The sequence below is a fragment of the Hyla sarda genome, chromosome 1 (genome assembly GCF_029499605.1).
Source record: "Hyla sarda isolate aHylSar1 chromosome 1, aHylSar1.hap1, whole genome shotgun sequence".
Taxonomy (NCBI): Eukaryota; Metazoa; Chordata; class Amphibia; order Anura; family Hylidae; genus Hyla; species Hyla sarda.
The window spans coordinates 140045523-140189701 of NC_079189.1; the positions used below are offsets into that span (position 1 = coordinate 140045523).

At 42.9% G+C, this 144179-nt stretch overlaps 3 protein-coding genes across 3 annotated transcripts; 2 read left to right on the top strand and 1 right to left on the bottom strand.

Annotated features, from left to right (window-relative positions):
• The first annotated feature begins 1413 nt into the window (after positions 1–1413).
• FGA (fibrinogen alpha chain) lies at positions 1414–10613 on the top strand. The gene is made up of 6 exons (XM_056554966.1): positions 1414–1512; positions 3144–3263; positions 4593–4776; positions 8026–8171; positions 8280–9249; positions 9762–10613. Exons 1-6 carry the CDS (start codon positions 1414–1416, stop codon positions 10466–10468), a joined length of 2226 nt encoding a protein of 741 aa, XP_056410941.1. The 3' UTR covers positions 10469–10613.
• Positions 10614–27675: 17062 nt separating this feature from the next.
• FGB (fibrinogen beta chain) lies at positions 27676–56026 on the bottom strand. Its single transcript, XM_056562400.1, has 9 exons — positions 55895–56026; positions 35585–35605; positions 34470–34670; positions 33259–33442; positions 31501–31728; positions 31192–31305; positions 29723–29845; positions 28732–29017; positions 27676–28348 (listed from the first exon to the last, which is right to left on the bottom strand). The coding sequence occupies exons 1-9, from the start codon at positions 55982–55984 to the stop codon at positions 28120–28122; spliced, it is 1476 nt and encodes a 491-aa protein (XP_056418375.1). The 5' UTR covers positions 55985–56026; the 3' UTR covers positions 27676–28119.
• A 1352-nt stretch (positions 56027–57378) lies between these two features.
• PLRG1 (pleiotropic regulator 1) lies at positions 57379–106972 on the top strand. Its single transcript, XM_056562388.1, has 15 exons — positions 57379–57529; positions 75518–75624; positions 81199–81332; positions 81741–81794; positions 84133–84226; positions 84376–84466; positions 87380–87478; positions 87754–87846; positions 93898–94047; positions 94581–94682; positions 95526–95628; positions 99059–99167; positions 101564–101703; positions 102970–103163; positions 106672–106972. The coding sequence occupies exons 1-15, from the start codon at positions 57500–57502 to the stop codon at positions 106729–106731; spliced, it is 1560 nt and encodes a 519-aa protein (XP_056418363.1). The 5' UTR covers positions 57379–57499; the 3' UTR covers positions 106732–106972.
• The last annotated feature ends 37207 nt before the right edge of the window (positions 106973–144179 follow it).

Genomic DNA, 144179 nt, shown 5'->3' on the forward strand with positions numbered 1-144179 from the left:
TTGTGACTGCTGGGCGACCACCGTGGTGAGGTCGGCGACAACTGGCAGAGGAACTTCAGCGGGATCCATGGCCGGATCTACTGTCACGATGCTGGCTGGCAGGTAGTGGATCCTCTGTGCCAGAGAGGGATTGGCGTGGACCGTGCTAGTGGATCGGTTCTAAGTCACTACTGGTTTTCACCAGAGCCCGCCGCAAAGCGGGATGGTCTTGCTGCGGCGGTAGTGACCAGGTCGTATCCACTAGCAACGGCTCAACCTCTCTGACTGCTGAAGATAGGCGCGGTACAAGGGAGTAGACAGAAGCAAGGTCGGACGTAGCAGAAGGTCGGGGCAGGCAGCAAGGATCGTAGTCAGGGGCAACGGCAGGAGGTCTGGAACACAGGCTAGGAACACACAAGGAAACGCTTTCACTGGCACAATGGCAACAAGATCCGGCGAGGGAGTGAAGGGGAAGTGAGGTATAAATAGGGAGTGCACAGGTGAACACACTAATTGGAACCACTGCACCAATCAGCGGCGCAGTGGCCCTTTAAATCGCAGAGACCCGGCGCGCGCGCGCCCTAGGGAGCGGGGCCGCGCGCGCCGGGACAGGACAGACGGAGAGCGAGTCAGGTACGGGAGCCGGGATGCGCATCGCGAGCGGGCGCTACCCGCATCGCGAATCGCATCCCGGCTGGAGACGGTATCGCAGCGCACCGGGTCAGTGGAGCTGCCCGGAGCGCTGCGGTAGCGAGAGAGAAGCGAGCGCTCCGGGGAGGAGCGGGGACCCGGAGCGCTCGGCGTAACACCAGCCTAACAAGTGTTTTCATATGTAGTGAAATTACCCAGAACATCAAACTGTATTGGATAATATTATTATTATACTGTAACTACCCTACATTTTATAATTCAATGCCTTTATTATCCATCCTGTGGTGTTATAATACTCCAACATCCAACACACATGTAGCTTTTGGTACAGAACTGGCACAGAACTTTCTGACACTGTCTATACCTCTTACATTGAAATTGTTGTATTATTGTTGCATTATTTTGAATGACAACATGATGTTCTCACAATACACCTCTTCATTATTGGAAGTTGTATCACGGCTGGACAACTTTTGGGAAATGAGGTCAATATGCATTCATTAATGATTAAGAAGTGGCCATGAAGTGTATTCTCCTCTGGCAAGTTTACACAGTTTCTCCCCCCGCTGTATATTTTTCTTATATCTTTTTTTTCTTTCCATATTACAATATAGGAACATCAGGTCAGTTCAGAGAACCTTGAGTAAATTTACTCAGTGGCTTGAGCAATACCGACCAGGACAGTGACATGGGGTCAGTACATAGGTCTTATTAGCTTGGTAAACATAGAAAAATCCAGTGTATGATTTCAGGCTGGTAGACAGACATATAAAGGACAACGAGATGCAGTCACCTCACTATAGTCTTCACTCAGCCAAAGCCAAAATGAAGCTGAGAGCAACACTTGTAACCTTGTTGCTCTGCCTTGTGAGCACTGCATGGGTATGGATCTTTTTATTTACCTAAATAATCATAAATGTTATTAAATATATTATATATATTCATTGATATAACATGATTATAACACTACTACTATTTGTACTTCTTTGCATTTTAGCATTAAAACAGTATGCCATAAAGTGATGCCATGTTCAGTGACAATAGTTAGTGTTGTTTTATAGTTACGTAGATAAAAAGCTGTCATTGTTGTTTATGATATTATATTTCTTCATGTGGCATCAGCACTAGGCTAAGAATGCGTGTATGAAATAATTTACTCTTTATGTACGATACTGTAAACATAAGGGGATTTAGCTAGACAATCACCTTAAGAATATTAGTGATTTGATGACGATAGACAGTATGATTTATCAGTTTATTGTATATTCTTATTATAAAATCAAAGAAGACAATATATGTAAATATATATATACATTAAATATTAACATATGGAGACATTGGTAGTAGTATTTATTCTATATGTATCTCTTTTCTGTAGAAAGTAAAATGCTGCAACGGATATGTCATGGTGTTGTTTTATGATACAGTGGTCCCTCAACATACGATGGTAATCCGTTCCAAACGGACCATCGTTTGTTGAAACCATGTTGAGGGATCCGTGCAATGTAAAGTATAGGACAGTGGTCTACAACCTGCGGACCTCCAGATGTTGCAAAACTACAACACCCAGCATGCCCGGACAGCCGTTGGCTGTCCGGGCATGCTGGGTGTTGTAGCTTTGCAACATCTGGAGATCCGCAGGTTGTAGACCACTGTTAGACAAAGTTATACTCACCTGTCCCCGCCGCTCCGGACCGTCACCGCTGCCCGGGAAGTCGCCGTCCATCACTGTAGCTGGTGTCCCCGACGCTCCGGCAAGGCCTCTGCTTCCTCAGCATCCGCACTCTCCGTCGCCGCCATAACGTCGCTACGCACGCCGCTCCTATTGGATGACGGGACGGCGATGACGTCGATGGAGAGCGCCGATGATGCAGAGGATCCCGATGAGGACGCGCCAGAGCCCCGAGGACAGGTGAGTGACCATCACCGGAGCTCACGGGGCATCGTAAACGGCTATCCGGCGGCAGCTGAAGCAGTCAGCGCTGCCGGATAGCCGTTTATGCGATGGCCCCGACATAAAAAAAGCATTGTATGTTGATGCTGCCTTCAACATGCGATGGCCTCTGAGAGGCCATCGCATGTTGAAATGATCGTATGTCGGGGCCATCGTAGGTCGAGGAGTCACTATACTAGTATAGTTTGCTTTTTTACCAGACATCTATTCCTCCTTATCCCATCATACATACTTGGTTCAGAGTGTGCATATATTTTCAATAGGGTTTGGAAAGTAAGCAGCTGCCAGACACCTCTGGTGGCATCATATATATCCAAGGACAAAGGGATTGGGGATTAAAATTCAAAATGCTTGATCCTTTTTTACCCCTAGGCAAAGTTTAAGAGGCCCTTATAACCATAATATTGTCGTCTGACAATGCCAAAATCAGTAGACTAAACTAATTCTTATTTAATGTATGTGAGAAGGTTTTATTTCTTAGAACTGTTTTTATTTCTTTAGAGACAAACATATACTAATGACTATAATAATATATGCATTTATGTTTTCTTTGGTATAGTCAGAAGGGGCCTTTGAGGAAGCGGGTGCAACCGGTCGTGGCCCCAGGATCTTGGAGCAGAAAGCTGATGGTGGATGCAAGCAAGAAACCAACTGGCAAGTCTGTGCGGATGATGACTGGGTATGGACTTTTCCTAAAATAATATGAATACGTCCCCATAATACACAATATTAAATGCTAATTGTAGTCTTTAACACTTTATATATAAAGAAAAAAAACTGTCATTATAGTAGAGTTTTATTGACTTTTTAAAACTTTATATAAGAAAAAACTGTCATTATAAAAACATAACATAACATACAAACATACATCAAACAATGTTCAATTGAAACAAAAACAACTATCGGTAAAATAAATTTACTCACTAGTGACATTATTTCATATTGTAAGAGGGTCATGTTATTGTAACCCAATATGACACTATTATTTGGGCACTGTATGATAGTACTATGTATGTATGGTACTTTTATTGGAATATTGTATTGAGTTTTTGTGGGTATCTGGATAGCCCATCAGTATAAGATAAGTGTAGGTCTGTCTTCTGACACCACCACTGATCAGCTAAAAAGAGAAAGAAGAGCTACTGTTCTAGACATGTTAAAAGGTACTTCTCATCAAAAAAACGTTTGATATATTATAGATTAATGTATGCAGAATAACTTTACAATTGCATGTTATTAAAAAATATGCTTCTTTCTATTTAATTTTCCACTTTGAAGAAATAACCACTAGGGGTCTCCCTACCAGTCCTGGCAGCAAGCATTTCAGACTCATGCTGGAGTCCTAAACACTACGAGCTGCCAGTCTGCTTTGTTCACAAAGGAGAACACCCAGAGCTGCCAGCCTGCTTTGTTCACAGCCTGTTTGGCTGTGAACAAAGCAGGCTGGCAGCTCTGAGTGTTTAGGACTCCAGCATGAGTCAGAAATGCTTGCTGACAGGACTGATCGGGAAAAATACAATAGAAAGAAGCATATTTTTCATTAACATGCTATTGGAAAGTTATTCAACATTCATTAATCTAAAATATATCAAAAGTTTATTTGATGAGAGGTACCCTTTTATAACAGGAGGCACAAGGCAGTGTGATAGTATGATAGGCTACATTTGATGTTTTGTTAGGCTGTTTTAGTGGAGGTTCCCTACCCTTACAAATAAATGGGATACAGGTCAATGAACACCCCACAACCCAGAATGCTAAATTATAACCTCTATGTAGATGTTTTAAGGAATGTCACTAAGCTGCAGATCACATCTCACAACTCTAAGCTCACAGTTTAGTGTTTCTGATCTTTTTTTATTTGTACAGAAATAGATTACTTGTTAGGCTTGGTACACTGGTGTCATCCATATTCTAACAGGTTTTGCTGGATCTTTTACTTTATAAAAACCAATAAAATAATAATACCTTTAATTTGATCATTAAAGAAGTTTTTTTTTAATGTCTTCAGGGTCCCAAGTGTCCTTCAGGATGCAGAATTCAAGGCTTATCTGACAAAACTGACAAAGAATTTACCACCAGAATTGATGCAATTAGGAACAAGTTAAAGGATAGTGAAAGCAATTATAAATCCATTGACATTAGAACCCAAGAAACATATAAACAAATCAAGGATAACCTAGTTGCTGCCCAGCGTAAGTATGAGTTCTGTTAATCTAAAGCTATGTTTTTAAAGGGTTTGTTACACGATTAAAGGGGTAATCTACTGGCCAGTGTTCGGAAGTAAACGCTCCGATCGCTGTTTTCGCGCTGCGGAGGTTGCCCACGCCCCTCGTGACATCCCGGACATGCCCCCTCAATGCAAGTCTTGCCATAGACTTGTCTTGCCGTGATGTCACGAGGGGCATGGGTGACCCCCGCAGCACGAAAACAGCGTTCGGAACATTTGCTTGTGTATGGCGGTCAGTGGATTACCCCTTTAAATATTACATTTCTCTGGTAGACCACACAAACCATATGAGTTCTTGAACAGGAATCTATAAAAATTGCTCCTGTGCTTTGGTATTGCTGTTATATACGTGTAATGGAAGACGCTGGTATATGCTACTGTAAGCATAGAGCTGCGTATATCACCCTTAGCCCTCCAGTTTAAATTAAAATAAATTACCGTATATTACACAGTATATGTTTTTTGATATATACCAGTGTAAAGGAAGTCAAAAGTTCTTATGGCCTCCTTCCGGTGAATAGAGGCCTATACTTACATTTTGCATGTTGGCAACGTTCTTGTTACATATGCCAAACATAGAGAAAATAAAGTAGATTCGTTCTCAAGGACACATTTACAAAACAACAAGTGAACCAATGTTTTCAATGCTGGTGAAGAGAAGCCACTTTTAGTGAGACGATTTATGTTGTCTAAAGTGTGCAACAGCAGGGATCACTTTACTGCCGCTATACAGGCAGTGGGACTGGGCATGTGTGACCACCAGCATTGGGTGTAACAGTTCGTAACAACTGTCTAGTGTTTATTTTAATTATTAAAAATTATATTTAGTGTGATCTAACAAAGTACAGTGGTCCCTCAAGTTACAATATTAATTGGTTCCAGGACGACCATTGTATGTTGAAACCATTGTATGTTGAGACCAGAACTCTATGGAAACCTGGTAATTGGTTCTGAAGCCACCAAAATGTCATCCAAAAATAGGAAAAAGTGAGGATTAAAGAAAAATAAATAGATAGCAAATAGATAGAAAGCAAATCCTTACATATAAAAGTAAGAAAGAGCTGCTGGGAGCTGTAATCACTGTATATGTCAGTGTTTCCCAACCAGGGTGCCTCCAGCTGTTGCAAAACTACAACTCCCAGCATGCCCGGACAGCCAAAGGCTGTCCGGGCATGCTGAGAGTTTTAGTTTTGCAACAGCTGGAGGCACCTTGGTTGGGAAACACTGGTTTATATAGAGGACAGGAGCTTCTTCAGGGTTCTGTACAGAATACACAATGTACTAAAAAAGTAAAATGGAGCCGGCCTTACCTGGTGTCCAAAGGAGCAGCTAACCCTGGCACAGGTAAAGAGTAATACAGAACATGTAGTACCTCCCTGTACTGTAGGGGGCACTACCAGACGCCAGTCAGTGCATACACTTCAGTAATACAGGGGTTTTACCAGTAAAATGCCCATTCTGATTGGTCGGTTCTTCCAGCCATTGACATGTTTCACAGATCTGGACTGTCTGTAGCATTGTATGTTGAGTCTGGTTTCAAGTTACAATGGTCCAGAAAAGACCATTGTATGTGGAAACTATTGTATGTTGAGGCCATTGTAGGTTGAGGGATCACTGTAAATTAATGTTTATCAGTAGGACATACCCTTTAAAGTAGGATTGGATGGGAAGAGAGAAGTACAACTTTTCATTCAATTCCATGTTTGAAATTGGCCCAAATGCATGACTTGGATCATCATTCATACGGATAAAACTACCAGTGAGTCTGAGCACTGGAAGGAATGGGCTGGTATCAAATGATGGGAATTTGTACTTCTTCTCAGTCTCTCTTCTCAGTTCCACTAATTTGCATGTACTGTCATTGGTGCGTTACATACTGTTAGGCACCAAACATCATATTTCAGGCCTACATCTGAAGCATAAGTCAGAATATCAGCAAAAGGTGTCTCTAATGTAGACTGTGGTGTACTCGCAAGCCATCTGATTGGTCGCTATGGGCAACTCAGCAACTTTTCCTCTGGATATGTTTTGATAAATCTCTCCCACTATGTTTTGTGGGAATTGTGTGGGATATATATATATATATATATATATATATATATATAAATATATATATATATATATATATATATATATATACATTTATTTTATTTTTGTATTGCCACTATTTATAGCAATGTGATGAAAACACTGAAGAAAAGATGCGGAGCAACTCACCCATTCAGACGGAGGCAGCAGGCGCATCACATCACGGTTGAGCGATCGTGAAGCGGGGAGGCAGTAGATGGAACAGGGGGGAATCAGGTGTCGGGCCACAGCCGTATCACACCGTTCGGTGCTTCGTCAGGCCCCTGTGACGTCATCATGCTAGCATGATGACGTCGCAGGGGCCTGCTAGCATGATGACGTCGCAGGGGCCTGCTAGCATGATGACGTCACAGGGGCCTGACGAAGCACCAAACGTGCGATACGGCTGAGGCCCGATGTCTGATTCCCCCCTGTTCCATCTACTGCCTCCCCGCTTCACCATCGCTCGACCGTGATGTGATGCGCCTGCTGCCTCCGTCTGAATGGGTGAGTTGCTCCGCATCTTTTCTTCAGCGTTTTCCTTGTGCATTTATCTTAATCTGGCATGCAGCACCACCCATGGGAGATTACAGATTGCAAGCACCAGCTACATTAACGGAGGAATAACACACACAGGTTTTAAGTGACAGTGCCGGATACTTTTCCTTTCTTCTGTGGTCATATTTATAGCAATGTATTGCCACTATTTATAACAATAAAGTATATCTTAAAATACAAATAACTTCTGATATGTCACAGAGACTCTTTAGCTGTTTCCTTTTATGAGGTTCGGCTCTGAGACACCCTCTATTCTCTAGAATGTGCTATGTATTTTAATGTACTTTATCATCTTTGTTCTAGCAAGCTCTTAGGGTCTCAAATTGCAGACCCCTTATGTATGGCTGTATGACATATCAGATGTTATCTGTAATATTAGGTACACTTTATAAACTTTAAATACTGTAACCATACAGTATTTTTTTTTTTTACATTTTTGGGGGTTTTATCATTTTTAAAGAATAAGCAGCTCATATTCATGTTTTCTTTATGCTATACATGTTATATTGTTTTTTGACAAATAATCGTGATCTATTTAGCCAGAACTATGAGGATATTCTGCACAGATAAATGTTTTTGTCTTCTTTAGAGACTGATGGCTCCTACAACCAGGTGTCTGATAACCTTAGGCAAAAAATCGACATTTTGAAAGTGAAGGTTTCTAGGCAGATAGAAAGAATCAAGTTGTTGCAGAGGAACATCAGAGATCAGGTGGTGGAAATAAAACGCCTTGAGGTAAGCCACCAATAATTCATCATATCATTAAAATGAAGACTACCAAAATCAACATGTGTAATATAGTTCAACTCATGTACTCCATTAATATTATCCTCTTATTTTTAGGTTGATATTGACATTAAACTTCGTGCTTGCAAAGGATCATGTGCAAAGGGGGTTGACTTCCATGTGGATGTTGATAGCTATGAAAATATACAGAAACAACTCCTGCAAGCTGAATCCACCGATCTGAGACCAGACATAAATCCTCTTCCTATCCTTAAGATGAAACCTATGAAAGACTCTTCAGTTGATTCCAGATACAAGACACTGGCTCAGGAAAAAGAAAAGTATCCAATTTTCTCAGACATTAACCAATATTCCTTTGTACTAGAAGGGAAATCTGAAAAGGTATCTTGGCAGCCAGTGTCTACTACAGATGTCACAAATTTCCAGGGTGGTCAGAAACAGCCTTCTCAAACAACTGAATTTGTTATCTATGGGGATAAAACTGGGCAGCCTAGTAAAACAACAGAAAGCAGAGTTGTTTCATGCACTAAAACCATTCAAAAGAAAATTACTAAGGGACCTTCTGGAATCAAGGAAGAAGTTAGTGAGGTAATAGGTGGTGGAGAAGAATGTGAACAATTACAACAGCTTAAAGCAGACGGAAAGGGTGAGTTAGGTGCTGATGGCACATATACCATCCGAGTCACAGGGGGCAGTAGTTCACAAGGTATCAACCTTCCAAGCTGGGAAGACTTTGTTAGTGGCAAGACTATAAGTACCAGTAGAACTCAAGGGTCTTCCAATGTAGGAGATGTTGACTTTGATGATTTTAGCCATATAGACCTTGGCTCACCCAGTTTTACACCTGGAAACACAAAGGGCACATCTGGCTCAACCTATACCAAGACAGTATACAGCAGTAGCAGCACAAAGGATGGATACCAGTCAAGCAAACAAATGAAGAGTGGGCCAGTATTTGAAGATCTTGGCCCGATCCAGCATGATAACAGTGAGGAAGATATGCCTGATTTTGGGGCCCGCAGTGTGCAAACAGGAGTGAAACAGACTGGAGATTACACTGGGACAGGTAAATCAAAGAAATAGTGACAGTGCTAGGTTCACATATTAAGCTGGGAAAACACATAGTTCAGTTTTGAAACTACAATTCTACCAGGATGCTTGCAGGGAGAAAAGAAATAAATCTCTAATCATACATTTTTCTAGTTAGGGCACAAGACATAAATAGCACCTTTTATTAGACAAAACATAATCATTTCCTTGATTCATATGAATCAAGATTTATTAAACCTCACCTATTAGAAGTGGCTTGAACATCACTCAGATTATCCTCCAAAGAAGAACCCATTAGACCAATTTAGACACAATGATCAAAAAGTCATACAAGAAAGATGCCATGTAAAGTAGTTATAAAAATGTACAAACATTCACATATTATTCCTACTTATTTATGTTAAACCCCAAAAATACAAAGGAAAAATTAGGCAATTTTTTGACAATGCTAGAAACCAAAAGTAACAATGTGCGCCAATAATGAAAATGATAAACCAGGTAAACAAGATAAAATGCATTTCTTTTTAGACTGTGCTGATATCCTCCAGAAACACAGTTCTGGAGCCAAAAGTGGCATTTTCAAAATCAGGCCAGAAGGATCCAATAAAGAGCTGTCAGTGTTTTGCGACCAAGAAACCCAGTTAGGAGGATGGGTCTTGATTCAACAAAGGGAAGACGGATCTGTGAATTTTAACAGAACCTGGCAAGACTACAAGAATGGATTTGGATCTGCGGATGCAAATGGGAAAGGAGAACTATGGCTGGGAAATGAATACATCTATCTATTGAGTCGAAAAGAGACAATTTTGAGAATTGAGTTAGAAGACTGGTCTGGAAATCAGGTTTACGCAGAATACAATTTCCACCTAGGATCTGAATCGGAGGGATATGCTCTTAACGTCAATGTTTATGAAGGTTCTGCAGGAGATGCCCTGATAGAAGGCTCTAAAGAGGACAGTGAATACACCTCTCATGCCAAAATGAAGTTTAGCACATATGATAGGGACAGTGACAAGTGGGAGGAGAATTGTGCAGAGATGTATGGAGGGGGGTGGTGGTATAACAACTGCCAGGCAGCCAATCTTAATGGGGTTTACTATAATGGAGGTCAGTATGATCCTAGGAATAATGTCCCCTATGAGATAGAAAATGGGATAGTTTGGGTATTGTTCAAACCAGCTGATTACTCTCTGAAAACTGTGAAAATGAAGATTCGACCCGTTGAGACTGCATAAAGTATTTGTTTATATCCTACTGCACTCCCATAAGCACCATTGTATTATGTGTTTTTTTTTATTATTCCTGGCTTAATGTATAGCAACTGTACCTGAAAAGAAGACTAAATAACCCACTTTCATGAACTCTTTGTTGTGTTTTTTGTTCTTAGATCAGTTGTCTTAGTTGTCATAGTACTAGTGGAAAAGAATGTATTTGACATAGTACCTATCATTCATAAATAATTATACATGGACATCATATGAGAAATAATTTGGGCAGTTTTTACATTCTCTCTCTGTTCCTCATCATAGCATGTTCATATAATACACAATTAATAAACACAATGGCAAAGCCCAGAGAAGTGACTCAAACTCTCCCTATTGGCAGGTCGGCAAGTGCCCAAGTGGGTGTAGGGTACAAGGCCTCATTACCAAAATTGAGAAGGAGATTTTCAGTCGATTGGATTCTGCAAAACAATCCTGGGTGAAAAGTAACTCTCAAAATATTAAAATGCTTTCAGAATTAAAACAGCTACATGAAGTTGCAGATCGAAACATGTTTACAGAGAAAGGCAAGTACAGTAACTACTTTCATTTGAAGGGATTTATTAGGGATTATGTAGTTCACAAACATTCCCATACATAATATCATTACTATAGAGGACTTGCTGCCTACACCCTGGGGAGCTATTTAGAGGGTTACTTCTCATGAAAGTCAACATACACTTTATTGATATTTAATAAAACTTTTGACATGTCGCACAAACATATCTAAAGTTTAAATCAATTAGGGTCTCAGTGCTGGGACCAGCTCCAAACATTAGCTATAGGAGCAGCGCACTTCACTCTGTGGCTTGGTGCTAAGTCCATCTTATTCTTGTCTCCTGCAATCAGTTAGATCATGCACTAACCCTAACAATCGGAGGATCTCTCAGTTCTAAGACCCTGACTGATGTAAACTTTTAGCATGTCTATGCGACATGTCAAAAATGTTTTTTTAATATATCACTCAGCGGATTATGTGCAGTGGGAAATATGCTGTGCACACGCCATTGTGCGACACTATCTTAAAGGGTATTTCCATAATTGGAAGTGATGAACGGAGCCTCTTTATTTTTTCCTTCTACAGTGGCGATTCCACCCACCCCACCCTGCAAGGATTTGCCACACAGCTGTATATTGTTTTGCAGGGTTATGTGTGCCAATGTACAGAAAATATCTGTGAAGGGGTCACAAAAATCTCTCATTCTAAGAACTGGTGGGGTCCTGTCTATTAAAACACCAGTAATTCCTCATGGTCCATTTAATTGTGCATTACAAAAAACCTACTTTGCTTATGCAATCCTCTATAATACATCTCCAAGTGGCTCACATGACTATTTAATCTATAACATATATGACACACATATTCATAAATAACTGACGCATCAAAAATATGTTCTAAAATTATAATGCCCATGAGGATTGACAACAGTTTTAGTGAGTGGCCAAAAGATCACATTTGCTCTATGAAGAATTTCCCTGATTGAGACATATAGTACACACAGTTAAACGGGGTATGATTTACGGTAACTAGTCTGTGGGGCAGAGTTGTTACATAAAAATTCAAAGCATTCAAAGTTTCAAGCAGGACCTATGACTTTTTTTTATTGTCTATTGACTTTTTTGGTAGTTGTGCAAATGTTGCAGGCCTCCAAGCTAAGCTGTTCACATAATTCCTGGACTTGTGGGGCCACAATTACTAGTAAAGTCAATAGGAGTAACACAAATTGCATTACTCCCTTGCTTTGGCTGCTTTCAGCTTCACAACTACCTTCGCAGCCACAAACCGGCTACAAGGGGTTGGGAAGCCGAAATTAGGGGATGGAAATACTTCTTTTATGTGATGGACAGACAGTGATCTACACTAGTATTTCTCAACTCTGGTCCACATATATCATATAGGTCTTGTCATAAGGAATTCTTAAAGTAGTTATCTGGGAGTGTAATCATTTAACTTAATAGCAGGAAACATAACATATAAAAACAAACACTGTGAATGCAGGGGAAAAAATAAGTGAATACAGGAAAATACTCTAAAGGAGCAACAAGCTTAAAGGGGTTGCCCAACAAAATAAAAGGTGTGTGTCCAGGATAGGGGTGGGCTAAAAAGTAAAAGAACCTTTTATTCACCTGCCCCGATTCCACGCACCGTCCTGATCATGGCTAAGCAGAACTGAATTCTTTAATTTTTACGCACAGGAAGCACCTGCTCAAACAATTATTGGCCGAGATAAGTCACCTCTGTGGCCAATAATTGGTTAACACATACACTTCCTGTGTGTCCAAATAAAGGTAAGAAGTTCTGCTCAACAGGGACCATTGAATTGGACATAAAGGGGGCAGGTGGGTAAAATGTTTCTATTTTCCTTTTTTAGCCCTGTGCCAACCCAGACCTCTAACTTATATTTGTTGGACAACCCCTATAACAACCCCTAATTTGAACCCCCTGACAATTGGTAAGTGATGGCATCGCTTAGCAATATGCCATAACTTTCATGCAAAAATGAATTAAATAATTGAATAATTTGCCTTTCTATGGTTTTGTACATAATAGTACATGTTTATCATTAGAAATACTGAAAAATGTTGCAAATCTTGGAAATGAATTAAGGAAGAGACTTAATTATCTTAAACAAAGAGTAAAGGAACAAGTAACAGAACTTAGACAATTACACAGTGAGATTGAAGAACAGTTGGCAGTAATGAAAATATTGGAGGTAAGTGGTTTTTATTTTTAGCTATATAGTCTACATGAAGAGCAGATAATTGGCAATAAAGTCAGCAGGTTATAGTAGGGATTTCATTTGTATTGATATACATGAGCAGGGATGGACTCACTATTTAGGCATAAGTGAAGAGCCTGGAATCCCATGCCCAGAAGAGTCTAACAGCCCCTTAACCCCCTAGTGACTTCCTAAATTTATATTTATGCATATGTCTATACTAAGGGGCTTTAGGTTAGGTGGCAGATGTCCCATGCCTAATTATGGGAGCTTTGCTTTCAGCATGATAACTGGGCTCCTGCACTAACTGCCAGGACTGGAGAAACCTCTGATCCTGGGAGTTTAACCCCTTACATGCTGTGGTGAAATCATGACCCCAGCATGTAGTGGATTTGAGAGTCACCCCATCGGCAGCCCAGCAACGTGATTGCTGGGTACTTATAGGTTTCTGTGGAAGCCCGGGGGCCTTCTGCAAAAAGGAAAAAAAAGATATAGCTCTTAAAACAGGACAATTAAAAAATGAAGAAAACTGTTTGGACAATAAGGCCCACACTGGCTTGGTCACTAGGGGGTTAATCAATACAGTTCAGTTCAGCATTCACAAAATTGCAGTGGAAGTGATATGGGCTACTATCATGCCTCTGTTGTCTTGTAAAAGGTCCATCATCTTTAATGCCCTGGAACCTAGACAACTAATTCTAAGTCTGTCATTGAGAACAACAGGTAAATATTTGTAGAAGGTAGAAAGTACAGCAGAGAAATCTACACAGGACCTTGCATTCAGAGATTGCAAAGAAGTGATCTATGCGCTGTTACATGAGCATTTTGTACATAAATTTGGCATTTAACCAATTTCTTAAAGGGAGAATTTATCATAAGTTTTACCCTGATTTTTTGGTAGTAAATTGTATACAATTTTTGTGCAATGGGTGAACAACTTGAATGTAGTGCAGCGTGGTTAGTGTTTTGCAGTCATTTAAATGATGGTTCTCTGTTAGCCTGAAAAGCATATAACCATAACATAGTCTAAACTGTATATATACATATTGGGGAAATTTATCTAAACTTGTGCAGAGGAAAAGTTGACCAGTTGCCCATAGCAACCAATCAAATTGCTTCTTTCATTTACAAAAATAAAAATGAAAGAAGCAATCTGATTGGTCGCTATGGGCAACTGGTCAAATTTTCCTTTACACAGATTTTGATAAATCTCCTTCAAATTGCTTGTTCCGTTGCCTGGACAGTAAGTAGTAATAGCCTTGTTATTCTTGGGACACAAATACTTACCTTCCTCTGTGATGTGTCCGATCTCACTCCTTCCTTGCTGGATCCTCAGGTGTTCCAGAAATGTAGACTAGATAGTGAGCTGTATGTGCTAAAAAGATATATATCCAGGAGACTGCTGCTGTAGTCTCGGTTATGGGGGTGGGAGTGCTCCAGCCGGTAGCTATACACACACCAGTTTACTAAGCAGGAAGCCGAGCTACTCAACTGCAAGTGACTAGTCGCTACAGGAGGTGAAACAGTCCTTAAACTGACTTCAGCCACATTACTTGAAAAAGATCATATGGATATTTAAAGGGAAACTGACAGTGGGTTTACCATTACTAAACCACTACACGGGGTTACATTGCAGGTGAACCGTATTACAGTAAGGTATCACTCGGATGCACAGTCCTGTTCCAGAGTTACCCCTTTTATTAGTTGGCATTGTTAATTGGGAAATCCGTCTCTGCGCAATGAAGATGGGACCTGGCATACCCAGCTTCCCTGCCTCCATCCCCTCTGCAGCGCTATGCCCGCCACCTCATGAAAATTCATAAGACCCCTTCGGTCATGTGAATGCAGACAGGCATATAGGAGAAGAGGGAAAGGAGGCAGGGAAGCCGGGTATGTCGGGTCTGTCCTCCATTGCGCAAAGCCAGCCTTGACCAGATTAGCAATGCCAGCTAATACAACAGGTATCTCAGGAATCGGACTGCGGATTGGGGTAGGTGATACCTCCTTGAAATACGGTTCACCAGCACTATAACCCTACTATGAACCCGCTGTCAGTTTCACTTTAAAGGGGTACTCCGCCCCTAGACATCTTATCCCCTATCCAAAGGATAGGGGATAAGATGTCAGATCGCTGTGGTGCCGCTGCTGGGGAGCCCCGGGATCCCCGCTGCGGCACTGCGCTATCATTACAGCACAGAGCGAGTTCGCTCTGTGCGTAATGACGGGCGATACAGGGGACGGAGCCGCGTGACGTCATGGCTCCGCCCCTCATGACATCACGGCCCGTCCCCTTAATGCAAGTCTATGGCAGGGGGCGTGACGACCGCTGCGCCCCCTCCCATAGACTTGTATTGAAAGGGGCGGGCTGTGATGTCACGAGGGGCGGGGCCGTGATGTAACGATGCTCCGGCCCCTGTATTGCGCGTCATTACGTGCAGAGCGAACTCGTTCTGTGCTGTAATGATAATGGGGTGCTGCAGCAGCGATCCCCGGGGTCCCCAGCAGCGGCACTGCGGCAATCTGACATCTTATCCCCTATCCTTTAGATAGGGGATAAGATGTCTAGGGGCGGAGTACCCCTTTAACACCAAAAAAACTGGGTAAAACCAATGATGAATTCTCCCTGTAATCTTTTACCAGCAATTGCTCTTTAGTTTTGTATTATTGCATGCTTCATTGATCGGACTGTTCTTTAGGTTGATATTGACATAAAGCTTCGTGCCTGCAAAGGATCATGTGAAAATGTTCAGGTTTTTATGACCAGCCATGAGAATTACAGCTCCTGGAAGAACGATTTGAACACAATAAGAGATTTTAAAATAGATGACACCAAGACCCTGCGCAACATAGGGATTGTAACCCTACAAGTAAAAAAGAATGCCACCAGCTTCAAAGAACTCTGGCCGCTAATGGAGATGAAACAGTTGGAGACGTTTGGAAGTGGAGATCAATATAGGCTAAAACTGGAAGATGTATGAGGAGGTGACTAATGCATTATCTCAGCCCACTCCTTTATGCAATATATTTTACTCGTTGTTTTACTAACTTGATTATTATTTAAAAATGCATATTACTGTGTATTGTCCTAACCATGGGTGGCTCACAGATCTTGATAAGTACATCCAGGCATTATTGTCATTATAAGATTACATACAACAGTAACCAGTATAAAGGAATCCTGTCATAGATAGAATACCTACGTAACTCAGTGTTATAGTATGTTGCTTACCTAGATTTTTGGCGATGTCATAGCAACATGTCAGAATCTCTCATAGGCGGAGTTCAGGGTGAAAAGACCAACACCAATTGTTAAAGCGAAGGGGCAGAAGCCCTGGACCGAGCCTGCCATGCCTTTATGTTTCCGCTCAGCTGTGCTCGTAAAAGCGGATTGACTAGTCTATGGATTTGCAGAAAATTTCAGACTTTCACTGGATCCATAGACTGCTGGGGAAACAGTGGGACACAGTGCTCAGTCAATCTCTTCTACCCCTGGCGATTGGTGTCGGTCTCAGTACCCCACACCGATCACCACTTCTGACATGTCTTTATGATAGGAACACGTGTGATAACGATGTTATTTAACTTATTAGTCTACCTTTCCTTCCTTTTGTTATCTAATATTGTACTGCTATCACTATGTACTCTTTTGTGTTCTTTTGTGTTCGTTTGATAAAAAAATAAAATTGTGCAAAATTAGGTGTTTTGTGTTTATTATTTTAAAAATGTGTGTTCTGTAAGTGTATATTTTAACTTTAAAGAGAATCTGTCCTATGGTTTCACATGGTGTAACTAATCATACCCCCTCTACAGGAATAGCTTTAGATTTATAACCTTCTGCTTGTGAGATGAGCAATCTGCATTTTTTCCTTTGTTCAGAGGAGCAACAAGTGCCCACTGGGTGGGGCACAAGTGCCCAGATTTGTCATATCCTATCGCTGCTTGCCTCTTTCTTCTACATTTGATTGACAGCCTATATCCTGTGTGCTGTAGGAAATATGGAAATGCCATATCCTATCACTTAAGACACTTAAGACAATCTTCTTGACAAGTCTTCCACTAAAGCCCTTGTCTTATCATCACAGAACTGGTATGTATCACAGCCCTGAATGAATCATCAAAAGCACACCCTGCGTTTGGTACTTTACTGCTCAAATGCCACTGGTCCCCAAACTGGGATAACTATGCCCACAACCATACACTTATCCTTTATATGGCTAAATGCTATCAGCCCCAGACCACTAAGGATTCTCTTACTTCTTAGCAGTGATCTCCTCTTTTGTTCCACACAGGCCTCATCATCATAATCAATGATCTGTGGGTCACAATCTCCACAGCACAGTCTTTCTATCCCTCCTTTTCCAACTCACAGAGGAACAAGCTTGCTTAGTTTATTAGGCAGTTGCGCAGTCACATAGTAGTCAGGCCCTGGACCTCTTATGACTTAACACACTCCTCTACATAGCACTTTATCTCCTCCATATGGGCTCTTAACATCCATGCATCACAAAATGTTGTTGCATCACCATGCATGATCTCCTAGCCCATGTCTGGCTCCCCTCATATCTGAATATGCATGTCTCTGGCTGTTGGCCACAAGCACAAATCCCAAGAAAATAGAAAAATATCCAATCCACATGGAAGTAATTTGACAAAGCAAACATACCAGCACCTGATAACCCGGTGGCAACCCTAGTGCTGGGCCAGATGTTGCCTCCCTTAAAGGGTACTCCGGCGCTAAGACATCTTATCCCCTATCCAAAGGAGGGGATCCCCGTGATCTTTCACGCAGCACCCCGTTACCATCTGATGACTGCCGATCACGGGGCCGGAGTATTGGGACATCACGACTCCGCCCCTGTGTGACGTCACACAAGGTGGAGCCATTACATCACAATACTTTCTAACTAAAGGAGAACTCCAGCCATAACTTATCCCCTATCCACAGGATAGGGGATAAATAGCTGATCGCAAGGAATCAGACCAATGGGACTCCCTGCTATCTCTAGAACAGAACCCATCTGTCAGTGAGGAGCGCGCTTGGTAGACGGTATGCGATCCATTCATTTCTATGGGAGCGCTAAAGAGACCAGAGTACAGCACTCAGAATGTGATGTGTTTGGGGCCTTAAACATTTTAGATGATAGAATTCTGATAAATAACCTTTAGTCCTTTTAATATGTGAACAGTGACTCATTTGCTAAACCCGAACATTTTGTTTCTTTTTGTTCACTTTGAGCAAAGACTTAACTCCTGTTTACATTGGAGTTCGATGTTCTCAGTGGACACTGTGTCTGCCAAAAGTGACTTTAAAATCAATATTTTGTTAGTGAAACAAACAAACTAAAAATTTGAACTAGATCTCAACTACAACTTAATACAATTTAGTTTTATGTATAGCATTCATAATGCATTTACTTTAATGTTCTAGCGTATAGAGCCTACAGATAAACAAATTATGAAAGGTAAAGAATATACAGTGAATTTTGGGGTGCCCACCTCCTTAATAGGATGGCCCTAACCACAGTGACAGAACCAACTTTACTACATTGCATGGCGTAGTAAAGATTAATACAAGAAACAACACTGTACAGGAGTCAGGAAAGCAGGTCAGGACATAATGAGTTAACAGGCATAGCACAAAAAACCCACAATGGATAAACAGAAAAGCAGTAAAGAGTAACCAGATGTGCCAAATCCAAACCTAGAAAGCTTGCAGTACAAATACAGAAAATAGAAGAATAGTCAGGTCACTTAGCCAAGGGTCACAGAATAGATCACGCAACAAGACGTACAAAAAATAGTACAGAAAGAACTCAAAGACGGGCAAAGAATAACAGACTGGCTGAGTATTGGTATCCACCTGAGAAGGGCATGGATGCCAAGACCAGATGTAATTGCTCGTGGTCCAAACCGCCTGATTGGCCTGGGTGTCGACACAGCAAAGGCGTCCTTAGCAGTGGCACTGCTATTGGGGTAGGTGAACGGGCGCCGGAGAGTGGACAGTTAATTGGTCGCATGTCACTCAGATCTCATCTGGTCCCTGTGTGGAGCAGCAGGGGGCGTTGTTGACGTGCCTGACATGCGTCCCTTACATCTAAGCCAGAGTGCAGCGCCCAAGAAGAGCACTGAGTAAGCCACAAGATTGAGGAGTGACTGTGCCTGGTGTGAATCAGTTACCCCTATTAATTTGTTTCCTATCATCCAGTCCATGCAACATTGTTTAACCCCTTAAGGACATAGAATATATATGTACGCCTTGGTGATCTGGTACGTAAAGGGGTACTCCGCTGCTCAGCGTTTGGAGCAAATGGTTCCGAATGTTGGAGCCAAGCCCCATCCCATATACTTGCATTGAGGGGGCGGGGTGTGAAGTCATGATGGGCGAGGCTACGACATCACAAGCTCCCGGAGTTGGCTCCAGCGTATGGAACAGCTTGTTCCAAATGCTGAGCAGCGGAGTACCCCTTTATCACCCCAGAATGTACATTTATGTCCTTTACATAAAATGAGCACAGGAGCTGCACTGGCTTCATGCAAGGCAGGTCCTAGTTTCTATTAGCCAGGGACCTGATGGAAATGGTTTACATTAGCAATCACCCCTCAGATGCCACAATCAATACTGATAACAGCATCTAAAGCAAAGCAAAAGTGCTAATGGTTGATTAGATCACCTGTAGCACGACCATGGGGATCCCATCAGCCAAGATACTACCTACTTACTAGTCGCAGTACCTAATGGCGGCATTACCTGCAACCTACCAGGGGGCATTGCCTGCTAGCTACTTGGGGCATCACTATTTACCTACTGGCGGCATTACCTAATAGAGGATGGGAACAGGTGGGGAATGTGCTAAAAAAAAAGTGTGGAGCCTAATGTGTTAGTTGTCTTGCAGATTCGGTGGTGATGAATCATGGTTAGAAGAAGACTTCATGGCAGTCTGAGCAAAACAAAGAAGGAAAGGAAAGAGAATGACTCCAAAGAGATGCCTCTTGTGAGTCAGTTGAAGTAACTGCACTGTAACCACTTATACGGTTTGCAGAGTATGTGTAGAGCTATGGTCTTGTTATTCTTGTCCTGTGGTTTTAAATATATTTTTCATAGATAATAGGTAAGATAGTGTAGGGGCCCTGGGGGGGGTGGACTTGGGGCTATACTGAGGCTTTGAGCTGTGAAAGAGGCCCCAAAATTTCTCAGCCTCCCAGTGCAATACAATGGCCTCTGCAAGGATTACAGAGAATGTCCAGTAACCTTTCTCATTCATGTCAATGGGATAGCTCCAGTCTATTGTTGCCTGTGTCCACGGGTTTGCTGTAAAGATAATCTCTAAATGCTATTGCTAGAAATGAAATTACAATAACATTACAATTGGAAAATATAAATATATTTAAAAAAAGAACATGTCTTAGTATCTGGCTTTAAGCGGTAATAAAAATCTAGGCAATACATTCCATTCAAACTTTTTTCTACTTTGGAGTGGATATGTCAAATAAGTGACACATGTCAATCAGTCATAGTGGATCATTGTAGACTATTGCATATTATACAGTGCTGTCAATACTAATACAATGATGCTGAGGACATATTGCCTTGCCCTTTCCTGCTAGTAGATGTTAAGGGTTAATAACATTGTGGTTTAAACTATATTCCTTACACCTTAGTGGTTTCAATGGTTGAATATCACAGCAAATTAAACGTGGCTTTGTGCCCATCGTTGTACATAAATACAAACAGGAACTTTGAAAACCTAACAAAAAGTTGTGATCCAAAGTTCAGGTATTTATTGATTTTGTTTCAGCAAATAAGCTGTTTAAATGTCAAAGGGGAACTGCCAAAATGTTAACATAATGTGAGATAAGACAACGGTTCATCTCAGCACATTCTATGCTGAAACTTGACTAAGCATTGCCAAAATCTTGTGGCCCATGCAGCTTTCCAACTAAAATGTTTTCTATGTAGTACATAGTAGTCTGCCCTGTGGAGTCAATAACATGATGTGGTATCCAGTAAGTGTCATTCTAATTGACATGTACAGGATTATAGAATCATGGCTTCTATATACAAGGGCCAAAAGGAAGAGTCTGCAAAGCAGTGCTTGTAGTGCCAGCACAAAATATTTTCCAATGATATATGACCCTATAGGGCCATGCAATATATCTTCATATGCCCTATGATTTCATACAGAGGTATACATCTTTTTTTTCTGAAGGATTCATACAAATTCTTTATCATAGAACCTATAATAAAACTATGGCCAGGGATGTTGTCTGAGGGCCTGGTGGGGTGAAGGGCCAAGGGACACTTGTCCTGGTTCTCCTGGATGGCTAGAACTGCTTTCAGCTCACACACATACAGCAGAAAGCCTCCTCTCTGTGTGAGTCACTGAGGAGATTGCTGTGTGGGACAGGTGGGTATGTCTTTTTGTTTTGTTTTTTATTTTAACTTGGCAGGGAGCCACATTCCTGGCTGCCTTCACATACCTGACAGGCTAACCTGGCCCACATACATGGGTGGCTAACCTGGCCCACATACCTGGCTGACTGACATTGCCCACATACCTGGCTGCCCAACCTGGCCCACATGCCTTGTTGCCTAACTACCTACCTACATATCTGGTTACCTAACTACCTTCATACCTGGCCTACATACCTGTCTGCCTAACTGCTTGCCTACATACCTGGCTACCTAACTGCCTGGCTACATAACTACCTACTTACATATCTAGCTACATAACTACCTAACCACCTACATTCCTGGCTACCTAACTACATACCTGGCTACCTTACTACCTGGCTACATAACTACCTACCTACATATCTACCTACGTAACTACCTAACCACCTACATACCTGGCTACCTAACTATATACCTGACTACTTATCTACATACCTGGATGCCTAATTACCTACCTACATACCTAGCTAGCTAACTACCTACCTAACAGTTAGCTGTCTGGGCATGCTGGGAGTTGTAGTTTTGCAACATCTGGAGGTCCACAGTTTGGAGACCACTGTGCAGTGGTCTCTAAACTATAGCTCTCCAGATGTTGCAAAACTGCAACTCCCAGCATGCCTAAACAGCAAACAGCTGTCTCTGCATGCTGGGAGTTGTAGTTGTGTACCTCCAGCTGTTGCATAACTACATCTCCCAGCATGCCTTTCGGCGATCAGTACATGCTGGGAGTTGAAGTTATGCAACAGCTGGAGGCACACTGGTTGTAAAATACTGAGTTAGGTAACAGAACCTAACTGAAGGTTTTCCAACCAGTGTGCCTCCAGCTGTTGCAAAAGTACAACTCCCAGCATGCACGGTCTGTCAGTACATGCTGGGAGTTGTAGTTTTGAAACAGCTGGAGGTTTGCCCCCCCATGTGAACGTACATGGTACATTCACACTGGCGGGTTTACAGTAAGTTTACTACTTCAAGTATGAGCTGCTGCAAATTTTTCGCCGCAGCGCAAACTCCTAGCGGTAAATTCACTGTAAACCTGCGCTCGTGTGAACGTACCCTAAAAACACTACACTGACACATAATAAAGGGTAAAACACTACATATACACCCCCTTACACTGTCCCCCCAATAAAAATAAAAAACGTATTGTACGGCAGTGTTTCCAAAACAGAGCCTCCAGCTGTTGCAAAACAACAACTCACAGCATTTCCGGACAGCCACTGACTGTCCAGGCTTGCTGGGAGTTTAGCAACAGCTGGAGGCACCCTGTTTGGGAATCACTGGCGTAGAATACCCCTATGTCCACCCCTGTGCAATCCCTAATTTAGTCCTCAAATGCGCATGGCGCTCTCTCACTTCGTATTTCAAGGAAACAGTTTAGTGCCACATATGGGGTATTTCTGTACTCGGGAGAAATTGCACTACTAATTTTGGGGGCTTTTTTTCCTTTTACCCCTTATGAAAAAGAAAAGTTGGGGTTTACACTAACATGCTGGTGTTGTCCTTTACTTTTTATTTTCACGAAAGGTAAAAGGAAAAAAAGACCCCCAAAATCTGTAACGCAATTTCTCCTGAGTACGGAAATACCCCATATGTGGGCGTAAAATGTTCTGCGGACGCACAACAAGGCTCAGGAGTGAGAGCGCACCATGTACATTTAAGACCTAAATTGGTGATTTGCACAGGGGTGGATGATTTTACAGCGGTTCTGACATAAACCCCAAAAAATAAATACCCACATGTGACCCCATTTTGGAAACGACACCCCTCACGGAACGTAACTAGGGGTATAGTGAGCCTTAACACCTCACAGGTGTTTGACGAATGTTCATTAAAGTTGGATGGGAAAATGAAAACAAAAATTATTTTTTTCACTAAAATGCTGGTGTCACCCTAAATTTTTCATTTTCACAAGGGAAAATAGTGGAGCGGGACAGCTGCCGCTCCACCATGCTATAGGACTGGAGGCCCCCCCTCCTGGATCCGCCGTCCTGCTCCAGGCTCTCGCACTGCTGGCCCGGCCGGCCAACAGGGCGAGCTGCTGAATCAGGATAGGGGCAGGAAGACGGCCCGGCAGAACAATTGCTTGATTTGCCTGTCCTGTAGCGATGGGCCTGCGCATAAGAGGGACTATCATGGATATATATACACAACTCTGAGAGGCAGCTTGAATGCCTCTCCTGCTAGAGCTGGGAGATGAAACAACCGACACACCACAAGTGCCAGGAGCTCTTAAAGGGGCAGTCTCAAATTCCCAAAGCTTCAGAATGTATTATCCAACTGGCCTCCTTCCTCAGTAGTTTTTAATGCGATCACCTCCAAAGCAAGAACTATTGTTTTGAGATTGTTGACTGCTAAATATGTCTCTACTAAGCACTTGAAGACATTGTTGATAAGAGGCACATTATTGAACTGTAAGGCTTTGTTCACATCAGGGTTATGAATGGAGCTTCATTACAGATGTTGATAATGGACCTGGACTGAGTGTGTGACAACATCCTGACAGGCCCCATTGACTTTGAATGGGGTCCTTTGTGTTTGTTTGATGTCAGTTATTTTCCAGGATTCTAGCAGATAAAACCTTACCTGTAGGATTTTTTTTCTCTGTTAATGAGCGAAGCCTTAGAATTTTTTGGGAGAATTGGTTACACAAGGGCACTCACAGATGGTTAACAGGCTGCATACAGATGATTGTTTGATCTGACAACAAGCACAAGCAGCTCCCAGTTTTCTTTTCCCCATCAGACAGACATGTCATATGTCATAGCTGAAATTATTTACTCGGTTTTGTTTTGTGCAAAGTTACCCATTTCCTTCAAAATACATAGGCCCAGATTTATTAAAGAATGTCTACGGTAGAGCTATTTTCCCACATTTATTTGGGTGGTGGGTTTGACTAGCGCGTATCTTATTTATCAAGAAGGTGCAGCAGGATGATGAATTTTGGTCAGCTCTGCTGTGGTGGGAAAAGCTCTACCACATACACTTTTTCTAGATGCTTGTGAGGGAGGGAAGTAGACACTTTCCCGGGTCCTGAATTTGGCAGGTTAGGTGTTTTTACTTACTTTCACAGAGCTGCCGGGACATTTTTACTTGCATTTTAGACGCTAAAATCAAATTTGATTACGGTGTCTAAGGGGTTAAAGCTGGGCATTACCTTGATCGGTGATGTCTGGCATTAGAGAGCCACCAAGACCACCCAGCTATGACCCGCGCTCAGCTCCTGAGCGTGTGTCATAGAAGCCGAGTGGGAGGCTGTCGTCCACAAGAGGTTAAAGGTTGAATTGCGAAAGATAGTGATTCTTTGTGCCTAAAAAAGTACCTTTGCACACAAAATAGCAACTTTTGTCAAAAATGGCAAACGATAAATACGTGACCACTGCATGGTCAAAAAGAAAAAGTTCTACGGGTAGGCAAAAAGAGTCAAACAGTCTATATCAAAAGACGCATAAAAGTAGCTAAATATGCTGCTTGCGCCTGAACTGCGCCAAAACATAGACAAAAAAATGCTCTAAAAGCAATGATAAATCTCCATAATGTCTTCCATAAATCTCAACTTAAAAATCATATTCCTCTTAACCCCAAACCTCCAACTCCAGTTGAGGTTTCCAAGATTTTGGATTCACAGGGGTTACGAGGATCTCTGCAATACCTTGTTCACTGAAAGGGCTATGGTTCTGAAGAAAGGTCCTTGGTTTTGGATAGGTCAATTCTTGATGATTCTTGAGTCCACAGGTTTCAAAAGCAGTTCCCATTTAGGCTAGGGCTTTATTGGGCTTTCTGTAACTTTAAATATTGATTTTAAAGGGGTACTCCACCCCTAGACATCTTATCCCCTATCCAAAGGATAGGGGATGTCTGATCGCGGGGGTCCCACCGCTGGGAACCTCTGCGATCTCTCCTGCAGCACCCTCTGTCATCTAGTGCACGGAGCAAACTTCGGCTTGTGACGTCACAACCTGCCCCCTCAATGCAAGTCTATGGGAGGGGGCGTGGCGGCCGTCCCAGTGGTGGGACCTCTGTGATTATACATCATATCCCCTATTCTTTGGATAGGGGATAAGATGTCTAGGGGCAGAGTACCCCTTTAATTATCGATATACAGGTGCAGTCCAAATACATTTGTATGTGATATTGTGGACTACAACTCTCACTCCATAGTTAATACAAAAAAAGAATGAAACAAAACAAAAACATAAACTCACCTGTCCAATGCAACAATCTCCTCAGGTCTTCTTTGGCCGGCCATGTTCTTAAGCCTCCACAGTGCAGGGGCAGATGAGTGACGTCATCGGCGCCTGTACTGCTTGCTGCGTGGGGCGGAGGTCAGGTCTCTTCTCAGTGTAAGCAGCAGATGCGGCTGAAACAGAGAGGAGGCTTTCTGCTGTATGCGCGTGAGCCGCTCATACAGCTGAAAGCAGTGCTCGCCTGCCTGGGGATCCAGGACAAGTGTCCTGGATCCCTAGTAGCAATGGCGGCGGGCCTTTTACCCCGCCGGGCAGTCCGCCCCTGGGTACTGTAATATACTTCAGGAGCAACATACTGCAACAGGGGCAGCACCCGTGACTCCCCCTCATCTGTGCCACTGTGTGGCTCTCCCTGTTGCTACAGAGCAGAAGTGCCAGGCCAGTCACACTCAGCCCTGGTGTCCCATGATTTACCAGTTTGGGCTATTTGAACACCACAGTTGCATGCTTGTATCTAAACTGACCTGCTATTAGCCTGACCTTCTGCTTAGTTTGTTGTTTACTCTTTCTGGCTGCTGATTTGGACCCTGCCATGCCCTCCTGGCTCCTGAACCTTGGACTGAATGTTGACTCGGACTGAATGTTGTACTGGTGTCTACCATTATATGGTCACTATATGGGGGTTATACTGGTCTTCATATAGTGAATTTTATTCAGTAACAGTTTGGTAATATTATTCATTCACTGAGTGGTAAGTATGACAATCATAAAGTGGAAGTATTATGTGGCCTTATATATAGTGGTACTATTGGTAATATTAGTCTTGTTTAGTATGTTATGCTAGGTAACAATATGGAAGTAATAGTTAAAGGGAACATAGTGATTGATGTCCTATTCTAAGGATAAGCCCTCAATATCTAATTGGTGGGGAGCCAACACCTGACACCCCATTGATCAGCTGTTCAGCAGAGCAACGGTATCTGGCTGAACAAGTAAACAGAGCTAGAAGACCTGGCTTTATACAATGTGTAAGCAGTAATTTGTGGAAAATTGTTATCATTGTATGGTGGTAATATTGCTCCTGGTATAGTGGTATTATATAAGAAGCATGCACAGTATATATTCATTGTATTTGCTTTACCAAAACATATGTCTTGGGGCTTGAACCCCCAATCATACTGTGATCAGCTTAACATCCAGATACCCTTATAATAAAAAGGTATTGTCTACAGCCCCTTTAAAAATGATATCCCAGAATGCTTATGTATTGTTGTCTGGTTCCTTTTTGTCAGTTGTATTTTTAGTTGTTCCTGATATATTTAGGTGCCTGTTTTATTTTAAGAATAGACATCATGATGCGCAGTCATACTGGTGTCCACTTTAAATCAGCTTCTCAGAAACTGGAGAACAATAGATTAAACTATTGTATAAACATGTTCAACCATCAATAACAGGTAATAGTTTTATTTCGAGTCTCAGTCAACCTAATTGAAAAGTGGCAACTAATACAGCTGTGGCTTTAGTGTTGAGACTTTTGCAAAAATGCTCACTGCCATAAAAAAACAAAACAAAAAGACAAAAAAAGGTATATATATATATATATATATATATATATATATATATATATATATTGCTAAAATTGTATGTAAATGTAATAATTAAACATCGGGTTCTTGCTCCAACTGAGCTGTTACATTTTATATTTTGGATAGAAATACAATGTTTTTTGTTCATAACTACAGACAGTTCCTCGAAAAACAAACAGTTTAAGAAATCAGTCACTTCAACTTTTATTTTAATATCTTTATTGTCACACAGCTTTGAAGTGACATCACCATCACATGTTTCACTGAATGACCTCGTCCTTTATATGATCATTGTGCTCTTGCACTTAGAGTTGCCGTGAAAATCAAATATTTAGTCATTAATAAGAAAACTTTGGCAAATTATTTCCCTTGTGACATCACTATAATTCTTATATAACTGCACCGAGCAGTGTGAGATTGCACCATGTTGTGAAATGTTAACAAATGTCTTGCTTATGGTTTCTACTGTGGGCAAATGTATGGATTGAAGGCCCTAAGTGTAGGACGTTTTGCCTCACACATTCCACATATACTTAATTGTCTTTCCAACAGGTAATTCTAGAACAATGTATAGAATAACATCTTGATAGGACGGGACTTAAAGTGTTCCATGTTTTTGATGAAATCTTTTTGCATCTTACATGTTGCTGTCTTGTTGTTTCAGGCACCAAATGGCATGTTTTTAACTGGTGAAGTATGGGCGGATTTTTATGCTCATCCTCTTCATTGAATACCAGGATCTTTTCCAGTTCATCCATACAACACCATCATCTGTGCCATGTTTTGCCATATCATATGTGTAATGTCCTCCCCAGTAATATCTGCCATTTGGATTAGCAGAGTGGCATCTGTTATACCACCAACCACCACCATCTTCTTTGGCGCACTGTTTGTTTGGATCTGAGTGCAACCTAGAAATAAAACATTACAATCAATAGGTCTGAAATCATGAACATCATAAATTTTATATATATATATATATATATATATATATATATATATATATATATATATATATATATATATAAAAACAACAATATTGGAATTTGCAGAGAGCACACACTGTTTTGCGGATCTGTGGACCGTTTTCCTGTGACCCCCTGGGGCAGCCCACATTGAAAAGACATAATTTGCAATCTGAATTAACATTTAAGGGGTTTAAGTGAAAAAAGGAATGTGACTATTTTAAGTTATTAGCCATGGCAGAAATTTTTGAGGAATTAATATTAGGCTATAGCTCACAGAACAGATGAATACTGTGGGTAGGAAAATGCAGAGTAGGTTCTATACATACCAGCCATCATTATCTCTGTCGTGTGTACTGAAAAACATGCCATTATGTATTGTCATGGTTCTGTTTTCTCCCCTCAGTTCTGAAGCGCCTTCCAAGAGAGCATTTCCAGCATTACCCTGATAGCCACTGACAGAGAGCTGATATTTATTTGCTTCATTCTGCACGGTGAAACTAGTGTACTTGGCTGAAACTTTGTTGCCATCCCAGTCTTCCATTTCAATCAAAGCTTCGGTGGGCCCAAGGTTAGTAAGCTGGCTAATTCTCTCATTGCCCAGCCAGTATTCACCTGTAGAAAGTCAGACATTGTTATGTTTCATTACAAAAATTGCATGGAACTTTACAAAGTATTTTAATACTGTTTCCTACAACTAAATGTATAAGTTTTCCATATATGGAGGACCCTTAGCAGAATAAAGACTGTCTGTTAGGACAGTATGTGTTATTTATATGGTGCTGTAAACAAGGAAAAATATGTAAAGTTGACATATATAAAATATTCTACTATGTAAGGTTGAACGCTACGGTCACCCGTTTTCATTATTTAGCTCTTTCATAGAAACATAACAATTAAAATAATGTCAGTACTGGATCTCTTCAATGCTATGCACCAACAATACCCAATGGAAATCCTCGACTTTCATAAAGTCTGTTGGGTTTCTGTCAAGAAACTGGACAATATATAGCACTGTATGCTGCAATATTTTGTTTGGGACTTTTGACAGAATGCAGCGGTGAACAAAGCCTAATATATATTTACCTTATACTGCATTTCTGCTGCTTTAAAGGACCAAGCTAAAGACATATATGACACAGTCTAAAAAAGAGGGGTCTCGTCTGAGGGACTCTTGACTATACTGGGAAGGAACATTTTCTAATCCATAAAATTAATAGTGGCCAAAGATTTATTCTCCATATGAAAGAATGTAATTAGAATTTTACTGTATTTTAACCAGTGATCATAGTCCACAGTAGGAAGGTAACTAATATGTACCTGGTGTATCACAGACTTTTTTGTCTCCACTAAAAGCAATATTTCCGAATCCATTTTTATAGCCATCCCATGGTCTTCCAAAGTTAACACTGCCATCTTGTCTGTTCTGGATCAATGTCCATCCTAAAAAAAATATTTTGTTATTTTCATAACAAAATGTCATTGCATCGCATTGTATAACTTGAGTGAGACTATTGTCAATGTATCTAATATAACTGAAACAGCCTCTGTGCATGTGTTGTCAATTTGGGAATAGACAAAAGCCAATGCCAAATACCTTCTACTTATCTCTCATGAGAACAAAGGATCATTTGAATTCTTAAGGTCCACAAACACATTAGAAAGAAGTCACCTGAATCTGACGACTTAGTCAGGACTGGTCATCTAATGTGTTACCTTCGAGACGCTCTGCCAACAGATGATGTCAGAGTTAGAAGGATTGGGCATGTTCAAGTTCAACCGTCTGACCCTATTGTTCTCAGTGAAAAAAACTACCACCAGAAGATTCTGCCAGTGACTTAACCCTCGTTTCTCCACTTTGAACAAATTAATGTTTGGCCAAGACCCACTTTCAATTGTATAGTAGGAACTGGATGATTCTTCTTTACATCAACATCTGTCATAGGAATAGAGTGGGAAGGCTGTTCCTTACATCTAGTCCCATTGAATCACTGATTCAGGCCAATGTTTGCCTAATGTGTATCCCTGGAATCAGTTGTGTGCATGTTTTATGACTTTGTTACACCACATGTTTTAAAATAAAGAAATAAAGTGACTATTTGTTTGGCACCATATGCTGGATATTTACATTTTACTTCTTAATAAATCACCTGTGGAACAGCCAGAGCTTTTCTCCATGCATTTGTGGACTTATTTTCAGGCCCAGAACCCTACAGACAGGTGAGCTGATTTTACATCCAGTTGCTTGGGGATCTCTTTGTTTTATAATGTGTATTGGCACCTAAACTGTCACTGCTTATCAAGTGTTTATCAATCAGTATATTCCCTAACCAAATGCACTTAAAAAAAACAACAACTTTTGAAATGTTACATTAACATGTCAAAAGCTTTGAGCAGTTGGGGACTGGGTGTTCAGACCCGTACTGATCATTAGATAGAGCCAGGAGAAGAATGCAGCTGAGCGCTCCACTGCCTGGCTAACTGCGATCTCCATCACAGCAGGAGATGGGCTCCATAGGCTTACAATGAAACCCATCACTTTTAGCTAGACAGAAAAGGCAGTGAGCCAATGAGTGAGCGAATGCTTCTCCCATCTCTATCTAACAATCATGGAGGTCTGACCCCAACTAATCAAAACTTTTGACATATCTAAGTGACATGTCAAAAGTTTTTTTTTAAGTTTCAGGACACTTTAATGCAAAGAAAACCCTTATATTGAAAAAACAGAGAGGTTGTAGATTATGGCTCTCCACCAGTTACAGAAGTAAATTTATTACTGGCATCCTTACCGCCATCTTGTGTGGTCATATCACAATAAACTTTGTATGGTCTGAAGAATCCATCTGGCTGTATGAGATACATCTCTGATGTCTCACCACCTTTCCTAAAGACTTCTTCACACTCTGTAATTATACATTAAAAACAATAATTTGCCGGTGAACAGCAAGAATATAGATCAAAAATGTGTAATATGCATGTAGACTCTGTAAAGTTATCAAAATATTAGAGCAACTGAGCTACAGGACGTTCTTTTGCTCATCCTAAATCTTGTATTGTTTCAACAGCTGGATACAAATGTGAGAAGCAGTAGACAGTACCTTTGCCAGATACCACTGGAATGTTGCAAGTTGTAGTACAAGGAGTTCTGCAGTTCTCCACCTGGGAGGAAATTGTGGCTTCTAGTTTCTGGATTTTGGATCTTAGATTCTCTAGGACTTGGCGGAGGATGCGGATGTTAGATGGAATATTGGTATCTACATTCTCCTTGATATAATTGTACTGTTCTTCCAGGTCTACATTGTATTCATTAATAACATTCTCATTTCCTGGAAAGAAAATATTTCACATTTACACAGTGTACTGCTTTACAAAAGCATTGACTTCAGTAGCACATCTGCAACTTTGGTAAATTATCACAGGGGCAAAAAGAAAAGCTATACCAAGATTGAAGAATATTTATACAAAGGTACCAAGTACTCAAAAAAGGTTCTACATATTGATTTGATATATGCTACTATTTTAAAGAGTAACTCAAAATAATGCAAAAATATCATCAAAAATTTAGAGAAACAGATTTTCTTTAAATCAGCTAAAAAAGGTTTATCTGGGGAGCAGGAAAAGTAGAATCTGTTCCGCTTATCAGTGCTCGACTTCTGCCCTCGGCACATCTTCCACTCCGCCATGATAACATCATGGAGCCAGTGGAAGTTATAGACCTTGCGCTCCCCCACCTTCTGTTTTAGGATGCCCTACAGATGCTAGATAGGGTTTAGGTCTGGAGCCATGCTTGGCCAGTCCATTATCTCTACCCTCAGCTTCTATAGCAAGGCACTGGTTGTCTTGAAGGTGTGTTTGGGGTCATTACATGTTAGAATATTGCCCTGCGGCCCAGTCTCCAAAGAGTTCTTTGTCATGAGGTGCTATGTTGAACTTCCAGGGACCTGTATAAGAGAGAGTGTGAAAGTAACACTAACAAGTCACATGACACTGGAGAGGGGAAATGGCTAATTGGGCCACTTGTTTACTTATCAGCCAATGAATTTCTTGTAGTTCTTTTTCCGGTCTGTATTTATGCTGCACATACACTTTACTTGTAGGCCTCATAAGGGGAATGTATATAAGTCATATGTTAAAAGGGTACTCCACTCCTAGACATCTTATCCCTTATAGAAAGGATAGGGATAAGATGCCAGATCGCAGGGCTCCCGCTGCTGGGGACTACCGGGATCTCGGCTGCACCCACCCACCTGTCAGGACATTGAGCGAATGTGCTTTAACAATAGCCATTTACTATTATAAGAATTAAAAAATTGTTGACAAAAAATGTACCTGTAGAAAGGAAATAAAATTTGCAATGATGGAAAGGTTGGTTTGGGAAATCACTATCCCCTATTCACACAGTATAAATGAACAAACAATAGCCAATAATATCATCTAGTAAAGTTTGTGAAAAAGCGTCTGTCAGTACAAACACATTGTATAAAAAAATAGATGTAATTCAAACATTGGAATTACTGCTGTTTTTTTTTTTATCCAATGTGTGGTCGGACAGATGCTTTTCTTTAGAATTTAAGAGAACACATTAGATAAAAAAAATACTTCTGCTTTCTATAACTATTTTACAGCCTTTGTGTATTATTTTACACAATTCCATATCTGTACAATTATATCTGTACTATCCTAGGTAGTTATACGTTTTTCATAAGATGTTACTACAGTAAAGAAGTTGAACATCCATATTACCATAATATAAAAAAAAAAACAACACACATTTAACTGTAGTAATGATACGACAATTATTACTGGTACATAGATTTACTATCACATTAACCATTTATTCAGATATAAAAGCCTACCTTTGTTAAGTTCCTGCCGTTCTTTGACTTTGTCTCCTAGGAGAGAGGCATACTTGTATATATTGGTTGATGAATGAGACAGTGACTCCAGCGAGGGACGAATGAGAGACACAGAGTTTTTGACATTCCTCTCTTGTTTTAGAAGACCAGTACGCAATTCACAACCAGTGGGACATAACACTCCCTGGAAAAATGCAAGACGTGAAAGGTTATGTATGAAAATAAAATAGACTAAAAATCTACTTTGAAAATGACAAAAACCGAGATTAAGGTTGCGGCATTTCACCATCAGAAAAGTACGTCACTATCCTTGGTCAGATGTTTCCTCATCAATCCAACCTAGTAACAAAAAATACAGCAGTATACACAAAAGAAACGTTCTTAAATCTACATAAGTTCTTAAACTTTCCTCAGATCCCATAGTGAACGTGCCTGCAATTTTTTTACTTCTCCATACCTTCAAAAATAGCAGCTTTCTTCCAAAAACAGCTCCACATTTGTTTTCAGGTTAATGTGGTATTTATAACTTAGATCCACCCACTTCATTAGAACTGAGTTGCAATACCACGCACAAACTAAGGACGAGTGGCATTGTTTTTGGAAGAAAGCAGCTATGTTATTTTGTAATCTTTGTTAACAACAAATTATCCAAGATTAGAAAAACATGGCAGCATTTCTTCAAAAACAGCACCCCAACTACTCATAGGTTGTGTGGGGTACTGCAGCTCAGCCCCAATTCTATCATTGAAGCTAGCTAAGCTGTAATACCAGACACTTCCTATAGACAAGTGTGGTATGGATTTAGGAAGGGAATAGCCATATTTTTTTTTTTTTTTTTTTAACTCTTGGACAAATCATTCAGTTTTTATAGTCCATGGGGGAGATTTACTAATCTAGTCTATTCTGGGTATGCTTATAGACCAGCGTATGTGATAGTCTCCTGTCTATTGTGCTCCTAATTTATCAAAGGTCTCACAGCCCTTGATAAATTCTGTGCTCAGACTTCAGGGTCTACAGCTTAAACTGCATTTAGACCTGCTCCAACATGGTCTTTCATTTCAGTGTATTTTGGGCAGATGTGACTTGTCGCACAAAAGTCGCACTTGATAAATTCAGCACCAATGCATTTTTCAATGCATTTCAGTCTAAAATAGACTTGCATGCATCATGTTCTAAAAATCCTCTACAGAAAAATTACAAGATGTTCTTACCAACTCTTCCTGTAGATGTTTACATCCTCCCTTGTCAGGATACACTTCGGCTTCTTTCTTCTTTCCTGTGACTGGAGCTTTTGTTGGACGCCCTCTGTAGGTACTTCCACCAACTGGTGGTGGAGGAGGTCTCCTGGTTGGAGCTAGTCTCTGTCCTGGAGAGAGTGGCCTGTGTCCTCTTGCATCAACCGTTTCTGAGGTCTGAAATAACATGTATATAATCAGTATATAGTTTGTTAACTCAATGCAAATACATTGAATAGGTACAGTGATTGGTAAGAGAGAATATTGGTTACAGATCTGATGAAGAATCTTGCCCATATCTAAAACCCCAATATCAGTGTACTAATATTAGTACTCTTCACTACAAAAGAGAAACATAGCTGGGTGAATGTTATACTATACTTTGTATAACTACATGTTAACCTTTATATGTATGTGAAGCTTTGGTGCAGAAGTACCAATACATTTTTATTACTTATATGTATATGTGTGAAGTCTCACCTACATTATTATTTTTTCACCAATTGCATGGATACACATGTGTCTGTGAATAACACCAGCCAAAAACGGCATTGTGTTTCTACATACTATTGGAGAGATTTATCAAAGTCTATGCAGAGGAAAAGTTCACCTGTTGCCCATAGCAACAAATCAGATCATTTCTTTGATACTTCAGAGGCCTTTTTAAAGAATAAAAAAATAAAACAATTGATCTGATTGGTCTGTGTGGGTAACTGGTCTTCTTTTCCTCTGCACAAGTTTTAATAAATTTCCCCCTATATACAATATTCCAACACAGACCTTCTCCTTCTAGGAGGTATATAACATGTTGCACTGCTCAGTCAACCATAACATCTGACTATATTTATACTATTACATTGAATTATGTGGCTCAAGTGCTTGGTAGCATGTATTCTACATAGACTTGAATGGGTAAAAAAATATATATTAAAAAAAATATATAAAAAAATGATGTGCACCACCCAGTTTTCAATAGCTTACAGGTCTGCATACATTGTATAGATATGTTTGTTTAAACAAAAATATGCATGTTGTATGTAATAAATGGTAAGATATGATATAACTGTGTTGTAATGGAAATGCATTCTTACCTTTGCCACTGCTGTATCTTCCTGCAAATGATAGGAAAAGAATAGTTAAAATGATGACAAATCTGTGGATATGTACATGAAACCAGCTAAGACATTACTAGTCTGAAATCTGCAATTACCCCTTCTTCTTCATCATAATCACTGGCGCACCACACTGCTGTGGTGCAGAGGACTAGTAACACCACCACCCTCAATAACTTAGCCATGCTTAGCTGTGATAGCCTCTCTGGAGGTAAGCTTCTCTTTATATGGCCTTCAGGTAATGACGTATGACCCTTGACTGTGCTCTTATAGGATCACTATTGAACACAGATTGCAGTAGTGTTAATAAGTAACCAATCCTATCACTTATGGGAATTATGAGCTTGGATGTGTGGGCGGACTTACTGGAGTCAAAAGATTGCAAAAACACCTACACTTATACAGTATTTTGCAAGATAGACAAACTTCATAGTCTTCTCATTTATACCAGAAAAGCAATACGTGATCCACTTATTAATAGGTAAACACTGCAGTATCCTTTAAATACAAACTATTTTGTAAACACTTGATCATTTGGCATCAATGAAATACAATAGGCCAAAAAGGGAGTTCTGAAATCATTAGGTTGGTAAATGCACATGCCCATAGTGGTCAACAACCATAGAACATGACCTTCATGGTCCTAATGAGTTTAGAGATTATTTTCATCATACATTTCATCTGACTGTGTCTTGAATTGATATTATAGATGTAATAGTGATCATTCTAAAGTTTATTTTTTCATAGCACTAGCTGAGTCCCCGGCGTTGCCTGGTTTTTCCTTCCATAACCTTGTGGAGGAGGAAAAGCATCATAGGAGGAAGTACTTGCCTTGTATCCTGTCCTCATTTCCCATCCTTATATCCCGACCTCATATGCTATCCTCCTATCCCGACCTCATATCTGGACCTTATATCCTGTCCTCATATCCCGACCTCATATCTATCCAGACCTCGTATGCAGACCTCATATCCCCACCTCATAGACCGACCTCATATCCCATCCTTATATCCTGACCTCACATCCCATCCTCATATCCCATCCTTGTATCCCAACCTCATATCCTGTCCTCATATCCCATCCTCAGGTGGGGCTAAGTTGTGATGAAGAGATTGTAGGCTGAAAATAGGACGCATGGCTTTGTGGAAATGGGAATGACTTGCAAGCCAGACCAATGCACAAAAAGGGTAGAAAATAAAAGGGGTTAAATGGTGGCTTAAATGGTGGTTGTGTCTTTTCGAGATGGGGTGTGGCATTCGGGAGGGGTGTGGCATGTGGGAGGGGTGCGGCTGGACTGACACACTCACCAGGAAATGCAGAGTTGAGCTTGTGGAGTAAGGTACTGGAAGTACTATATACTTGCATGGGACTAAAGACAAAAACCCCATCTTTCACATAAGGAGCTAGGTTAGGGTTAATTTAACTATCATATATTTTTATTTGACATAAAAGTAATGTGTTCTAAGTTTCATCAAAATATCTGCAGCCATTTGGAAGCTATGCTGGAACATACATTTCCCATTGACTTACATGGGACTTTAAACAAAAACTCTGACCGCAATGACTGATGTGTTTAATCGATGTGTTTGATTGACGGGTGATTTCTGTTTAACATGTCATGTTGGTTATCTTTATTTATTTTTTCATGTAGATATTTATAGTAAAATATGAAAGAGAGAGAGAGAGAGAGAGAGAGAGAGAGAGATATATATATATATATATATATTTTTGGCCAGCTATAATGAACATGCAATTTAGAAAATTGCATAAAAAAATTTGATAATCTACTGATTGAAGTGTGATATTCAGGCAAACATTTAAAGGGAACCTGTCATGACTTTCACGATGCCTTGTTTTGTGAAATTAAAGGGGTACTCCACTGCTCAGTGTTTGGAGCAAACTGTTTCAGACGCTGGAGATGGCGCCGGGAGCTCATGATGTCATAGCCCCGCCCCCTCGATGCAAGTCTATGGGAGGGGGTGTGACGGCTGTCACACCCCCTCCCATAGACTTGCATTTAGGGGGCTGGGGTGTGACATCATGAGGGGCAGGGCTATGACATCATGAGCTCCCGGCGCCGGCTCCAGCGTTCAGAACAGTTTTTTCCAAGCACTGAGCAGGAACGTACCACTGTAAGTTTTCTCAACGCATTTGATCGCTATAAAACCCAATGATTTAAAAAAAAACAAAAAAAACACTAATGTCTTGAAAGAAGAGGACAAAAGGGATCAAAGAAGGATAGAGGTACAACTGCACAAGAGAAAACATACATCAGTCTGTAGCTGAAGAAACTCGCTCTTCACAGGTCCTGAATTGGTGGCTTAATTAATGGAGTTGTTGGGACTCTTTTTTTATTATTGGACTTTTCTCAGGATAGGTCATCTATATCTGATCTGTGTGTTAGGGCGATCCAACACCCAGCACCTTCTTCAATCAGATGTTTACCAGAGCTGTGTCATCTGCATATACAGACAACAGAATCAGAAGCAGCCAATTCTGTACATCGTGTAGTAGTGGCCTTACATTAACTTCAATGGGAGCTTAGTTATGGTAACTCGGCACGGCCACTACACTATATACACACATTTCTGCTTCCGCCTCTGTTCTCTGTACTATGCTGATACATATACTTATATACATATATAAGTTGGAATTCTATAACGTACAAAACTACTATGTAGTAGTCAACGTGTACTCATAGGGGGGTATTTATCAATTTTGCCTGTTGACAGTTTCTTTTTACCCTTTTTTTTTTCACTTTGGTTTTCGTGGACATGCACAAAATTTATCATTTGGTGCAAGTTGTTAGTAATTTTGGCTCAAATGTTGAAATCAGCTGTTCACAGCGCCTTTTACACAGAACTTACCCCCACAGAGGACGCGTATTTTACCCTGTAGAGCAGCCATTTCGGAGCCCCTCCTGCAGTATATCAGCAAGTGATAGTTATTTTCTTTTGTGGGGTTTATATGTATATATCATGTGAAATGGATTTTATTTTCAACTTGGGTAGTTTTTTTTTTTGTTACTTTAGTGCAGTGGTCTTCAACCTGCGGACCTCCAGATGTTGCAAAACTACAATTCCCAGCATGCCCGGACAGCCGTTGGCTGTCCGGGCATGCTGGGAGTTGTAGTTTTGCAACATCTGGAGGTCCGCAGGTTGCAGACCACTGCTTTAGTGCTTACCTTTCCTGAACCTGTGTGGCCATATCCAATGCTGGCTCAATGGAGGGTGAAGGTTCCTCAGAGACAACTATGTCGCAGGATAGTATTGAGCAGCCCTTTTAAATGTATTTTGACGCCTTTACAATTTCTGACATTGCTGTGTGTTCTCCAAGTGCAAAATTTCTTGGCGGTGATTTGCGCAAAAAAAAAAACGGGATTTGGGCCAAAATTGTGCCAAAGATCGATTGGCGCAAATGATGAATTACTGACTAAAGTTGAAATCACACACAGGACCATGTGATTTTGAGAAAGTTGTAAAAATGACAGTGGAGAAGATGCGCCAAACTTTGGCGCAAAAATACACTGCGCCAAAGTTACGTGAAAAAACACACATAAATCCTTTGATAAAAAACCTCCATAGTGTAGATCACATCACCAAATTCACACCAGATCATGCAGATCTGCAGCTGTGGATTTTTACTGTGGATTATAAATGCGTTACAAATCCGCAACTGCAGATTTTACAGCGTTTCACAGTAACATCGGCAACAATAAAATATAATGTTAATTTGTCAATTATTTTGTGGATTTTTGCTTCCCTATTGAAATCAATATAGAAAGTCTAGAAATACACAGCACATCGGCAACATAAATTGACCTATCCGTACTGCACGTCAATTTCCATGCAGATTTGGTGTTGATTTTTTGACAGAATGGGTAGGCTCATTTACGGCGGGTCACATGTGCCGTATTTTGCCATGTAATTGCTGCTACGTATTTTCCTACCCTTCAGGACCAATGGGTAGCCAAATCAGCTGGAGAAAATATGCAGCAAAATACGACACGTGTGATCCTACCTTTACTGTCTATTAATGTGAATAACTATGAATTTCCTAAATATCAACAGCAAAAAGTCAGACATAATTGTGTCTTAGTCCGCGTGAGGTCAGGAACAGGGGAAGGTGATATCCTAAAGTAAATTTGCTTCTCACCAGTACAATCAAACCAGTACAGAGTTCATGAACAATAGGTTAATATGACACGACTGCTGCTGCTGTTTATCGGCTTCATACAACTTGTAATTTCCTGGGATGGGAACAAACGCAATGGAAACAGCTATTCAATACGAATTTGCCCCATCCCTTAGGCTAAGTTTCCAATTTATTTTTTCTTAAAAAAAAAAAAAAAAAGCCAGAAAAAACGCCAGAAAAAAACACCAACACATTTTGCCGTTTTTTCTGTGTTTTTTTTATTGCATTTTTGCCTTTATGTGGAAACTGCATTTTTGGCCCCTTTGGCGTTTTTTTTAAAGAATGTTGTTGGGTACCAAAAATAAAAAAAAATATATAAAAAGGATACAGTATGGATTGAAACTTTATATTTTTCCGGCCAATCACCGCTCTAAAGGGCAAATATGAATCAGTGCTGTGAATTCTCTTCACATCACTGGCCAGCCCAGAGTTCAGAGCACAGATACGGTGCGCTGTATAGAGCCGCTCCGCATCTCAGCAATATAAAGGATGATTGCAATGGGTGTCAGAAGTGACACCTGGGGCAATCTGTCTACTAGTACAGGTACTACTCCCAGCATGGAACAGTCTGTTCCATGCTGGGAGTAGTAGTACCTAAATAATGTAAAAAATTAAGAAAAAAAAGTTTAAAAAAATAAAATATTAAATAAAATAAAAAATATATTATTTTCACAATTAAATGGCCTCTAATATTGTCTGCTAAATTTTTAGGTCTCTGCCCGCTTACATAAATTGATCCGTTTAAAAATTAATAAAAATGTTGTTCTAAAAAATATAAATTTTGTTAACTACATTTTTTTTTTTTTTTTTTTTAATGGCACTCTATGAAATTTTATAGAAAAAGGTATCTCCATCCCTTTTTTGGATTGCTTAAGTCCAAAAAAGAATAAAAACCTCCTGCAAAAATGCCAAAGTTAAAAACCCACATGGCATTTTTCTTGGCGTTTTTTTCACTCCCATAGACTTCTGTGGGAGAAAAACGCAGCGATTTCTGTGAAAAAAAAAAACGCCATAGTCTCAACATGCTGCAATTTTGAAAAACTGCCAAGGAGCAGGAGAACGCCAAAGAGGAGTGAAAAAACGACAAAAGGATTAAAAAAAAGCCAAATTGAAAAAAGCCAAGTGGAAAAGGCATTTTTGGTTTTCCTATTGACTTGCAGCTAACATCTGGCCACAGTGGCAGATTTGGCGTTTTTGCAAAAAAAAAATAAAACTAGTGGAAAGTTAGCCTAATGGTAACACATTTGGGAAGCCATCGCTAGCGAGGCCATTCCTCAGCTACCTGGTAAATATCAATTTGTACAACAGCCATTCAGATGCAGAGATGCAAATGTGTTGCTTAGGTTTCTCTGACTGTTCCAAACATCTGATATGGATTTGTAGAAATCTATACACATTCTGCAGAAACAACACCTTAAGCGTTAGGGTCACACGTAATGTATATGCAGCGTATTCGATGCTGCATGTTTGACGCTGCATATTTTAGTGCAAGCAAGATCTACGGGTGCAAGACTTTGGTAGCACAAAAATATGCTGCGTATACATTATGTGTGACCCTACCCTTAGATGAATTGAATAGATTTTCACAAAAATTTCTTGTGAACATACTCTCATTTGTTATGCATCTCCCCCCTCAGGTCCTGAATTGGGCATCACACGGTGTACCAGTTACACCTGGACAGTTCCTTTACACCCAAGGGGTTAATGCAAGCCAGCATAAACATATGGTGTGGTGATGGAAACTTCGTGTCTAGAGGCACACAAAAAGATGGGACATCCAGGAGAGGGGCTTCTCTGCAAAGTTTTATTCATAAAAGCAGACAACGCAACTTTGTGGAAACCTAGCCTTAGAGTTCATGCTCAGGGATGTGGATATCCTATCGCCCGATGCCCAGGACATGCAGTTTCGGTTGCCAGGCAGGTACATTTTTCATGCATTTAGCCCTGCTTCAGGCAAGCAGGGCCGGACTGACTTTCCCCTCTGATTTTATAACAGTGGCGCTCAGGGTGTATGGAGCGAGCTCCTGACTGAAGCCCACTCCATAACCGGTGGCCCCCAGCTGATTTTAATAGCTGAGGGCTGCCGATAATAGCCGGCATGTGGAGATCGCTGGGGGCAGCTATTAACCCTTTCTTTTTCGACCACCTGGGTACGGTGCAACCAAATATATATAAATATAAAGTGTAATAAAAAATTTTTTGTAAAAGTTTAAAAAAAACACACATTAACCCCATCCATGTTAAAAGTTCCCATCACCCCCCTTTTCCCACTTTCCGTATAAAAAACATGTAAACATAAGAAAAATAAACGTATTTGGCATTGGCGCGCGTGTAAAATTGTCCAAACTGTTAAAATATATAACAAAATATATCCCATACGGTCAATGGCGTTAAAATAGAATAAAAATACCCCACCACAGAATTGTGTTTTTTTTTATAACACCATATCCCAGAAAAAAATAAGTAAAAAGCCATCAAAAAGTCAGATTAATACCAAAATGGTACCAATACAAACAGCAGATTACAGTGCAAAAAATAAGCCCTCATACAGCCCAGTACAGGAAAAATGAAAATGTTATAGGGGTCAGAAAATACAAGGTTTAGGCGTCCTAAAGTATCAACATTTGACCAGAAGGTGAATGGCGTAAAAAAAAGAAAAACCCCAAATTTGCTAAATTGCTTTTTTTTTTTTTTTCAATTTCACCTCACAAATAATTGTTTTTTTTTTGTTTCGGAGCATAAGTTATGAAGGAAAAAACAAAAGTGCAAAAACTAAATAAATAAACTATTAAAGACCTTATTTACGTACTATTTTGTTTGGTAATATTTTGTCTACCAAAACAAGTGGATTTCCATGAGAGACAAGTAGATTGTGCTCTGTTTTAGTCCCTTGGACAAGTAGTTTTTTTATTTTATTTCCACACTCCTGATGCTGATCTCAGTTATTTAACTCTTTAATTAATAGCAAATAAAGCATTTACAGGTCCAAATGATGTGTGACTGTTCATAAGCCCCACAATGTGAGGATGCCAAATTAGTTCATATGCCGAGTGGAGGCCTTTTCTAGACCTCTGTGCCATATTGACTCTGCTAATAGAGCCTGTCTCAGGTAGGCTCTTCTAGACCACCCAGATCTAACTGATCAATGCTATGCAATAGCATAGCATTGATCAGTATAAGCAATTCTCCCTAGTAAAAATAAAAATTGCCACCCTTTTCTCCTTTGTTTAAATTAAAAAATAAACAATAAAAATATATTTGGTATTGTTGCATGCAGAATTGTCTAAACAATTAACCCCTTAAGGACGCAGCCCTTTTTCACCTTAAGGACTGAGCCCTTTTTCGCAATTCTGACCACCGTCACTTTACAAATTAATAACGTGAAAACGCTTTTACCGAATATTCTGATTCTGAGATTGTTTTTTCGTGACATATTCTACTTTATTTTGGTGGTAAATTTTCACGTTAATTGCATCCTTTTTTTGGTGAAAAATCCCAAAATTTCATGAAAATTTTGCATTTTTCTAACTTTGAAGCTCTCTAATTGTAAGGAAAATGGATATTCCAAATAAATTTTATTTTTCTTCACAAACACAATATGTCCACTTTATGTTGTCATCATAAAATGGAAATACTTTTGCTTTTTGAAAAAATTAGAGGGCTTCAAAGTAGAGCAGCAATTTTCAAAAATGTCATGAAAATTGCTAAATCTGAAGGGACAGATGTTACAGAACTACAACTCCCAGCATGCCTGGGCAGTCGAGGCATGCTGAGAGTTGTAGTTTGGCAACATCTGGAGGGCTACTGTTTGGGCACCACTGTAACAGTGGTCTCCAAACTGTGACCCTCCAGATGTTTCAAAACTACAACTCCCAGCATGCCCAGACAGCCTTTGGCTCTCTGGGCATGCTGGGAGTTGCAGTTTGGCCCCCCTAGTGGTTGCCACAGTAAACATCGATTTACTTTCACTTTCAATTCCCCCCCCCCCCCCCACTGTCGATTCCCTACCTGATCAGGATCCTGCAGGCTCCAGCGAAGATCCCAGGTCCCCAGGCATCTTCTCCTGCAGGTACGACCTCCTTCTTCTTTCCAGAGCCCCTCGACATCCAGGGGCGGGCAGAATGGGGGGTTGCCATGGCCCATGGCAACCCCTGTCCTGCGCTGCCATTGGTCAGAACTCCGTTCTGAGTAATGGCAGGGGATAGGAGTAGATCGCAGCTTTGCGACCTCACTCCTATCCTTTAGGCTGATCGGGGCTGTTGCTGACAACTCTGATCAGCCCTATTTTCCGGGTGATCGGGTCACCAGAGACCCGATCAGCCCGGAATTGGAGAAAATCGCATGTCTGAATTGACATGCGATTTTCTACGATCGCTGACATGGGGGGGTCTCAGGACCCCCCTGGGCGATGTGCCAGGGTGCCTGTTGAATGATTTCAGCAGGCATCCGGCTCCGGTCCCCAACCGGCTAGCGGTGGGGACCGGATTTCCCACGGGCGTATGGATACGCCCTCGGTCCTTAAGGACTCGGAATGCAGGGCGTATCCATACGCCCTGTGTCGTGAAGAGGTTAAAGGAGTACTCCGGAGCTAACCTTTTATGGGGGAATTGGAGCATGAGGCAAAGTTATATAACATTCTAATATACTCATGTTTTCCATATGGTCTTCTTCCCGGTCTTCTCCTCGCTTTTCTCTCCGGCCGGAAGCTGGGTCTTTTGATGACGCTTGACCTGTATTTCTTCTTGCTCCGCCGCCATCTTCGCCCGGTGACTCATCGCTCCCATGAGTCACTGCGGGCTGTGCCGGCCTCCCCGCTCCGGAGTCGGCTACTCCACCAAAGTTAATTTATTCTGCGCATGCGCAGTACTACGCAAATAGCGTAGGGCTAACGCTAGGCTCCTATCACTGCCTACGTTAACCCTACGCTATTTGCGTAGTGCTGCGGCATTCTTGTGACACCGCTAGTGCAGTGTTTCCCAACCAGGGTGCCTCCAGCTGTTGCAAAACTACAACTCCCAGCATGCTGGGAGTTGTAGTTTTGCAACACCTGGAGGCACCCTGGTTGGGAAACACTGCGCTAGTGGGCACATGGATCAGTGGGCTAGTGGGCACATGAATGGGTGGATCAGTGGGCTAGTGGGCACATGAATGGGTGGATCAGTGGACACATGGAGAGGGCTGATGAGCTGGGAGGATGGGAGGAGATAACCACAAGGGAAGGAGCTGTGGGCGTCACTTTATTATAATTTATTATAATTTCCTGGGGGGGGGGGGCGGAGAGGAGGGGGAGAGAGCAGCAGCTAACAGGAAGCTGGCGCAGGGAGTCATGGGAAATGTAGTCTTTATGACATGGCTGCTTACTGTTACAGGAGGCAATTACAAGAGAATGGCTGGGCCAAATTTGACAAATCGGGTATTGTTTGAAAGGTCTTTGAAAGAGCTATCAGATCAGTTAAACTTTTTTTTTAAGTGCCAGCGCTCCGGAGTACTCCTTTAACAATTAGTGTTTATGATCCTGCATAAAAAAAAAGAAATAGAAAAAAAAAGCAGACAAACACCAGAATTGCTGATTTTTGGTCATATCATATACAAGAACAAATGAATAAAAGGTGATTTTAAGAAGTCACATCAAAACAAAAATGGTAACAATAAAAGTTTCAGTACAGAGCACAGTGCAAAACAAATTGTCCAGTTTTGTTCATGGAAAAATAAAAAAAAGTTATAGGGGTATAAAAAGAAGATGTTGTTTATTTTAGTAGTAAAATAAACCTACGGGAATAAGATATTGTTGTAATTGTATTGATCTAAGAATAAACATAACATTTTTACCATAAAGTACACTGCAAAAAAGTTGGCTTTTTAAAAGGCAAGGAGGGAAACATTTAGAAAGCAAAGAATTGGCTGTGTCCTCAAGTGGTTAAAGAGACAGGTTTATATGCCAGCACCCAATGTGACCAACTCTACTTGTGTTTCCTTGTTTGATTCAACAAATAATAATAATAATAATAAAAAAAATAATGATTCATCCAACAATAAACAATGGAAAAACTAAAATATATCACATCATTTAGGGGGTAATGTATAATCATATCATTAGATATTTTAGTTGCATAAATCGCTTCATATAATCTTGCTAATTTCTAAATGTCATCACTTTTGGTAATTCTATGACAGGTTGCAGCGGTTGTGTTTTTCTATCTTTTTGATCCCAAGGCCAATGTACCCTCCTCAGTCCAAACAGATGTGAAGGACAAATGTTAGTACAAAGATTATCTTGTTCTCTGGTATCAATCCATCAGTCCTTAACCCTATGTGTAAGCCCACAACCTCACAAACACCTAAAAAAACTAAAATACGCATACGTGACTATAGATGTGAAGCAGTATACCTTATATATATTAGCATGTGGTAAGAAGGTACTTACGCTTCTTTTTAGGCTAAAAACAGACATGCACTGGCTCAGCACTTTCTAGACATTGGAAAATAGGGAAGTTTTCTAAATAAGGGATATAAATCATTTGGTCATTGAGGAAGGTGTATTAACTGTTGTTTCTTCTTAAACCTGCATCTTTGGTATCTGTTTGCCTTTATATTGAAATCTATGTCAGCTATAAGTTGGCATAGATTTCAGCTATCCTTTTAAGCCAACTATAATATACCTGCCAGGTGATGGGAGGCTATGCCTCTTCCTTTAAAGGAGTAGTCCAGTGGTGAAAAACGTATCCCCTATCCTAAGGATAGGGGATACGTTTAGATCACGGAGGGTGCGACCACTGGGGCCCCCCGCGATCTCCTGTACGGGGCCCCGACAGCCCGCGGGAAGGGTGTGTGTTGACCACTGCACGAAGCGACGGCTGACATACCCGCTCAATACAACTCTATGGCAGAGCCGGAGCGCTGCCTTCGGCAATCTCCGGCTCTGCCATAGAGTTGTATTGAGGGTGCGTGTCAGCCGCCGCATACAGGAGATCGCGGGGGGCCCCAGCGATCTGAAACTTATCCCCTATCCTTAGGATAGGGGATACGTTTTTCACCACTGGACTACCCCTTTAAGCCCTGTCTACTCTCTGGAAAAGTGGTGTGAGAAGCACAAAATAAAAAAATAATTAAAAAAAAATAAAAATTATGTTTCCTTTTTTTTTTTTTTTTTTTAACAAAACAGGTGTGTGCCAAAATATGTACTTTTTTGTTCCAGAAAACTGCCACAGTGTGCTTAATAAATTACCCTGTTGTATGGTGATTCTCTGTTATTTAAAGGGGTATGGTGGAAAAAAAAGATGTTTAGGTTTGTAAGTTACCTAAAGTTGTGAAAACTGTTGTAAAGGTAAAGTTTTGTAGTCTTTCCAGAGTGACACAGTGCTCTCTGCTGCCACCTCTGTCTGTGTCAAGAACTGTCCAGAGGATTACCAAATCTCCAGAGCAAACCTCTTCTCCAGTGGACAGTTATCAAAAAGTAAGCTTTGGAAATGCCCAGGTTTTAACTGTGACATCCTGTGATGTGTATCTTTCGTAATATCTGTACATACAAGTTTGTCCCTTAACTTCCGGGCCCATCTGTAGGAAAGTATTGGGGGGGGGGGGGGGTACTGCAAATGCTGGGATGTCACTAAACCCAGGTTTTAGGACACCTCAGTGACTAACCATATGTATTTGATGCAGCAGTAGAAATGTATGGCCATCAACAGCTAATGATTAGTTTAGAGATCATCCTTAATAAAGTTCTGAAGGATTTGTTATGGTGAGACAATACAACAAATAAATAAAAGTGTTATATATAAATCACTCATGGTTGTATGTTTATGTCAACAATAAGAAGCAAACTGCTAATACTGTGCATGTATGTGTTCAGTCTTGCATAACAAGGTCACCACAACCACATGGCATTTGTGGAGCATAATGATTATCAGTGTAGGTAATTGTCGCCCCCTTGTGTTAAAATGTACAATTACAGGTGAAAAATAATTCATAACCACTTTCACAGTCTCATTCCGGAAAGCTATCCACTATCTCTTAAGATATGTTTTAATCAATTGATATGGATGAAATGTTTAGTTTTAATGCACTGTAAAAATAAAAAATAAAACATTTCTTGTGGGATAATCTCTTTTAGGGTAGGCTCACGTGTCTCATATTCTGCTGCTTATTTTCTGCAGCTGACTTTGCTGTTCATTGACTTAAATTAGGAAAATATGCAGCAGCAAATACACAGCAAAATATGCCACATGTGAAGACAAAACCAGGTGTGGATCATAATGAATCCGATAAAATATAGAACAAAAGGCTATTTCTTCTCTTCTCTAAATCCTAATGTGCAATGGATTTAAAAAGAAAAGAAAGTAGAAATAGTATTTGTTCTTTCTATTGTCTAATTCATTATGCTCCTCACCTGGTTTGAACTTCAAAACTCGATCACAAAAATCCAGAATCCAATATATCAATATGTCCATAATATAAGTGCATAGGGTTGCTTACTCCAACTATATGCGCAACTTTAAAGCGCACATGTAAAAGTGGTATATTTGTGGTATATTTGTAGGATACATGCTATAAAATTTTAATAGCTGCAGGTTCTACCTGTCCCAAGATCAAGGCTGAGGTGTTTGTTTGGCAGGTGTAAGTATTTCTCCAACCTACTGTATGCAAGTCCAGCCCCTCGCCAGCTTTATTAGACAGGTTACAGGATAAATAAAAACATAACACAGGAACAAAACAAAAGCCTATACCGTCCAGTCACTAACCCTGTCTATCAACTGGTGGGCTTTTCCCCGCTAGTTAAACTTATGCCTCCTGCAACCTTCTACTCACTGTTCACACACAGCGTTTACAACGTCTGCTGTGTGTCTCGTCCACACCGCTTCTTTGGGGCCACTCACAGCACGGGCTGTGTGTTCCTCAGCAGGACCCCTGCCTCTACAGCCACCTTGCTGTCTTCTAGGGAGAGCCCAGATTATTGTTTGACTTCCTTTTAAACACACTTTCCCTTTCTGCTATCTCATTAATTAGGCCACAGGTGGAGGTTTCTCCAGGGTTAGCTAGGGAAATACACGGTTTCCTTGCCACACTGTCACATATCCCCCCCCCCCCTATGCTCAGACCACTGGGAAGGAGCACTTGTATTCAAAAGACAACTGCATGCCTTTTCTTTTCCTCGAACAACTTCGTCCAACAGGTTTTGAGGCACTTGACTTACCTCTTAAGCAGACTTTATATGCACCACTTCAATGGCGCACCCTTCTTTCGTTCGCACTTTCATCAGCCACCAAGCACAAGACTTTTGGTCACCTTTGACAAATTCCTTGTAAAAGGCTCTATTCATGTCACACCTTTCCAACGCCAGGTTCTGCACTTTGGTCTGTGCAGTGCTCTGGACACTAGGTGCGGACAAGGCAGATGCTCCAGGCCTTTGTCTTCTTCTGTCACCGGTACGGCCACTACCCGAACTTTGCTGGTGGCCAACCAAGCCTGTATCACCCATTTGCAGGACTTCTGCAGTTATCTCTGGTTTAGCTTCTGCCTCAGAGAACTTCTCTGCCTCAGCATTTTCACCATCCAATGTCCATATTTCTGCAGCTTCAGAGGACCATTCATAGGGTTTCACCTCAGCCTCAGAGGACTTCTCATTTGGCTTCCTCTCATGGTCTTCAGGCTCTACCGTTTCTTGAGTCCATTGCTCAGACTCCGCCACTTTTAGAGAAAGTATCTCAGTCTCCAGTAGCTTTAAATGTTTCTGTTGCTCACTCTTGAGCTTATCAGAGTTCACCATCTCACTTTCCAGCAATTCTGTCAAGTTTTTGACAGTATCCTCCAGGGACAGCAGTTGTCCTCTCATCTGCTCATTGTCTTTATTCAGCTGCGCCATCTTGGACACTTTCTGCTCATAGACTTTTAGCTGAGCCTCTTGTTCAGAGAGCTGCGTTCCCAGTGAATCCAAGGTAGCTGCGTGAGACTTAAGGTGCGTTTCGTTCTGCGCCTCTAGGCTCTGCACCTTATGAGCCATTACTACTTTCTCCTTCTCCAGCTCCTCCATGGCTACCAACCTAGCCTTGTGATGACTTTGTAGAGCCAGATATGCCTCACACAGGACATTCATTTCTTCATCCTTGAATGAGACCTGCTTGGCCAGACTCTCCAATTCTCTCTCCTTGCTGGTCACAAGATCCTGGAAGCGGGACAGTTCATCCTGCAGAGCCGCAAACTAATTTTTCTGCAGCTGAAGCTTTGCTTCCTGCTCTTTCAAGCCAACTTGTTCCAACTGTTCTCCTCCTTAAAGGGGTACTCCCACCCTAGACATCTTATCCCCTATGCAAAGGATAGGGGATAAGATGTCTGATCGCGTTGGTCCCGCCGCTGGGGACCACCGCATTATTGCATGTGGCACCCACCTGTTTTTTCACCGGAACAGCTGGAGGGTCTGAGTCGCGACTACGGGAACGGAAGTCCGTGACATCAGGACTCCGCCCCCGTGTGACGTCACACCCGTCCCCTCAATGTAAGTCTATGGGAGGGGGCGTGATGATGAAGGGGGGGATGATGACGGGGGTCTGGATGATGACAAAAGCCGCAATGGTCTTCAACCTGCGGACCTACAGAGGTTTCAAAACTGCAACTCTCAGCATGCCCGGACAGCCGATGGCTGAAGGGATTGACAGGTGGTGATGATGAAGGGGGGGGGGGATGATGAAGGGGGTCTGGATCATGACGGGGATCTGGATGATGACATGGGGGGGATGATGTATTTCCCACCCTAGGCTCATAGTCGAGTCAATAACTTTTCCTGGGTTTTTAGGGTGAAATTAGGGGCCTCAGCTTATATTCGGGTCGGCTTATACTCGAGTATATACAGTATGTCCGGCATGACACTGGATACAGCCTGGTGACCGTCCAGTTCCACCTTTTCTGGCCTCCTGACCAGAAGATAATCAGGTGCAAAGACGTCCTCTTGCTGAGCTGCAGCCAATTTCATCAACAAGCTCACCATAGCATCCTTCTTGGTAACAACCAGTTGCTGTCCACGTCGGTTGCTCCTAGCAATGGCATTTCGGCGTTGACACATCTTTGCAAAACAAACACGGCTCACTGCTGTTGCGCTGTGCAGGTGCCCCGTCCACCTGTCTCCTTAGCTGAGAGAGCGCTCATTTAACACGATCTGTTGCCCCTAGCAACGCTTTCACCACAGGCTCAGTCCTGCTCTTGTACTCCACAGCTGGGCTTGTCCGACTTGCAACGTGCAGGGTGGGTTGCTCCTAGAAACAAATTCACTGTAACTCAACTGTTGGTTGCTCTTAGCATCCTCCACCAATTGTAAGGGTTTCTCCCTGGGGATAGCTCTGGGATCGTCCTTGACACCACCACAGGACATGTTTCCATTTCAATAAACCGCAAAAATTTTTTATTTATGCAAGTCCAGCCCCTCGTTAGCTTTATAAGTTAGGTTGCAGGATAGATAAAAACATAACAGGAACAAAACAAAACCCTACTCCGTCCAGTCACTAACTAAACAATCCAGCATGCCCTGTCTATCAACTGGTTGGCTTTTCCTGGCTAGTTAAACTCATGCCTCCTGCAACCTTCTACTCACTTTTCACACACAGCGTTTGCAACCTTTTGCTGTGTGTCTCCTCCACACCACTTCTTTGGGGCCACTCACAGCTTGGGCTGTGTGTTCCTCAGCAGGACCCCTGCCTCTCCCTAGAGCCACCTTGTGGTCTTCTAGGGAGAGCCCAGATTATTCTGTTTGACTTCCTTTTAAACACACTTCCCCTTTCTGCTACCTCATTAATTAGGCCACAGGTGGAGGTTTCTCCAGGGTTAGCTAGGGGAATACACCCTTTCCTTGCCACACTGTCACACAGGTTCTGCAGAGATGAGTTATAGCTGGAAGACATTGTCATGACAGTCTTGGCCAGATGGAGAAGAAAAGGGAAATTGAATTACTCAGCAAAGATGATACCTGTGAGTCACTGGATATTACCAGGGCCGATCTTGGACGGGTGCACGGGGTTTACCTTGCCCATGTGACAGAAGAGAAGAGGGGGAAGGGGCACGAAATGGGTGCCTATTAATTGCCATACATCATCTTTACTGGAGCCCATACAGTACTTAAAAAGTACCTTTCATGATCTTGTTAAATTTTATAATCCTCCCAGTTTCCTGCCCCCATGATGATAAACCACCCCCTGCCTTTATTTTTATTATTTTTAGTTTTCTACCTTGATATTGCTCTGTATTTTATGCTCAGTCTCAGTCAGATTCACAGACTGGGAAGGGGCATTACCCAGCAGGCTGTGACATCATCTGAAGCCATACAGGGGAGATCTTTCTCCCTCACTCTGCTACACACAGCCCAGAGCAGTTCAGTGTGAGATGAGCAATGATTGGCTAAGGCTGCACACACCCCCTCAGCACTGCAGACTGCATTTCCTGATTTTATACTTCTGCCAGGCCAGCGGGGGGGGGGGGGGGGGGGGGGGGGGGGGTTGTGCTCTGGACAAATAGGGAGACACTTTGTGGCAGCTTTTACAGTGAAGCTGCCATACTCAGTTTTCAGTAGAGAAAAGATGAGCAGCCCACCACTGCTGGGGCTGGCTCCATTATCCCTTTTACACACTGTGCTAGGTTTGTTGTCATGTCTCTGCACAGCTCTGTGGTACAGCTATGCTGTCATGTCTGCCTATAGTCTGCCCATAACCTGCTAAACTGGCCTGCTGCTCTGCCAGGAGCACAGTGGGGGAGCTGCATGCCCATCTCTTATCAGCAGCCACCTAGTGCCATCACCCAATGCTATCTTCTAGGCCTAAGCCTCTGCAGCCAACCCATCTACATCTACTAGCCTCGCAGTTCACATCTCTCATTTCTGGGAAAGCTAGGGAACAGGCAGTATGCAGTGCAGGGCTCACAATATTTCTTTTCTCCAATACGGCTGCTCCATCAGACAGATATTCTCTTTGGAAGACTGGGAAAGCTGGGTGATCGCTTGTGAGATCTTCCTGTACATAAATACAACACCATGTATGCCATTAGACTACTAAAGAATAAAAATAAATAAACAATAAAAAACATTTTTTAAATATATAAAAGACCCTTCCTTAATAAAAATTTTTACTCTAACCCCCTCCCCTTTTCAAATACAAATAAATAAATAATAATGATTGGAAAGTGTCAGTACTTGATCTTGGCATACCTGTACGTCCTGAGTCGCGTTTACCGGGTTAAAACCACTCTCACGAGCGGAGAACGGGTTAAACCCGTGGGTCCCAGTGGGTGATTGTGGCGTCTAAAGTGTGGGGTTATCGGTGCCAGATAGCCCAGTGAAGCTGATTGGGACATCCGCGGTGACATCACGGGTCCTGATCAGCTGAGTGAACGCTATGCAGGCTAGAGCAGCAGAGCGCTGAGAACACTGATCAATGATATGCTATGGCATAGCATTGATCAGTATATGCAATCAGAAGATTGCATGTTATAGCCCCCTAAAAAAAAAAAGTGTAAAAAAGTAAATAGAAAATTAACCCCTTCCCCCTATTAAAAGTTTAAATTACCCCCCTTTTCCCTTTTTTTAAATAAAATAATGTAATAAAAATAATCATATGTGGTACCACCGTGTGCATAAATGTCCAAACTATTAAAATATAAGGTTAGTTAAACCTCACGGTTGATGGCGTAGATGTAAAAAGCATACCAAAGTCCAAAATAGCATTTTTGGTCACTTCATATACCAGAAAAAAACTAATAAAAAGAGATCAAAAACACCTATCAAAAAAAAATGGTACCGATGAAAACTACAGACCACGGCGCAAAAAATTAGCCCTGTATGCGGAAAAATAAAAAAGTTATAGAGGTCAAAATATGACAATTTTAAGCATGTAGTTAAAAAATTTTTAAGTAGTAAAATAAAATAAAACCTACATAAATTGGGTATTCTTGTGACCGTATGGACCTACAGAATAAAGATACTGTGTAGAAAACGGAAGCCCCCAAAAGTCACAAAATTGCATTATTTTTTTATTTAATTGCACAAATATATATTTTTTGGCTTTGCAGTAAATTTTGTTATTAAATGATTGATTTATTACGAAGTATAATGGGGGGTGCAAAAAACAAGTCCTTATATGGGTCTGTATGGGCAAAATTGAAAGCATTATGATTTTAGAAGGGGAGGAGGAAGAAATGAAAGTGCAAAAACGAAAATTGGCCTGGTCCTTAAGGTCAAAATTGGCTTGGTACTCCGGTGGAAAACTTTTTTTTTTTTTATCAACTGGTGCCAGAAAGTTAAACAGATTTGTAAATTACTTCTATAAAAAATCTTAATCCTTCCAGTACTTATTTGCGGCTGTGTACTACAGAGGAAATTCTTTTATTTTTTGGATTTCTTTTCTGTCTCTCCACAGTGCTCTCTGCTGACACCTCTGTACATGTCAGGAACTGTCCAGAGCAGGAGAAAATCCCCATAGCAAACATATGCTGCTCTGGACAGTTCCTAAAATGGACAGAGGTGTCAGCAGAGAGCACTGTGGACAGACAGAAAATAATTCCAAAAAGAAAAGAATTTCCTCTGTAGTATTAAGCAGCTAATAAGTACTGGAAGAATTAAGATTTTTAATAGGAGTAATTTACAAATCTGTTTAACTTTTTGGCACCAGTTGATTTAAAAAAAAGTTTTCCACCGGAGTACCCCTTTAACCCCTTAACGACGCAGGACATATATTTACGTTCTGCGCCGGCTCCCGCGATCCCGCATCATATCGCGTCGGTCCCGGCATTCATCAACGGCCGGGACCCGCGGCTAATACCACACATCGCCGATCGCGGCGATGTGCGGTATTAACCCTTTAGAAGCGGCGGTCAAAGCTGACCGCCGCTTCTAAAGTGAAAATGACCCGGCTGCTCAGTCGGGCTGTTCGGGACCGCCGCGGTGAAATCACGGCGTCCCGAGCAGCTGACCAGACACCGGGAGGGCCCTTACCTGCCTCCTCGGTGTCCGATCGACGAATGACTGCTCCGTGCCTGAGATCCAGGCAGGAGCAGTCAAGACCCGAGGACACTGATCACAGGCGTGTTAATACACGCCTGTGATGAGGATGAGAGATCAGTGTGTGTAGTGTTATAGGTCCCTATGGGAGCTATAACACTGCAAAAAAAAAATGTAAAAAAAAAGTGTTAATAAAGGTCATTTAACCCCTCCCCTAATAAAAGTTTGAATCACCCCCCTTTTCCCATAAAAAAAATAAAACAGTGTAAAAAAATAAATAAATAAACATATGTGGTATCGCCGCGTGCGTAAATGTCCGAACTATAAAAATATATCATTAATTAAACCGCACGGTCAATGGCGTACGCGCAAAAAAATTCCAAAGTCCAAAAAAGCGTATTTTGGTCACTTTTTATACCATTAAAAAATGAATAAAAAGTTATCAAAAAGTCCGATAAAAACTTCAGATCACGGCGCAAAAAATGAGTCCTCATACTGCCCTGTACGTGGAAAAATAAAAAAGTTATAGGGGTCAGAAGATAACATTTTTAAACGTATAAATTTTCCTGCATGTAGTTATGATTTTTTCCAGAAGTGCGACAAAATCAAACCTACATAAGTAGGGTATCATTTTAACCGTATGGACCTACAGAATAATGATAAGGTGTCATTTTTACCGAAATATGCACTGCGTAGAAACGGAAGCCCCCAAAAGTTACAAAATGGCATTTTCTTTTCGATTTTGTCGCACAATGATTTTTTTTTCTGTTTCGCCGTGCATTTTTGGGTAAAATGACTAATGTCACTGCAAAGTAGAATTGGCGACGCAAAAAATAAGCCATAATATGGATTTTTAGGTGGAAAATTGAAAGGGTTATGATTTTTAAAAGGTAAGGAGGAAAAAACGAAAGTGCAAAAGCGGAAAAACCCGGAGTCCTTAAGGGGTTAAGACACCCTGTGCAGCACATGAAGCTGCCTGTAAGTGAAGATGTGTGTAAAGTGGTAAGCGTTGGGGCATATATGTTAAAGGAAAACGGTCACCCGTTTACCCACATTATACCCAATACACCAGGTTATAGTGTGGGTGAACAGGAGACCGATGCGGGGTCTCTGACTCATATACCTACCTGCAGTCCTAAGTCCCTCTGAAGATCCTCTTTTGTCTTCGGTAAATTGCGCGCTGGAGGCGGGCTCGCCAGCTGGATTTCAATATTCATGGGTGCTGGTCACGTGAGCACTCACTAGGCACAGGCTCACTATTGCAGTCTCCATATGTGGTGTTACAAGAGCTGCAGAGCAACATATGCTCTTCTGACCAAGGCCTGGACTAGAATAACTAGCTAAAATTGGTTCCACCTCTTCCCAGGCTAAGGGGTGGAGTACAAGAGACTAGATTCCTGCTTCTCTGTACAAAAATACTTTTTGCAAATGCAATTGTTAATCCCTGTAGAAGTCAGTGTGTGGTGGCCCAGCAGAGCTGTACCCGCTGCTACACCAAACTTATCTCGGCTGTAGTTTCATACAGTTTACTGGATGGTCAAACAGAATGGATGTCTAAAGTGCTGAACGCATATACTGTATTAAAGTGTTTCTATGCTACAAATTTATATTTTGTGTTTTTGTGGTAAATTGTGCATGCACTGAGTTTCCAACAGAGTTTTCTGTGCAAAAGGAAAGCAGAATTGTCCAATAGCTGCCTTTGACTGAGTGGGAATGCTGGAATTTGTAGTTTTGAAACAGCTGGAGTAGGGTTGCCACCCAGCCAGTATTTCCATGTTGCTGCCTATAATTTTCTATGATAAATATCGGCTATGCCATGATAAATGACTTGCGGCAGTGATGAGTGACGTCTTCTTGTGGCGAGGAGCCGAACAGGACGTCACTGTCAGTGCCGCCCACACAGAACACCCACCGGCGCCAAGAGAAGCTGCCTGCACCTGAGCCTGGAGACATACAGGCCTGGTGGGGTACAGGAAGTGCAGAAAATGGGGGGGTCAATTAAAATAGCACAGGGTGATCAGGAGGGGGAAATACATTAAAACGTCACGGGGGAGGGGATAAGTAGGAGGAAATTGAAATGGCACGGGTTTAAATTGGTCCCTTTGAACCTCCTTGCGCCATCTCATTACCCTTTTTATCCCCCCCCCTGCGCCATTTCAACCCCCCGCATATGTATTGTATCTCTTCTATCACTTCCTGTGATGTCACGCATATATAATTAATTATGCAAATTAGAATGGTCGGCATTTATATATATATATATATATATATATATATATATTTTTTTTTTTTTTATTTGCAAGAAAGGTGGCAACCCTTATGGAGGCACCGGGTTGGGAAACACTGGTATAGAAAAACGTCACCACAGCACAGCAATGTGAGAGGAAGGTAAAAGTTATTCCATGAAAACTGTATGACAGGGAAAGATTCAGCTGCTCCCTCCACAGCCATTCTCAAACATTGCCTGGGAAGCCCTGGTTTCATGGAATATCTTCCACCTTACTTCCTTGTGCTGCGATGACCTTATTCTCCCGCTCCATCCTTCGTGTACACACTGTACACAGTCCTCCTAACCTCATGGTGTCGCTCTAGAGGCACTAGCGGGTGCGCGCACAAGCCTCTGTCTCTATGCTCTCAATCACTTTCCGGTTTTCTACGTCACTTCCGTTTAGGTTTGTGTTGGTGGAGCGGTGCTGTTTTCTCATCCGAGCTTCTCGTGCCCATCGGACGGGATGTCTACGCGGGAATGGAGCGTTGCGGCGGTAAGTCTCCGGGAGGGGAGTCAGTGTTGTGTGCGGAGGGGCTGTCCATGCTCATTGCTGGTGGCATCCTGTGTACATGTAGTGTATGAGCCCTCCAGTACCGGTCATGTGCTGCTGTGCATCATGTACCAGCCTGGGCATCGTTCACACTACTGTTGGTGGTGCCAGTGCTGAGTACATCCCAGAAGCTGGGGGACTTGTCACAATCTGCTGCGGTTTCAGATATCTATTGGTGCCTGCGAACATTGTGAAGAGATGCTCTGCAGTGGCCTCTGTTCACATTACTGCTCTGAACATCTGCTACACGTATAACACGGCCAACCGGAATGCCAGGCTATCTGGACATGCTGGGAGTTGTAGTTATACATCAGCTGGAGGTACATGGGTTGGCACTCACTCTCATTGATATATCAGGCCTGTACACCTGGCATATAGTCAGAACATCACCTGATGGAGGAAACCTGTGCAGAGGAAAAGTTGATCATTTGCCCATAGTAACCAATCAGATCTATTCTTTAATTTTTAAAAAGGCATCTGCAAAATAAATGGAGCGATCCGGTTGCCCTAGGCAAACTCCAGTTTTTGATCTCCCCAGTGTGTGTACATGCAGCGGATCCAACCCTGACATCAGCTGTCAAGAGGAAGGAGGAGCGGGCATGTGTGTGCATTGTGCCCGCCATTCTGTTTCCATGCGAGATGATTTTCTCGCCATTGATGTTCACTCCCTACCTCACCCTACTTGGTGGAGATGTCCGTTCTGCAGGCCGTGCACACATTCACATCTGTAGTATCTCCCACCATAAAGTCTCATGCTGTCCCCCTCTTGTGCCTTGACACTAGAAATTATTTCCTAAACTCCTGTAGCCCAAACAAAAGAGCTGTTTGGAAAGATTATGATTTAATGACATATGGGCTTTGCATTCCACTCACGTTATGGATGTACTTGACCATGTAACTGGCAGAAAAGAAGTCTCTTGCATTTGATTTTAAATGGCCATTTATTGGGTGTTTTCTTTTGTTTTCCATTTTGGGCCAATCAATAAAACTGTATGAACAAAGCCTCCGTTGGATTGTCCAGGCGTAATCTCCTGCATGACCTGTTGTTGCGTGTGGAGAGACATAACTGTGCACTGGGCAGCTTCATTTTCATTCTTTTTACAAATGTCCGAATTCTGCACATCCTGAGGAGAACCTGTTAAATTTTCAGACAAAAAAATAAAAAAAAGATTTTGGCAGCTCCTGTGCGGGCTTAAAGGGGTACTCCGGCCCTAAGACCTTATCCCCTATCCAAAGGATGGGAGATAAGATGTCTGATCGCTGGGGACCCCCTCAATCTCTCATGCAGTACCCACCTGTGGGAGCCGCATGCAGCGCCGCAGCCTCCGAGTCTGCCAGGTCACGACTACGGGTCGGAGTATCACGACGCCAAGCACCCTCCCATAGTCCTGCATTGCAGGGGCAGGGTGTCTCGTCACAATACTCCGGCCCCGTAGTTGTGACCCGGCAAACTTGGAGGCTGCGTGCAGCTCCCACAGGTGGGTGCAGCATACGAGATTGTGTGGGTCCCCAGCAGCGGGCCCCCCGTGATCAGACATCTTATCCCCTATCCAAAGGATAGGGGATAAGATATCTTAGGGCTGGAGTACCACTTTAAACGGTGCATGTTTATAGGGATATGGCAGTATTATAAAATAATTATGTTGCTGTTGCTTCTAAAAGACAAAAAAAATATAGATACCTACTCCTCGTCCCCTGCAGTTTCTTCGTGTTGCCAGGGACAGAATGTAAGCTGCTGGAGGGGGCTGCGGGTAGGTAAGTATCTTTATTTTTATTTCCTTTTTTATTTTTTCTCTCGACAGCCCAAAAATTTTTTTAACCCCTTTAAATAAAGAAAATCACCTGTTGCAGCGCTTTCATAAGTTTTTTTGGTGTTGCTGCTTTCTTATTTGTAGCATTTGACTTTTCTGCTTTGGTAAATACCGTATTTATCGGCGTATAACACGCACTTTTAAAACTTAAATTTAAGGCAAAAAGTCTGCCTGCGTGTTATACGCCGATAAATCTTCTGGTCACTGATTTAAAGCGGCCGCAGCAGCGTCTGCTTGTTAAGTATTAACAGCACGGCCGCGGCCACTTTAAATCAGTGACCTGCGACGTCTCCTCCCCGCTCTGTCACTTGTTTTCTCCCGCACTATCCACAGGTACTGGTGTGGTGGATAGTGCGGGAGACGCTGATTAAAATGAGCCCTACCTTGCCCGGATCTGCTCTACCTTTTAATCAGCATCTCCTGCACTATCCACCACACCAGTACCTGTGGATAGTGCGGGAGAAAACAAGTGAGTTTCACTTTTACTTCATTCTCCCTCCCTCCCTCCCCCTCATCATTCCCTCTTTCCTGCTTTTTATAGTTTAATTTTTCTTACCTGTCTGCGCTTTGGCAGGTCAGGTCAGACGAGGGTCTTGCGGGCAGTGAAGCAGATGAGTTACGTCCTCTCCCGGCATCACTCACGTCACTTTTCATTTCCTGTAGTCTCCGCCGAAAAAGTGACGTGCCACTCAGAGAAGCCGGGAGAGGATGTAACTCATCTGCTTCACTGACCCCGCAAGACAGCAGAAGCGCAGACGAGTAAGGAAAGGGGAAGAGTGGTCTTCAACCTGCGGACCACCAGATGTTGCAAAACTACAATTTCCAGCATGCCCGGACAGCCGTTGGCTGTCCGGGCATGCTGGGAGCTGTAGTTTTGCAACATCTGGAGGTCCGCAGGTTGAAGACCACTGGATGCCATATGAGGAACATGATGGGGGGATGATGAGACGGGAAATGATGAGGGGGGGGGTGATGAGGGGGGGAAATGATGAGGGGGATGATGAGGCAGGGTGGGATGAGACAGGGGGAATGATGAGGGGGATGATGAGGCAGGGTGGGATGAGACAGGGGGAATGATGAGGGGGATGATGAGGCAGGGTGGGGGGATGAGACAGGGGGAAATGATAAGGGGGAGAATGATGGTGGGATGAGACAGGGGGAAATGATGAGGGGGAAGATGAGACAGGGGGAAATGATGAGGGGGAAGAATGGGGGACATGATGAGACAGGGTGGGGGGATGATGGGGGACATGATGAGACAGGGTGGGGGATGATGAGGGGGAATGATGGGGGACATGATGAGACTGGGTGGGGGGATGATGAGGGGGAATGATGGGGACATGATTAGACTGGGTGGGGGGATGATGAGACAGGGGGAAATGATGGTGGGGGAGGCACTAAAGGCTTAATGTCTGTATGGCTAGTGGTGGTCTATGACATGGGGGGATGATGAGACATGGGGTAAATGTGGCCCAGGGACTGATAAAAGGGAAGGAATGATCTGGCACTGGAGGGGACAGGACCAAACTGAGGTGCAGAAGAAAAGGAAGTTGGGGGGGATGATGTGGCATTTAGTCCGTCATTTATTTTACATTTTATCTTTTTTACTTAAATCTCCCTGTTAAAACGGGGGTGCGTGTTATACGGTACTTGTATATAAATACGGTACTTGTATTAGGCTTGGCTCACATGGCCATTGTGCTTAGGGTCCACTTTTATTTATTTATACCGAACAAATCCTAAATGGTTCAGCGCACAACTTACATTGCCGGATCCTGACTGATCCCATCATCTTGAATGCGGACTGTAGGGTGTCTGGTGTTTTAGGGAAGTTGAGTAGAGTAAAAAAAAAAAAAAAAAAAAATTTGTTTCTCCGCTCATTTCCTGTCCTTCCAACAGACTGAGCTCCCTTTAGCAGAGCACACTAGGAATTTAGTCCTAGCTTTGTTGTTTTCTGTATTTTCTTCTGTAAATGCAGAGCAACTTTGGCTGCAACAATGGTCATGTGACCGAAGAGTCTAAGTGCCGCTAATGGGGTCACATTGAGATCTTCAGGTGACCACAGTCCAACACTTGCCAGAAATCAATCCAGATTGTTCTTCTGGTAGTGGCCACTTGCAAGTCACAAGACAACTCCATTCACCTTCTTTAGCTATGATGCATCACTGTGACACGGCAATCTTTGGCCACATGGCCTGTGTTTCGGACACAGTAGCTATGTAGCCCTAGTTTAAATTGATAACTTGGTGTTACATTCCCCCTTGTCAAAGAGGTCTGTATCTTTACAGCCTGGTACATAATGAACTGGACAGGTAACTAGTAACACCCATAGTTATATATTCCTTGTAAGAATTACACAGAAAAGGCATATTACAAAACTATAGGAAAAGATTCCAGAATTGTTGTTTAATGAGAAATACATGGATTTACCAAAAGACCGGTTAGGTTAGTGTGTATGGGCTGTGAATAGTTATACCGTATTTTTCGCCATATAAGACGCTTCGGCATATAAGACACACCCAATTTTAAAAGAGGAAAATCTAGAAAAAAAAGATTCTGAACCAAATACAATGTAAAGTATAGGACAGTGATCTTCAACCTGCGGACCTCCAGATGTTGCAGTCGTTGGCTGTTCGTGCATGCCAGGAGTTGTAGTTTTGCAACATCTGGAGGTCCGCAGGTTAAAGACCACTGGTATTGGAGGTAATACTCGCGTGTCCCCGCTTCTCCGGACCCGTCACCGCTGCCCTGGATGTCGCCCTCCATTGCTGTCCCCGCGGTGTCCCCGTCACTCCGGAACATCTCTGCTGCCCGATATCCTCGCTCTCCGTCGCCGCCATCACGCCGCTCCTATTGGATGACGGGACGGCGTGAGCGACGACGTGCTGACGACTGAGAGTGTCGGCCATGCAGGGGATCCCGGCATGGAGCAGTAATTTGCCGATCGGACACCGAGGAGGCAGGTAAGGTCTCTCCCGGTGTCCTGTAAGCTGTTCGGGACACCGCAATTTCACCGCTGCGGTCCCGAACAGCCCAACTGAGCAGCCGGGTTAGTTTCACTTTTTCTTCAGACGCGGCGGTCAGCTTTGATCGCCGTGTCTGAAGGGTTAATACAGGGCATCACCGCGATCGATGATGTCCTGTATTAGCCGCAGGTCCTGGCCGTTGATGGGCGCAGGGACCGCCCCGGTATGACAGGGTTTTAGGGTGCGTTCCCACAGGACGTATACGCAGCGTATTTGACGCTGCGCAAAATTTATGGCAGCAGCGGGAAATACGCTGCGTATTCCTTGCTCACTATACACACAGGGCTTTCCGGCGGCAGCCCTATGTGTGTAGTGAGTTTTGGAGGCGGGGCCGTTTGCCAGTGTGTCTGTGACCCTTAACCCCTTAAGGACCACGGACGTATGAATACGTTCCTGTGCCCTGGGTCTTAAGGACCAGGGACGTACTCATACGTCCCAGCGAATTTCGCATCCCGCCGGGCGGGTTGCGAAACCGGATGCCTGCTGAAATCATTCAACAGGCGTCCCAGGCAAACATGTCGAAGATCGCCGCAAATCACAAGTGAATTCACACTTGCGATTTGCGCGATTCCGGGTCTATGGTGACCCGGAATATAAGGGGGATCGCGGGTGTTTAAGACACACACAGTCCCCCTGAAGAGATAGGAGTGAGGTGGCAGGGGTGCCAACCCTGCTATTGGTGGTCTAGACGCAACCACCAATAGCAGATCGGGGGCGGGGGGGGTTAACTTTCGTTTTCCTCGTTCTTCCCACCCACAATAGGCGGGGCAGAACGGGGAAACGACAGAGGACCGGCGCCGGAGTCCACTTACCGATCTGCGGAGGCTGCGGGTGGCGATGTCGTGCAGCAGGCTCCCTGGATCCGACGGAAGCCGGTAAGTTGCCTAGCAACATTTGGAGGGCTGCAGTCCGAGACCACTATATAGTGGTCTCTATACTGTAGCACTCCAGATGTTGCAAAACTACAACTCCCAGCATGCCCAGACAGCTGTTTGGGCATGCTGGGAGTTGTAGTTTTGCAACAGCTGGAGGGCTACAGTTTGAGACCACTATATGGTAGTCTCTGAACTATAGCCCTCCAGATCTTCCAAAACTACAACTCCTAGCATGCCCACACAACTGTTTGCTGTCTGGGCAAGCTGGGATTTGTAGTTCTGCAGCATCTGGAGGGCCACAGTTTGCAGTGGTCTCTATACTGTAGCTCTCCAGATGTTGCAAAACTGCAAATCCCAGCATGCTGGGAGTTGTAGCTGCGATCCCTCCAGCTGTTGCATAACTACATCTCCCAGCATGCCTTTCGGTGATCAGTACATGCTGGGAGTTGTAGTTTTGCAACAGCTGGAGGCACACTGGTTGGAAAATATTGAGTTAGATAACAGAACCTAACTGAAGGTTTTCCAACCAGTGTGCCTCCATCTGTTGCAAAAGTACAACTCCCAGCATGCACGGTCTGTCAGTACATGCTGGGAGTTGTAGTTTTGAAACAGCTGGAGGTTCCCCCCCCCCCCCCCCCATGTGAACGTACAGGGTACATTCACATGAGCAGGCTTACAGTAAGTTTTCTGCTTCAAGTATGAGCTGCGGCAAAACTCGTAAACTCCTAGCAGGGAAATCACTGTTAACCTCCACCAGTGTGAATGTACCCTAAAGCCCTGTCGTATTTCAAGGAAACAGTTTAGGGCCAAATATGGGGTATCTCCGTACTCTGGAGAAATTACACTACAAATTTTGGGGGGCTTTTTCTCCTTTTACCCCTTATGAAAAGGAAAAGTTGGGGTGTACACCAGCCTGTTAGTGTAAAAAAAATTTTTTTTTACACTAACATGCTAGTGTTGCCCTTTACTTTTTATTTTCACAAGAGGTAAAAGGAAAAAAAGACCCCCAAAATTTGTAACGCAATTTCTCCTGAGTACGGAAATACCCCGTATGTGGGCATAAAATGCTCTGCGGACGCACAACAAGACTCAGGAGTGAGAGCGCACTATGTACATTTGAAGCCTAAATTGGTGATTTGCGCAGGGGTGGCTAATTTTACAGCGGTTCTGACATAAACGCAAAAAAATAAATACAGACATGTGAACCCATTTTGGAAACTACACCCCTCGCGGAATGTAACAAGGGGTATAGTGAGCATTAATACCCCACAGGTGTTTGACACATTTTCGTTAAAGTTTGATGGGAAAATGAGAAAAATAATTTTTTTCACTAAAATGCTGGTGTTACCCTAAATTTTTCACAAGGGAAAATAGGAAAAAAGCCCCCCAAAATTTGTAACCCCATTTCTTCTGAGTAAGAAAATACCCCAAGTGTGGATGTAAAGTGTAAAGCGGGCGAACTACAATGCTCAGAAGAGATGGAGCGGCATTGGGATTTTGAAGAGAAAATGTGTCCGGAATTGAAGGCCACGTGTGTTTGCAAAGCCCCCATAGCGCCAGAACAATGGACCCCCCCCCCCCCCCAACATGTGACCCCATTTTGGAAACTACACCCCTCACGTAATGTAATAAGGGGTGCAGTGAGCATTTACAGCCCACAGGTGTTTGACAGTTTTTTAGAACAGTGGTCCGTGAAAATGAAATATTTAATTTTTCATTTGCTCAGCCCACTGTTCCAAAGATCTGTCAAATGCCAGGGGGGTGTAAATACTCACTGCACCCCTTATTGAATTCTGTGAGGGGTGTAGTTTCCAAAATGGGTTCACATGTGGGGGGGGTCTACTGTTCTGGCACCAAAATTTGCTCTCAAATAGCCAAATATGACTCCTTTTCTTCTGAGCATTGTAGTTAGCCCGTAGTGCACTTCAGGTCAACTTATGGGGTACCTGCAGACTCAACAGATGGGGATACAAATTTTGGGGGGTATTTTCTGCTATTAACCCTTGCAAGAATGTGAAATTTGGGGGTGAAACACACTTTTTTTTTTTTTTTTACATATGCAAAAGTCGTGAAACACCTGTGGGGTATTAAGGCTCACTTTATTCCTTGTTACGATCCTCAAGGGGTCTAGTTTCCAAAATGGTATGCCATGTGTTTTTTATTTTTTTTGCTGTTCTGGCACCATAGGGGCTTCCTAAATGCAACAATGCCCCCCAAAAACCATTTCTGAAAAACGTACTCTCCAAAATCCCCTTGTCGCTCCTTCGCTTCTGAGCCCTCTACTGCGCCCGCCGAACACTTTACATAGACATATGAGGTATGTGCTTACTCGAGAGAAATTGGGCTACAAATATAAGTATACATTTTCTCCTTTTACCCCTTGTAAAAATTGGGTCTACAAGAACATGCAAGTGTAAAAAATGAAGATTGTGAATCTTCTCCTTCACTTTGCTGCTATTCCTGTGAAATACCTAAAGGGTTAAAACGCTGACTGAATGTCATTATGAATACTTTGGGGGGTGCAGTTTTTATAATGGGGTCTTTTATGGGGTATTTCTAATATGAAGACCCTTCAAATTCACTTCAAACCTGAACTGGTCCCTGAAAAATAGTGAGTTTGAAAATTTAGTGAAAAATTGGAAAATTGCTGCTGAACTTTGAAGCCCTCTGGTGTCTTCCAAAAGTAAAAACTTGTAAATTTTATGATGCAAACATAAAGTAGACATATTGTATATGTGAATAAAAAAAATGTATTTGGAATATCCATTTTCCTTACAAGCAGAGAGCTTCAAAGTTAGAAAAATGCAAAATTTTCAATTTTTTCATCAAATTTTGGGATTTTTCACCAAGAAAGGTTGCAAGTTACCACAAAAATTTTCCACCATGTTAAAGTAGAATATGTCACAAAAAACAACAATCTCGGAATCAGAATGATAACTAAAAGCATTCCAGAGTTATTAATGTTTAAAGTGACAGTGGTCAGATGTGCAAAAAATGCTCTGGTCCATAAGGGGTTAATGTGTATTTGCCATATAAGACGCACCAACTTTTACCCTCCAGTTTTGGGGAAGAAAAACTGCGTCTTATATGGTGAAAAATAGGGTAATTCATCGGTGTGTGACCGCTCTGCTCATAACTGCGCAGTCCTAAATCTCATCTGGTATTAAAAGCAGCACAAAAACTTGGTCAAGTATATGGAAGCCTTACATCACCAGCACAATGCCAAATATCAGATTTTGTGGTGTAAAGCACCCCACTGCTGGACTCTGTAGCCAGGGGAACGTGTTGTGGAGTGAAGGAGTCTTAGTTTGGCAGTTGCCAGAATATTACCTGCCTGACTGCATTGTGCCCGCTGTCGAGTCTGGTGAAGGACAATGCTATAGGGATGTCTTCCAGAGGTTGGTCTAGGGCTCTTAGTACAAGTGAAGGGAGATTGTAGGGGGGATGTCTAGTGATCAGAAAAGGTTCTGCTTCCCAGCGCTCCACCTCCACCCTCTGCTCGTATCCTGCAGGCTCCTAACCTGAAACATTTTTATTGCCCAAATTTAAATACATGTACAATAAATGTTATATTAAGAGTGTGTTCACACTGTGGAATTTCTACAATTCTGCCCAAATTCTGTGCATGCATTAATTTTGCAGAATTCAGCATTTTTCCACATTTGCGGAATCCGTGCAGATATGTTTGCATAGTTTTCTTCAAAATTCAGCAGGATTCCTCAGTTCACTTATAAAGGTGGACACACAATGTTACTTTCTAACATGCAAATGCTGCACAAATTCTGTACGAATTTGGAGCCGCGCTTGCCCAGGGAGCCCGTGCGTGGCCCCCCTCGCGCGCTTGCCCAGGGAGCCTGTGCGTGGCCCCCCTCGCGTGCTTGCTCAGGGAGCCGCGCGCTTGCCCAGGGAGCCTTTTGCTCTGAAACATAAGTCAGGCAGGCAGTGAAGTGATGTGACTGGGCTCCACGCATTTCCAGTGTTATCTCCCCCTTAATCTCCAGTGCTAATTCCTCTCGTTGTGGCAGTCTTGGGCTGCGTTCACACGGCCGTATAGACCCGTCCCGTTCTTCTCCCGTCAAAAATACAAACGAACTTTAACCACTTAAGGACATAGCGTTTTTCAGTTTTTGCACTTTCGTTTTTTCCTTCTTACTTTTTAAAAATCGTAACCCTTTCAATTTTGCACCTAAAAATCCATATGATGGCTTGTTTTTTGCAAACGCATTGCATTGCGTTGTAAACGCATTGTAAAAAAAAATCCCATTGACATGAATGGGATTTTTTTAAAACAGTTTTAAATGCGTTTACAGCCTGCAAGAACGGAACTGAAATGGGGATGAAAAATGGGGACAGACGGCTGTGTGAACGCACCCTTAGCCTGGAATGGGTGAAGTCAGAGAATGAAGTATTCTAAACAGCAGTGGGAGAGGAAACACATGGTTGGAAATGGCATAAACATAATCCTGCTGGAATGTTCTAAATATGATGTTTGTGGAAAACCTGATGTAAAGTATTGTTATTGCTCGCTCCTAATTGGTAACACTTGGCGTCTTTATTTTTACGCCTTTATTTTTTAAATAGAAACACCATTTATTTCTCGTTCCAGACGCCCATTTCATTCTGTCTGTCCTATAACTTAGATCTGCAGTTCCTCCTGGCTTGTAGATTATTTGTCCCTCCATACCCAAGCCTTGCATCATTTCTTTTTGTTTATTCTGAATACGTAGAGGACTTGGCCTGTACAGTGATCAATAAGAGGATCGTGCCCTAGGGAGGCTAATAACTCTAGCTGTGATTTGTTATGTGCTCCTTGCCTTTACTATTTGCATAATAATTCAGATCATGTTCGCTGCTGCAGTAATTCTTGTACCTAGCTGACCAGAAACTCTTATGTAAAGACACAAAGCTGGTGCCAAGTGCCCTTGTTATGGCACATACACAGCAAGGGATTTAAAGCTATTAAACGTGTCAAGTCTGCTGTTTTTAACCCCTAATGATCCCCAATATGCTATTTTACGGCAGTCACTAAGGTGCATTATTCCTGCCCATACTCCTTTTTAATGAGAGCTGAGCTCCCGCTTTAAAGGGGTATTCCGAGTCTGATGTGTGGAAGTTCACAACCTAATATGACCTGTATGGGCAGATTTACATTTATAGTTAATAACATTTACATGGGCACTGTCAGATACAAAACTTTTGATATGTTGTAAAGCATGTAAAACTAATAGGTTTTGCAATTGCTTTCATTAGAAAATTTTTCAGTATTTCATACAGAAAAAGCCAGTCAAACAACTGCCCCCTGCCTGCTAGGACACATACTAGTCCTGCTGTGTCCATGCATCATCACCTACGTCATGGACACACTTCCTTGATTGACAGCTGTGAGTGTTGGGCTCACAGGTAGAGGAAATATCTTCCCACTGCCAGTTTGTGTCCCGCTACTGTCAGTGAGGACAAGCTGGGAGTTGTAGTTTTGCTAATGCTAGGGGAGATGTGAGCAGACAGCATACTGAGGGAGGGGGCGGAGACCTGCACAGTGAGGCCACGCCCCCTCCCTTTGAGAAGAATTCTGAACGCAGTTTTCGTGCTGCGGGGGTCGGCCACACCCCATCAATGCAAATCTATGGGAGGGGGCGTGACGTACGTCACACCCCCTCCCATACACTTGCAATGAGGGAGCGTGGCCCTGTTGTCACTAGGGGTGTGGCCGTTCCCCGCAGCGCGAAAGCAGCATTCGGAACATTTACTTCGCCTCGGTGTATCGTGACAGAACCGCTTGTAAAATTCAGGATTTGTCTCTCTGCCATGTTATTCCCCCTCTGTGATTCTTTTCCAATAGCAGAAAATCTGAAGCATTCTAGACATTAGTATGAAACACACAAGGGTATGTTCACAGGGCGGAATTTGTGCAGAATATCCGCACGGACGCTTCGATTTGAATGGGATTCTGCTGCACTGTTCACCCAGCAGAATTTCCGCACCAGATGTTTCTCCTGCAGAAATTCAGATTCCGGCATCTGCAGAAAGTATAGACGTGTCTATTCTTTCTGCGGATACAGCAAGGCAATGCATTGCCATCTATGAGATGGCACATTTCTGAGCAGTCCTAGCTCCCTGGCGCGTTTCCAGTACAGATGTTCCGGCCGTGTGAGCCTGTCTTAAGAGTCCCATTTTAGTCTGAAGGTAGTGATCACCAATGGCATAAATGTTGGCTATATCAAGAGCGCTCAGGTGCAGTCACTTCTCTGCGTCTTCCTCACTGCTTAAGGGGGGTTATCCATAATTAGAAAAATAGAGCTGATTTCTTCCCAAAAACAGCACCCAGGCTGTCCCCAGGTTCGGTGTGCTATTGCCACTCAGTTCCATTAACGTGAATGGAGCCAAGCTGTAATACCACACACAACCTGAGGACAGCCCTGTTTCTATTCTTTTAATATTCAGCTGTCCTGTTTTGCTGTGGACTGATGTGCCGCCCTGTAGAACACACTAATAATACCGCTGATAGTGTGCAGAATGTAATTCTCACCTGCCAAAACCAGCCGAACACATGCAGGCCTTTAATAGTAACTCCATAGATACTTTGGTTCTGATGATATAAATCGTGGAGCTGTCCAGAACAAAAGCAAAAAAATAATTGTTTAGTACAGTGTTTCTCCAGGTGTTGAAACATCAAATCCAAGAAGATACTACCCTTTAGGCTAGATAATAAAACATAACTTTTAATAGATATCAAAAAATGAGTATCAAAATATTAATTGTGCATAGTGTATGTACATAATAAATGGCATGGATTTGAGACTGATCGATATAATTATAGAACAGATAGTAGAGTATCCTAATCACCTAGATGGGGGAATTCTGCAGATATTGCTTATGTACTATAGATGTTAGTGTACAGTGATAGATAGATTGGTTAAAGGGGGACAAGGTAAAGTTCCCACCCTAATCACTCATTTCCCCCATATATCTTTCCCTGCCTTTCGAGGGACCCATCTCCTTAACAGGATGGCCTCGACCACGGTGATGGTCCCTTCCTGTCAATTAGGTGCACAGGATAAAATAACAAACTGGGGGAACAGCAAGATACAATCAATAGATATATGTGATCAGGAATTATCAATCGTCTCAAATCCGAACCAACGTGTAGTAGTGAACAAAAGTGCTGTAATTATTAAAAACATAGGAGTTGACCATTCAATTATTGGACAGCTCTCTTCAAAAGTAGATATAGATCCCTAAATATAATGGTCACAATCCCCATATATTAAGCCGACGCATTTCTCCCACTCTGGCATGAGGGGTTCATCAGGGATAGGGACTAAGGTACATAAGCAGAAGCAGGCAACAATCACCTTGGCACAAAAAACTGCAGGCAATGGTAACCAGCACCAGACACAACGTGACTGAAGATCTTATAATTAGAAATAGATATCAAAGTTAGAACATATACAGTTTAAATGAATGATAACAGAGCACTCATAGAATTATACATATAAGAGTACACATAGCAGAGCACTCATAGAATTATACATATAAGAGTACACATAGCAGAGCACTCATAATATACATATAAGAGTACACATAGCAGAGCACTCATAAGAATATACATATAAGAGTGCACATAAATCCGCATAAGTCCACAAATATAGTGTTAACCACAAAGAAACCGAGACCAGGGTCCGTAAATAAGGGAACAAACTATATTAATGAGATTATGTCCCCCCTGTTAGCCAATAGCATCGAAACTGAGTTCCCAGTATCAGCATGAGATACACCATAATAGGTGAATACTTAGCTCCTGTCTCGTATGAGGTTAGGTAGATGCCCAGTCGATTGTCTTATCTCCCCCAGAAGCCGATCTGAGCCCGGTCATATGGACAAGACGCGTCCGGTGAACAACATGGTTGCAGCGCTCGCCAGTAGGGTCAGTTCGGCAGTTGGTATTGCTGTCAGCCTACTGGCTAACAGGGGGGACATAATCTCATTGATATAGTTTGTTCCCTTATTTACGGACCCTGGTCTCGGTTTCCTTGTGGTTAACACTATATTTGTGGACTTATGCGGATTTATGTGCACTCTTATATGTATATTCTTATGAGTGCTCTGCCATGTGTACTCTTATATGTATAATTCTATGAGTGCTCTGCTATGTGTACTCTTGTATGTATAATTCTATGAGTGCTCTGCTATGTGTACTCTTATATGTATATTCTTATGAGTAGTACGATCAAAGAATAAGCAAATCCTGCACTCACCGCACAGTACGGGTATCGCGGCCTCGGATTCCGGACCTCCTCGGATGGCCTGGGAGTAACAGCCGCTGCTGACAGCGCTCAGAAATGGGCAACAGCCGGCGGTTTCGCGTTACAATCAACGCTTCTTCCGGCCGGAAGAAGCGTTGATTGTAACGCGAAACCGCCGGCTGTTGCCCATTTCTGAGCGCTGTCAGCAGCGGCTGTTACTCCCAGGCCATCCGAGGAGGTCCGGAATCTGAGGCCGCGATACCCGTACTGTGCGGTGAGTGCAGGATTTGCTTTTTCTTTGATCGTACTATTTATTGACACTAACCTTCCGTCCTAGCACCGCCGCGGGTTGTTGAACTCAGACCCACACAGCTGTCTATGGTCCATAGGTGGATTAAGATATTGCTTGCTGGTGCCTCTTACCTTTTGTCCTCTGAAGTAGTGTATATTCTTATGAGTGCTCTATGTGTACTCTTATATGTATAATTCTATGAGTGCTCTGCTATGTGTACTCTTATATGTATAATTCTATGAGTGCTCTGCTATGTGTACTCTTATATGTATAAATCTATGAGTGCTCTGCTATGTGTACTCTTATATGTATAATTCTATGAGTGCTCTGTTATCATTCATTTAAACTGTATATGTTCTAACTTTGATATCTATTTCTAATTATAAGATCTTAAGTCACGTTGTGTCTGGTGCTGGTTACCATTGCCTGCAGTTTTTTGTGCCAAGGTAATTGTTGCCTGCTTCTGCTTATGTACCTTAGTCCCTATCCCTGATGAACCCCTCATGCCAGAGTGGGAGAAACGCGTTGGCTTAATATATGGGGATTGTGACCATTCTATTTAGGGATCTATATCTACTTTTGAAGAGAGCAGTCCAATAATTGAATGGTCAACTCCTATGTTTTTAATAATTACAGCACTTATGTTCACTACTACACGTTGGTTCGGATTTAAGACGATTGATAATTCCTGATCACATATATCTATTGATTGTATCTTGCTGTTCCCCCAGTTTATTTTATCCTGTGCACCTAATTGACAGGAAGGGACCATCACCGTGGTCGAGGCCATCCTGTGAAGGAGATGGGTCCCTCGAAAGGCAGGGAAAGATATATGGGGGAAGTGAGTGATTAGGGTGGGCACTTTACCTTGTCCCCCCTTTAACCAATCTATCACTGTACACTAACATCTATAGTACATAAGCAATATCTGCAGAATTCCCCCATCTAGGTGATTAGGATACTCTACTATCTGTTCTATAATTATATCGATCAGTCTCAAATCCAGACCATTTATTATCTACATACACTATGCACAATTAATATTTTGATACTCTTATTTTTTTATATCTATTGATATCTTTTTTATTATCTAGCCTAAAGGGTAGTATCTTCTTGGATTTGATGTTTCAATAGGACTGGCCGTCTGCTACCTTGGGTGACCATTGACCCGACAGTTTGCAGCAACTGTGGTAACTAAATTGGCTGTTTTTGATTAGTTTTTGCCAGGTGTTGCCAAACTACAACTCCCAGCATGCCCGGACAGCCGAAGGCTTGGAGTTGTAGTTTGGAAATAGCTGGAGAACCATTGTGTGGAAAACATTGCTTTAGTAGTAAATCGGGGATTCCCATTGAAATCATAGGACTTTGATTCCAGGCACATTTTAAAGCAGAATCCACATGGAAATCTGTGTGTTACTTATTATTCATTTACCTCAGCTTCATTTCACCACGGAGCAAATACTGGATTTCAGCTCCAAAATTGCAGCTAGGAATCCTTGTCATTGTACTTGGTGTGCCCAAGGCCTAAGGCTATTTTTGCATTTATTCTATTTTTTGCTGTGTATCTTGCCATATGCATTGGCAGAGTACCTGACACACACAGCCCTGTTAATATTCCAGATACCTAAAGAGTTTCCCTTTGGCCTCTGCCAGATCGCCATAAGTTAGTACAGTAGTCCCTCAAGTTACAATGGTCGTCCTGGAACCAATTAATATTGTATGTTGAGACGTGTATGTTGATAACTCTATGGAAACCTGGTAATTGGTTCTGAAGCCACCAAAATGTCATCCAAAAATAGGAAAAAGCGAGGATTAAGCAAAAATAAGTAGATAACTAATATAGATAAAAGTAAGAAAGATCTGCTGGAAGCTGTAAATCACTGTCTATTTCAGTGTTTTCCAACCAGGGTACCTCCAGCTGTTGCAAAACTACAACTCCCAGCATGCCCAGACAGCCTTCGGCTGTCCGGGCATGCTGGGGGTTGTAGTTTTGCAACAGCTGGAGGCACCCTGGTTGGAAAACATTGAAATAGACAGAGATTTACAAGAGCTTCTTCAGGGTCCTGTACAGTACTCAAAATTTACTTCTTCAGAGGACAAGAGCTTCTTCAGGGTCCTGTATAGTACATGAAATGTCCTAGAAAAAAAGTAAAATGGAGCCGCCATTACTTGGTGTCCAAAGGAGCAGCTAACATGGCATAGGTTAAAATTAGTACAGAGCATGTGATACCTCCCTGTACTGTAGGGGGCGCTACCAGACAGGAATTCAGTGCATGCACTTTAGGAATACAGGAGTTTTACCAGTGAATGCCCATTCTGATTGGTCGGTTCTTCAAGCCATTGACTTCTTTTGCAGATTCCATAGCATTGTGTGTAGAGTCTGGTTTCAAGTTACAGTGGTCCAGAAAAGACCATTGTATGTTGAAACTATTTGTATGTTGAGTCCATTGTAAGTTGAGGGATCACTGTAGGGCTGGGCGGTATGGCCAAGTATGTGTATTGCGGTATTTTTGTAACCTTTGGCGGTTCCACGGTATATAACGGTATTCCCCCCCCCCCCCCCCCAAAAAAAATTATCAGCCCAGCGCTGTCCCCATCGGGGTACTGCTCATGTCACCCCCAAGCACTGCCTCCTGGTCCTCCTGTTTGTTGCAGCCGCCGGTGCTGACATTCTATACTGTGTGGTATCCCTATGCTGTATCCCTATGCCCGGGCTGCAAAAGGTAAACAAAATAAACTAACGCATGTTCCATTGTCGCTGGGGACGTGAACGTCGGAGAGCCGTCAGCCTATGACCGGCCGCAGCGATGTTCCGCCTCTTACATGACAGTGCGCTCAACCTATCACCGGCCGAAGCGGAAAATCGCTGCTGACTGCTCTTCGACGTTCCATTCCCTGGGAAGCTGATTTGGACCGACGGGGAAGGGGAGTTCAAATTTAATTAGTTTACCTTTTGCAGCCCGGGCATAGGGATACAGTATAGAGCAGTGGTTTGCAATCTGCGGACCTCCAGATGTTGTAAAACTACAACTTCCAGCATGCCCGGACAGCCAACGGCTGTCCGGGCATGCTGGGAGTTGTAGTTTTGCAACATCTGTAGGTTGAAGACCACTGGTATAGAGTGTCAGCGCCGACGGCCGCAACAAACAGGAGGACGAGGAGGGCAGCGCTTGCGGGTGACATATGTGAGTAGCAGCGCTGGGCTGATAATTCATTGGAGGGTGCAGAATAGCGCTCGCGGATCACATATTAGTTCCCGGATGGGGACAGCGCAGCGCTGGGCTGATAATTCATTCATTCCCAAGGGGGAGGGGACAAACCGGTATGGATTAAAATTCATATCGTGCAGCACAAAAATTTCGGTATTAACCGGTATAGCGCCCAGCCCTAGATCACTGTATATAGCAGACTGTTATTCTATACTGAGGCATCCATTTAAAGTCTACCATTCAGCATGTGTTTGGGCAGTTTATATGGTCACATAGAACAATACAGAAGCCAATTAGTATATTTTATTGGTCCAAAGATAATGGCGGTCACAGACATCAACCCGAAACATTAGATGCCAATAGCACATTTTTCATTGCGTGGGAAGGCTCCAGCCGGCCTTTGATTTCATTACTTCATTACTTGGCCTGCAAGTTACCTATTACTAAATGTTCTTTCTTTCTTTCTTTCTTGCAGGATGTGCAGAAGCACTCCGTCCACACACTGGTATTTAGATCTCTGAAGAGGACTCACGACATGTTTGTGGCGGACAACTCCAAGCCAATCCCTATAGACGAAACAAGGTAAGATAAATGGCTTGCATCATTTTCACTTATCTCGTGTATGAGACAATAGAGCATGCTGCTCTGGATTATAAGTAAATATCCAGTTAGATGGAGCGGACGGTCCATTACTACTGCAGGATAGATGATCCTGTCATTGGTGCTGCTAAAGGGATTCACAATTCGACTCTTCTGATGGAGTTTAAAGGCTCCTCACACAGCATGGGGGGAATTCAATTACCAGTGTCCTGCTGACACCCAAGGTTCAACACAATAAATAATGTAGAGGAATAAACAGCTGATCATTGTACCTGCTGATCCGGCTCACAGGGAGATATTCACGTGGTTATTTCATCAAACACCTGTATATTAAATAAGGCTATTATGCTTATGTTTCCAGCTGGTACTCTGCACTTATTTATCATACATTAGAAGACAAAAAACATTCTTTTTGCATATTTGATGTGCAGGATTTGAAGCGGTGTTCAGTCAATTAGTTTACATAGAAATTTGCGGCTAAAAATCCTGCACATCAAATATGCGCAGGATACTGTACATGTGAATATACCCTCATAGTGCATATTTGAAGGGAATCTGTCTGCTGCAGTTCATTCTCCAAACTGCTGTACCATATACCAGGCCTTGGGGCAAGGAGACACATGGTACCTTTGATATAGCTCTGTTCTTCCATAACATAGAAAAATAATTGTATTCTTATTTTATACTCACAAAGTATCAAAGTGATGTTCACAAGCCCCAGAAGTGTCAGGGGCTGGAAATCCTCCTCACCCCCTCTCCTATCCCTGTTCCTGCCTGATTGACATTCAGCTGAAAGCCAATTCCTGTTTCCAAATCTCTCATCTGTGCACAGTTTCTATGCACAGCGCAGGAATGAGATTTGGAAACGGGAGGTGGTCCAGGGGACACCTTTTTGACACTTTGCTTCAGAGAACGAAAGCATTTTCTTTGTTATGGAAGCAAAGATAAATATATGAAAGGTGCCATTTGTCTCCATACCTTAAAGGAGTAGTTCAGTTCAAAAACTGTAGAAAGGGGATAAGTGACAGATCGTAAGGGGTTCGACCGCTGGGACTTTCTGCGATATCCAGCCCAATGCCCCTGCTCTCCCCATGAAATGAGCAGTGGCAGACATGCCCCCTCCTTACATCTCTATTCCAGAGCCAGAAATACAGTGCTTGCCGGGTATCCTATGGATAGGGGATAGGTTTTTTATTTTTATTACATTTTTTTTATACCGTATTTATCGGCGTATAACACGCACTGGCGTATAACACGCACCCCCATTTTAACAGTGAAATTTAAGTTAAAAAAATTAAATGTCAAATAAATGACTTGGACTAAATGCCACATCATCCCCCCAACTTCGTTTTCTTCTACACCTCAGTTTGGTCCCGTCCCCTCCAGTGCCCCATCATTCCTTCCCTTTTATCAGTCCCTGTGCCGCATTTACCCCTCTCATCACCTCCCCCATGTCTCATCATCCCCCCCCCCCATGTCTCATCATCCCCCCCATGTCTCATCATCCCCCCCCCATGTCTCATCATCCCCCCCCATGTCTCATCATCCCCCCCCCATGTCTCATCATCCCCCCCCCATGTCTCATCATCCCCCCCCCATGTCTCATCATCCCCCCCCATGTCTCATCATCCCCCCCATGTCTCATCATCCCCCCCCTATGTCTCATCATCCCCCCCATCATGTCTCATCATCCCCCCCATCATGTCTCATCATCCCCCCCATCATGTCTCATCATCCCCCCCATCATGTCTCATCATCCCCCCCCCATCATGTCTCATCATCCCCCCCCCATCATGTCTCATCATCCCCCCCCCCATCATGTCTCATCATCCCCCCCATCATGTCTCATCATCCCCCCCATCATGTCTCATCATCCCCCCCCATCATGTCTCATCATCCCCCCATCATGTCTCATCATCCCCCCCATCATGTCTCATCATCCCCCCCCATCATGTCTCATCACCCCCCCCCATCATGTCTCATCACCCCCCCCCATCATGTCTCATCATCCCCCCCCATCATGTCTCATCATCCCCCCCATCATGTCTCATCATCCCCCCCATCATGTCTCATCATCCCCCCCATCATGTCTCATCATCCCCCCCCATCATGTCTCATCATCCCCCCCCATCATGTCTCATCATCCCCCCCCATCATGTCTCATCATCCCCCCCCATCATGTCTCATCATCCCCCCCCATCATGTCTCATCATCCCCCCCCATCATGTCTCATCATCCCCCCCATCATGTCTCATCCCCCCCATCATGTCTCATCATCCCCCCCCTTGTCTCATCATCCCCCCCCTTGTCTCATCATCCCCCCCTTGTCTCATCATCCCCCCCTTGTCTCATCATCCCCCCCTTGTCTCATCATCCCCCCCCTTGTCTCATCATCCCCCCCCTTGTCTCATCATCCCCCCCTTGTCTCATCATCCCCCCCTTGTCTCATCATCCCCCCCCTTGTCTCATCATCCCCCCCCTTGTCTCATCATCCCCCCCCTTGTCTCAACATCCCCCCCCTTGTCTCAACATCCCCCCCTTGTCTCAACATCCCCCCCCTTGTCTCAACATCCCCCCCCTTGTCTCAACATCACCCCCCCCTTGTCTCAACATCACCCCCCCCTTGTCTCATCATCACCCCCCCCTTGTCTCATCATCACCCCCCCCTTGTCTCATCATCACCCCCCCCTTGTCTCATCATCACCCCCCCCCCTTGTCTCATCATCACCCCCCCCCTTGTCTCATCATCACCCCCCCCCTTGTCTCATCATCACCCCCCCCTTGTCTCATCATCACCCCCCCCTTGTCTCATCATCACCCCCCCCTTGTCTCATCATCACCCCCCCTTGTCTCATCATCACCCCCCCCTTGTCTCATCATCACCCCCCCCTTGTCTCATCATCACCCCCCCCTTGTCTCATCATCACCCCCCCCTTGTCTCATCATCACCCCCCCCTTGTCTCATCATCACCCCCCCCTTGTCTCATCATCACCCCCCCCCTTGTCTCATCATCACCCCCCCCCCTTGTCTCATCATCACCCCCCCCCTTGTCTCATCATCACCCCCCCCCCTTGTCTCATCATCACCCCCCCCCTTGTCTCATCATCACCCCCCCCCTTGTCTCATCATCACCCCCCCCCCCTTGTCTCATCATCACCCCCCCCCCTTGTCTCATCATCACCCCCCCCCTTGTCTCATCATCACCCCCCCCCTTGTCTCATCATCACCCCCCCCCTTGTCTCATCATCACCCCCCCCCCTTGTCTCATCATCACCCCCCCCCTTGTCTCATCATCACCCCCCCCTTGTCTCATCATCACCCCCCCCTTGTCTCATCATCACCCCCCCCTTGTCTCATCATCACCCCCCCCTTGTCTCATCATCACCCCCCCCCCTTGTCTCATCATCACCCCCCCCCTTGTCTCATCATCACCCCCCCCCTTGTCTCATCATCACCCCCCCCCTTGTCTCATCACCCCCCCCCTTGTCTCATCATCACCCCCCCCCTTGTCTCATCATCACCCCCCCCCCTTGTCTCATCATCACCCCCCCCCTTGTCTCATCATCACCCCCCCCCTTGTCTCATCATCACCCCCCCCCTTGTCTCATCATCCCCCCCCCCTTGTCTCATCATCCCCCCCCCCTTGTCTCATCATCACCCCCCCTGTCTCATCATCACCCCCCCCCTGTCTCATCATCACCCCCCCTTGTCTCATCATCACCCACCCCCTTGTCTCATCATCACCCACCCCCTTGTCTCATCATCACCCACCCCCTTGTCTCATCATCACCCACCCCCTTGTCTCATCATCACCCCCCCCCTTGTCTCATCATCACCCCCCCCTTGTCTCATCATCACCCCCCCCTTGTCTCATCATCACCCCCCCCCTTGTCTCATCATCACCCCCCCCCTTGTCTCATCATCACCCCCCCCTTGTCTCATCATCACCCCCCCCCCTTGTCTCATCATCACCCCCCCCTTGTCTCATCATGTCCCTCATCATTCCCCCCCATCATTTTCCCGTCATCATCATTCCCCCCTCATCATCCCCCCACCCTGTCTCATGTCCCTCATCATCCCCCCCCACCCTGTCTCATCATCCCCCCCCCACCCTGTCTCATCCCATCATTCCCCCCCTTCATCATTTCCCCGTCTCATCATCCCTCCCATCATGTTCCTCCTATGTGGTCTTCAACCTGCAGACCTCCAGATGTTGCAAAACTACAACTCCCAGCATGCCCGGACAGCCAACTGCTGGCCGGGCATGCTGGGAGTTGTATTTTTGCAACATCTGGAAGTCCGCAGGTTGAAGACCACTCTTCCCCCTTCCTTACCTGTCTGTGCTTCAGCAGGTCAGGTCAGCCGGGGGTCTTGCGGGCTGTGGTCAGTGAAGCAGATGAGTGACGTCCTCTGCCGGCTTCTCTGCGCGCCATCAGGGATGTCACTTTTCGGCGGCGACTACAGGAAACAGAAAGGTGACGTCACTGATGGCGCGCAGAGCAGCCGGGAGAGGACGTCGCTCATCTGCTTCACTGACCGCAGCATGCAATACAGTACCTGTGGATAGTGCGGGAGAAAACAAGTGACAGTGCAGGGAGGAGACACCGCTGGTCACTGACTTAGTGTCCGTGGCCATGCTGTTAATACTTAACAAGCAGGCGCTGCTGCGGCCGCTTTATATCAGTGACCAGAAGACTTATCGGCGTATAACACACAGGCAGGCTTTTTGCCTTAAATTGAAGTTTTAAAAGTGCGTGTTATACGCCGATAAATACGGTATATATCTTCTTGGGGAAGCATGGCATAAGCCCTGCATCCCCAATCCTTAAGGACTCAGGGCGTACACCCTGGTCCAGTTTAACGGGTTTAAACCGTTCTCACAGGCAAATGGGTTAAACCCGGTGGGTCCCAGTTGCTACAGGCAGCCAGGACCCACGGCTAATGCCGGGCATGGCCGATCGGGCTGATGCCCGGCATTAACCCTTTTGACGCCACGATCAAAGTTGATTGCGGCGTCTAAAACGAAAGTAAAAGAATCCCATCAGCTTACCGGACAATGGGAAGGTCCTTACCTCCCTCTCAGTCGTCTGATCGGCGATTCACTGCTTCATGCCTGCGCAGCAGGCTAGAGCAGCAGATCGCTGGTTACACTGCTCAGTACTGCAGGTTATATTATAAAATGTACAAAGTACAATTGGTGACGCAAAAAACACCCCCTCTTATGGGTCTGTAGGTGCAAAATTTAAAGCGTTATGATTTTTTAGAAGGGAAAATGAAAATGCGAAAGCGAAAATGTGCTGAGACCCTAAGGGGTTAAACTAGAGTACTCCTTTAATAAGGGCTGACTTCCAGGTGGCAGATTTCGTTTAACCCCTGGTTCCAGAGTAGATTCCTGGTAGCCAGCTGGGATGTATCCAGAGCCATCTCATTCATGTACCTCATATGCATGTCTTGGGTTCTCTTAATGTTTGTATAGAATACACCTTATTAACAGTACTCCAGGTGCATTCAGTTTCCTTTTTATCTATGTTCGCTTATATTTCTTTCCTTCTTAGCCACAAGCTGAAGATGGCTGTGAAGCTACGTACAGAATATGGACCTGTGTTACACATGCCTACTATTACAGAAAATCGTGAAAAGGGAATTGGTGCCATGGGGGATCCATATGAACGCTATCCTAGTATTCAAGGTTCTTACAATCCAATGTGCATCTGTATTCTATATGTAAAAATGCAAGCAATGTAGCAGTCGTATAGAGGTGTTTTTTCCACGTAAATCCTGTTCTGGTTTTGCATCATTTGTATATAGAACGGCTTTATCTCCCTTGGAGTATGTATGATAAAGAGACAATTTCAGCTGATCAGCTGTGACACGGTCTAAACATTGTGCTAGCTGGAGCGGCAGACCTGTAAGAGGGATCGCTAATATGTAGGCTCCCTGCCAATACTTGGGATTGTTACTGGTTATAGATGGGATAACCATAAGTGGTATGCCCCTATGGCAGTTCCAACTTTCAGATGAATTGGACAATATTGACTTTATCAGTCATGTATTCCCATGCCAAAATTGAGTTGCTAATGTTTGTCTGTTTTAATAGGTCCTGAATCAGAATACATGATAACTGGAACACACCCATATCCTTCTGGGCCAGGTATTGTATCTGAATTATGTTCAGTCATATTGATGCCATTTATGTGTGCACTTCAATGGGTCTATTGTAAACGTCATGTATGTTCGAGGTTGTCTCACCACATCTTGTCTGAGGCAACCAGTACTCTGTATTCTGCCACACAGGGCCTGTGATGAATGATCTCTCTGATTTCTAGAGTCTTAGAGAGTGCTCCGTCTCCTTTGGCCCAGCAGAGACATGTTACTGAAAATTTGACACAACATTCAAAGTAAAGCACCAACCAAATGTCTGCTAAGGCTTAGTGCACATGAGAGTTGGTCTCCTTTTAGGGGAGCTCCACTCACTAAGTGCGCTCAAACAGTGGGACATGAGCAGAGGGAAAACACCGCAAGCAGTCATTTTTTTCTCTCTGCTCAATTCCTGCAAAACACCTGACTGAAACTCGACGGATGCCATTAAAGTCAGTGGGATCTATTGGGACTCATTGGTGTCCATTGTGCAACTGACCGCTCAGTTGAACAGATTCTTGAATGGAGCTTCCTAGTATTATATCAGATTGTATTGACTATAATATCTGAGCAGTGCCCACTCTTCAATAATGTGATCATGTCCCCTTTTTTGTGGCATGTGGTAATATATTTTTTAATCTGTTGGGGACGGAGGGCGAACATGTATGCCCTGATCCCGTCACCAGGGTTTGAAGCGCGCTCACGAGCAGAGTGTGCTCCAAACCCAGTGGGTCCCGACTATCAGCAGCTAAGACCAAGGGTTAATGCCGAGCATCAGCGATCGGGCCGATGCCTGGCATTAACCCGTTAGGCGCTGCGATCAAAGTTGACCGCAGCGTCTAAACCGAAAGTAAAAGTATCCTGGCAGCTCAGCGGAGCTTATCAGGACCATTGCGGTGAAACCTGAGAGCTGAGAGGATGGAAGGAGGGCCCTTACCTGCCTTCTCGCCGTCCGATCGGTGATCTTCTTCTTTCAGCCTGCTATGCAGGCTGGAGCAGTAGAGCACTGATAACACTGATCTATGCTATGCTATATCAAAAGATTGTATGTTGTAGCCCCCTATGGGGGCTAAAAAAGATTTTAAAGAATGTATAAAAGTGAATTAACCCGTTTGTAATAAAAGTTTGAATCCCCACCACCTTACCAATTTTTTTTATAAAATTAAAAATGATAATACCGCTGCCTGCGTAAATGTCCAAACTATTAAAATATAAGGGTAGTCAAACCGCACGGTCGATGGTGTACACGTACAAGTCCACAATTATGCATTTTAGGTCACTTCATATACCATTAAACAAAATTGATAAAAGCGATCAAAAAGTCCCATCAAAACTAAAATGGTACCGATAAAAACTACAAAACACAGCAAAAAATTATCCCTCATATAGCCCCATACACGGAAAAATAAAAAAGTTATAGTGGACAGATGACCATTTTAAATATATTAATTTTGGTGCATATAGTTATAATTTTTTAGTAGTGAAATAAAATAAAACCTACATAAATTGGGTAGCATTGTAACCATATGGACCTACAGAATAAAGATAAGGTGTCATTTTTACCGAAAAGTGCACTGCGAAGAAACGGAAGCCCCCAAAAGTTACAAAAATGCGTTGTTTCTTTACTTTCACCCCACAAATATTTTTTTCTTTCGCTGCGGATTGTTATAAAATAAGTGATGTCATTACAAAGTACAATTGGTGACACAAAAAACAAGCCATCTTATGGGTCTCTAGGTGCAAAATTGAAAATGTTATGATTTTTTTGAAGGGAAGGAGGAAAAACTGAAAGTGCAAAAAGAAAATTGGCATCGTCCTTATGGTCAAAATGGGCTTCGTCCCCAAGGGGGTTAAACAATTTTCTCTTTCAGCCATAACTTAAGCCATGTCCTCTAAATTCTGATATTGATGGCTAGGAGAGGCTATGAATATCAGATGAGTGGGCGGTTTGACTCCCGGCAACCCTACAGATCACTGTGGCAAAGTCAGGTCGATGCTACCAAATATGCGGTGCACTTCCTGGTAAACAATGAAGGAATCTTGGCGCTCATTAGAGCTGTGGACCTTATCAGTCCTCTGATTGGTGGGAGTGTTGAGAGTTTGGCCCCCACAAATTTAATATAAGGATAGACCATCAATATTAAAGTCAGGGATAACGCTGTCAATATTGCCCAGCCTGCTGTAGAAAGAAGACGACAAACTAGCAGTTATATGGTTCAGTGAACCTATAACATTTGAATGCTTATTGACATGTAATGTATAATAAGCAGAGGTGTAGGTTTTGTTTAAGTACTATGTAATCAAGTTTTCTTTATTTGGGTTGGAACTATTGAGTATTCTTTATTTTCTAGGTCTAGCCTTAACAGCTGATACTCAGATCCAAAGGATGCCAAGTGAATCAGCAGCACAATCTTTGGCACTGGCCCTTCCACCTTCACAGGCAAGGTAACTAATACTAGGCTTTCACCTATTCAATTATTCTAACAACAATGTATAACAGACTTCTGAATACAACTTAAAAATTTATTAATAATCTTCTGTATCACTGTTATTATAGTAGCTGCATTCTCTGTTCTTTCTTCATGTATAACCAGACTGGACGCTCATCGCACTGCTCCTGGTATTGGAGATATTTACAGACATGCTGGACATCCTGAGCGTTCACAGCCCCCTGGCTTGTCAATGGTAAGTTTTACTTTTTGCTTAAAGGAAAACTGACTGGCTGTTCACCCGCACTAAACCCAGCATTAAAACAAGGTATTATTTACCTAAATTGGTCCAGTGGATTAAAACGATCTCCTGTGAAATGCCTCCTCTTCTAATGAATATTAAAATTTCTTCCCCCTCACTTTTTAGTAACGTGAGAGTCTATGGGCACATAAGGGCTCTGCTCTTGTAGCAGAGCACAGGTGCAACACCTGTGTAGGTTCTCACGTCACTAGGACGTGGGAGTGAGGAAATTAGAATATTCATTAGAAGGGGAGCTTGGCAATCTGGCACCCTGCCTCCTGTTGCGCACAGCATCTCTGTAGCAATGAGGCTACATGGAGGCAGAACTTTTAATCCACTGGACCAGTTTACGCAAGTGACTAGTTAATGCTGTTTACCCTCACTATAATCCAGTGTATTGGGTTTAGTGCAGGTAAACAGCCTGTCAGTTTCCCTTTTAAAGGGACAATTAAAATCCCCCCCCCCCCCCCCCGCCTCAAAAATGGCAGAAAAACAGAAATTGTCCATTGTCTTGAACCATATTTTCTGGTCACTGTTGGGGTGTATAGAGGTAAGGCATTTGGTAGTATTTATTCCAGGCGTGTTTTACCAGTGTATACAGATACAACTATATGTCAGTACATTATAGGTACATTCTAAAGAAAATAAAATAATGAAAAAATATTGGGTCCTATCTGAAGTCCCGAGCCCTGTCTGCATATGGCACTGTTCTTGGTTATCAGCGCTTGTTTAGAGGTTTCTGACATCTCTATCAGTTGTGTGACCTTTTTCCTGCAATCAGCCATTGGCCTCACATGCTCTTTTACCTAGAGCAGTGTTCTCAAACTGTGGCCTTTCAGATGCTGCTAAACTTCTATTACACTGGGCCATATCAGCCTGTTTGGGTCATAATGGGGCCCTTAGATCATCTTGCAAGGGGACCTATGTATAGATAGTATATTTCTTCCTTCCTTGCCTAATGCCCCCATTCTCTGATTTTCCCTTTCTCATCCTTTCAGACTTGTCCTTATCTATATAATGGTCAAGCAGTCCTGCAAACTCCTCTTCCCTCATAATCATACAGTGGGGCAAAAAAGTATTTAGTCAGCCGCCAACTGTGCCAGTTCTCCTACTTAAAAAGATGAGAGGCCTGTAATTTTCATCATAGGTATACCTCAACTATGAGAGACATAATGAGAAAAAAATCCATGAAATCACATTGTCTGATTTTTAAAGAATTCATTTGTTATATACCCTTTGTTGGCAATGAAAGAGGTCAAACGTTTTCTGTAAGTCTTCACAAGGTTTACATACACTGTGTCTGGTATTTTGGCCCTTTCCTCCATGAAAATCTCCTCTGGAACAGTGATGTTTTGGGGCTGTCGCTGGGCAACACAGAATTTCAACTCCCTCCAAAGGTTTACTATGGGGTTTAGATCTGGAGACTGGCTAGGCCACTCCAGGACCTTGAAATGCTTCTTACGAAGCTACTCCTTAGTTGCCCGGGCGGTGTGTGTGGGAACATTATCATGCTGAAAGACTCAGCTACGTTTAATCTTCAATGCCCTTGCTGATGGAAGGAGGTTTTCACTCCATATCTCACAATACATTGCCCCATTCATTCTTTCCTTTACACGGATCAGTCGTCCTGGTCCCTTTGCAGAAAAAAAGTCCCAAAGCATGATGTTTCAACCCCATGCTTCACAGTAGATATGGTGTTCTCTGGATGCAACCCAGCATTCTTTCTCCTCCCGAACACGACGAGTTGAGTTTTTACCAAAAAGTTCTACTTTGGTTCCATCTGACCATATGAGATTCTCCCAATCCTCTTCTGGATCATCCAAATGCTCTCTAGCAAATTTCAGACGGGCCCGGACATGTACTGGCTTAAGCAGGGGGACATGTCTGGCACTGCATGATTTGAGTCCCTGGCGGCGTAGTGTGTTACTGATGGTAGCCTTTGTTACTTTGGTCCCAGATCTCTGCAGGTCATTCACTAGGTCCCCCCATGTGGTTCTGAGATTTTTGCTCGCCGTTCTTGTGATCATTTTGAGATCTTGCGTGGAGCCCCAGATCAAGGGAGATTATTAGTGGTCATGTATGTCTTCCATTTTCTAATAATTGCTCACACAGTTGATTTCAAACAGGAGCCATTAATATAGGTAACGAGTGGAGGACAGAGTTGACTCTTAAAGAAGTTGTTACAGGTCTGTGAGAGCCAGAAATCTTGCTTGTTTGTAGGAGTCCAAATACTTATTTTCCACCATAATTTGCAAATAAATTCTTTAACAATCAGACAATGGGATGTTATAGATTTATTTTTTTTCTCATGTCTCTCATAGTTGAGGTATACCTATGATGAAAATTACAGGCCTCTCTCATCTTTTTAAGTGGGAGAACTTGCACAATTGGCTGTTGACTAAATACTTTTTTGCCCCACTGTAAATCGCCCACCTCTTCCAGCCCCCTTGTGTACACTTAATATTTTCCTTGCTGATTGTAAGCTTTTCTGGCAGAACCAATATGTATACCATGTTACCATGCGTATATAGTGAGCATAGAGCTTTTTAAGGGAATATGTCACCAGATTTATTCTGCCCTTTTTGAGGGCAGTACAAGCATGGTGACAGGGACCCCTAGTAAAATGCTATAATTCTTTTCTGTTTAGGCGCTGTACACCTGATAAAATCATTGTTTTACTTAGCACGCACTCGATCAATAGTTGTCAATATTGAGGAGCTGCCGCTCTGGCCTGCCCGCCTGTGACCAGTCTGCTTAAGTAATGTTTCTTTAGACTCTGCAGTTTGATTGTGCTTGGTTTTTTTGCTATTCTTAGTAGTTAGGCTCTGTGGCTATGTGATAGTTATATTTATCTTTTTATTGTTTTAGACTTTGGAATCTGGTGGAATGAAAAACTCTGCATTAATGGCGAAGAAAGCCCCAACTATGCCCAAGCCACAGTGGCATCCACCTTGGAAACTGTACAGGGTGGGTCTTACTTCTTACCCTTTTATGTTGACATCATGAAGTAATCATCTACGATGTACTATTTTACTGCATGTTTCATGTGCAGTTTTCCTTTATTATATAGATCATATCCTGAAACGAAATTTTTCCATCATTTAGGTTTTATCTTGTATATTTTGTGTTAATCTGAGAGCAAACTGGACTTGTTTTCTTTGAAGCATAGCGCTGAGGTCTCTCTCTATGGCTGTAATGTTTTCGTTTTGTACATTATAATTGTATAGTGATTTCTTTCACAGGTCATCAGTGGTCACCTGGGGTGGGTGCGTTGCCTTGCAGTTGAACCTGGTAACCAGTGGTTTGTCACAGGCTCTGCAGATAGAACGATTAAGGTAAGAAGCCTTAGCTAAAGAAGCATTTCTTTTGTGAATCAAAGTGCTTAAGGGTTTAATTTCCAGTGCTCCTGTCGAGTCTTTGTAATTTTCTTCATGCCAACTTCAGCAGCTTTTTAGCGCAGTGGAGGAAAAGCAATTTTCTTCTCTATGTTGGGATGTTAGAAATCTATTGAAATACAGTTGTCCTTACTGAACTCACAGTATATCAATTAACAAATTTTATTGAATAGTTAATTCTCACCAGGGGGCACATTAGCAATGAAAATGCCATCTACTGCCAGTTGCTGGACCCGCTCCATCATTAACAGCTCAATGTTGTTGGCGAAATGCCCTACATGTGGCTGTCCATACACTGTATGGTGGGCATGCCGTAAGTTCCCCCCTCTTTATGTAGCTATTGCCGAGGCACACATGAAGGACAATAGTAGGGAGAAAACTGCAGCTTATTGACTGCAGACCAGATGTGCTCCCTAGGACCTTCTGCTGCCAGGGCACAGGCAATTACTGCCTGGGTTTGCCCATAATATATAGCAGGAATGCAGATAATGCATACAGGGGTCTGGAGCTGATTAATGGCAAAGTATGAGATGACCTGTTGTTTAAAGGGGTTATCCAGGAAAAAACTTTTTTTGTATATATCAACTGGCTCCAGAAAGTTAAACAGATTTGTAAATTACTTCTATAAAAAAAAAAAAATCTTAATCCTTTCAGTACTTATGAGCTGCTGAATTTGAGTTGTTCTTTTTTGTCTAAGTGCTCTCTGACACCTGCCTCGGGAACTGTCCAGTGTATGAGCAAATCCCCATAGCAAACCTCTTCTACTCTGTGCATTTCTCGAGACAAGCAGAGATGTCAGCAGAGAGCACTGTTGCCAGACAGAAAAGAACAACTTAACTTCAGCAGCTGATAATTATTGGAAGGATTAAGATTTTTTAATAGAAGTAATTTACAAATCTGTAACATATATATATATATATATATATATATATATATATATATATATATAAACATTTTCCTGGAATACCCCTTTAAATTAAGTGTTTATATTTTACATATTTAAGTATTTTTGGTGATGATTATCTTCAATTTTTTTTCATTTTATCTATATTATAAACTAATACTAAAATCTTTCAGTTTTCAGTCTGACTGCTAGGCCGAATATCATTTAAAAATTGCCTGCAGATCACTTTCCAGCAGTGTCCTCCTTATCACATGAAAGATAACAGTGAAAGGTGTCATCAGTGTATAGATAAGACCCCTTTAACAATGTATAATGATCTCAGGTCAGCCTTCCCCTGCACAGGTCACAGTGAACTCTCCTTTTGTAGTACATAGGGTCTGATCCAGTCTGTTGTACTTATGCCCATTAGTAAACTCGAGATACATTTCCCTTTAACTTGCAGTGGATTGTTGCTGGGAGTTGTAGTTTTTGCAACAGCTGGAGGCACCCTTGTTGGGAGACAGTGTTCTACTGTTTTGACCTTCCTCTGCTCCATGTGACAGAACTTTCTAAAACTTACTGTATGTTGTGTGGAATGGGAATGAGCAGAGAAAGTGACTTCCGTTTTGAACATTAGTCCTGTAAGTTCCAGTAAGTAGGTGAGCAGGTCACATGGTACAGGGAAGGGTCCATAAGAGAGCCTATAGTCAGCTAATGAAGGTACCATTGGAAAATAAATGCTTTGCAGTGTTCATCTTAAAGTTGGCTATTAGGCCAAAGGCTAGATATGGCTGTTTGCCAAGAATGTTTTCAAAAATTTGGAGCAAAAGCTTAAGTTTATTGAAAGAGCTTGGGTAACCATACAGTCGTCATTACACTTAATACAATAAATTACAATCATTCATAGCATGACAGTACAAAATACAGCACAGGTTCCCTACGCTATACACCGTACCACATGCTGCACTAACATTCCGCTCAATCACTCATCATCAAAAACAAAGTAAAAGAAAACAATGCATTACAATCTGTGATCGGGGAAGGGTGTAGTGTCTATGGGGGGGTAGGGAGAGGTGGATCACAGGGCCAAACTACTCAGTAAAGGTGTGGGGAGGTGGGCAAGAAGAGGGGCTTTAGTCCTCTAGAGCAAAAGCCAAAGGATTGAAGTGATCTATAGAACCATTACATTCTGCATATTAGTTCTTCTGAATGGCCCTACAGGAGGCCTGATGGAAACTCTGCCCACTTTAAATCAGGGAGACCGCTAACCCTGGAGTGATGGATAAAATCTGTTATTTCAGTTAACGAGAGAAACAACTCCCTATGAGGGAAATCCAGCACTCCAGGCAGGATATATAAAAATTTGAAAGCTTTTATTTCCATCTTCTTAAAACCATCACAAAACGGGCAAAAAGGACAAAATAGCATAAAAACACTGACACGATTCAGGAGGACCCTCTATCAAGGCCTACAAAACTGTAATGAGACCCCGAATAAATAGACAAAAAATGTTTGTCACTCCCATTTCATTAAGGAAATTAAACAGCAGGTGTTCCATACCTCTGAACAAAGGGAAGTTAACCCTATATTTGGTTAAATTTCATTGATGGTAGGTGTATGTATACCTGCTGAACATTATGTGGGTATGAAGAATAATAACATGTATAAGTATACATCACAAATAATAAGCACATATGTCCATAAACAATATAAATGCATAAAAGATGTCAGGAAAACATAAATGTATAAACAGTCATATGGTGAGTATATTGCTGTAATATATATTAACCTATACATGACAAGCATACATCTGATATTAATAGTGTAACATATCATCTGATCTGTTAAGACCTGCAGGAGATCGCTTACCCAATTTGATAATCCAATATGCTTCATGCGCCAGGAGTTTCTTCCTCCATTCCCCACATCGTGGGGGGCATGTAACTTGTTCTATGGGGACTACGCGAAAAGAAGCTGTGTTTCCCGCATGCACACCTCTAAAATGTTTGGACGTGCCCAAGAGTGCACGAGTCTGAACACCGTCCAAGACCCTTACGCCTGCCAAATGCTCTGAAAGGCGGGTTAAAAAGGGGTTATAAAGGGTCCTCCTGAAACAAGTCAGTGTTTTTATGCTATTTTTGTCACTTTCCCCTGTTTTGTAATGGTTTTAAGAAGATGGAAATAAAGCTTTCAAATTTTGATATATCCTGACTGGAGCATGGAGTGCTGGATTTCCCTCATAGGGAGTTGTTTCTCTCCAGTCTACACCGGTGCACCTGGCTAACTCAGGACTATTGGACTTGCTGCTGGAAGAGTGCGCGGATTTTTTCCTGTTTTTTCTTTGTATATTTCAGTTTGTGAATGTGTTCACATGTTCAGGTTTTTAGTTGCAATTAAACAGATTATAAATAGAGGACACATATAAAGGGGAGACTTCAATGTTTATATAATTCCTGGCTTTGTACACTGCTCAAAAAATAAAGAGAACACTTGCACAACACAATGTAACTCCAAGTCAATAATAACACTTCTGTGAAATCACACTGTCCACTCAGGAAGCAACACTGATTGACAATCAATTTCACATGCTGTTGTGCAAATGGAACAGACAACATGTGGAAATTATAGGCAATTAGCAAGACACCCCCAATAAAGGAGTGGTTCTGTAGGTGGTGACCACAGACCACTTCTCAGTTCCTATGCTTCCTGGCTGATGTTTTGGTCACTTTTGAATGCTGGCGGTGCTTTAACTCTAGCAGTAGCATGAGATGGAGTCTACAACCCACACAAGTGGCTCAGGTAGTGCAGCTCATCCAGGATGGCACATCAATGCAAGCTGTGGCAAGAAGGTTTGCTGTGTCTGTCAGCGTAGTGTCCAGAGCATGGAGGCGCTACCAGGAGACAGGCCAGTTACCTCAGGAGATGTTGGAGAGGCTGTAGAAGGGCAACAACCCACCAGCAGGACCACTACTTCCACCTTTGTGCAATGAGGAGCACTGCCAGAGCCCTGAAAATTACCTCTAGCAGGCCACAAATGTGCATGTGTCCACTCAAACGGTTCGAAACAGACTCCATGAGGGTGGTATGAGGGCCTGACATCCACAGGTTGGGTTGTGCTTACAGCCCAACATCGTGCAGGATGTTTGGCATTTGCCAGTGAACACCAACATTGGCAAATTCGCCACTGGTGCCCTGTGCTCTTAACAGATGAAAGCAGGTTCACACTGAGCACATGTGACAGACAAGACACCGTGGAGAACGTTCTGCTGCCTGCAACATCCTCCAGTATGACCGGTTTGGCGGTGGGTCAGTAATGGTGTGGGGTGGCATTTCTTTGGGGGCTGCACAGCCCTCCATGTGCTTCCCAGAGGTAGTCTGACTGCCATTAGGTACCGAGATGAGATCCTCAGACCCCTTGTGAGATCATATGCTGGTGCGGTTGGCCCTGGGTTCCTCCTAATGCAAGACAATGCTAGACCTCATGTGGCTGGAGTATGTCAGCAGTTCCTGTAAGAGGAAGGCATTGATGCTATGGACTGGCCCCCCCGTTCCCCAGACCTGAATCTAATTGAGCACATCTGTGACATCATGTCTCTCTCCATCCACCACTGCCACTTTGCACCACAGACTGTCCAGGAGTTGGCGGATGCTTTAGTCCAGGTCTGGGAGGACACCCCTCAGGAGACCATCCACCACCTCATCAGGAGCATGCCCAGATGTTGTAGGGAGGTCATACGGGCATGTGGAGGCCACACACACTACTGAGCCTCATTTTGACTTGTTTTAAGGACATTACATCAAAGTTGGATCAGCCTGTAGTGTGGTTTTCCACTTTGATTCTGAATGTGACTCCATATCCAGACCTCCATGGGTTGATAAATTTGATTTCCATTGATAACTTTTGTGTGATTTTGTTGTCAGCACAGGGGTTAACCAGGAAAGCTTTTAAATATATCGACTGACTCCAGAAAGTTAAACAGATTTGTAAATAACTTCTATAAAAAAATCTTAATCCTTTCAGTACTTATGAGCTGCTGAAGTTGAGTTGTTCTTTTCTGTCTCAGTGCTCTCTGATGACACATGTCTCGGGAACTGTCCAGAGTAGAAGTAAATCCCCATAGCAAACCTATTCTGCTCTGTGCAGTTCCCGAGACAGACAGAGGTGTCGGCAGAGAGCACTGTTGTCAGACAGAAAAGAACAACTCAACTTCAGCATCTGATAAATACTGGAATACCCCTTTGAGAACTTTCTCAGGTTTTGATATTTTTTTTTTTTTGATTATTGTAGTGTACTTATAATATCTGTATATTGGCATGATGAAGTGGTGAAGGACGTTTTTTAGTTTATAAGACAAATCTACTTGACTATCGTTCATTATCAAGGAGCTCAGTCATTTCCAGGTGACTTATAAGAATCACTTGACCGTGGTTGGAAATGTAATGTTCTCCTTTTATCTTTGTATATTTAATTTTCTCTTTGAAAATCAAATAAAAAGGTTAGAGTTGGGGAAGGTGGTTTTCATATCCTGCTCTCCTTTTCTTATGTCTGATCTTTTTGTGCACTTTCTGGATTCTAGTTTACATTTGCCTATTACCTTGACAACAAATTATGGAGCCGATTTGTCAAACAAGTTACAACCAGCTCGATTTAGAATCTTCTTGGTCATCCAGGATGTCGTAAAAGCAACAAAACACTTTTTTCTGTTTGCTCAGCATAAAATGATTCTGTATTTACAATTATATAAAAAAAAATCGGATGGGTGATCATCCCCTTTGTCAGTGTTTCTCAACCAGGGTGCCTCCAGGTGTTGCTAAACTACAACTCCCAGCATGCCTGGACAGCCAGAGGCTGTCCAGGCATGCTGGGAGTTGTAGTTTTGCAACATCTGGAGGCACCCTGGTTGGGAAACGCTGCCATATTCCAAGGTTGTGTGTCACAGAGCCTTCCTGTTGACAGACCCATGAGAAATATCCTGGTAATAGAAAGCACTACTCTAGCGGGATTTTCTTGCCATTTGTTTAATAAGGTTCTTGCTTTATGGAGAGTGTTTGGGTCATGCATTGTTAATGCTGCTCAGAGTTTGACTTAATTTCTTTCTTCTCTCGAGATCTGGGATCTGGCAAGTGGTAAATTAAAGCTGTCCTTAACAGGACACATAAGCACTGTCCGGGGAGTCATTGTGAGTGGCAGGAGTCCATATTTGTTTTCTTGTGGCGAGGACAAGCAGGTGAAGTGCTGGGATCTGGAGTATAATAAGGTATGCTTTTGTATTCATAAAACTATAATCCAAGGGAAATCAGCTCGTATACGCTTTCACGTAGCTTTATTTTATATTCATAAGAATTCTGCAAATGTTCTTATATACACATATTACTAGCCATTTTACCTGGAAGCTCTTGAATTGTGGAACAGGCTTTGTGTATTTGTTTACATCTTAAAGGGTTAATCTGCTCCCCAGCGTCCGGAACATTGCGTTCCTGAACACTGTGTGTGGGCCCCCTCGTGATGTCATGCCCCGTCATGTGACGTAAGGTCCCGCCCCCTAAATGCAAGTCTATGGGAGGGGGTGTGATTGCTGTTGCGCCACCTTTCCATAGACTTTCATTGAGGGGGCGGGCCATGACGTTACGAGGGGGCGAGCATGAACACGGAAGCCCGCAAACAGCGTTCAGAATATTCCGGACGCTGGGGAGCGGAGTAACCCTCTAACACATTTTTTTTTCTGGGAATAAAGTCATAGTTCATAGTTATTCTCAGGTGCTCACGTATGTTTCTCTGTCCCCTTGCTAGGTCATAAGGCATTACCACGGTCATTTAAGTGCAGTCTATGGTTTAGACTTGCATCCCACAATAGATGTACTTGTGACTTGCAGCAGAGATTCCACAGCACGAGTAAGTAATGACAGTGTTCTTTCTATCATTATCTCCTATACCCTACTACAGTGTTTCCCAATCAGGGTGCCCCCAGCTGTTGCATTACTACAACTCCCAGCATGCCTGGACAGCCGAAGGCTGTCCAGGCATGCTGGGAGTTGTAGTTTTGCAACAGCTGGAGGCACCCTGGTTGGGAAACACTTCCCTACTATATAGAGTGTTTTTGGACTACTCAGTATAAAATGCTGAGATGTCTTAGGCTGGGTTCACACCACCTTTTTGCAGTACAGTTCCCCTTTCAGGTTTTTGATGGGAAAACTGATTCCTCAAAACCGGGCTAAACTGTATCAAAACTTGTGTACAAATTTTAACCTATATACGGTTTAAAAAATGATGTATGGTTGCATCAATTTAAAAAAAATATATATAAATTTTTAACTTTTCACTTCATTATGAATAAAGTTTCACTTGTTTGATTGAAATTCCAAGGAAAAAAACTGTTAAGTCAAAAACTGTATGGTGCAAATGCACATATGCCCATGTTAAAAAAGGAGGAAAAAAAAAACGTATACAGTTTTTAACACTGTTTTTCACCCAGACCAAATACTGTGGAAGGCTACAATTTTGGGTGCGAGAAAAAGAACGGACAAAACCGCACAGGACGCAAAACGGATGCAATTGGATGCATCGTTTAGCATACGGTTTTCAATACGGTTCCATATGGTTTTCACATTAAAAATTTATACGGGGAACGTATTGTAAAAACGTGGTGTGAACCCAGCGTTACTGCTGGTTACTTTAAAAAACTTCTGGCAGCTGCAACTAATTTAGTGAATTGTAATTTTTTTCCCCCATACATAGATTTGGGATATAAGGACGAAAGCTGGAGTACATACACTTGTCGGACATACAAACGCTGTGGCAACGGTACGATGTCAGGCTGCAGAACCTCAGATTATAACAGGTAAACTCATTTGTCTTCTCTCTGACTTTCACTTCGTTTCTCTGGCCATAACAGGCTTTCTCTTTTTGTGGCTTCATAGTAGTCTTGTGTTGGTAAAAAAAAATATGTGTATATATATTTTTTTTTTCCATGAAGTATTTTAAGAAGCCATGTGCGATTTAATCCTTATTTAACAACGTATTCATCCTTCATGTAAATCAGGCATAGACAACCTTCGGCACTGCAGATGTTTTGGACTACATCTCCCATGATGCTCTTACAGCTAAAATACTGCCAAAGCATCATGGGAGATGTAGTCTAAAACATCTGCAGTGCGGAAGGTTGCCTATGCCTGATCTAAATGTAAAAAAAAGTAATCCTTTTTGTTATAACATTGTGTATAAGTGATATTTATATTAGGGATCGACCGATTATCGGTATGGCCGATATTATCGGCCGATAATCACGATTTTGGGCATTATCGGTATCGGCAATTACTTTGCCGATAATGCCCCGCACCACCCCCACCGCACCGCGACCGAGGCTGTGGCCTGGTCCGGCACTTAACTCTGTCCACTTCACATTCGGGCGTGCTGGCGGGGCTCTCAGCCTCCTCCTGCTGCCGGCCAATAGTCTATTGGCAGGGCTTTGGGGGGGTCAGCTTCTGTTCTCTTCCCTCTCCTCCTCCAATGGGGTCCATCTGGGTGCGGAGTCCAATCGGACAACACCACGGCTTTGGCATATATCAATCGCCAGGGCGATGGATCTCTTCGCGTCTAGCCACAACAGACAAGTTCCTTGCTTTGTTGCGAAATCGCGAGACCCTCTGGCAGTGGACGCACTTGTCATCCCGTGGTCGTCCTTCGGTCTCCCTTACCTCTTTCCACCATCTCCCTCTCCTGCTCAGGGTTCTGAGGAAACTCAAGGCGGAGGGCGTTCCCGCCATTCTGGTGGCTCCAGACTGGCCCAGGCGCGCGTGGTACGGTGACGTACCACTGCATCTTCCAGTCCGCCCCGATCTGCTCTCCCAGGGTCCTCTCTGCCGCCCCAGTTTACAGTCGCTGCATTTGATGGCGTGGCAGTTGAAACTGTGGTTTTGAGAGCTCAGGGGTTTTTCTTTCGGGGTGATTCCTACCATGCTTTGGGCTCGGAAGCCTTCCTCCACTAGGATTTACCACCGCACTTGGCGGGCTTATTTCCGGTGGTGTGAGGCTCAGTCATTTTCCCCGGTCGTTTTTTTTTTTTCCTTACCGCGTGTTCTTGCTTTTTTTGCAATCCGGTCTGGATCAGCACTTGGCACTCGGCTCTTTTTCTATTCTGTTTCAGTGGCCGTTGGCTTCCAATTCTTACGTCCGCACCTTCCTGCAGGGCATGGCCCATGCAGCGCCGCCTTTCACTGACACTCCCCCCTTGGGATCTCAACCTGGTGCTTACACGCCGGGACACCTCTCTGCACATCCTTTTGTGGAAGGTCGCCTTACTCATCGCGATTACCTCCATTTGGATGGTCTCCGAGCTGGCGGCTCTCTTGTCGCTCTCCCTTCTTCGTCCTCCATCAAGACAAGGTGGTTTTTCAGCCGCCTCTCTCGTTCTTGCCCAAGGTGATTTCCCCCTTTCACATGAACAAGGAGATCGTTTTTTTCCTTAATTTTGGCCAGCTCCATCCAACTCGAAGGAGCTACATAGTCTGGACATTGTTCGAGCTGTCTGGATCTATATTTCTATCACCTCCTCCTTTTGGCAGGGTGGCTCTTTCTTTGTCATTACGGAGGGTGGTCGCAAGAGTCTTCCGGCTTTTAAGGTGACCATTTCGCAGTGGATCCGTTCTGCCATCTCGGAATTGTACCGTCTTAAAGGAGAGCTCCCACCTTTTCAGGTGACTGCGCCCACCTTTTCAGGTGACTGCGCATTCCACGCGTTCCGTTGGGGCTTCTTGGGCACTCTGCAATAGGACTTCACCCTTTGAAGTCTGTGAGGTGGCCACCTCGTCTTCTTTGCACACATTCACTAAATTCTACCAGGTGCACACGTTTGCTTCAGCTGAAGCTGGTTTGGGTCACAAAGTGTTGCAGGCGTCAGTGGCTCAGATTCTGAGTTGGGTATTTTTCCCACCCCGGGGACTGCTTTGGTACGTACCACGGTCTCGGTGTCACCCAATGGAGCCGACCGAGAAAAGTAGATTTTTTATGCTTACAGTAAAATCTTTCTCAGAGGATCCATTGGGGGAAACAGCACCCACCTATTGTGTGTGTATTGCTATGGTTCGGTTTTCCTCGGACACCTGCTGGATTTCTTTCTCTGTCGGTCCTCTCCTACTGCTTTTGGACTAAACTGATTAGCTCAGAGTCTGTGGGCGGGGTACACTATATACCGCCAGGAGGGGCCGACTTTCTTTTGTATGCCTAGTGTCAGCCTCCTAGAGGCAGCAAGATATACCATGGTCTCTGTGTCCCCCAATGGATCCTCCGAGAAAGAGATTTTACAGGAAGCATAAAAAAACTACTTTTTCAATGCAAAATGCATGAAAAAACAACTGTTGAGTGTTACTTGGAATGTAACATGGTACAGATTTACAATTTCAGATGCGCTCGAACTCTGCTACGATTCGGCGTCCCTGCTGTAACACCACATTAGGTGCTTTAGACACATTTTCAGGTGCATCTAAAAAGCGGACATGGCTTTCACCGTCCAGGCGTTCCTGGAGTTGTAGTTTTGCAACAGCTGGAGGCACACTGGTTGGGGAACATTGATCTAAGTATTAGGGTGGTTTTAAACCCAGCTTCTCAGAACTGTTTTTTATTCAGTTTTTGTAAGCCAAAACCAGTATTCGGTTGAAGTGAGATATAACAGAGACTTTTTTCCTCTCTTCTGGACCAACTTTGGAGACTGACTCCCAAAAAGGATTAAAAACTGCCACAAAAAGCAATGTGTGAAACGGGCTCCCTGCCTCCATTGCGCAGAGAATGGCTAAAGCAGTAGTGGATTGAACTGCCAGAACTTTGCCACTATAGGACAAAATAAAGTAAGTGACCCCTGGTTGTAATGGCTTGCACTATAACCCAGTATATTGGGTTTAGTTTGGGTGAACAGTCAGGCAGATTTACTAAAACTTTTTAAAGGGAAACAGACAAACTTAAGTTTTTTAACTTTAATAAAAAAAAATGCCATAGTCAGAGAATGCATTCATTAAAGAGAAATCCTAAATAGCATAAGCCTAAGCACTTTTCATGTAGTGTGTTCTAAACCTTGCTATAGACTTTAAAGTAACATCTGGCATCAGCGTTTTTTGTTCAGAGGGCATCTTAGCGACTTTAGATCCTGCTGGTACTGCCCACAGAAATACTGTATCTGGCAGGTACACCTTAGATTATTTTAATTTAATCTAATTTACTTTTAGGTTATTATGTACGTTAATTTTCTTTCTAATTATCCCTTTTTTTTTTCTTCCCAGGGAGCCACGACACCACAATTAGACTGTGGGACATGGTGGGTGGAAAGACTCGCGTCACATTGACAAATCACAAGAAATCGGTCAGAGCTGTTGTATTGCATCCACGACAGTAAGAGCTTTTTTGTCAACCGTATAGCTTATTTATTTTTTTTTTTTCATCTAAGTTGTAATCCTCAAGGTTTTACATGAGTTTTCTGAAGTCTGAGTATTGCTAGTTTCTGTGTGTCATGTGAGTGAATCCTTAACCAGTAAATTCCTAGGGCTGGGAAACGAGCCCGCTGACAATGTTAAGTGTTACTTATAGCACAATGCTGATGTCTGAATAGATCACTCCCGCTATCTTCCTCCTCATCTTCTAATCCACGGCCGACTTGGAGCATGGGCGAAGCTTCCTGACCTCACCGTTGCTGTTTGCTAGCATTGGGACCCAGCAGATAAGCAGCAGCGATGATGTCAGGAAGCTCCACCCATGCTCCAAGGTTGCCCCGGAACGGATGATAACGGGTGCACGAAGCGGGAAAAGGTAAGTTTGGTTGTCGTCAGTGTCACCTGCACTACCTGTCTGTAGTGACAAGTTAGTGCATGTGACACTGATGACAGATTTCCTTGAAAAAGCCATCAGCTAGGTACATAGGCACATTGCTGAGGAGTGGAAGCCAGTGAAAATGTTCCCAATCCAGCTAATAAGCAAAAATTATTATATGTTTATTAAACATGTGGCGTGATAAAAAGCAATATATTTGGAAGACTGGTTTACAAACTCCACATCTTTACAAAAGCTCCCCCATAGCTCATCATTAAAGCTTGAAGGGTTACTGAATTTTCATAATAAAAAATTAAGTCGACCGCTTACATAAAATGCAGCTTAAAAAAAAATGGTTTGAGCAACATGTATTGGTTAGACGATGACGCTCTATGCTCTGTCATTTTTTTAATTTTCTTTAAATGAGTTATGGAAGGGGTGCCCCTGCATGGATGTGGAGTTTGTATACCATAATTAGGAATAAAATAGCTTTTTATCACCTATAAAAGTAATTATACAGGCCATGCATTTAATACCTGTCACCAAACTAAACGTTTAATATATTGTTCCTTGTATAATTAGAAGACACTTTGCTATTTACTTGCTGTTAAAATTCTCAACCTTTATATGTTTTTAATGTGATTGGAAAAACAGCCACTAGGTGGATCTGTTCTATTCCCTGCCACAAGTCAAACAGTTATTTAGGTCTCTTCCTGGCCTGGCAGGAGACCAAACTCAGGAAGTGCGTGCGGGGCATGGCGAGGCACAGCTCTTGCAGGCTTCAGTGAAGTCACGCTTGCTGGGGAACGCCCACTTTCTTCTGCCGGGAGCTCACACAATGTGAGCAAGGGGAAAGATATGATACAGAGGCCTTTAAAGCTTGAAACATGTTTTGGAGGGGTGTTGGGAGTAGTTAGGGAATATAATCTGAGTTAGTTTAGAAAATATGGTTTGATGACAGGTACTCTTTAATACTACATGCTTATTTTTAAGCTGGGGTGGTAACATTTCTACTAGTTCTCACCTGATTCTACTGAATGTTCACCTATTTATTTGTACAGTTAGATAGCTTGATCAAAGCAGCAATCCTATGAATAATAGCAGAGGCAAGAACCAGAAGTGAGAGCACCAGGTAGTCTTTCTCTATGCAAGGACTTTTTATTTAATTTTTTTAGGCACATGGATCACTATATGGGAACAATAACATTTTAATAGTCTGGACCTTACCTCACTCAGTGATGCCAATTATGGTTATTTTTGAGTTTTAGACTTTATGCATTTAAAATGAGAAGGGGAGTGATTTAAAATAAAACTTTCAGGGGAATTTTAAATAAATAATATTTTAGTATTGCGTTGCACTATCGTATTGGTGATTTCCGGGTAGAGCCTGCCATCAATAGATTTTACATGGCATAGAGCTGTCTGGCAGTTTTTAGCACCCCACGGTTAGGTTGCTGAAGCTGTGTCCATGATTGATCGTGACATCCAGGGGGTTACATGACGGGCATTGACAGTATTCCCAATGCTGGTCACTATTGGAGAGAATCAGCTGCTGATAGCACTTGGAATCTTCAGTATTTGGAGTGGGTTTAGCTGCTGAGCATGTTATACCCCGAGAGAAAATGTATGTCGGGCATCACTGAGAGGTGAAACAAACATTATATTGTCATATCTGTGATCTCTGAAGTAAAACATTTGGGGTTGTAGAAAATGTGACTGAAGGACAGAAGAGGATATAAAAACATGATTGCTTATAGTTCTCTTTATGAAAACATTTTTATCTGTAGAATTTCAGCAATAGTCCTAAGAGAAGCCAGAAATAGCATTTTAAGTGCAGAGCAGCTCCCCGTGTGACACGATAAGTGCCGTGACTGCAGTTCTTGACTTGTGGAATAGTCAGCATAACTCCTATTGTGCAGCTATGTGTATTCCAAAATTATCCACTTCATTTTTACACTCCATAATCGTTTCTTTTATTCTAGGTACACATTTGCATCTGGGTCACCAGATAATATTAAACAGTGGAAATTCCCTGATGGAAACTTCATCCAGAACCTCTCTGGTCACAATGCTATCATCAACACGTTAGCTGTCAACTCTGATGGAGTGCTGGTTTCAGGAGGTACCACAATTCACATTCAGAAGACTATAATAAAAATATATATGTATATAATATACCCACACACATTATATATAATATATTATATATTGTGTGTATGTATTATACAGTACAGACCAAAAGTTTGGACACACCTTCTCATTCAGAGTTTTCTTTATTTTCAGGACTATGAAAATTGTAGATTCACATTGAAGGCATCAAAACTATGAATTAACACATGTGGAATTATAGACATAACAAAAAAGTGTGAAAATATGTCATATTCTAGGTTCTAGCCCCCTTTTGCTTTGATTACTGCTTTGCACACTCTTGGCATTCTCTTGTTGAGCTTCAAGAGGTAGTCACCTGAAATGGTTTTCACTTCACAGGTGTGCTGGTGTGGAGGAGGAGGTGTAATGGTGTGGGGGTGCTTTGCTGGTGACACAGTTGGGGATTTATTCAAAATTGAAGGCATACTGAACCAGCATGGCTACCACAGCATCTTGCAGCGGCATGCTATTCCATCCAGTTTGCGTTTAGTTGAACCATCATTTATTTTTCAACAGGACAATGACCCCAAACACACCTCCAGGCTGTGTAAGGGCTATTTGACCAAGAAGGAGAGTGATGGGGTGCTGTGCCAGATGACCTGGCCTCCACAGTCACTGGACCTGAACCCAATCGAGATGGTTTGGGGTGAGCTGGACCGCACAGTGAAGGCAAAAAGGGCCAACAAGTGCTAAGCATCTCTGGGAATTCCTTCAAGACTGTTGGAAGACCATTTCAGGTGACTACCTCTTGAAGCTCATCAAGAGAATGCCAAGAGTGTGCAAAGCAGTAATCAAAGAAAGAGGTGGCTAGAACCTAGAATATGACATATTTTCAGTTGTTTCACACTTTTTTGTTATGTCTATAATTCCACATGTGTTAAGTCATAGTTTTGATGCCTTCAGTGTGAATCTACAATTTTCATAGTCATGAAAATAAAGAAAACTCTGAATGAGGTGTGTCCAAACTTTTGGTCTGTACATGTGTGTGTGTATGTATTTATATATATATATATATATATATATATATATATATATATATATATATATATATATATATATATATATATATATATATATATATATATATATATATATGTGTGTGTGTATGTGTATATATATATATATATATATATATATATATATATATATATTATACACACACACACTCAGTTTTTCTTTCTTAAATGCTAAGGGTATTAAACGTAGTTTTTGTCTGACACTTTTTACTTCTGTCTTGCAGCTGATAATGGAACAATGCACCTATGGGACTGGCGGACAGGTTATAATTTCCAGAGAATTCATGCTGCCGTTCAGCCAGGCTCTTTAGACAGTGAATCTGGTATATTTGCATGCACCTTTGACCAGTCAGAGAGCAGATTAATCACTGCTGAAGCCGATAAAACTGTCAAAGTATACAGAGAGGATGACACTGCGGTATGTTTTTTACTTCTTCTAAAGGTTCTGAAATGCACTCACGAATTTCGTGCAGTATAAATGGAGGCAAGAAAAATTCTTACCCCCTTCCCTCCACAGGACATATAGGGTGATCAGTATCTGTACCGCTGCATACGTGCTGCCTCAAATAGTCAGCCAGGGGGCTGCAGCTAATAGCCTGCAAGGCCGATCGCTGCTGCTAGGCATATAACCTTTTAGATCCCAAAATCAAAGTTGATCATGGGACCTAAAGTGCATTTTTGTCTATGGGCGGTTGGTTGCGTAAGCTGATTGAGACCATCGCAGGGTAATCACAGTGTCCCGATCAGCTTAAATGATGGCCAGAGGGTCCTTACCTGCCTCTGGGCTGTCTGTCTTCTCTTCTGCTCCAGCCTGCTTTAGGCTAGGGCAGCAGACCACAGATTACACTGATCAATGCTCTGCAATAGCATAGCATTGAACAGTGTTAGAAATCCAATAATTGCTTGTTATATAGGTCTCTATGGGGACTAAAAAAATAATAATAATTAATTAAAAAAATAATCAAAAATAAAATGTGAATAAGCCCCTCCCCTAATATAAGTTGAAATCACCCCATTATTCAAATAAATAATGTAAACAAAATAAACGTAAACATGCGGTATTGCTGCATGCGGAAATGTCCGAAATAGTAACATTTAAACAACACAGTTCAAACACAAAGTCAAGAAATGCAATTTATTATGAAAAAAAAACGTATTCTCTATCCGATGGTCTCGATCAGCTTACGCAACCAACAGCCCATAGACAATATGCAGATCTCCATAGTCTGCACTTATCCTGATAATGAAAGGACCACGGCGCTGCACCACGCTCACTATTTTATGCCTGCATACCAGGTGGCTGGGAGACCACTGTCCAGGAAAAACAACGAATGAGCTGCAGTGCTGTGGCCTCCTTATTCTGAGCAGGTTTGACCCCCACCTATATTTGTGTTTCCTAAACAAGGTGCCTCCAGCTGTTGCGAAACTAAAACTCTTAGCCAACGGCTGTCCAGGCATGCTGGGAGTTGAAGTTTTGCAAGAGCTGGAGGCACACTGTTTGGGAAAACACAGACCTATATCCTAGTAATATGCAACTACTTTATCAGCTAGGAATAATTATATAACTGTAAAGTGATGCAATGGAAACTTTTATAATAAATCCTACTGTTTCAAGAGCATTTTGATATTAAAGGGGTTCTCCAGAAAAAAAAACTATTTTTTTTAAATCAACTGGTTAAAAAGATTGGTAAATTGCTTCTATTTAAAAATCTTAATCCTTCCAGTACTTATCAGCTGCTGTATACTACAGAGGAAGTTATTTTCTTTTAAACATTTTCTGACCACACTGCTTTCTGCTGCCACATCTGTCTGCCTCAGGAACTGTCAAGAGCAGGATAGGTTTCCTATGGGGATTTGCTCCTTCTCTCCACATTTCCTGACATGGACAGAGGTGTCAGCAGAGAGCACTGTGGTCAGACAGAAATGTTTTTAAAAGAAAAGAACTTCCTGCGGCGCATACAGCAGTTAAGTACTGGAAGGGTTAAGATTTTTAAATATAAATAATTTACAAATCTGTTTAACGTTCTGGCACCATTTATTTTTTATTTTTTTAAACAAAGTAAAGGGGTATATGTGTGTGTGTGTGTGTATATGTATGTATATATGTGTGTATATATATATATATATATATATATATATATATATATATATATATATATATATATATATTCAACTGGCTGCAGAAAGTTAAACAGATTTATAAATTACTTCTATTAAAAAATCTTAATCCTTTCAGTACTTATGAGCTTCTGAAGTTAAGGTTGTTCTTTTCTAAGTGCTCTCTGATGACACCTGTCTTGGGAAACGCCCAGTTTAGAAGAAGTAATTTACAAATCTGTTTTCTGGAGCCAGTTGATATATAAAAGAAAGTATTTTCCTGGATAACCCCTTTAAGTGATGTTATTAATAAAGCTTTGGTATCAGCGACCATGTATTGAATAGCAGCTCGGTCATCCTCTTGTAGCAGTGTCTGCAGGCCTCTAATGAGACTGCGCTCAGCAGTCTCTCCAGTTAATTAGCTTTGTGAAGGGCTCCTGTCACTAGATGGACGCATCAAATCCCAACGCTTTTTGATATATGGCCAGATAAATTATTGAAGCTGCTGTAAAATCGGCTGAATAAATGATTTTCTCTGTAGCATCATGAAAGCCTATTCATGGTACAGAATAGTCGTCTGTGTGACCTTTTACGTTTTCAGATAGTATAGACCTGCCTAATGTATTCTTTTATAAAATCATAAAGAATTATTCAAGCAGGTACCTAGCCGTAATGTTTTTAAAGAGCAGGGTTTCATACAGCCACACTATGTATGCATCAGGGGGTTTGGTTGATGTTTTATAAAACTTTGAACGTTTTAGTTTTTCCATTACATTTTTTTTTACATGTTTGTGTGGATGTGGATATCTAGCGAAAGTGTTTACTATGCATTTACTATGGTTTATTTATTTATTTATTTTTAGCTGTGGCTTGATTGTTAAAACAGTATTGCAAAAAAATAAAAAAAAAATTCCAGTGGAGGAAAAAAATCACTTGAAAAATTCTTTGCACCATTTTTATTGCTCATTTGCATCTAAAAAATAAAATAAAATACAAAATTGGCAGCTAAGCCTTTAAAATCTGCATTTTTACGGCTCTTATGTAAATCTGTGTTTTCATAATAACTATAAAGAAACTAGTGCGAAGTCTGCTATGGGAATTTTCATTTTTCCCCTCACCCCCACTTCTTGATGTATCACATAACAGCAGGATCAGACTACACATAGTGTAGTCTGTAACCATAGAAACGTGTGCATTGAAGCTGTATGCAGCAATAGTAGGAGATTTAATCATGGCTGTTCACAGCTGCTTAATATTTAATATTATTTTTATTTTTTGTTTTATATATCCTTTTAATATGTTTATGACAATGGACAAATTGTGAAGACATTAAAGCGTACCTGCCACATCCCACAAAAAAGAAAATTGTTACCTAATCCTGACCATGTACATCTGTTTTTATGCCCCTCTCGCCTATATTTATTATAAAAATATCTTTTTATTGGCTCACAGTGTTAAAAATCCTCTCAGGGGAAGGGGGAGTGTCCTCCCTTGTGGTGGTGAGAGGTGATTGGTGGGTCTGCTCATACAGCCTTGTCCATGAGTCATCTCTTGTCCATGACTCATGGACAAGCCTGATGCAGGACTGGTTAGTGTCCCAGTAGGTATGGGGACCCCCTAGTCGAGGTATTTTCAGGAGCAGTTTTCTTTATTAAAAATTCAGAAAATGGGCACTAGCCTTTTTATTTTTCATCAATATCAACATAAAAAAACTGACCTGACAGTGCCCATTTAAAGGGTTAATTGAAAAATGTATGATACCAAGAACAAACTGTGCTTGCACATTATGGACTTGTTTGTTAACCTTTTCCTCTGTTTTACTCTTTCAGTCTGAAGAAACCCATCCAATTAACTGGAAACCCGAAATTATCAAGAGGAAAAGATTTTAATAAGCTGCATCTTTTTTTTTTTCTTTTTTTTTTTTTTTATACCGTCTGTTTATCACAGTTTGACATAGCATGGATTCTGTTTCAGACGTTAAGCCTAACATTGGCTGCGGCCTTTGTCTTTCATCATTGTATTCAAATACATCCTGTTATGGCTATTTCTTCTACGATCCCTGGAAGCTGTCACACTGTACAAAAAAGGAAACCTATTAAAGGCCGCTTCTTCCCAATGCGGGAAACAAAACATGTTTTTCTATTTTTATTTATTTTTGTTAAAGAATTGAGTCTGTTGTGCATACGGGTACATGCATGCATACATACACACATAATAAATATAAATATATACACACATATATACACAGTGATCCCTCAACTTACAATGGCCTCAGGTTCCAATATTTTCAGCATATAATGCTCTTTTCTGGACCATTGTAACTTAAAACCAGACTCAACATACAATGTACAGACAGTTCAGATCTGAGAAACGTTTCAATGGCTGAAGGAACCGACCAATCAGAATGGGCATTTCACTGGTAAAAACCCTATATTACTGAATTACATGTCTGCCTGGTAGCGCCTCTCTACAGTATAGGGAGGTGCTACATGTTCTGTACTCTTTACCTGTACCAGGGTTAGCTGTTCTTTGGACACTATGTGAGCACGGCTCCAGTTTACTTTTTTGGGACACTGTGTACTGTATAGATCCCTGAAGAAGCTCCTGTCCTCTACATAGACCAGTGTTTTCCAACCAGAGTGCTTTCAGCTGTAGCAAAACTACAATTCCCAGCATGCCCGGACAGCCTTTGGCTGTCCGGGCATGCTGGGAGTTGTAGTTTTGCAACAGCTGGAGGCACCCTGGTTGGGAAACACTGACATAGACAGTGATTTACAGCTCCCAGCAGATCTTTCTTACTTTTATATGTAAGGACTTGCTTTATTTGTATAAGTTATCTACCTTTTATTCTTTAATTCCTCCTTTTTCCTATTTTTGGATGACATTTTGGTGGCTTAAGAACCAATTACCAGGTTTCCATAGAGTTCTGGTCTCAACATGCAATAGTTTCAACTAGAGATGAGCGAACTTACAGTAAATTCGATTAGTCACGAACTTCTCTGCTCGACAGTTGATGAGTTTTCCTGCATAAATTAGTTCAGCTTTCAAGTGCTCCAGTGGGCTGGAAAAGGTGGATACAGTCCTAGGAGACTCTTTCCTAGGAATGTATCCACCTTTTCCAGCCCACCGGAGCACCTGAAGGCTAAACTAATTTACGCAGGAAAAGCAGTCAACTGCCGAGCCGAGAAGTTTGTGACTAATCGAATTTACTGTAAGTTCGCTCATCTATACTTTCAAGATACAATGGTCATCCTGGAACCAATTAATATTGTATCTTGAGGGACCACTGTATATATATATTTGGCAATTTTCCAATCTAGTAATTTTTGAGAAAGCTATTTTTTTTTTTATGTGCTTTATCTGTAGCCGCCAATATTTTCTCTTTAGAAATTTTTTATATTCCCTTTTGTCCCAATAAAACCCAGTCTGACTGTGTGATGTTGGTGAGTAAATGATCTGTTTAGAAAGACGAGACGCTGAATTTTGAGGTTAAGAAGTGATGCGCTTGTTAAATAAGAATCTCTGGAGTGGATAAATGTATCGCTGTCTGTTTGCCCAAAAATGGAAGCTGTTTAGGTAAGATGTTCGCTATTATCAGGCAGAAGAGACAATGGCTGGTAGGAACGTGCCAGGATTGTCAGATTACGTCTCAAAGTCAAAACACAGGAAACAATCAATGATTTCCATTTTCTTTGGCCAAAGCTGCGGTAAAAAAAATGGAAAATGATGTAACGGTGAATGTGGTTAAGCTTTATAACATTATCTAAACAAAACAGCTTCTTCCTAAAAATGTTAATTCTGTGCAGTAGTCCAGGAAGGATATTTACAGCTTATGCATTCAGAAAGATTAAGTCTGAGGTCTGCGGACCATGCACATCAATGGAAATATCACAATATCACTTCATCTGCCAAATAACAGAATGTGTGTCAGCGGATGCCAGGGAAAGCCACACAATCAGAACCTTACAAAGCGGGCACCTGGTCTTCATTATAGCCATGTTCACACAATCTCACGTCTCCTATCACCAGGCTAGGAGAATTCTTGTACATTTTAAAATGTTTTAAGTGCCAATCTGATCTGAGCCATTATGCATCACTGACTATTCAATGTTTATTTTGACCAACAAAGTGCTTAGGCATTATTGGTACATTGTGTTTTCCTCTTTGTTTTTGTGTTGCCATAATATAGTACAAAAAATAATTCCTTTGAAAAAGTAAAACAAATGACAAACCTTTTTTATATCTAGAAAGCAAAATTAAGAGCCTGTGGATTGTCCCACAGTATTTTGGTCACTATTTTTACCAAAACCAGGAGAGAATCTTACACAGAACAAATATAATGGGAAAAAAAAGATTTGCACTAGGGATCTCCCTCCCCTGGCAAAGCCGCTGCAGATCATTGATTTAAAGCGGGCGCTTTAAATCAATGAACTGCAGCGGCTTTTGCGGTGCTAGAGACTGCTGCCGCCACCCGCTTCTCTCCCCCTGCCTGTCCTGGGGTCCTCCTGAGTCCTACCCCCCCCCCCCCACCTCCTTACCTATCCTCTGCCCAGAGACCGCCGCCGCTCGCTTCTCTCCCCTGCCGGTCCTTAGTCCAACCACAGCCGCTACCCTGTTACCTCCCCATTCCCGGTTTTATAATTACCTGTTTCCGGGGTCCGTGTTAATTCTGGCTCCGGCGGCGTCCTGAGCTGTCACTATGCGCACTGACGGTGACGTCGCATTGAGGACGTCACTCGTCATTGCGCAGAGCACATCGTAACACAGGCTGCCGCAGGAGCCAGAAGTAGCGCGGACCACGAGCCCCGGGAACAGATAATTATAAAACCAGGAATGGGTGAGGCAATGGGGCAGCAGCGTTGGTCTCTGGTCGAGGCGGTTCTGGGCATTATCAAATTGTCGGCAACGTAATTGCTGATACCGATAACGTCCAAAATCGTGAATATAGGCCGATAATATCGGCCAAACCGGTAATCGGTTGATCCCTAATTTGCACCTTTCTCCTGTTTTAAGTAAAAATACTAACCCACATACTATAAGAAAACCCAGGCTTAAAAGATTTGCAATAATGTTTTTCATAAATCTGTAATACATTTGAAAAAATAACATGAAAATGGGATCTTCACTATTTAGCAGCACAATGTACCCCTACAGTCTTCGAAATGTTCTGACACCTTTAAAATCAATTGTGAGCAGTACTATGAAAAGGAGGGGCTGGAGCTGCAGTCTCTCCTTGCTGTGATTGGCATCAGCATCAGACAAGAAAGAGCTTGCCCACTCAGTAGGCATATAGGAAAGATAAACCATTTAAAAATAGTGCAAAAACTGGCCCAGTCCTTAAGGAATAGGTCGTGTTCTGATCATTTAACCCCTTAAGTTTTTGTCAAACATTTTTAAGGTTTTCTCAGATTTTTTTCTTTCCCTCCCATGTTACTGTCAAAATAAAAATAGAATTGTGACATCTTGCAGTTTTCACACTGACCACTGAGCCTTCTATGCTGGCACTTCCTATTTTGTGGAGAATACTGCTGAGCAGTTATCTGACTAGGATTACAGTGAAATCCATTGATATATCGTTTTCAGACACAATTTTCACATTTTGTGTGCCGTAAGTATCCAGACCCTTTACTCAGTACTTTAAACATCTTTGGCAGAGATTATAGCCACCAGTATTCTTGGGTATGATGCCACAAGGTTTACACTCCCAAATTTGGGGATTTTCTGCCATTCTTCTTTGCAGATCCTTTCAAGCTCTGTCATGTTGGATAAGTACTGCTAGTGGACTAGTGGACACCCATTTTCAGATCTTTCCAGAGAGATTGGATTGGGTACAAGTCAAGCTCTGACCACTCAAGGTCATTCAGAGTTGTCCTTTAGCTACTCCAGTCTTGACTGTTCTTAGGGTCATTGTTTTGATGGAAGGGGAATCTTTAGCCCAGTGCTGGATTAGGTTTTCGTAAAGAATTTCCCTGTACTTTTTCCTTCTGTTTTTCATTTTTGGCCTCAATCCTCTTTGTTTTATCAGACCAGAGAATCTTGCTTCTTGGTCACCTTTTTTTTTACCACACTCTTCTCCATTAATTACTTGGTTTAGTGTTGATCCTAATTGATCAAATCTTTTAACAATGATGGAGGCCACTATGCTCTTAGGACCTTCCAGGGAAGTAGAATTTTTTTTGTCCCCCTCTCGAGACCTGCGCCTCCATACAATTGTCTCTGAGCTCTACAGGCAGCTATTTTCTGCTCATGGCTTGGTTTTTGCTCTAATGTGTATTGTAAGCTGTGAGACCTTCTATATACAGGGGCATGTCTTTTCATATTATGTACAATCATCTAAATTTACCAAAGGTGACTGCAATCTAGAAACCTCTCCAAGAGAAATGTATTTACAAAGAACATAACACTTACCCTTCACAGCTCAACCATTACCATTCCCTGCACAAATCATCCCCAAAAAATACTTTTCTATAAAAAAAAGATGGCTGCCTCAATACTTAGCATAGAGAAAAAAGAATGAAGAAAAAAAAGGCTGCAATCAGAAAATGAGGAGAAAATTACAAATTTCTGTATTTGTTTTTAATTAGTTAAAAATTAAAACCTAGCTGATACATCTCTACTTCTGACTCTTCTGGCCTGTTTGCAGCGTGCAGAAGTAGTAGGGAAAGCTGAACACAGCCAAAGCCGGGAAGTTACGGAATTTGCGTAACTCCCTTTGACTTTAAAGGGGTACTCTGGTGGAAAACTACTTTTTTTTTTTAATCAACTAGTGCCAGAAAGTTATACATATTTGTTAATTACTTCTGTATAAAAATCCTAATCCTTCCAGTACTTATCAGCTGCTGTATACCACAGAGGAAGTTCTTTAATTTTTGAATTTCCTTTCTGTCTGACCACAGTGCTCTCTACTGACACCTCTGTTCATGTAAGGAACTGTCCAGAGCAGGATAGGATTGCTATGGGGATTTGTTCCTGCTCTGGACAGTTCCTGACATGTAGTAGTAAAATGCAATAATTGATATAGATCAATTAATAACCAGGCCTCTAGGGTCACTAGGTGAAAGGATAAAAAGAAAGACAAAGGGAGATGGGATCCAATAAAATAATACTAATTTATTAATGAGTGGTAAAGGATATAAAAGGGTGGGCTTCCAAGTGCCTTAGCGGGGCCCAAGCATCAGGCACAGGAGCTTAAAAATAAAAGCACAAAAACTGATTAAAAATAGATATGGAAACATATAGTCTAATGCCAACTATGGACAATATGCGATGCGCAAATTAGGGGAAATGATGCATTCGATCAGACAGTACAAGTCCTCAGTTCATAGCTACAGTGTGATGCACTGTTAGATATATTGTATCCGAAATAGACTGTAGATCTAATGTGTCCGAATGGGTAGACTGTAACATACACTGGTTCGGATGTCTTTGTTCCTGATATTGTGTAGATAAGAGTAAAGTTTTGGTGCACGGCACCGCTCACCAATCAATGTCCTGTGAAGTGCGGTCGGGCTGGCACGGAGGTATCCGGTTCAGAGGAGGGTGCCCGTCTGCTCGTGGATAGAAACGATTCCGGTAAAGCGGCTGGCACTGAAAGCTATCCGGCCGTAGGGGATGTAGTTGCCGCAAGTGGAGGATGAAGGATGATATTGGTATGGGAGCGGTGACCAGTGTTCCTCGTGTGAATGATGGTGGTCCCAAAGCTGGGGCATCCAGCTGTTGCAAGTAGATAGTTAGGAATAATAGGTTGGCAAGTGATGAAGATATGGTTCCCAATGCTGATATAGTATGCTTGACTCAGTTCAAGGCCTCAGGCCTTTTCTTCAGTAGCGGTAGATTTGTTACCTACCGCTACTGAAGAAAAGGCCCAAGGCCTTGAAACGCGTCTAGCATACTATATCAGCATTGGGAACCATGTGTACTGGGACTGTCTGATGGAATGCATCATTTCCCCTAATTTGCGCATCGCATATTGTCCATAGTTGGCATTAGACTATATGTTCCCATATCTATTTTTATCTATTTTTAATCATTGTTTTTGTGCTTTTATTTTTAAGCTCCTGTGCCTGAAGCTTGGGCACCGCTAAGGCACTTGGAAGCCCACTCTTTTATATCCTTTACCACTCATTAATAAATTTGTATTATTTTATTTTATCCCATCTCCCTTTGTCTTTCTTTCTATCCTTTCACTTAGTGACCCTAGAGGACTGGTTATTAATTGATCTATATCAATTATTGCATTTTACTATATTTTATTAGGCCTTTTTGGGTGAAGGCATCACCTTTAACCTCTGGTTCGCTTTCCCATTATCCAAGTGAGCTGCACAATTTCCTCTTTTTTTCAGTTCCTGACATGGACAGAGGTGTCACCAGAGAGCACTGTGGTCAGGTAGAAAAGAGCTTCACAACTTCCTCAGTAGCTGATAAGTACTGGAAGGATTAAGATTTTTAAATACAAGCAATTTACAAATCTCTTTAACTTTCTTGTACCAGTTGATGAAAAAAAAAAAAAAAAAAAAAAAAAAGTAGTTTTCCACCGGAGTACCCATTTAAAGGGAGTTGCACAAATGGCGTATCCCTGCAGGCTACTCTGTTTATGTAACGGTCTCAGATTTCTGTATGGAGGTGGCAACACTTATTCATGTGTGGGCATCTTACCAACAGCCTAGGGGACTTCAGTGGTTATCAACATTCTTGTTTTGTATAAGAAACCTATAACATCATGGAATATCTCCATGTCAACTAACATAACAAAGGACATCGAGTATATCTGCATATCTATAAGCATCAGTGGGTGTGAGAAGCAGAATGTAATTGAACCCTCTTAACTCACACCCTCGTCCAGTAACATGTGCCATACTTGCCAGTTTGCGTTAAAAAAAAAAATTACGCCAAAAACTGACACACTGCAGTAAAACCTAAATGGAATAGAGTATAATTCATTATCTGCCCATTACATCATTTTGTCCCAGTTTTCTGAGCTATAGCCTTTCTCTGCAACACGATGACATGTAACGTTTGAAGCTTTTCATGTATATGGTTACAAAAATCCTGTTCCTTATACATATCTGATTATGTGCTGAGGCTATTGTGCATGGAGGGGGATACGGAGCTCTGACCAATTGTGAATGCCCTGATCTCATATACACTGGTGTCGCCTTTTACTGTACACCTGTCTGAGAAGGCTTCTATGAGAGCAGAACCGGAAGGTGTCAAGTCTATTATTAGGCTTGGTGGCCAGAAAGAAAACAAAAAAAATGTTTAGGAAAATTTTTAAACCTAGATAGTAAAATTGCATTCAGACTGTATCTGCTTGCCATGTCTGTATAACCAGTTATGGCCAGCAACGATTATTGTTCCTTTTTATCTTACTAGAATGAAGATATATAAAGCCTATGTAGAAACTGGGCAATGGTCTCTACATTGGACAAAGGTGCAGGAGGGTCAAGAATAGTCAGTCAGTCCTAGCCAGCAACATTTGGACAAAAAGGTACCAAATCGGCAAACAAGGGGTTAATCAAGGACAGGCCAAGAGTCACAAACTTCTTTCCTCTAGACGTAGCGTATGCCCCCTTGTCATGGTTACTGGCCTAGGTATAAAAAGATCACTAGCACGATCTCTGTACCATCCATTCATATATTTGTATATTGTGATTAAATCGCCCCTAAGACGTCTTCTCTTCAAACTAAATAACCCCAAGCTTAATAACTTGTCTCGGTCCTGTAATCCTCCCATACTATCAATAATTTTTGTTGCCCTTCTCTGCACTGTCTTCAGTTCAGTCATGTCCTTATATGCAGGTGCCCAAAATTGGACACAATACTCCATGTGCGGTCTGACTAATGATTTATACAGAGGTAAACGATGTCCTTGTCACAAGCTTCTATCCCTCTTTTGTAACATCCTCCGCCTTGGTAGCTGCTGCCGGCCACTAGTCACTAAAGTAGAGTTTACTGTCCACCAGTAACTCCAAATCCATTTCCGTAGAAGTTTTACCCAATGTTTTGTCATTTAGCACATAATTGTACGTGTTGTTTTTACAGCCCATAGTACATAAACTTACATGTATCTAGTCAGCTAGTCTGTTTTATCTCTGCCTGGATTTATTCACTATTGTTCTGCCCAAGCCTCCAGCTTCCCCAGGTCCATATTCAAATTCTACTCTGTAATTCCACTACAAAGTCATTAATAAACATATTGAAAAGAAGTGGACCCAGTACTGACCCCTGTGGTACCCCACTAGTAACTGTCAACCAAACAGAGTAGGTTCCATTGATACCCACTCTCTGCTTTCCATACATTTCCAGGATTTCTTTTTGACCAATTTTTCAATATTGGTGCACATTTGCTCCCACAAGTGCCATTCTAATAGTACAATTCCTGACATTATAGAATCTTTAAGTATAGGAAAGAAGGGTCTATCTAGCGTAGTAGTTAATTTCTGCAAAACTCAGAGATGGATGCTATCTGGGCCCAGTGACTTATGTGTTTTAATGTTAATAAGGCGACACCGCACTTCTTGTTGGGTTAAATAGGTCAGATATGCTTGATTGTTTACATTATCCGTATTCATGTCATTTCACATTGGATTTTCCCGTGTAAATGCATTTTCAGTATTAGGTTTCTTATTAGTCATGTAGGTAAAGAATATGTATGAATGCAAAAAAAAAAAAAGTCTGCACACCGATGCCTCGTGTATTACCCAAGGACAAAAGGAGAAAAAAGCCAAAGGAACTGATGTTTCTGATAACCGCTCACCTTAAGTGAGTGATAAGAGCACTTCTCACTCCAATTTCGTATTGGGGTACTGGAAACTTGTAGTAGGTACTGAGCCCGGATGCTAACATGATGACAGGGGCAGCCTAGTCTGTAGAATATCCAACATGGTGGTGCAGTCTGAAAAAAGGTCATGGTGACCCCCGAAACGCATCAGTGTGCCTTTATTTTTTAATTTTACCTACCGGTAATTAAATAGCTTGGAAGCATCTCTGGAGTTCTTTCTCCTTTCATGACCAGAAACGGCAGTGCCAGGTACAATGGTTTTTTGTGCCACCATATTGAAGAATGTTTGGGCTATTTTTGCTTTTCTATGGCAATCGTTTTGCTAATTTTAGTTCTTTTTAAAAAGAATGTATTCTTCTCGTTTATATTTTTTTACTGCCTTTCCACTACCTTCTAGTTTTAGTAGTCAAAATACTTTCCTCTTATCATTTATCACGTCCCTATCTTTATTGGATAACCAACTTCGTCTTCTCCTATTTTCAATACGATTATTCCTGTAGGGTTTATGTTGTTCACAAGATCTATATAAAAAAAAATATCTCAAAAAATACTCAAGCTAAATAGGATATTTTTTTAATTATGAGCAACCAACTAGATCCTACCATAAGTTTAACAGTTTGGAAAGTGAACAATGTCCTCTACTATACTGGGTTTTACCAAGCCAAAAGCAAAATATCCTTATAAAAAATATACAGCCTGTCCTGTCCATTTTCACTTGAAATTTGTAGGACAAAGGCCAGTTGGTAGTTTGGATAGCTTAAACCTAAAGAGAACTTTCTTGCTGCCTGAACCGCAAGTTATCAAGGTGGTCCTTTGGTGGCTTTAGCTTGATTGATAGGGGTTTCCCTGCCTAGGTATAGGGAAAGATATATCAATCAAGGCCAGTGGGGCAAGGAGAAGTCACAAGGACCGCCCAGGTGACCAGGGCTGGTGCAAGTATTTTTGCCACCCTAGGCGAAAGCTAATTTTGCCGCCCCTTGACCATGCCCTTTGACACACCCCACTACTGGAGTGACACACTGTAACAGACCTCATCATGTAATCACCTTACTACTAGGGTGGCACACTGTAACAATCCCACTCCTCATGAAATCTCCTTACTACTGGGGTGATACACTGTAACAAACCTCCTTCTCATGTAATTACCTTACTACGGGGGGGACATATTGTAATTTGTAACCAACCTCCACTGTATGTCCATACCACTATAGCCCTTATGTATTATATTTATATATGATATACTATATATCATGCCTTTTTTTTTATTCCACATCTATAGATTATTATACCTTTACATACTATATTGAACTATTGTTTTATGTATTTATCTATAATGCAGTGTGATTATCATATTCTGTGGTCCAGCAATTTTTGTTACTAGTCCAGTATTATTTTCTGTGGTCCAAGATTCTTATTATAGTCTGTGGTCCAGAAACTCTATAACTATCTGTCATGGCCCTATAAATCGGCCCCTATAGCGGCCACCAATTTACTTAGTGCACTAATGTCGGCTGTACCCCTGAATCATGGTTACAGTAGTAACACACTACCAAGCGGGGACGCTGTATGCGCCGCACCTATTATGCGCGATTGCGACCTGTCAGTTACATCTGACAGGTGTGTTCGCATCACATCCAGCGCACCCACATGTGAGGATGTTTATAAACATCGCTGCGGCCCGCTTCCGGGACTCTAGCGGTGTTGAAAATATCACCCGTTGTATTTTGTTGATTTCTATACTTCAAATTCTATGCATTACTGTGCACAATCTTATATATTGTGAATCTCTTTTGTATACAAATGTATGAAATAGTGTTTTTATGAATGTGAGTGTATATTTTACAAATGTCTAAAACACTCCCCTTGAGCTTGGCCCCCATCATGGGTCCTATATAAACCCTGTATATCATTGTTACTGTACCCTGATCTGAGGAAGGGAGTGCTCCTCCCAAAACGCGTAATCACCTGTTTTATAGTTTTTTTTTATTAATAAATGGACCTTTAACCACTACCTGGACTTCGTTTATTCCATCTAAGAGTGCCATGTTTTAAGAGTCCTTTTTCCTTCAGCCTCCTCCTCTTCCTCTTGTAATCTCCTTACTACTGGGGTGACATGCAATCATTGTCCTCTATTGCCCGAGCAGTTCGGAATTTGTGAAGCGGAATTTGTGAACAGAAAATCAGCTTGGAAATTTCCGCCTGAAGAATGGCGGTGCTCTTTCTTCAGGAGGAAATCCATGCTGAACACATTGCAGTCTATTGGAGATGGCAGTGTCCGCGCGGTCCTAGCGCCGACTGATTCAGCCAGCGCTGGCCGCACTCGGTATCTCCGGGTGGAAATTTTCTGCCCGGAGATTCCGTAGTCTGAACCTAGCCTAATTGACTTGACTGAAGATAGGGACAGCAGACATAGATGACTTGACTTACTGACTAGTGGCTGCAATTAAGGCTTGAGGCCTCCGGTTGTGCTGGACACTAACTCTGGACTTGACCTCAGGATAAAGTGAAACACAAAAGAATGATTGCAGTACCTCGCCCTCTTATAAAGGGGGGCTGAGCAAAGAGCCCATAGGCTAGCTGCGGGTCATAGGGTCACCTGGTTCTCTCTGGGTAACAAAACATGTGACTTTAACATATGACAACCATTATCATGTGATAACCATATGACCATATCAAAGGTCCTTTACACTTTATGTACAACCTATACACTTTATGGGGGAACACTGCAGGTAAGCCCTGAGGACCTACAGGGACTCAAGCTGATAGGACTGTAGGATGATATTCCGTACTGGGACATCTCACAAAGAATCTTGGATCGTATCATCAGACATTTGAAGACCTCCTTTGGTTGAGAGCAGAGTCTCCAGAATGTACTTTCCTTCTTCATACTAAACTATACATTGTGATTCTGTGGATCCGAATATTTCATAAGCATTCTGTTCTTACTGTGGCCTATAGGAATTTGCTCTTTTAACAAATTCATCTCCTGAAGCCCTTGCAGGACATACTATGTTTGTGAATGTTATCTGAACTAGGCTTGATGGCTGTGTGGTGGCCCAGTACAGGAGGTGTTACCCCGTACCCTTGGTGCCCTGTTAGGCAGCCTCCCTACAGTGTCCCCTGGGCCTCCTTGCATCTGTCCCCATGTAAATATGTTTCTAATGTTTTATACCATGTAATGTGTTCAGAAAGCGTTGTCACTTTAAGACTGTTTACCATGTGACTTGTCGTGATTGTTACCCAGGAGGTACCAGTGACCAGGTGATCCCAGGGGTGACCTATGGGCTCCTTGTATGTGTCCAGAGTCATTGGAGGCAGTGGCGTACCAAGGGGGGGGGGGGTGCCGGGTGCCACTCTCAAGGGGGGTGCCAGGGGTGGACTGACCCGCCGCCGCCGCTGCTGTCCCAGATCCCCAGAAGACAGCGGTACATTCTCCTGTATGCGCGATACACGCACATACAGGAGAAGGTGTCCCCTCTCTGTGAGCCGCATCTGCAGCTACACAGAGGAGACGTGACCTCCGCCCCCGCGCAGCACGCAGTACAGGTTCCGGTGACGTCACTCATCCGGCGCCTGTACTGTGGAGGGGAGAAGACGCGGCCCTTTCTGCTGAGGAGATCGCTGCGTGGGATATCAGGTGAGCATCCTTTTTTCTTTTTTTTTAACCCTGCCTATACCTATAGGGGGAGGGGTGCTCTGTATATACTTATAGGGAGAGGGGGGGCTCTGCATATACTGTACCTATAGGGAAGGGGGGGTGCTCTGCATATACTGTACCTATAGGGAAGGGGGGGAGAGGGGGGGTGCTCTGCATATACTGTACCTATAGGGAAGGGGGGAGAGGGGGGGTGCTCTGCATATACTGTACCTATAGGGAAGGGGGAGAGGGGGGGTGCTCTGCATATACTGTACCTATAGGGAAGGGGGGGGAGAGGGGGGTGCTCTGTATATACTGTACCTATAGGGAAGGGGGGGGGAGAGGGGGGGTGCTCTGCATATACTGAACCTATAGGGAAGGGGGGGAGAGCGGGGGTGCTCTGCATATACTGTACCTATAGGGGAGGGGGGTGCTCTGTATATACTGTACCTATAGGGAAGGGGGGGAGAGGGGGGGTGCTCTGCATATACTGTACCTATAGGGAATAGGGGGAGAGGGGGGGTGCTCTGCATATACTGTACCTATAGGGAAGGGGGGGATCTGCATATACTGTACCTATAGGGAAGGGGGGAGAGGGGGGGGGCTCTGCATATACTGTACCTATAGGGAAGGGGGGAGAGGGGGGGCTCTGCATATACTGTACCTATAGGGAAGGAGGGTAGAGGGGGGGTGCTCTGCATATACTGTACCTATAGGGAAGGGGGGGAGAGGGGGGGGTGCTCTTCATATACTGTACCTATAGGGAAGGGGGAGAGGGAGGGGCTCTGCATATACTGTACATATAGGGAAGGGGGGAGAGGAGGGTGCTCTGCATATACTGTACCTATAGGGAAGGGGGGAGAGGGGGGTGCTCTGCATATACTATACCTATAGGGAGAGGGGGGTGCTCTGCATATACCTATGGGAAAGGGAGGGAGAGGGGTGTGTAGCTCTGTATATACCTATGGGGAAGCGGGGGGTGTAGCTCTGTATATACCTATGGGGAAGCGGGGGGTGTGGCTCTGCATATACCTATAAGGAAGGGGGGGTGTAGCTCTGCATATACCTATGGGGAAGAGGGGGGGTGTAGCTCTGCATATACCTATGGGGAAGAGGGGGGTGGGTGTAGCTCTGCATATACCTATGGGGAAGAGGGGGGGGGGGTGTAGCTCTGCACATACCTATGGGAAAGAGGGGGGTGTAACTCTGCATATACCTATGGGAAAGAGGGGGGGGAGTGTAACTCTGCATATACCTATGGGAAAGGGGGGGGAGTGTAACTCTGCATATACCTATGGGAAAGAGGGGGGTGTAGCTCTGCATATACCTATGGGAAAGAGGGGGGGTGTAACTCTGCATATACCTATGGGAAAGAGGGGGGTTTAACTCTGCATATACCTATGGGAAAGAGGGGGGGTGTAGCGTAGCTCTGCATATACCTATGGGAAAGAGGGGGGGGGGGTGTAGCGTAGCTCTGCATATACCTATGGGAAAGGGGGGGGGGTGTAACTCTGCATATACCTATGGGAAAAGAGGGGTGGGTGTAACTCTGCATATACCTATGGGAAAAGAGGGGTGGGTGTAACTCTCTGCATATACCTATGGGAAAGAGGGGGTTACCTGGCTACCTACCTACCTGCCCTTTTACTGTGCAGGACACCAAGGAGGGCATTATTACAGTTTGTGGGCCTATAGATGGGAAGATTGTGTAGAGAAGGGGAGGGCACTGAAAAAATGAGTCTGACATGTTTTTCCTGCAGATGTTAAGAGATCCACATGGCGGTCTTATCCGGACAGAGAAGAAAAGGAAAGAGGACGCCGCTGATCAGAAAAGACGTAATTGTGAGTCCCAAAATGTAACTGTAATCACTTATATGGTAGACACATCCTGGGGGGATTCATCAATCTATATAGAGTCATTTTAGGTGTATTTTCTTGCGCAAAATCTTGCGCAAGGATATTCCCTGTGTTCTTTTTGTGCGTCTTTTTTGGTGGAATTTTTTCTAAAGATGTCACCCTTCAGGTGTACCGTAGAGCCGTTGTTCTGGTAGACATGAATTTATTAACTGTGTCTTTTTTTTTTTTGCGCAAAGAAAGGACGCAAGTATCATTTTCTTGCGCAAATATACACCAGCTCCGAGCACACGTACAAGTCTGCCTTATATTTTTTTCAAGAGCTGAGATGGGCTGGATTCTATTACTGCACATGATTCACAGAGACCCGTGCGCAAGTTTAGTAAATTTTGCGCAGGTAAATGACAAATACACGCAGCAGAAAGGGGTAAAAAAAAAGCTTCTACCATACACTGATGTTGATAAATCCCCCCGCCCCCTGTGGACAGCTGATGTCTACCGCCATATGGTCCTGTATATAATCACTTATATTGTATACAGATCCTTTATAGTATACTGGTCTGTGTATAGTAGTTTTATTCAGTACAGTATGGCGGTATTATCCAGTTATTGTGTGGTGGTATATATTTGCTCCTTGTATACCAGTATTATTGGTCATGGAAATTTACCTACGTTAAAGTGTTTCTTACATATATAAATTTTAATTTATTGTGTGTGGGATTTGGGTGGAACAGGAGCGTGGCAGAAGATTGACGAGCTGCAGAGCCTAGCAGGGGCCCTTGCCTTTTTTTTGGTCCGGGGGCCCCGAGTGTTGTCAGTCTGCCCCTGGAGGGAGGGGGTGTAATTAAGGGGTGTGTGTGTGTGTGTGTGGGGGGGGGGGGGGTGTCAAACAAAGGGTCCGCCTCGGGTGCCAAAGGCTCTAGGTACGCCCCTGATTGGAGGCCTCAAGTCCGGTCTGCAACCACAGTCAAGTGCAAGTAAACTACAGTCATAGCTTTGTCAGTCATCAGTCAAGTCAGTCCCTGTCAGCAACTGTCGAGTCAGAGTGGCCTGCATTAAATTGCCCAGTCCTACTACAAGTCCCAGCAAGCCCTTAAGGTCTCTGAGTCACTGGTCACCTCCGTGGGCCCTGGCTGAACTGTATAGACTTTACCATCTGTCTAACCTCAGTAAAGCTACCGCTATCCGTAACTTGGTGTCGGAGTGTCGTTATTGCCCCGTGCCTAGCCCAGGATCTAGCGGTATACCTTCGGGTGGTATTGAGGATAAACCACACCGTGGCATCACGAATACAAGGGGTTAATGCCATCTGCCCTTACGGTAACAACATCTGCCCTCATCACACCCCGTTAACACAGCTCTGTAAATAACATTTCCTTCTCTTTTATTGCGGATGTGCCTGGATTTTCATCTGTCTTGCCATATCCTGAATATCCTTGCCATCTCTCAATGATCTTTCCACACAAAACACTGTTACTGGATACTCCCCCCCCCCCCCCCCCCCCCCCCCCATCAGGGAAGATACAGGCTGAGTACACACAGATGACTAGGAAGAGTTTGGGATTTATATACAAACCTGATAATTATATTTTATTGTTCATAATAGATACAGTACAATGCCGATGAAGGAAACTACTGAGGTTTGGTGGGAGTAGTGGAAGACTGATTCTATTCTGGGTGCATAATGAGGACATAGGATCTATTAACTTAGTCCTGTAAAATGTACAGGAATTATGTTAAAGCCAAACAATTTAGAATCAGTCTGCTATAGAGTAAAATTGGCTACCACCGATTAACCCCTTAGCACACTATGATGGAAATTCTTATCACAGTTAAATGTATGCAAGGAGTCTCAGGCCATACATGTGCCCCTAATAATCACTAAACCTCTCGGCAATAGATAATAGGAAAGAACTAATGTCCAATCTTGGACAGAGGTGCCTTGTTAAAACATAGCTTTTACTAGAAATGATAAAAAAATAGATGAAAAAACAAATAATAGTGCACAAAAGTGGTAGAAAACAAAAAATACTATCTGTTATGTAGCAGTAAATACAGCCGTGTGTTCACACAGATGGTACATGATTCATAAATATGCTCCTACTTGTTATCACAGTGGAGTATTGATTTAATAGAGTACACCATACTCCACTGACTATTCAAAGACAGTGCTCGCTAATCACAAACACGTCCTACTAAGGCCTTATTCCCAACGCGTTTCCATGCGGGCAATCGATGCAGATTGCTATTCCCCGCACTTCATCAGGGGATATAGAATATAGCATAAAAATATTGGAGCAATAGCCAAGAAATAATGAAATTAGAAGGAGGGGCCCATCATCATATCAACAAGGTATATAGTCGCATATGGATACATCAATGGGCAAATTAAATCACCCTCAAGAAAACTGATCCCCAAGTAAAACTTATCTATCCAGCCATCTGATATAGTAACCCCATGCTTCTGGGTAAAACAGACCTGTGGAGACCAAAAACAGATAAAAATTTCCCTTAGCAACACTGGGTTCACTTACCCCTTATGTCGCCCCTCAGGGAAATTAGAAATATTTACTCACGGGCTGCTGGATAGTTAGGAGAGACCCCGGGGAACCGAATACTGAAATAACAATATACCTGTGCTCAATTCATCTATACACACAAGCCGCAAGGTATCATCTAAAAAATTTCTTGGGATCAATGATTGTGGACCCGGTGCCCTAGAGGGTGTGAGGATGGAGAAAAACTAGCAGGGGCCTAGGGAGTCCTACTCGTTCCCTGTAAACACCTATCCTTTTTTGCCTAGCCCTAAGCGGCATGGACGCCCTAATAAGGGCGGTACCGGATAAACAGGAACCTCCTATGGTTACCCTATAACACCCTGTCTAAAGGGTGGCCATCTAGACAAAGATCCACTGGGATCTCCACTAACTACCTACCAGAGCCACCCTAGGATGGTGATCCCAAGAAACCAACCCCCGTATAGAAATAATTCAGATGAAACATGTATAAGAAATTTGCTCATTAAGGCCCCAGGGGTCATAGTCTGTAACCTATAGATCCATCTGCATTCACGTTGCAGTAGGGATCTATCCCAATCACCACCTCTTGGTGGTGGTTTTACCAACTCAATACCAGCAAACTTCATCTGTGACATGTCACCATTATGTACTGTATTAATGTGGGTAGCAACGGGGGTATTTCTGCTATTACGAACGTCTCCCACATGTTCAAGTATCCGTCATCGAAATTCTCGTATCGTCCTCCCTACATACCTCCTTCCGCAGCTTCAAAGGGCCAGATAGATAACCCCACTGGAGCTGCAATTAATGAAATGTGTAATGGGAATTGTGGCATCTGACAGGGGGTCATCAACATTTTTAGTTTTTAGAATGTGGCCGCAGGCCCGGCAGTGGCCACATTGATAACTGCCTACTGTAGTACTCATACCCAACCACGTTTGTGGAGCCCTGGTTTGTAGGTGGCTATGTACTAGTCTGTCCCCAATACTCTGCCCTTTGCGATATGTGATAAGTGGTCCAGATCCTACCACCTCCCTTAGATCTGGGTCCATTTTCAATATGTCCCAGTGCCGTTGGATGATGTTCTTAACCTCCTGGGACATATTGTCAAATGTACCTATAATTCGAGTAAAGCTGTTTTCAATTACTTTTGGTCTAGGTACCAACAGGGATGTTCTATCCTGGGATATAGCATATTGATAGGCCTGTCTAAGGATGTAATCCGGGTACCCGCGTTGGCGAAAACGGTTTCTAAGATCTTTGGCCTGTCGTTTGAACTCTTCATTGTCCGAGCAGTTCCTCCTGAGGAGGAGGTACTGCCCCCGCGGTATGCCCCTTTTCAGGGGCACCGGGTGGCAGCTCTCCCACCTCAGGAGGCTGTTCGTAGCTGTGGTTTTTCTGAATACCGTAGTGTCAAGGCTTCCCTGTGTGTTCTTGCTCACCATCACATCCAGAAACGCAAGTTCCTGTCTCTGGATTTCAAAGGTGAAGGTGAGTCCTATATTATTTTGATTGAGCTGACAAACGTATTGTTCAAACCTCTCACTTGTGTCTGACCATAAAACGAAAATATCGTCTATATATCTAGACCAAAAAATGGCATGATTTGCCAAATCCTCTTGTTCACCCACAAAGGCGATGGTTTCCTCCCACCAGCCTAGGGTCAAATTTGCGTACGATGGGGCACAGGGACTCCCCATCGCAGTGCCCCTAAGCTGGTGGAAGTACCGCCCCTTAAACAAAAAATAGTTATGGGTAAGTACAAATGTGAGGAGGTTCAGAATAAAGTTGTTATGTGCCTGATGATACAGGCCACGAAATGATAGAAAGTGAGATATCGCCTGAAGTCCCACAGAATGTGGGATGGAGGAGTACAGAGCCTCAACGTCAACGTTCGAGATTTGCAAGACTTCAGGGATAATAAGGCATACTCTGTTTTGACAAGACAAACACAAACACAAAACTGAAACTGATTTATCTACCTCAGACACTGACCTATCTGAGACAGAGAGGAACCCAACACGGTCAGATAGAGGACACGCATCACAGAGAGGCCGCCGACCGAGGGGCCCCTATAAACCCAGAAATAACACCTATAATAGACCTCCACCGCCTATAGATTACCATAACCAATCACAACAAATATGGGGAGGAGGGAGAAATTCAGGAATCCCATCAACAAATCTAACATCTGGACAGGTATACCCAGCACCAGGACACTCTTACTCTTCTTAATCCTCCTCCACGGGTTTTTTAGAGGCCCCCAAGGACACGTACCAATTACGGGTACGACCATATCGGGGACGATATCCGGCATAGAACATGAGACCTCTACCCAGGTTATTAATCTCTCTAGCCACGCTCTTACACCACAGGAAAACTTGGTTCTATCTAAGGGACTCTCTTTTGTTCCCACTACAAACTTTGATCCATTCATTTGGACCAAGGACATACATCTTTTTGCACGTAAATTATGGTGGCACAAATATTTCAAAATTAGGGATAGGAGATTGGCTAGAGAACAAGGTGTGACGGTTGAGGATTTAGCGGTCACACGGGACCTGGTAACATTATTAATCGACAATGAGAGGATCCCGGGTGAGGGCCCCTTCACTGAGTGTAGACCTAAGAGCCGTCTATCCCCTCCCTCTAGTGATCTCTCATGCATTGATGTGTTTACCGATCTTGTGACTAGAGATTTGATATCTGTTCCCAGGTTGTCCCTTTATCCCCGCTTTAACCTCCCATTTAGGGAGAGGAGGGCTCTGGACAGCCTGGGAAGGGATAACAATCTCATTATTAAACCCTCGGATAAAGGGGGCAACGTGGTGCTCCTTGATGTTAATAAATATGAAGAGATGTGTTACCGTTTACTAAATGACTCCCAAACCTATGAAGTATTACCAAATAATCCAACTCGGCAGTATTATAATGAATTGAAATGTATTTTGGATGTGGCCAGGAATAATAATTTGATTTCACAAGAAGAGTATGATTTCATGCTGCCCAAGACCCCCACAGTACCCACCTTTTATGCACTCCCTAAGATCCATAAAGGGGTGGACCCTCTGAAGGGTAGGCCCATAGTAGCGGGCATAGGGGGTCTTGGGCAGAATATAGGTATCTATTTGGACAAGGTGCTCAGGCAATTTGTTACTTCCTTACCCTCATACACCCGCGATACATTAGATCTATTGTGCAAACTACAAGACCTTACAGTGGATGAAGGAGTGCTACTGGCCTCAATTGACGTTGAGGCTCTGTACTCCTCCATCCCACATTCTGTGGGACTTCAGGCGATATCTCACTTTCTATCATTTCGTGGCCTGTATCATCAGGCACATAACAACTTTATTCTGAACCTCCTCACATTTGTACTTACCCATAACTATTTTTTGTATAAGGGGCGGTACTTCCACCAGCTTAGGGGCACTGCGATGGGGAGTCCCTGTGCCCCATCGTACGCAAATTTGACCCTAGGCTGGTGGGAGGAAACCATCGCCTTTGTGGGTGAACAAGAGGATTTGGCAAATCATGCCATTTTTTGGTCTAGATATATAGACGATATTTTCGTTTTATGGTCAGACACAAGTGAGAGGTTTGAACAATACGTTTGTCAGCTCAATCAAAATAATATAGGACTCACCTTCACCTTTGAAATCCAGAGACAGGAACTTGCGTTTCTGGATGTGATGGTGAGCAAGAACACACAGGGAAGCCTTGACACTACGGTATTCAGAAAAACCACAGCTACGAACAGCCTCCTGAGGTGGGAGAGCTGCCACCCGGTGCCCCTGAAAAGGGGCATACCGCGGGGGCAGTACCTCCACCTCAGGAGGAACTGCTCGGACAATGAAGAGTTCAAACGACAGGCCAAAGATCTTAGAAACCGTTTTCGCCAACGCGGGTACCCGGATTACATCCTTAGACAGGCCTATCAATATGCTATATCCCAGGATAGAACATCCCTGTTGGTACCTAGACCAAAAGTAATTGAAAACAGCTTTACTCGAATTATAGGTACATTTGACAATATGTCCCAGGAGGTTAAGAACATCATCCAACGGCACTGGGACATATTGAAAATGGACCCAGATCTAAGGGAGGTGGTAGGATCTGGACCACTTATCACATATCGCAAAGGGCAGAGTATTGGGGACAGACTAGTACATAGCCACCTACAAACCAGGGCTCCACAAACGTGGTTGGGTATGAGTACTACAGTAGGCAGTTATCAATGTGGCCACTGCCGGGCCTGCGGCCACATTCTATAAACTAAAAATGTTGATGACCCCCTGTCAGATGCCACAATTCCCATTACACATTTCATTAATTGCAGCTCCAGGGGGGTTATCTATCTGGCCCTTTGCAGCTGCGGAAGGAGGTATGTAGGGAAGACGATACTAGAATTTCGACGACGGATACTTGAACATGTGGGAGACGTTCGTAATAGCAGAAATACCCCCGTTGCTACCCACATTAATACAGTACATAATGGTGACATGTCACAGATGAAGTTCGCCGGTATTGAGTTGGTAAAACCACCACCAAGAGGTGGTGATTGGGATAGATCCCTACTGCAACGTGAATGCAGATGGATCTATAGGTTACAGACTATGACCCCTGGGGCCTTAATGAGCAAATTTCTTATACATGTTTCATCTGAATTATTTCTATACGGGGGTTGGTTTCTTGGGATCACCATCCTAGGGTGGCTCTGGTAGGTAGTTAGTGGAGATCCCAGTGGATCTTTGTCTAGATGGCCACCCTTTAGACAGGGTGTTATAGGGTAACCATAGGAGGTTCCTGTTTATCCGGTACCGCCCTTATTAGGGCGTCCATGCCGCTTAGGGCTAGGCAAAAAAGGATAGGTGTTTACAGGGAACGAGTAGGACTCCCTAGGCCCCTGCTAATTTTTCTCCATCCTCACACCCTCTAGGGCACCCGGTCCACACTCATTGATCCCAAGAAATTTCCCCCCCCCTTCCTTCTTACCTCCCTCCCCCCCTCCCCTATATTTACTTGTTCCTTGTGCCTCTCCCTATCCTGGAATTTTTTGTTCACCCAGTAGGGATATCATACCAACATTTAACGCTGTGGCATTATGGGAATCTGAAGACTTTACCTTATTTAATCTCTATTAAGGTTATAAATATGAACCAACAATACCGGTGGGACCTATATCTAATACTCTGCCATTTCTCCTAAGTGTTCTTATTATTTACCGTGAATTACGGGCTAATGACGTCGAGTCTCCCCTACATGCCTCCCTCCAGAATGACCCTCTGCTCATCACAATTTGTATTGGATAAAACTCTTTCACAGGCTATATATGCCTTTCTTATGTTTGTTGCTAGGGGTGATGGTAGATACTAATCCCGGTCACACCTAACAGAACAAATGAACAAATGTAAGGTGGCTTTATGCTATATATGACAATGACGAGATAAGGATATAGTGAATTTGCTGATAATGTATAATGTTTTGGATGTCCCTATGTTTAGCCTAAGTCAGGAGTCTATTGGTTTAACATTATGCAGACGAGTAACCGGTATCGCATCCGCCGTCTTACCTATCATGGGACGGATCAAGGCCAGTTTTCTATCCGGCTCCGTGTGGAGGCCGCGCCCCCAGCCGCGGCGTCATGGGGATGGGCCTCCGATGACGTAAATAGGATGCGCGCCGGTGTTAGTGAGACGCCGGCGTGTTCACCTAACACGCTCACAACCTGGACATCGTTCCGGGACCCCCTGCCACTGCAGGGACAGCTTATTGCTTTGTTCGCCGACACGGTATGTACGCCTTCTAGGATTATCTTACTAAGTGCTTACGTTTTAGATGATACCTTGCGGCTTGTGTGTATAGATGAATTGAGCACGGGTATATTGTTATTTCAGTATTCGGTTCCCCGGGGTCTCTCCTACCTATCCAGCAGCCCGTGAGTAAATATTTCTAATTTCCCTGAGGGGCGACATAAGGGGTAAGTGAACCCAGTGTTGCTAAGGGAAATTTTTATCTGTTTTTTGTCTCCACAGGTCCGTTTTACCCAGAAGCATGGGGTTACTATATCAGATGGCTGGATAGATAAGTTTTACTTGGGGATCAGTTTTCTTGAGGGTGATTTAATTTGCCCATTGATGTATCCATATGCGACTATATACCTTGTTGATATGATGATGGGCCCCTCCTTCTAATTTCATTATTTCTTGGCTATTGCTCCAATATTTTTATGCTATATTCTATATCCCCTGATGAAGTGCGGGGAATAGCAATCTGCATCGATTGCCCGCATGGAAACGCGTTGGGAATAAGGACTTAGTAGGACGTGTTTGTGATTAGCGAGCACTGTCTTTGAATAGTCAGTGGAGTATGGTGTACTCTATTAAATCAATACTCCACTGTGATAACAAGTAGGAGCATATTTATGAATCATGTACCATCTGTGTGAACACACGGCTGTATTTACTGCTACATAACAGATAGTATTTTTTGTTTTCTACCACTTTTGTGCACTATTATTTGTTTTTTCATCTATTTTTAATCATTTCTAGTAAAAGCTATGTTTTAACAAGGCACCTCTGTCCAAGATTGGACATTAGTTCTTTCCTAAATTCTTATCACAGACAGAAGTCCCACTCTACTGAGAATCTTCCTATTCTCTTTGTGATCAGATCATACGACTACTGCAGCTGTCAGAGGAACGTCAAGTGCTTAAAGGGGTTTTACCATGACAAAAAGTTATCAGAAGAAATGAATACACGTACTAATATAGTTTTGAAATATGTCTGGGTCCTTTTGTTCCAATTCCCAACTCTTAATTCTGAAACAGCAAGGCACTTTCCATTCTCTGTGTCGGTGACATGCTTGAAGGGGACTTGCTGTGCGGAAGGAGAGGAAAAGCCTTGCTGTTTCAGGACAGCAGATTGACAGACCTCCCAGGGGGTGCGGGACAGGCATGAAAACAGGAAGACCGAGGTAGCTTTTGAAACTAGACTGTATAAGTGTATTTATTTTTCCTGACAAAGTGTTTAAATTTATTTGCGCAATAAATATTTAATTTATGGCCCAACATACCTAATTTCCTTAGTCCTGGGTCCATGAGAACAGAACATTAGGAGTTAACTGCTACACCATTATTGTTGGAGTTAAGTAACAACTGCAGCAGATGTGCTGTACTATTAGTTCTATCTAGTTGTCATGCGTTATGTGAGTGTGGTATCCCGATTCAGGACCTGGTCCTGTCCCTATGTCTAAAGTCCCCTCAGCCAGAGTCCCTCCATGTCAATAGGGCTCTCCTGTAGGACTGACCCCTAGTCACCTCATATAAATGGTATTTAATGTATAAATAAATATATATATATATATTTAATATGTGCAACAGGTGCGGCACAGCTCACTCGATCGCCCCTCTTGCTCACGGACCGGACCGGACCTCAGTCCATATAATGATAGAAAGAAATAGAGTTGTACAGCGCAGGATGTCAAGCAATGCGATATTTATTCAGCGGTAACAGTGGGTGATGACAAGGTGACGCGTTTCTTAGTCATACAAAACAATAGTGCAAGTGACTTGCTTTTATGGAGGTGAAAAAACCTGATTTAACCTGATATCATATCATACATATCAGACTGAATTCGAGTAACCCATATGGTTGTGTATACTGCCATAGGACATCAAAAAATTATATTCCAATTGTATAATAGGATCGCAAATGGATATATGGACTAATATGGAACAATTGAATTATCTCAAAGTACCCCCACATATGATCTTATATGTGGGGGGTACTTTGAGATAATTCAATTGTTCCATATTAGTCCATATATCCATTTGCGATCCTATTATACAATTGGAATATAATTTTTTGATGTCCTATGGCAGTATACACAACCATATGGGTTACTCGAATTCAGTCTGATATGTATGATATGATATCAGGTTAAATTTATACAGATTATTCTAAATTTTTTACTACGAGATCGCACATGTATATATGTTATCTGACATTTTGTAATTGGCTTTTGTATTTTTAGTATTAATGAACGTCTTTTTCTATATCATTGCTTGTAACCCAAGTGTTTTAACATTTTGATTATTGTTCACACTATATGTGCGTTTTTACTATATTTACTATATTTGCTAGATGGAGGTCAATAACGGGCTAAGCCCTGTGAAAACTCCCACCGGGGCGGATCCCGTTTTTTCACCTCCATAAAAGCAAGTCACTTGCACTATTGTTTTGTATGACTAAGGCCGCTGAGTGCGGCTGAAACGCGTCACCTTGTCATCACCCACTGTTACCGCTGAATAAATATCGCATTGCTTGACATCCTGCGCTGGACAACTCTATTTCTTTCTATCATATATTTAACATGTTATATAGGAATACCTCTGTATAGGACCTTAGAGGTCACGTGCCTTTGATTAAATTGTATTATGTGAATTCAGGTAGAAGAAACAGACATGGTCGCACATCTACAATCTTGTATAATGATCTGATTGCTTCTCAGCATAATATCAAAAACTAACAGGTTGTTAGTATACATTTTTGATCAAAAAGTACAAGCCCACTCGCCATGTCAAGGCCACCTATTTAGAGTGGGTCCCTAACGTCCTTAGCATAAAATGGCATAGCACTGGGCGGCGACCACCACCGCTGCGGCACCAGTGCCCAAGGTGGGGGAACGACCCACTGGCAGAGCGGCCCCAATGCCACTCAAACCAGTCTATGGGCCGCACCTCCCCACAGACACGGCGCCACGGCGGCAACCGACGCCGCACAGCACCACACCAATGTGAACAAGGTGTAACAGCACACTTACCATGCTCTCCCAGTCAGGCTCTGCCAGTGGGTCGTTCCCCCCCCCCGTGGGCACTGGTGCCTCGGCGGTGGTGGACGCCACCCAGTGCTACGCCATTTTATGCTAGGGACGTTAGGGACCCACTCTAAATAGGTGGCCTTGACATGGTGAGTGGGCTTGTACTTTTTGATAAAAAATGTATACTAACAACCTGTTAGTTTTTGATATTATGCTGAGAAGCAATTAGATCATTATACAAGATTGTAGATGTGCGACCATGTCTGTTTCTTCTACCTGAATTTAAATTGTATTATAGTTTAAGGACCTATGGGTCATGTGATATCCAGAGTTCACTGGGTCAGGACTGACAGGTTCTGCTGACCAATGAGCTTTGTCCCACCCCCTTAATTTATAAGGGGCTGCAGCCACAAAATTGGCTCTTTTAGTTCCGGACTATCAAGCAGCACTAATCCCATATCTTCATCATCAATTCAAGCTAGGCCTGAAGCCTAATACCTAACAGTCACAAAACCGTGAGTTAGTCCAAGCTCAAACTACTGAAACCTCCTAAAAATAGTAGCACAGTGGCTAGCATCAAAGCATTCATCCCAGAGCCCCAGCAAACCTGTGAGGAACCTGTACTACAGTTCCCTTTCTCAAAGACTGTTGTGTTCCATGCCATTGCATAAATTATGCAGTAAAGTTACTTCAAGTTTGCTTCATAAAACCTGCTGTGGACATTTTGTTATTTCTCCCTGCTGCTTGTGGGGCGGTTGGCGATAGGACCATTACATTGAGGAAACCGCACCCTGGCATCACGACAATTAAGGGTTAACACCAATTTACCCTACACTATCACCGCAACACCCAAGACCACCATTACCCTCCCGGGTACCACATGAGCATGTCAGCTCACCTTCCCTCTTAGGAATCTTCTGTGCATGGATTAACCAAACTGTAGTCTGCCAAAAATCACAATCCAAGATAATGTAAATGCAGCAAATGTTCCTTCAAAAAGTCTTTATTTCACCACCATTACAGGTATGTTCCATTGTTTGGGACAATAAGTCCTTGAGCACAACATCTCAATTATAACAATGGAAAACCTCGCATTAAAGATTTCGTCTAGTCACATGACTTGGTGCAGTGACATTCTATTACAAAAAGCACATGGAACTCCAGATTGCAATGGTCTCAGGGCAAGCCTTAGGCTCAAAGGTTAGTGAAAATTTTAAACAGATATCCTGCGGGACCATCATTGGAGGTTTGCTTTAAACATTGAATTAACATAAGTATTCAGATCCTTTACTCAGTACTTGATGCATCTTTGGCAGCGATCACAGCCTCCAGTCTTCATGGGAATGCTGTCACAAGGTTTACACACCTGGATTTGGGGATTTTCTGCCATTTTTCCTGCAGTTTCTTTTATGCTCTATCAGAATTGTTTTAAACGTATTCTATTTAAGTATTATGGAGCAGAATTTCTTTTGTACCCTTCTGTGCCTACATACAACCCTGTCTTTGAGCTCAAATTCCACCTTATGTCTCCAGTTGTGAGACCTGATATAAACAGGGCTGTGTCTTTCCAAATTATGTCCAATAAGCTGAATTTAGGACAGGTAAACAAGAAGAAATGGGAGGCCTCACAGTAAAATTTCAAGTGTTATAGAAAAGTGTCTGTCTGAATACTGAATAATGTCCATGTCCTTTTTTCTTTTTAAGAAATTCACTTAAAATTATGGGACATTGCGTGTCACAAAAAGTGAAAAAAGTGAAAGGGTCTAAAGACTTTCTGAATTCATTATATAATTTTAGAAGCCCGCAAGGCATCAATTGCGCTTTTAACAAATTTGAAGTTGTGAGGGATATTTCTTAAGCAATAAGGGGGAAATTAATCAACAGGTTTAGAGCCTTTTATTGGTGTAGAAAAGTAGCAGAAATATCTCTATTTCTGGACATCACCTAAATGTCCGAACTATTAAAATTTAAAGTTAATTAAACAAGGGGTTTATGTAAAAGAATACCAAAGTCTGGAATAAAAAGGCACCAAAAAGTCCCATCAAAACAAAAATGGTACCAATAAAAACTACAGAACACAGTGCAAAAAATTACCCTCATGCATCCCTGTATACAGGAAAGTAAGAGTTATAGGGGTCAGAAGAGGCCAATTTTAAGCATGCTAATTTGAGTAAAAAAAGTTATAATTGTTTTTTTAAATAGTAGAGCAAAATAAAACCTATATAAATTCAGTATCGTCATAATTATGTAGACCTACAAAATAAAGATAATGGTCCTGATTTACTATTGTAAACCCCTAAGTCTAAAGACTTTCTGAATTCATTATATAATTTTAGGGTTTACAATAGTAAATCTCTTGTAAACCCAATATGTTTTGTCAGGCTGTGTGCCAGATTCTGTTGAAGTGGGCTAGAAATTCTGTCTGCGCCAGAATGAAAAAAAAAACCCATCTAACTCTCCATTTTACTGAGAAAACCCAAAAAAGGGGTGTTGTCACTGGGAAAAGTGGGCGTGGCCACGAAAAAGGGGTATGTCCCCGAAATTTTCACGAAAAAACTAAACTTATTTACTAAGATTTCCACAGAAAATGTAGTGGATTTGAGCTGAGGAAAACCCGACAGACCAGAGCATGTGTAAAAAAAAAAGTAAAATGTAGGGAAACCTTAGTAAATACTGTGGAAAAAAATTGTAGGGAATTAATATAAACAAAGAAAACTACACAAAATTCTTGTTACGATTCGGCAGGCTGGATGTGGATCCTCTGTGTCAGCAAGGGATTGGCGTGGACCGTGTCGGTGGACCGGTTCTAGGGTTGCTACTGGTTTTCACCAGAGCCCGCCACAAAGCGGGATGGTCTTGCTGTGGCGGTAGCAACCAGGTCGTATCCACCGGCAACGGCTCAACCTCGCTGACTGCTGAGAAGGCGTGGGACAGAAGGACTAGGCAGAGGCAAGGTCAGACGTATGCAGAAGGTCGGGGCAGGTGGCAAGCTTCGTAGTCAATGAGGATAGCAGGAGATCTGGAACACAGGCTTTGGACAACACTAAACGCTTTCACTGGCACAAGGCAACAAGATCCGGCAAGGAAGTGCAGGGGAAGTGAGGTAATATGGACAGGGAGCAGGTGGAAGCTAATTAGGCTGATTGGACCAGGCACCAATCACTGGTGCACTGGCCCTTTAAATCTTAGAGAGCTGGCGTGCGCGCGCCCTAAGGAGCGGAGCCGCGCGCGCCAGGACGTGACAGCCGGGGACCGGGACAGGTGAGTGACTTGGGATGCGATTCGAGAGCGGGCGCAACCCGCTATGCAAATCGCATCCCCGCCGGCAATGTCAGTGCAGCGCTCCCGGTCAGCGGGTCTGACCGGGGCGCTGCAGAGAGAGGAACGCCGCGAGCGCTCCGGGGAGGAGCAGGGACCCGGAGCGCTCGGCGTAACAGTATCCCCCCCCTTAGGTCTCCCCCTCTTTTTGTCGGGATGTTTCTTCATCCGGGATGAGGCCTGTATGAGGGATTTTTGAGTCTCTTTCCAGATGGTGGAGAAGTCCCGGGAAACCTCATCAACAGCGGGCAAACCAGAAGGCGTGGGAGTGGGGAGGGGGGGGGGAAGAGGGTGAAGCTGGGCACGGGGCAAAGTGTTACCAGGATGGGGGCTATGAGGAGGAGACACAGCATAGTCCTGATAGACCAGGGGAGACCAGGTAAAGGAGGAGACACTGAGGTTTGACTGACGGGACTGGGAGCAGACGTGAGGCATTTTTTATGGCAAGAAGCCCCTCAGCTCTTGATCTCCCCGGTGGTCCAATCAAGGGTAGGAGAGTGGTGTTGGAGCCATGGCAGACCAAGGAGGACTTAAGAGGTGCAGTTGGGCAAAACAAAAAGTTCAATTTTTTCGTGATGCCGTCCAATACTCATGAGCAGGGGTTCTGTGCGGTAACGCACGGTGCAGTCCAATTTAACTCCGTTGACCGAGGAAATGTAGAGCGGCTTGACGAGACGGGTCACCGGGATGCAGAACTTATTCACCAAAGAGGCCAGAATAAAATTTCCAGAAGAACCAGAGTCCAAGAAGGCCGCGGGTGAGAAGGAGGAGTTGGCAGAAGGAGAAATCCGCACGGGCACAGTGAGACGTGGAGAAGCAGACTTCGTACCAAGAGACGCCACACCCACGTGAGCTGGGTGCGTGCGTGCGTTTCCCAGACGTGGAGGGCAAATAGGGCAATCCACCAAGAAGTGTTCAGTACTAGCGCAGTACAGACATAAATTGTTATCCCTACGGCGAGTCCTCTCTTCATGGGTCAGGCGAGACCGATCCACTTGCATAGCCTCCTCGGCGGGAGGCACAGGGGTAGATTGCAAAGGATACTGTGAGAGAGGTGCCCAGAGATCAAGGTCTTTTTCATGGCGGAGCTCCTGGTTTCTCTCAGAAAAACGCATGTCAATGCGGGTGGCCAAATGGATAAGTTCTTGCAGGTTGACAGGAATCTCTCGTGTGGCCAGCACATCCTTGATGTTAGTGGATAGGCCTTTTTTAAAGGTCGCGCAGAGAGCCTCGTTATTCCAAGATAATTCGGAAGCGAGAGTACGAAATTGGATGGCGTACTCGCCTACTGAAGAATTACCCTGGACCAGGTTCAGCAGGGCAGTCTCGGCAGAAGAAGCTCAGGCTGGTTCCTCGAAGACACTACGGACTTCAGCGAAGAAGGACTGGACAGTGGCTGTGGCAGGATCATTGCGGTCCCAGAGCGGTGTGGCCCAAGACAAAGCCTTTCCAGATAGAAGACTCACTACGAACGCCACCTTAGACCGTTCTGTAGGAAATTGGTCCGACAACATCTCCATATGTAGGGAACATTGAGACAAGAAGCCACGGCAGAGTCGGGAGTCCCCATCAAATTTGTCCGGCAGGGACAAGCGGAGGCTAGGAGGGGCCACTCGCTGCGAAGGAGGTGCAGGAGTTGGCGGAGGAGATGGTTGCTGCTGTAACAGTGGCAGAAGTTGCTGTAACGTGGCGGTCAACTGCGACAGCTGCTGTCCTTGTTGGGCAATTTGCTGCGATTGCTGGGCGACCACCGTGGGTAGGTCAGCGAGACTTGGCAGCGACACCTCAGCGGGATCCATGGCCGGATCTACTGTTACGATTCGGCAGGCTGGATGTGGATCCTCTGTGTCAGCGAGGGATTGGCGTGGACCATGTCGGTGGACCGGTTCTAGGGTTGCTACTGGTTTTCACCAGAGCCCGCCGCAAAGCGGGATGGTCTTGCTGCGGCGGTAGCAACCAGGTCGTATCCACCGGCAACGGCTCAACCTCGCTGACTGCTGAGAAGGCGTGGGACAGAAGGACTAGGCAGAGGCAAGGTCAGACGTAGCAGAAGGTCGGGGCAGGCGGCAAGCTTCGTAGTCAATGAGGATAGCAGGAGATCTGGAACACAGGCTTTGGACAACACTAAACGCTTTCACTGGCACAAGGCAACAAGATCCGGCAAGGAAGTGCAGGGGAAGTGAGGTAATATGGACAGGGAGCAGGTGGAAGCTAATTAGGCTGATTGGACCAGGCACCAATCACTGGTGCACTGGCCCTTTAAATCTTAGAGAGCTGGCACGCGCGCGCCCTAAGGAGCGGAGCCGCACGCGCCAGGACGTGACAGCCGGGGACTGGGACAGGTGAGTGACTTGGGATGCGATTTGCGAGCGGGCGCATCCCGCTATGCGAATCGCATCCCCTCCGGCAATGTCAGTGCAGCGCTCCCGGTCAGCGGGTCTGACCGGGGCGCTGCAGAGAGAGGAACGCCGCGAGCACTCCGGGGAGGAGCAGGGACCCGGAGCGTTCGGCGTAACAATTCTTAGTAAATCAGGGCCAATATGTCATTTTTACCAAAAATTGCACTGTATAAAAAATTAGCCCCCCAAAAGCTAGAAAATGGTGGAGTTTTTTGCCAATTTTGGCCCACAACAACATTTTTTGTTTCACGATAAATTTGGTGGTAAAGTGAGTGGTGCCAAAGTGTGTCTGTAGCATTAAAGCAAAAATTAAAAATCCCTGTGTCCTTGTAGATGTGATTGTAGTACTTACCTGCCAGTCAGTAATGGACATGCTTAGGAGGGATCTGTACTTGTCTTGGGGCTAAATGGCTATGTTGTGAGTCCTCTGTAACGCTGTAGCTATCTTTTTGTGAAATGGCTATTTCTAATTGGAGTTCCCCCTCCAACTACAAGTCCCATGATTCCTTGTTTGTAAATGTGAGGTCACTTTTCTCCCTCCCTCAGCCACTCCACCCATTGAAACACACCTGTGCTTCATTCCATGCAATAGACCATTGATGGAAAAAAATTGTTTACCTACACCATCGTTGATAAATTCCACAGTCAATGTTTTGGTCAACATCCTGTTTCTTGAATGAAATATATGATTAAAATATACAGTATAAGTTGAGAGATAACAAATCTGATAAACTAACTGAACAATTGAAAGCTTTCCTTGTATGATCCTAAATACAGTCAACTACCTTTTTCAATACAGCAAAAACATAGTAATGAAATATTGTGTAATGGTGGTCTATCAACACCAAGTTGTCATGACTACTTTCTTCCTTGTGTCATTTATGCCATGCCTTCATGTCATGTCCCTACTCATGTTACCTGCGGGATCACTCCTGGGTGTTGTCCTGTTTTTCTTATTTTTATATATTTTTTTAATCTTATAAATATGTGGTGCTCGGGGATGAAGGGAGAACAGAGGTGTTGTAATGTAGTGTTGCTGGGTATGGGATTAACTCTTGATTGTTGTGATGCCAGGGTGAGGGCTTCCTCTAGTTATATATGTCTTACCGCCACCAGTCCCAAGAACGATAGGGAGGAATAAAGGATTGTCCACAGCCGGAGGTATAATAAACTCGAAATAACTTTACTGCAGAGTTTATGCAGGATGAATAACAAACAGTCTTTTGCAGAGGACCAGGACTTAGGCTCCTCACAGGTTGGCTGGGACTTTGTCGCTAATAAGCTTTGATGTTTGCTGTACGCTGTTCCACTGAATTTAGGGGTATGTTTAGGTTCAGTAGTCACGTAAGATTTGTAGGATGGAGTTGAATTAACTCACGGTTTAGAATGCGGCTGAAGTGGAAGGCTTCAGGCCTAGATTGTCTTGTCATTGCAATAACAGATCTGCTTACTTTGAGATCCCAAGGGAAAGAGAGCCGGAGCAAAAGAGGGTGATTATTGGATACAGCACCCTTATATACTGAAGGGGCAGGATCAAAGCTTATTGGTCCCCAAACATGTCAGTCCTAAACCAAGGCATTATGGTTACAACACATTACCTATCACATGACTCAAAAGGTCCTTAAACCTAGCATAACACAGTTATCTATACAAATCACGTGACCAAAGGTCCTGTACATAAATTACACTATAAATATATTAAATATATACATTTCTGAATGGAATTAGGAGGCGACTAGGGGTGAACCCACCAGGAAAGCCCTACCAGCATGGAGGAACTCTGTCTGTGGGGACTTACGACAAAGGTGCGGGACCAAGTCCAGTACCGGGACACAACATATATATATATATATATATATATATATATATATATAAAAAAAAAAAAAGAATGGTGTATTATCAAACATACACGGTCATTGGTTTGACTGGAGGACTTTTGATTTACAAAGGCAGAACATGAAAAGCATCCCAATAGAACTGTCACGTATGGTTATAAATGAGCTCAATTTGCCCAATAAGAATTCCTGAACAGGACTATGTGTTTTTTTCGGAGGATATAAGTCTTCACACTATAAGCTGTAATTAAATATGAGCCTTGTATTTTCTGTAAGTACAGGGAGACAGAATGAGATAATGTACAAGTAAAACTATAGTGCCAAAAATCTAAATGAAATCCATTTTTCTTCAGAACAAGAAAATAGTTTGTGGATTTCTCTGGGAAGCTCCAAGAAATTCTTGTTGATCACTGGAGCATTGCTGCGTATTATGTAAAAATGTGCAAAGTCTAATTTGTTTCATACACCTGTGGACAAAGATTTGCATCAACATACATATTAATAACCACATTAGCAAAAACAAGGAAAAAGTTGACACAAGTATTGGATTTCCTAAAGAAAAAAAATGACATCCATATGATAAACTATGCAATATCTTGTTATTCTTTGTACTTGTTCTATTAAGTCTCAGTATTAAAAAGGTTATCCAGGAATTAGTCATTTACAAAATACTCTTAAAGGGGAAGTGCCACCAAGATTTGTTTTCTTGATTGCCACCAGAATCTGAAGCAAGTCCTTTTTTCTCATCTTTTTTTTTTTTATCTGATAAAAAGCTTTTAATATAACATTTTCTGTACATTCTTATGGGGCAGCCATATTGCCTTAGCTTCTGCTATGCTCTACAAACAGTATTTGCTGAATATGATATGCTGTAAAACAGCCACATGGACCATAGCACACAATAGTCTTCAGGGGGCTTATTGACTTCTATTTTCTAGGCATGCTCAGAGACCTGTGCAGAGATTACTGTGCAAGGGGGGGGGGGGGGGGGGGGAGCTGTGACCATCACTTATTGTGAATTATAGATCCTGTGTTTTCCATATATATGTGTTTGGTGTCCCAGTATGGGATAAGCTCCTACAGTCCTGTCAGGTTGAGTCACTGTACGTCCTCAGGGCTCTCCTACAGTGTTACCCCATAATGTGAATGGCTTGTATATCAAGTGCAAAGGACCTTTGACATTGATCACATCATTGTTAGTCACATGATAATGTTTGCCACATGTTTAAGTCATATGTTTGTTACCCAGAGAGCACCAGGTGACCAGGTGACTCTCAGGTAGCCTATGGGCTCCTGAGGGTCAGGAGGGTCAGCCTATGGGCCCCCTTTATAAGATAGGGAGGAGCTGCAATCTCTCTCTTGTGATTCTTTTCTGCTGAGGTTCTGTCCAGTCCAGGTATCTCAGGGTCTGTGTCCAGCACATCTGGAGGCCTCAACCTAAATTGCAGCCACAAGTCAGTGAGTCATTGCAAGTCCCAGCAAGCTGCGAGCTCCCCCCGTGTTACTGGTCACCTCTCTGGGATCCTGGCCAATTGTATAGACTGTACCATCTGTCTACCTGCCTTGGACTATTATTTGCCCATGCCTAACCTAGGACTAGTGGTGCTACCTTCGGGTGATTAAGGTTAAATCATGCCCTGGCGTCACAAACACGAGGGGTTAATACCATATACCCCTGGGCAACAGCGTCTGATCTTACACGTCACATCACACCCCGTGGCTCACCACATATGCTTCTTTCTGGTATCTGGTAGATTGGCGGAGTGCTGCAGTGATGGTTGACCTTCTGTGAGTTTCTCCAATTTGCACACAGGATCTACAACTCCCAGCATGCTCTTACACTAAGGACATGCTGGGAGTTGCAGTGGTGTGGTGCGGGCGGGCGGAAGATGTGCAGGTGGGTGATTGTCACCCGCACATCTCCCACCCGAGATGCATGACTACAACTCCTAGCATGCCCTTACAATAAGGACATGTTGGGAGTTGTAGTCCTGTGGCGGGGTGGGTGACAAGCTTGTCACCTGCCCCCACAGCATGACTTCAACTCCCAGCATGTCCTTACTGTAAGGGCATGTTGGGAGTTGTAGTCGTGCGGCGGGGGGCAACCCTATGCGGGAAGCCTATGCAGTTTTTTTAAATATTTAATTATATATGAAATAAAATGAGGGCGCTTCCCCATATTTTCATTCTCAGCCAGATACCAAACAAGCAGCCACAGCCTAATGTTACAAGGGTGGGTGAGGACCATTGTTACTGGCCCTCCCAGGCCTAAATAATGCCAGCCTGTTCCCACCTAGGCCCAGGAGTGACATTTTTGTGACGCTCCGGGCCTGTTGGTACCAGCTCTTCCCGGCACCCCTGTGGCGGTGGGTTCTGGGTAATAATCGGGGTTTAGCGCTAGCTGTTTTTGGGTTTTATGCTAAGCCCTGGTTTAGTAATGGATTCTGTCTATAAGACAGCTTCCACTACTAAGCCTGTAAAGTAAATAAATTGAAAAAACACAACACGTTTATAAAACTTTTATTGTAAAAAAACACTCCCCCCACAAACCCTCGGTAACCATTTTATTAATATTAAAAAAAAAATAAAAAAAACGCTGGTTATCGTAGTAGTCCACAGGATACACGGATCTGAAATGAGAAAAAAAAAGGCAAGCAAAAATGGGTTAGTACATTTAGGGTGAAAAAAGTGGTAAACAAATGTAATAACAGAAATATATATTTCGCAAATTTTTTTTCACAGCTGCGACTTGAGGTGGGGTGACAAAGTGATGTTCTGAAGTCATTTATTGAAAATTTTTTGCTTATGTGTGCTAAGTGCTAAAAAAAAATTATATCCAAAAGTGATTTATTGTTTTTAGCTTATGTGAGCCAAATTTATCAATCCTCTGTGATAGTATGATAAATATGTCACACATAAGCAAAATCCCCCCCCCCCCCCCAAAAAAAAAAAATGAGTAATGCACCCGCTTACCAAAGCAACAATGATAAATGTCCCTGAAAAATATTGGACAACATCAGCATGTTATTGTTAAAAACATTATTTCTTTACACTAACATGCTGGTATTGCCCCCAAGTTTTTTCTTTTTTTTTTTATTATGTGTAAAAGGATTAAATACCCCACAAAATTTGTGACACAATTTCTCCAGAGTAAGGAAATACCCAATATGTGACCCTAAACTGTTACCTTGAAAAACGACAGGGCTCAGGAGGGAGAAAGCGCAATACACATTTGAGGCCAAAATAAGGGATTTGAATATGGGGGGCTGACAGTTGCAGGGATTGTGAGGGTCTCGCATGGAGGGGGTGTGCCGGTGGCGTGTCCTCCTCACATGCTATTTTAGGGCAACATGTAAAGTTGCAGAAATATACACCTCCTTTATAGATGGTGAACATTTCTGTGACCGGCGCAAGGGCGGCCACAAAGCCGCTGGATTAACTGAGAAGTGAGCCTTTTTCTTGGCCATGTGGTAAAGTGCAAGTCTGTTTGAACCGCCATCAAATTGACAAGGTCCTCACTGAAAAAAAAGTAAAAAAAAAAAAATTTCAGTGAGGACTGTGCGGTAAATTTGGATTCATGGGCGGCAAACACAGCCAGGAGTCTGTGGCTCATAATCATCCGGAACTGGGGTCCAAACAGGGTCACCTATATGGGGGACTGGGTTGCTATTTTGGGGACATATAGTTACTAGTATAGGGAACAGGGAAACTTGTACAGGGGGCCTCTACTGGCATTGACCTGCATCGCCTCCTTCAAGAAGCTGATCATCACTAGATGATGATGAGATTGAGGAGGAAGAAAAGTGGGGTCCATTTTTTAATTTTGTGGGGGGGATGAACAGTGTAAGGGTGTGTGTAAATATAGTGTGTTACTCTTTATTTAGTTTAGGTGTAGTATAGATGTAGTGTAGTGCTTTTAGGCTTTTAGGGTACAGTCACATAGCGGATTACAGTGAGTTTCCCATTGGAAGTTTGAACTGCGCAAAATCCTCAGCAGATATCATAAATTTTTATCGTGTCTGCTGTGGAAAATGTGCTGTAAAAAAACCACTGCTGCATGTTTGAGCTGTGGTGGATTTTCTTAAGGGTATTATGCATAGCAGACACCATTGAAGTCAAGTGCAGCTCAAACTTGCAGCGGGAAACTCACTGTAATCCCGCCACGTGACCTTACC

Bases quoted from the DNA above. Each gene is read 5' to 3' on its own strand.
- FGB (XM_056562400.1), bottom strand. From the start codon at position 55,984: ATGAATATTGAAATCCAGCTGGCGAGCCCGCCTCCAGCGCGCAATTTA. The intron at 35,606-55,894 runs GTAGGTATATGA...TATCATTTGCAG, and splicing joins AGAGGGACTTAGGACTGCAG to GAAGATACAGCAGTGGCAAA. The intron at 28,349-28,731 runs GTATGTATAGAA...TTTTATTTCTAG, and splicing joins GACAGAGATAATGATGGCTG to GTTGCACTCAGATCCAAACA.
- PLRG1 (XM_056562388.1), top strand. From the start codon at position 57,500: ATGTCTACGCGGGAATGGAGCGTTGCGGCG. The intron at 84,467-87,379 runs GTAAGTTTTACT...TTATTGTTTTAG, and splicing joins AGCCCCCTGGCTTGTCAATG to ACTTTGGAATCTGGTGGAAT. The intron at 103,164-106,671 runs GTATGTTTTTTA...TTACTCTTTCAG, and splicing joins ACAGAGAGGATGACACTGCG to TCTGAAGAAACCCATCCAAT.
- FGA (XM_056554966.1), top strand. From the start codon at position 1,414: ATGCAGTCACCTCACTATAGTCTTCACTCAGCCAAAGCCAAAATGAAG. The intron at 1,513-3,143 runs GTATGGATCTTT...TCTTTGGTATAG, and splicing joins GCCTTGTGAGCACTGCATGG to TCAGAAGGGGCCTTTGAGGA. The intron at 3,264-4,592 runs GTATGGACTTTT...TAATGTCTTCAG, and splicing joins TCTGTGCGGATGATGACTGG to GGTCCCAAGTGTCCTTCAGG.